This window comes from Moschus berezovskii, chromosome 4 (genome assembly GCF_049115385.1).
Source record: "Moschus berezovskii isolate FMDL1 chromosome 4, NW_MosBer_1.0, whole genome shotgun sequence".
In the NCBI taxonomy this organism is placed as follows: domain Eukaryota; kingdom Metazoa; phylum Chordata; class Mammalia; order Artiodactyla; family Moschidae; genus Moschus; species Moschus berezovskii.
Genome location: NC_142463.1, coordinates 27,767,577 through 27,911,755, shown reverse-complemented (window position 1 = coordinate 27,911,755; position 144,179 = coordinate 27,767,577). Strand labels below are relative to the sequence as shown.

General features: G+C 39.2%; 1 protein-coding gene and 1 pseudogene across 2 annotated transcripts; both read right to left on the bottom strand.

Annotated features, from left to right (window-relative positions):
- Positions 1-10,839: 10,839 nt before the first annotated feature.
- LOC148778019 (small ribosomal subunit protein uS10 pseudogene) lies at positions 10,840-11,617 on the bottom strand (annotated as a pseudogene).
- A 24,787-nt stretch (positions 11,618-36,404) lies between these two features.
- Positions 36,405-142,436, bottom strand: SCP2 (sterol carrier protein 2). Of its 2 annotated transcripts, XM_055401647.2 has the most exons (16): positions 142,255-142,427; positions 137,756-137,810; positions 134,099-134,170; positions 129,528-129,659; positions 128,221-128,285; positions 111,243-111,369; positions 97,597-97,660; positions 89,568-89,654; positions 86,036-86,186; positions 84,819-84,966; positions 81,254-81,361; positions 61,949-62,102; positions 54,760-54,853; positions 47,487-47,616; positions 40,279-40,358; positions 36,405-37,420 (listed from the first exon to the last, which is right to left on the bottom strand). In XM_055401647.2, exons 1-16 carry the CDS (start codon positions 142,321-142,323, stop codon positions 37,325-37,327), a joined length of 1,632 nt encoding a protein of 543 aa, XP_055257622.1. In that variant the 5' UTR covers positions 142,324-142,427; the 3' UTR covers positions 36,405-37,324. The 2 variants fall into 2 exon arrangements, with proteins under 2 accessions (XP_055257622.1, XP_055257623.2); XM_055401648.2 differs by lacking the exon at positions 47,487-47,616 and having other exon boundaries at positions 142,255-142,436.
- Between the last annotated feature and the right edge of the window lie 1,743 nt (positions 142,437-144,179).

Genomic DNA, 144,179 nt, shown 5'->3' with positions numbered 1-144,179 from the left:
AACTGTGGTGTTGGAGAAGACTCTTGAGAGTCCCTTGGACTGCAAGGAAATCCAACCAGTCCATCCTAAAGGAGATCAGTCCTGGATGTTCATTGGAAGGACTGATGCTGAAGCTGAAACTCCAATACTTTGGCCACCTCATGCGAAGAGTTGACTCATTGGAAAAGACCCTGATGCTGGGAGGGATTGGGGGCAGGAGGAAAAGGGGACGACAGAGGATCAGATGGCTGGATGGCATCACCGACTCAATGGACATGAGTTTGTGTGCACTCCGGGAGTTGGTGATGGACAGGGAGGCCTGGCGTGCTGCGATTCATGGGGTCACAAAGAGTCGGACACAACTGAGTGACTGAACTGAACTGAACTGGACTGATACTGTATATCAAAAAGCTAGACATACATATCTCAGTTAAGTTCAGTTCTGTCGCTCAGTCGTGTCCGACTCTCTGCACAACCCAACAATTCCCCCTCTAATTATTTGTGCTAAGCTGATCATGGCATTAAGTACTTAAAGATGAGTGCAAAAGGAAATTTATTATACCTTTATTTTTTGCAAGATTTAAACACAACCCGATGTTCATCAGAGGAGGCTAGTCAAACAGATTATGATACCTATATTCAAACGTGTACTATGGGGTCATTAAAACCAATGGTAAAGCTTTACATTTATGGGCAGGGAATATACTATCAAGAAATAAAAGCTGGTTATAAAAAAAACAGGTAGACCAGTGCAATTATATTATTGCAAGATTGGGGTGGAATAGGTCTGCAAGCTGCTGGGACAGTGCCTGCCTGCTAGGAACAATCAGCCCTGGCCCTCTCTACCTGAGGAAGACTGGTGATCATTGTGAAAATTCTAGAAATGCAGGGTACTTTGTCAAGACATGTCAGTCACATTGGCTATTCAGTATAATCACACCCACAGCACAATCACCTTAAGATATGAAGAAATCCCTTGTGCTACAATAAAGGAGTTTCGAGATATGCACAATGGTTGTCTTCACACTGCTCCCCTAACAAGTGAAATGCACACCTTAAATGTTTTGAATAATTTCCTTTACTTCAGCCCACTAGTTCCTTCATAGATGGGTCATTGGAATTACATGACTCTTGCTGTAACTGTGCCTTGTTGGTAGCAAAATTAAAATCAGTTATGAAATTCCAAGATGCCTTTAAGTTTGAAACAATGAAGTAGATGTCTAATTTTGCCTGAAGAGAACAACTCTCTTTTTGGAGAAAGAGTTACTGTTAGATTGCTCTAGTATGATTATTATCTGCTGCTGCTGCCGCTAAGTCGCTTCAGTCGTGTCCGACTCTGTGCGACCCCATAGACGGCAGCCCACCAGGCTCCCCCAAGAACTAATTACTGTACATAAACACAGGTCCACATATGTAATATAAACTTTAAAACTCAACATGTATTATATGATCCTAGTTATGTAAAATTATGTGTTCATATACACAGAGAGCTGTCTGAATATCAACCATTGTTAACACTTTAGTGAGCTCTTAGTAATGGCATTTTAGAAGATTTAAACTTTTTCTTCTTTGTATGTTTCTGTATGATTCTTTTAATCAGCTCATTTTTAAAACAAGAAAAACAGATTTTAAAACTTTGAGATTCAAGCACAAAAAATTTATTTTTAAAAGGACTTTTGATATTAGGTACCTTTGCATACACATGTGCTCAGTCCTGCCTGGCTCTTTGTGACCCTGTGAACTGTAGCCCACCAGGCTCCTCTGTTCATGGGATTACCCAGCTAAGAATACTGGAGTGGGTTGCCATTTCCTCCAGGGGATCTTCCCAACCCAGGGATCAAACTTGCATCTCCTGCTTGGCAGGTGGATTCTTTGCCATTGATAGGTGGATTCTTTACCACTGAGTCACATGGGAAGACCCAGTAGGCACTTTTAAGGCTCCTTTAAGTATTATTCTTTTGAATGGTTCTAGGTAAGATCTTTTTATTCAGAAAGAAAATTGCACCAAAATAAATTAGAATCACTTTACATAACTGAAACCTAGAGATTTATAAATTTCTGAAATAAACTGTTACCAGAATTACAAGGAAGCTGTAACAGACACTGAGAAACGTAAAATACACTCAATACTTGACAATATGATATAAAATTTCAACTTATACCACTTCATGGAAATACTCAAAATGTATATCTGTTTCCTCTAGCCCAGGGCCCTCCTGGTAGTATTTTACATAAATCATACTTATATCTTCAAGCTTCTTCTCAATCTCCATAAAGACAAGATCTACCTTAAATTAATCAACTGCAGAGCTGTTTGGCGCAGCCTCAATTTGATGAGCTCTAAAAGAACTGTGGAAAATAATTTATTTCAATCCATGGAGTCACATGTATTAGGTTTTTTAACATTTATACAGCAAATGTTGTATGCTGCTGCTAAGTCGCTTCAGTCGTGTCCAACTCTGTGCGACCCCATATATGGCAGCCCATCAGGCTCCCCCATCCCTGGGATTCTCCAGGCAAGAACACTGGGGTGGGTTGCCATTTCTTTCTCCAATGTGTGAAAGCGAAAAGTGAAAGTCGCTCAGTCATGTCCGACTCTTAGTGACCCCATGGACTGCAGCCTACCTGGCTCCTCCATCCATGGGATTTTCCAGGCAAGAGTACTGGAGTGGGGTACAGCAGAGACCCTAGCACATGGTAAAAAATGACAACCATGACTACCACAAGCTGCAGAGGATCAAGTGTTAGATGACTCAAAGATTTGTGAAAGATGAAGGTACCTTCAGTTCAGTTCAGTCACTCAGTCGTGTCCGACTCTTTGCGACCACATGAATCACAGCCCGCCAGGCCTCCCTGTCCATCACCAACCCCCGGAGTTCACCCAAACTCATGTCCATCGAGTTGGTGATGCCATCCAGCCATCTCATTCTCTGTCATCCCTGTCTCCTCCCACCCGCAATCCCTCCCAGCATCAGACTCTTCTCCAGTGAGTCAACTCATCACATGAGGTGGCCAAAGTATTGGAGTTTCAGCTTTAGCATCAGTCCTTCCAATCAACACCCAGGATTGATCTCCTTTAGAATGGACTGGTTGGACCTCCTTGCAGTCCAAGGGACTCTCAAGAGTCTTCTCCAGCACCACAGTTCAAAAGCATCAATTCTTCGGCGATCAGCTTTCTTCACAGTCCAACTCTCACATCCATACATGACCACGGCAAAAACCATAGCCTTGACTAGACGGACGTTGGTTGGCAAAGTAATGTCTCTGCTTTTTAATATGCTATCTAGGTTGGTCATAACTTTCCTTCCAAGGAGTAAGCGTCTTTTAATTTCCTGGCTGCAATCAGCATTCGCAGTGATTTTGGAGCCCAAAAAAATAAAGTCTGACACTGTTTCCACTGTTTCCCATCTATTTCCCATGAAGTGATGGGACCAGATGCCATGATCTTTGTTTTCCTGTGAAATAATACAAGCATGCTGGTAGTGGTGGGCCTAGGATTGGAACAACAAACACCAGATGGATATACTCGAAGGAGTCAAGAACCCAGCAGCTGCTCAGTAAGCAAAGCCTTTCTTTCCTTCTTTCCCTAACCCTTCTCCTTCCTTTTTCTCTCTCCTCACACATCCCATCCATTTCTCCCTTCCCTTCTATCATTTCATACATGTTTAATGACTGCTTGCCACATGCCAAGCCTTGTTCGAGGTACTGGGAATCCAATGGTGAACAAGTGAGAGCCAGTCCCAGTCCTGAGTTTATATTTTTCCCGGAGAAAAAGAAGTAAACACACAAAAATAATTGCAAGTATTAGAAAACAAACAAAAAGAGGAGCCTACTCTAGGTAAAGCAGTCAAGGAATGATGTCTCTGAGCAAGTGAATTTAAGCTAAGACCCAATTAACGGAAGAAAAAGAGCTAGCCATTCAAAGAGGAAACTGCAAAGATCATAAGGGAGAAAACAGTTTGTTATGTTAAAAGAAAGTAAAACAGGACCAGTTACTAGAGTACAGTTAATGGGGGGAGGTTGGCATGAAATGAAATTGGAGAACTGGGCAGGGACAAGACCATGCAGGCCAAAGTAGGGAATTCAGGAACCCGCTGCAATGATTCAACAGGAAACTGAAATAGTTTGATTTGTGATTCTTCTTATAACAGTGTGCAGTGGCCAGGCTGGGATGCAAGAACTTAGGTGGGGAGAGAGTTATGAGGCTGCTGAAGTGGTCCAGATAGGAAACTGTGGTGGTCTGGACTACAGTGGAGGCAGTCTGCCAGTGGAGATGGAGAGAAGGAAGTGGATTCAAAATATATTTTGGACACAGGATCCATATGCCTTGCTGCTGGGAATGAGGGAGATCTAAGCGGGAGGGGAAAGACCAAGGATGATGTAGGTGTTTGGCCTGAATAACTGAGGGGATGGTAGTGCCAAAAGGAAGAATGCAGTGGGATGAAGCAAAATCAAAGTTCCATCTCAGGTACAGTCAGCATGTGATGCTTGTGAGACAAGGCAGCAAATCTATTCTCAGCCTGTGTCTTGCATAAAATGAATATGATGTTATACAGAAGTGTTCTAAAGGAAAGAAAAGTTTAACTGTAAATTAAATGCACAATTAATTAAGACTGTACATTAAATTGGTCACAGCTCTTAAATATGACCTCTCCTATTCATTTTCATGGTCTCTGTTGCAGCATTAAACATCTCTTACCACACTACTACAACTGTTTCCTAAGGATTCCTGGCCTCTGTTCCCTCCATCACTCAACTCAAAGTACTACCAGAATGATCTACCTAAAGTGCAATATAATCACATAATCTTTTGCTAAAACTCATATTCTGCAGGATAAATTTCAAACTCCTGAGCACAGCATTGGAAGCATTTCAAAACTTTCATCCAATCTACTGTTACCTGTGTACTCTGTCCCGCTACCCAGACACAACAAAATAATCTACCCTCTACCCACACAGGACCACCACTCCCCAAATCTTGCATTTTCAAATCTCCACACCTGTGTACAGGCCTGGGATGCCCTTCCTCTACCCTTCTGCTGGACAGTCCTAGTCATCCCAGTTCAAAGTTAGGTTCTTCATACTAATTTCTTCCTCTGAGCTTCTGTAGCATTTTGAAAAAGGTATGTCTGCCTTTCCATATATACTCAGAGGATCATTCTTAGGGGCCTGGGCATGAAGCAGCTGCTCCATCAAAGTTAGCCAAACAAGAAACTAAGGAAATCAGATTATGTACAATGAGTACTTAAATCCTCACTTGAAAATTTTATTTGCACTATCAGAGTTAGAATTATTTTCCCAACTTTGGCCTTTGAAGTGGGTTATGTTCTATCACTAAAACTATCAAAACTATCTTCAGTACTTCAAGCCAATTTCTTTCAGTCATTAATATATCATTTGGATTTTTTCATCCTTCTGCCTTCTCAGAAATATCAACTGGAGTTTTGTGAACAATTCCATCTCCCAATTATTAAGTCTCCTGAAAATAAAAGAACTATGAGAATTCCATGTTTAATATAGAATTTATTGCCCTAAATGCATAATCTTCTATTCTGAGCAAATTAGATGGCTATATTAATGTGCTGACTCTGGTAGCTCTTTATAGTTTGGCTTTTACTGAGGGTTTTCAACTCCAAATATGAACAAGATGGAATTCCAGAAGATGATACAGAACAAATGAATCAGATTAAAGTGGAAACAAAATTCAACATCTTAACATCTTTTTATTTGATTCAACTCAGTAAACATTTACTCAGTATGAGGGAGATCTTCAAACACAAGGGGAGAATTAAAGTCTTAGATCTCAGAGATTTGCCAACTAAAAAATGCACAGTGTGAAAGCTGTGATGAAGTTTTATTTGCAGCAAAATGAGGACTATAGCCTGAGAGACAGCATTTCAGATAGCTTTGAGAAACTGCTCCTAAGCGGGGAAGGTCAGTAAATATATGATTTTGGTGAAGGGGAATTACACGCAATCAAACACTTACTTTTTGCAGAAAGTTTCTGCTACTCACGAAGGAGCAGTCATCACCACTAAGAATATTTCTGCTTTTCTAGATATGAGGAGATACAAGAATTGGGCTCATAAAATTGACTTCTAAAAATACCTAAATATCTGAAGATCTGTTCTGCCAATTTTTCCCAGAGCACAGAATGCTTCATCTCTGCTCTCCACCCTGAATTCCTTTCAGGGGGGTGTTGAAAATCAGCTGCTGCAGTAGCACATGATTTAATCCTTGGAGAGGTAGATGGCAAGTGCCCATGACAAATGCCAATTTGTAGGTTACAGGGCCCCCTCATGGTTATAAATTTGACCATGTTTTGGGAGGCATTTCATGACCATTTCATCCCATGGTGCTAGAAAGGCTCATTCCTAGGTCTGGTTAAGATTTTGCTAACAGTCCACTCAATGTGCTACTGTTGGGCTAGGTCTTATTTAACAATAGTCAAAGGTCTCCAGATCATCTATCTCAGTAGTCTATTATGATCCAGGGGGAAAAAAAAAACCTCTTACTGTATCTTCCCACATCTAGAGTTATACTATTACAATCATTGGTCACATATAGAACTATATATTTTGTCAGAGGCTCAGTCACACATCTGGTAATGCAAGAAACAATAATCTTGTAAAACAGGCAAATACAAATAACAAAGCATAACACAGAGAGCAGTACTATAGGGCTGGTGGTTCAGACAGTAAAGAATCCGCCTGCAATGCAGGAGACCCAGGTTCAATCCCTGGGTCAGGAAGATCCCCTGGAGAAGGGAATGGCAACCCACTCCAGGATTCTTGCCTAGAGAATTCCATGGACAGAGGAACCTGGCAGGCTACAGTCCATGGGGTCACAAAGAGTCAGACATGACTGAGTGACTAACAGACAACACGCAACAGCAGTATTATTAAAGCCATAGCCAAGAACTTTCATTAGGTGTAGTCCAGTATATCTCCAGGTCATCTGACTTATTCTGCTCTGTTCCAAGCCTTATCTTTCAGGGAAATGATATATTGGCATTGTCCATAAGGCTCCCAGCCCAAATTTATTAGGCTGGTTATCCTTAGTATAATTTAATTGTTCCCAAGAAAATGGGGACCTTAAAACTTATGAGCATAGCCTGGTGTTAACCTCATAAGTCCATTCCATAATTGTGGCACGTTTTATTCCTTGGCTGAAATTTTGCTTGTTACTCTGATTAAGCTTGAGTAACTTTAGAGGAAAAAACTTTTTTTATTTCTTTTTTGCCTGTGCTCGTCTGTGGGATCTTAGTTCCCCGACCAGGGATAGAACTCATGACCCCAGCATTGGAAGTGTGGAGTCTTAACCAATGGAATATCAGAGAAGTCCAGAAAATTCATTTTTATGGCCAGGGTCAGAGTAAGTATTACCAATTGGCTAGGTGAGGGGATCCCATCTAGTAATATCAAGAGTAGCCTGAATAGGACCGAATTTTCTTTCTTCTAAAACAATTTCCTAAGGGCTATTCAATCAGAGCCTTGGAGAGAAATCCACCACAGTAACACGAAAGTACTAACATAGCTAACTAGCAGCAAACTCAACAACTGGATTGATTTTTAAAATTAGCATATGATAATGCTCATGATAGGAAAACATTTCATTCATATACAAAGTACAAAGAAGTCAAGAAAACATTATAAATGATCATATGAATCAGGTCCAGGATCTTGGGCTAGCTGTGTACTTCTGATGTCTTCTTCCCATCCAAGTGTGAGTGTAGTTTCTCTTGATTTGATTATTGCTTTAAGGTGATATTGAGGTTGCATAGGAACCTGGAATGTTAGGTCCATGAATCAAGGCAAACTGGAAGTGGTCAAACAGGAGATGACAAGAGTGAACGTCGACATTCTTGGAATCAGTGAACTAAAATGGACTGGCATGGGTGAATTTAACTCAGATGACCATTATATCTACAACAGTGGGCAGGAATCCCTTAGAAGAAATGGAGTAGCCATCATGGTCAACAAAAGAGTCCGAAATGCAGTACTTGGATGCAATCTTAAAAACGACAGAATGATTTCTGTTCATTTCCAAGGCAAACCATTCAATATTACAGTAATCCAAGTCTATGCCCAAACCAGTAATGCTGAAGAAGCCGAAGCTGAACGGTTCTATGAAGACCTACAAGACCTATTAGAACTAATACCCAAAAAAGATGTCTTTTTCATTATAGGGGACTGGAATGCAAAAGTAGGAAGTCAAGAAACCCCTGGAGTAACAGGCAAATTTGGCCTTGGAGCACGAAATGAAGCAGGGCAAAGGCTAATAGAGTTTTGCCAAGAGAACGCACTGGTCATAGCAAACACCCTCTTCCAACAACACAAGGGAAGACTCTACACGTGGACATCACCAGATGGTCAACACCGAAATCAGATTGATTATATTCTTTGCAGCCAAAGATGGAGAAGCTCTATACAGTTAGCAAAAACAAGACAGGAGCTGACTGTGGCTCAGATCATGAACTCCTTATTGCCAAATTTAGACTTAAATTGAAGACAGTAGGGAAAACCAGTAGACCATTCAGATATGACCTAAATCAAATCCCTTATGATTATACAGTGGAAGTAAGAAATAGATTTAAGGGACTAGATCTGATAGATAGAATGCCTGATGAACTATGGACGGAAGTTCGTGACACTGTACAGGAGACAGCGACCAAAACCATCCCCATGGTAAAGAAATGCAAAAAAGCAAAATGGCTGTCTGAGGAAGCCTTACAAATAGCTGTGAAAAGAAGAGAAGCGAAAAGCAAAGGAGAAAAGGAAAGATATAAGCATCTGAATGCAGAGTTCCAAAGAATAGCAAGGAGAGATAAGAAAGACTTCCTCAGCGATCATTGCAAAGAAATAGAGGAAAACAACAGAATAGGAAAAACAAGAAATCTTTTCAAGAAAATTAGAGATATCACGGGAACATTTCATGCAAAGATGGACTCGATAAAGGACAGAAACGGTATGGAACTAACAGAAGCAAAAGATATTAAGAAGAGGTGGCAAGAATACACAGAAGAACTGGACAAAAAAGATCTTCATGACCCAGATAATCACCATGGCATGATCACTCACCTGGAACCAGACATCTTGGAATGTGAAGTCAAGTGGGCCTTAGAAAGCATCACTACGAACAAAGCTAGTGGAGGTGATGGAATTCCAATTGAGCTATTTCAAATCCTGAAAGATGATGCTGTGAAAGTGCTGCACTCAATATGCCAGCAAATTTGGAAAACTCAGCAGTGGCCACAGGACTGGAAAAGGTCAGTCTTCCTTCCAATCCCAAAGAAAGGGAATGCCAAAGAATGCTCAAACTACCACACAATTGCACTCATCTCACACGCTAGTAAAGTCATGCTCAAAATTCTCCAAGCCAGGCTTCAGCAGTACATGAACCGTGAACTTCCAGATGTTCAAGCAGGTTTTAGAAAAGGCGGAGGAACCAGAGATCAAATTGCCAACATCCAATGGATCATGGAGAAAGCAAGAGAGTTCCAGAAAAACATCTATTTCTGCTTCATTGACTATGCCAAAGTCTTTGACTATGTGGATCACAATAAACTGTGGAACATTCTGGAAGAGATGGGAATACCATTCCACCTGACCTGCCTCTTGAGAAACCTGTATGCAGGTCAGGAAGCAACAGTTAGAAGTGGACATGGAACAACAGACTGGTTCCAAATAGGAAAAGGAGTGCGTCAAGGCTGTATATTGTCACCTTGCTTATTTAACTTATATGCAGAGTACATCACGAGGAACACTGGGCTGGAAGAAGCACAAGCTGGAATCAAGATTGTCGGGAGAAATATCAATAACCTCAGATATGCAGATGACACCACCCTTATGGCAGAAAGTGAAGAGGAACTCAAAGGCCTCTTGATGAAAGTGAAAGAGGAGAGTGAAAAGGTTGGCTTGAAGCTCAATATTCAGAAAACAAAGATCATGGCATCTGGTCCCATCACTTCATGGCAAATAGATGGGGAAACAGTGGAAATAGTGTCAGACTTTATTTTTTTGGGCTCCCAAATCACTGCAGATGCTGATTGAGCCAGGAAATTAAAAGACGCTTACTCCTTGGAAGGAAAGTTATGACCAACCTAGATAGCATATTAAAAAGCAGAGACATTACTTTGCCAACCAAGGTCCTTCTAGTCAAGGCTATGGTTTTTCCTGTGGTCATGTATGGATGTGAGAGTTGGACTGTGAAGAAAGCTGATCGCCGAAGAATTGATGCTTTTGAACTGTGGTGCTGGAGAAGACTCTTGAGAGTCCCTTGGACTGCAAGGAGATCCAACCAGTCCATTCTAAAGGAGATCAATCCTGGGTGTTGATTGGAAGGACTGATGCTAAAGCTGAAATTCCAATACTTTGGCCACCTCATGCGACGAGTTGACTCTTTGGAAAAGAGTCTGATGCTAGGAGGGATTGGGGGTGGGAGGAGAAGGGGACGACAGAGAATGAGATGGCTGGATGGCATCACCGACTCGATGGACATGAGTTTGGGTGAACTCCGGGAGTTGGTGATGGACAGGGAGGCCTGGCGTGCTGTGATTCATGGGGTCGCAAAGAGTCGGACACGACTGAGCGACTGAACTGAACTGAACTGAACTGAGGTTGGCCATCTTCTCTATAGGCTAGTCCACTGTAAGGGTCTTTATAAGTAGGAATTAATCCAAAAGTTAATTCCCTTCAGTTTCACTGTGCATGAGCTAGTTAAGATGACCTGATAAATGTCCTTCCATCTAGGTTGGAGATAGTCCTTTAAATTCTCTTTTCCAGCATGTACAATCCCCTGGTCATAGGTCGTGGGGCATTTGACCTTCATTCAAAGATAGATTAATGAGATCAGCTCAGAAAAAATTTAGAGTATCCTTTTAATAATTCAATTAACCTTTATATTAATATAACATAATAACAAGGAACTATCCAAGAAGCGAGTCTTAGTAAATAAAGACCTCCATTAATAAAAGTGGGATTTGACATTCATTGAAACATAATCTTTTTCTCTCTAAAATTACCTTCATTTCTACCAAATATAACCAAATCAAGACTAATTTGTTTGCAAAATAAGTCTGGTCTCAATAAACTTGACCTGATTTATGATCTGTATAACTCTAATTGATCAAATGGACTATTTTTTGCTTTGCTGAAGCTTTTTTAAAAAAAAAACAACTGATTATCAACTTATTAAAAAGGTTGATTTAGGCATAGGCAATGATGACATCTACCTTGACTCCTGACTTAATACTGATGGAAGTGATCTGCTCGACAATCTCAAAAGGACTGTACAGGTCAATGACTCACTTATGGATCTTCATCTGGAATCAATCCCAAGCCTTAGAACCTTCACCACAAGGAGTTTTCCTTATAGTTATTCTCAAGTCTTGGCAGGCATCTGAACAGGTCCTTTAACTTTGAGATTCTTTTCCTTTGCACCGCTGATCATTACATAGCTTCTGCAGAGACCTTACATTGTGGCTGGTGAAGGTGATCCTAATCTGGTGAATGGCCACCTCTGGCTCCATGACAGTCTTGCTAGTGTCTTTAGGCCATGGCTGCAGCATGGCTTCCTGACTGACTTGTTCTTCAGGGAGAGTGAACAGCAGTGAGGCAGGAACAGGAGCAGGTAGCATGGGGCTCTGCTGCAGCAGCAACCAAGTTTTCCTCAAAGAGGTGCTTTGCCAAAATTTTTATAAGGAGTCCAAGACTGAATTTTTAAAAAAGTTTCTCAGGGCTAGGAAAGTCATGACAAGGGTTTGTCACAGATTTTGTCTGACCGATCTTGGTGAATTCCTTCCTTTCCATGGTTCCCAAAATACCTGGAGGTTTCTATACCTACTAGTGAGGTAGCCTTTCTAATTTTTCTGATGAGGCTGATGGGAGCCCAAGAGTTTCCAGTCTCTGGAGGGAGCAGATAGAGAGAAAAGATAAATGTTTAAATTAATTTACCAAATTGCTGTAAGTCATAATTATTTTGAGGGGAAGGTTTTCCTTTTACCTGGAAAATATAGATTCAAGCAATAATTTTTCAGATAGAAATTATAAAAATTATAACCATATTCACCAGTTCACTAAGTCCTATGTAACTAATCCTTTTTGCTAACAATTTTATGAAGTCATCAGGTTTTCCATTAGAATTCTTTCATTTCTTACCCAGTTCAGCATTATGGTCTGAAAATCAGAACACTCTAATTATCCAGAAGTCCATTCTATACATCTTCTTATAAAGGGAGTGTTTTTGCAAAGGTATTAGAATAAAACCATAATTGTCTATAACGATAAAAGACTTAAGAAGGCATGTTTAAAATCTGATTATGATGCAATTGACAAAGAAACTTGGTTACTGCTGTGACATATAACACTTTAAGATAACATTTAACATTTTACTAGGACATATTCAAGCTTTAGGAATTTCATAAAATTTATAGAATATCCACATTAGTAACATCCACCATACAAAATAACCTAAGAAGATTTATTACTCATTTGATAATACTTCCCATGTAATTGAATATATCAAATGAACCTAATTAGTTGAATATCTCTCTTTGGGATGTTTCAGCAAGCCTCTGAAGCATCCTAAAGTTGACTAGACCTCAAAAGGACTTCATTAGAATTTGATATATGAAGTTTTGTCAATAAAAATCAAGAGGGTTTAGAACACTCAGATAGATAGGATCACAGGTCACTGTTAAACAATAGCTATTCACTTAATCAAAGTGAAAGATTTCAAAGATTTCAGTAAAAGATTTCAAAGACAAATACAGAACAGATCACTTAAAAGGTAGGGAAACTTAAAATCTGTTATCAAAGGCAATGCAACATCTTGAGAGAACTTGTTTTGTTAGCAGACAGAAAATGCTGGATTCAAGTTTTTCACCAACTTACTTTTAAAATTCATTTACTCAATTAAATTTATTTTAAACTTAGTCAATCCTGATCATACACAAAACTTTTCTCAGGGTCTACTTCCCACACACCTTTTATCCCTTTCAGTGTCCATCAGTGTATCACGGTATCACTTTATCCATCCATCCAGAGATAGCCAGCTCTAAGTCAGACATACCTCCTTTTCCCTTTCGCTGCAGTGCACACGTGCTTGTATGTGCTTAGTCGCTCAGTTCTGTCCGACTCTTTGTGATCTTTTTGGATTGTACCCTGCCAGGCTACTCTGTCTATGGGATTTTTCAGGCAAGAATACTGGAGTGGGTTGCCGTTTCCTCCTCCAGGAGAATCTTCCCAACCAAGGGATCAAACCCCCATCTCCTGTGTCTCCTGCAATGCATGCAGATTCTTCACCCACTGAGCCACCCGGGTTGGTTACCTCCTTTTCCCTTAATAAAATGCAATTCCATTCCTCATACCTTCTTTACTGAAAACGTTCTATTTTCCTACTATATACTGAAATGTTCCCTTTATTATTTTTGTCAGCTTTAATTACATGTTTAAATTAGAGGTCCTAGCTCTTAAAACCTTGATTTCTTATGAAACTGAAGGTGTAAGCAACTATGAATTGTCCTTTACATTAGTATTATTTAGATTGGTGAACATAAATACCAATAATAATTTCTAAAAACATTTGCTTTCTTATAAAGAGCATAACACCAAGAATTTTCATTAACAATAGTCCTAAATGCCTTTAGTTTCTCTGTAAAAGGAAGCCAATGTTCAGTAATTAATGTTTCAGCACCTTATTTTATGTGGGAATGACCTAGCTATTCAATAAATCTCCATCACTTAATTTAGCACCTAGAATTTCAAGTTACCACAATCTGTACAGACTATTTTAGATAGACATTCCAAAACCGTAATTATTTTTAATAGAGTTTATCTAAAAGCTCTTATCTTATTTACATTTTCTTTCCTTAAAAGTTTCTTTACATCAAGTTACTTCCTTTGCTGACAAATTTGCTATGAATACAAGAAGATTCTATTTAACTTTTATCAAATCGAGGCATAATCAAAGTATTATGCTTAATGCTGATGATTCTAAAGTCATGTCTGTATTAATTATATCAACAAACTTAAACAATAATACCAGATATTAATTTATTAACAATATTATTTCCCAGTTCATGTGAACCTGAAATTAATTCTGGCCAATTATCTCCTATACTTTTCAGAATTTATCTAAGGACTTAATTTCCTTTAATCCAGTTAAGTAGAGCTCATTGACAATGAATTTGATAATATCATCCAAAGGTAAAAGCAAAAATAATGTACACATAAACATATAGACAGACACAACAAGACACCTCATAGCTAGCTTCATTTTCTAGACTTAGTTATGAATCAGATATCACAATATAAATATACCCAATATAAAACTCACTACCTACAAGTAGCAGATGAAATAAGCTAAATTTAAAAAAGAATTTTTTTTCTGTCCTTTTTTTCCCTTTCAATCAGATCCTGAGAGCTCTGGTCTAAAGACACAGGGAGAGAAAATCAAGTTCTCCTATTAGGACTTATTCCCTCAAGGCCAGAATTCTGAAGAAATTATTTTTTTCCTTCAAACTAGCTTTCTTTAGGGGGTGGGAATTAAAGAGATCGGTTAACCTTCAATTAGCATTGTGTATTTAATTGGCACAATTGAATACTCTTAATTTTCATAGAAGGGCTTCTATTTTCATAGATACCCCCTTTTATTTCTTTTTTAATGGTCTTGAAAATTTGATTAGCCAGTAACAAAGGTGTTTGTATGTAACTCGGACCAATCTAGATTATGTCTTTTGACAAGACTAGCTAAATCCTCATCAAAGCCTTCTAAAAAGGTGGAGTTAAGCAAAAGATCATTTTGTTGGTTAGGGAATTATTCAGGTGTCAAGCCAGAATACTGCTTAATTTTCTTTCGAACCTTTCATAATAGTCCAGAATTAATTCATCCAATCTTTGTTTGCACTGTTGAGTCTTTGTCCAATCAATGGGTTTGGGGGAAAGTTCTGGAATAGGTTTTGAGTAATTTCTGAGCTAATTCCTTGCATTCAGTGTGAGCCTTTGATTAAAAATCCATTAAGGGTGTATTCCCATTCTGCTTTCTTTATCCACTCCTTGCTTTGCCTTAGAAACTAACAGCTGTATTAATTGTTATAGATCTGAAAACCTGGGCTCATAGGTCTGGATATTTAACTCAAACTCCTTAGCAAATCCCAATGGATCCTGACTTGAATTGGGATATTCCTTAGCCAAGGCTCTATATTCTACTTGGGTCCAGGGTGTGTATGTAAGCACCAAGGACAATTCACCTCTCCGTGTAATAGGTTTCTCCCTAAAGGGAATCACAAACACTTCTGATCCATTTTTAATTTTCTTTACTGGGGAGGAGGGAGCAGCAGGGAGCAGAAGAGTTGGAAGAGAAAAAGAGATAGCATCTTGGCCAGGCAACTTTGATAGAAGAGGATACTGGCAGAGGGGGTGACAGAGTCAGAGACGGAGTGCTATCAGGTTTTGTGCTAGCTAAACCTCCCACTAACACCCCAGCCAGATTCATGTACAATATGTACAAAGCTCACGTTTGCAAGTACTTAATTAGGAAAACTATACTAAAGGAGATATCAATCTAAAATGGCCAAACTGGGGTTCTTCTGATATTTCAAAACTGCTATTTTTGTGTACACTGTTAGAAAAACCCGGTGGTAAGATCAAACAGACTGAAAGGAATGCTTACTTTGATTGGAATCTAGAAACTTATAAATTATAAAAGGCTGCTAGCACTCTGTCTCTGGACTTGGGCAGAACTTAGAGCCTTGGCTAAGGAATTTCCCAATTAGTGTTGAAAGTTATAACAAGGTTAAAGAGAGTGAAGATGAAAAATAAAAACAAGAACATATCATAATCAGACCATTGGTGGTCTTGCTGCTGCTGCTGCTGCTGTGTCGCTGCAGTCGTGTCCGACTCTGTGCAACCCCATAGACGGCAGCCCACCAGGCTCCGCCGTCCCTAGGATTCTCCAGGCAAGAACACTGGAGTGGGTTGCCATTTCCTTCTCCAATGCATGAAAGTGAAGTGTGAAAGTGAAGTGGTGTTCGACCCTCAGTGACCCCATGGACTGCAGCCCACCAGGCTCCTCCGTCCATGGGAGTTTCCAGGCAGGAGTACAGGAGTGGGCTGCCATTGGTGGTCTTACCTGATCTAAATGGTGAGATAAGAAACTAAAGACATTTCAGAGCAGAAACAAAAGTGGCTCCATATAAAAGGCTCACCATGGGGGGAAAAAAAGTAATTAGGGTAGGGAAAAAAACAGAGCTTTAGAATAGGGAAGATTTGAAGATCTGAACATGCTTGCTGACATAGGGAAAGGAGTCAATAGAAAGGCAACAAGGAAAAGAGTCAAAAGAAGGAGGGTGTACTTATTATTTGGAACCAAGTTACAGAAAATGATTGGAAACAAAAGGATGCAAAGAAAAGCTGTGCCTTGGAAAGGAAATGGGGCCTTTTCCTTCTGTAAAATGATGAGCACTTCTCTGAGAAAAGAGTAAGGAAGTTGAGGGATCCTGAAAAGGCTTGGAAAAGATAAGTGGAGATTTGAGGAGCACAGGCATTTGACAAGGGCAGGAAGTAAGTCAGCAAGAGATGAATAAAAAGGAGTCTAGCGGGAGTCTAGCAGCAGTGAGGGCTTAGCTGGATTCATAAACATAAATCTGCAGAGATATTTGAGGACTTTCTCCAAACAACCTCAGAAGCCTGGGACACGATGGGGAGAAAATAAGTTGTGGGAAAGGAAACCAAAAATGACTTGCCTAAATTACAATTACTCAGGTTGGCAAGGCTGAGACAAGTGTCTGGCCAGCTCTGGCTTCTGGTTCAACATTCTCTTTTGACTATGCTGCCTCCTTTTTGAATAAAATTTTCCTAAGGCTGGTTAAGTTTGTAAGTTAATTGCCATCTTTAAACTTTTAAAACTATGCTATTAAAGCAAGGTAATGAGATACTTGTTCTTTTGAGAACTAAGACAACAAAATTAGGACTTTATTTTTTTAACATGTACAAAGTCATTGGTTGTGAAAAATCAGAAGGGTTCATTGCCAGACAAAACCTAGAATGCCACTTACCTGGCAGCTTCAGGAAAGCCCATCTTGTACAGCGTGACAACGGCAGATCCTCCAATGCCTGTATTATGCTGCAGAGCACCTCTGCACTGGGAACCTGCCTTTTTCCGACTTCCCCTTTCAGCAGCCAGCAGAATTCAGCACACAGCAGAATTCAGCACACTGAGCCAGACCTAACAAATCGAACACAGAACAGTCAGATTCCCTTGGTTTAGAAACTGCCCCTACCAGCTTTCTCACGCAACACAAGGGCTAACATTCAGTTGTGACTTTTAACTAACCCAGTTTATTCGCTCAAGACTATGATTGCCTAATAACTTCTCTTAAAACCCTGGAAGATTTTTGCAGCTAGCTGATTTTTCTCCCTGAGTAATCTCTTTATTTAGACAATATTCAGGCTTAAGAAATTCCATGTGTTGTTGTTGATCTGTTGCTCAGTCGTGTCCAGCTCTTAGCGATCCCATGGACTGCAGCATGCCAGGCTTCCCTGTCCTTGCCCATTTCCCAGAGCTTGCTCAAACTCATGTCCACTGAGCCGGTGATGCCATCCAACCATCTCATCCTCTGTCAACCCCTTCTCTCCTGCCTTCAATCTTTCCCAGTATCAGGGTCTTTTCAGATGAGTCAGTTCTTCACATCAGGTGGTCAAAGTATTAGAGCTTCAGCTTCAGCATCAGTCCTTCCAGTGAACATTCAGGATTGATTTCCTTTATGATTGACTGGTTTGATCTCCTTGCAGTCCAAGGGACTCTCAAGAGTCTTCTCCAACACTACAGTTCAAAAGCATCAATTCTTTGGTGTTCAGCCTTCTTTATGGTCCAACTCTCACATCGACACATGACTAATGGAAAAGCCATAGCTTTGCTTATACAGATCTTTGTCAGCAAAGTAATGTCTGCTTTCTAATATGCTGTTTAGGTTGGTCATAGCTTTTCTTCCAAGGAGCAAGCGTCTTTTAATTTCATGGCTATAGTCACCATCTGCAGTGATTTTGGAGCCCCCCAAAATAAAGTCTGTCACTATTTCCATTGTTTCCCCATCTATTTGCCATGAAATGATGGGACTGGATGCCATGATCTTTGTTTTTTGCATGTTGAGTTTTAAGCCAGCATTTACACTCCCCTGTTTCACCGTCATCAAGAGGCTCTTTAGTTCCTCTTCGCTTTCTGCCATAAGGGTGATATCATCTGCATATCTGAGGTATTGATATTTCTCCCGGCAATCTTGATTCCAGCTTGTGCTTCATCTAGCCAGGCATTTTGCATGATGTACTCTGCATATAAGTTAAATAAGCAGGGTGACAATATACAGCCTTGACATACTCCTTTCCCGGTTTGGAACCAGTCCATTGTTCCACATCTGATTCTAACTGTTGCTTCTTGACCTGTATACACATTTCTCGGGTTGCAGGTAAGGTGATCTGGTATTCCCATCTCTTTAAGAATTTTCCACAATTTCTTGTGATTCACACAAAGGCTTCAGCATCTTCAATGAAGCAGATGTTTTTCTGGAATTCTCTTCTTTTTCTATGAGCCAATGGATGTTTGCAATTTGATCTCTGGTTCCTCTCTTTTCTAAATCCAGCTTGAACATCTGGAAGTTCTTGCTTCATGTACTGTTGAAGCCTAGCTTAGAGAATTTTGAGCATTATTTTGCTAGTATGTGAGATGAGTGCAACTGTGTGGTAGTTTGAACAATCTTTGGCATTGCCTTTCTTTGGGATTGGAGTAAAAATTGGCCTTTTCCTGTCCTGTGGCCACTGCTGAGTTTTTTAAATTTGGTTTCATATTGAGTGCAGCACTTTCACAGCATCATATTTTAGGATTTGAAATAGCTCAGCTGGAATTTCATCACCTCCACTAGCTTTGTTTGTAGTAATGCTTTCTAAGGCCCACTTGACTTCTCACTCCAAGATGTCTGGCTCTAGGTCAGGGATCATACCATCATGGTAGTCTAAGTCATTAAGATCTTTTTGTATAGTTCTTCTGTGTATTCTTGCCACCTCTTTTTAATATCTTCTGCTTCTGTTAGGTCCATACCTTTTCTGGGAATTCCCTGTACTCTTTAAATTTATCCAACCTGTTTTGGCAATATTGAAAGAGAAAACACTGTATATACAGTTCTCTGGCTGAGGCAAAATGACATGAAAATAATTTAATTTTACCATTTTTAACATATCAAAAGAATATAATCTAGGATTTGGGGTTGACTTTCCTAAAATATTCAGCTCCTATGGGGAATTTTCCTATTATTCTCCTCAAAAAGTTCCTAGAAAGAATGAATTGTTTTCCACACCTATTCGCAGCTATTTGCAACAATAGCACTAGATTCACAAAAATAGCATTTTTTCCTCTGGATAATAAAATCAGACATTTTTAGAGTTGGAGAGAACTTAATAATATTGAAACAAAACCCCATAAAACAGCGTTCCCTTACTGAGTTTATGATTAATCTATCTAAAACTTTATTCCTTGTCTCCTCTGACCTCAATCCCTTTCTTGTCCCCTCAATTCTATGCTATCTGAACACTAATTAAAGTCAGATGACTAAGATTGCTATTGTTGATAACATCTTTACTGCACTAAAATTGCTATTGTAGATACCATCATTAATGTACAGACTCAGGCTGTTTTTCCAGGCAAGATGAGCTCATAGACCCCCCAAGCATATGGACCACGAGCCCAGAGAATCATAAACCAGACACACTCTTATTCCCAAAACCATGATTAAGAAATGTCACAAGACAATAATTACTTCCAGTTTCTCTGTTCTTCCCCTTCAAGACATCCCTAACTCAAAGACCAAGACGGATCAGAGATTTGTCTCCCACTCCCTTTGTTGTTCAGTCTCTAAGTCATGTCCGACTCTGCGAACCCATGAACTGCAACATGCCAGGTCTCCTTATCCTTCACTATCTCCTGGAGTTTGCACAAACTCATGTCCAATGAGTCAGTGATGCTGTCCAACCATCTCATCCTCTGTCAGCCCCTTCTCCTACTGCCCTCAATCCTTCCCAGCATCAGGGTCTTTTCCAATGAGTCAGCTCGTTGCATCAGGTGGCCAAAATATCGGAGCTTCAGCTTCAGCATCACTCCTTCCAGTGAATATTCAGGGATGATTTCCTTTAGGTTTGACTGGTTTGATCTCCTTACTCTCTCCTCAAGAGTCTTCCCCAGCGCCACAATTTGAAAGCATCAATTCTTTGATGCTCAGCCTTCTTCATGGTCCAACTCTCACATCTGTACATGACTACTGGAAAAACCATAGCTCTGACTATACAGACCTTTTTGGCAAAGTAATGTCTCTGCTTTTTAATACACTGTCTAGGTTTGTCATAGCTTTTCTTCCAAGGAGCAAGTTACTTTTAATTTCCTGGCTGCAGGCACATTCCAGAGTGATTTTGGAGCCCAAGAAAATAAAATCTGTCACCATTTCCATTTTTCCCCACATCTTCCCCATGAAGTGATGGGACTGGACGCCATTATCTTAGTTTTTTGAATGTTGAGTTTTAAGCCAGCTTTTTCACTCTCTTCTTTCATTTTCATCAAGGGGCTCTTTAGTTCCTCTTTGCTTTCTGACATTAGAGTGGTGTCATCTGCATATTTGAGGCTGTTGATATTTCTCCCAACAATCTTGATTCCAGCTTGTGAGTCACCCAGCCCAGCATTTTGCATGATGTTGAATAATTAGGGTGACAATATATAGCCTATAACTGCATATAAGTTAAATAATCAGGGTAACAATATACAGCCTTGATGTACTCCTTTCCCTATCTGGAACCAGTTTGTTGTTCCATGCCCAGTTCAAACTGTTGCTTCTTGACCAGCATACAGGTTTCTTGCGAGGCAGATGATCTGGTATTCCCATCTCTTTAAGAACTTTCCACAGTTTGTTGTGATCCACACATTCAAATGTTTTCACATAGTCAATGAAGCAGTAAATTTTTTTTAACTCCCTTGTTTTTTCTATGATCCAACAGATGTTTGCAATTTGATCTCTGTTCCTCTGCCTTTTCTAAATTCAGCTTGTACATCTGGAATTCCTCAGTTCACGAACTGTTCTAGCTTGAAAGATTTTGGTGCCCTGCAAATAAACCTTTACTTTATTGCAAAGACGGTTCTCTGATGGCTCAGCTGGTAAAGAATCCACCTGCAATGTGAGGGGTGCAAGAGATGCAGGTTTGATCCCTGGGTAGGAAAGAGTCCCTGGAGGAGGAAATGGCAACCCACTCCAGTATTCTTACCTGAAAATCCCATGGACAGAGGAGCCTGGTGGGCTACAGTCCAAAGAGTCACAAGGAGTCAGACATGACTGAGTGACAGAGCAAGCACATTGGTGCAAACACTCACTATCAGAGTTTGGCTTTCTGTGCCAAGTCATGGGCACAGGAGCCCTTGTTTAGTTACAAAGCTAGCAATGAGTACCTACGATTAAGCAATTTGTGAATGGTCACAAAGTAGCCTAATTCCAGAGTTTAGATTAGAATTTAAGACTCTTGATTTACATTTGTTTTTATACCACACCAGCTATTCAAGGATAGCTGAGATAAGAATGTTCTATCAGGATAGACTGGTTTCATTGTCCCGGTGTTCTTCTACCCACACTCCAATCACAGTCTGATTCCTGAGTACCTTTGACAGTTTTCTGTATAACCCTAACATTCTCAAGAAATTTAACTGCTAGTTCTCACTTCTAAGCCATTATCTACATATTTTCACAGAATATATATTTTAAACACTATTTTAAAATATGCAATTCTACACCTTGTAATGATTTTTTTAATTGTGAACATTTTTAATATTAAAGTTAAAGTGAATAATTCAACTAATATATCCAAACTTTGGGGCAATCAGTTTTACTTGAAATCTGCCAAATAAAAAGCTTAAATATTTATGAATATGTAAGGACAAAAACAGTATTCAAATTGGTTTTATGTATACATAGGTGGGAAATAGGGCTAGTTCTCTTCCCAAAAGAATAAATATACATAGTTTACAAATATTTGAGAAAAATACTTAGCTTCGTCTTGATCAGATAGAAAGATACCATTTTAACCAATCTCATTAGTTGGGATGTTTAAAAATGGAACTAATCAATACTAGAGAAACGATGGCAAGACAGCCACATTCATATAGTAAGGGTAAAAGTTTAAACTGATACAACCTTTATGAAAGCAATACAAAAAATTATTAACAGCATTTAAAATGCTTTGAAAACAATTCTATGGAAATAATCAAGCACGGGGAAAGTCTTACACACAAAGCTGTCTGTTCATCGCATTCTTAGAACAGTGAAAAGCTAGATAATCTATAAGTGAAATAACTGGGGAATAGTTATATAAAGTGTGATCTATCCATACAATAAAGTACTATGTTCCTATTTAAAATGTCTACAAAAATTTCAATAATATAGGAAAATGCTTATGATATAATCAGTAAAAAAAAAAAAAGTAAGGAACCAATTAGATATTCATCTACCCATTCATCCAACAAACATTTACAGAATGCTCCCTATGTGCTGACAGTGCTCAAGGCTCAGAAGATCTAGTAAATAAGATAGGCATATAAAGGAACAGAGCCTGCTTAAGGAATAGAAAGTTAAGTGAACCAGGCTAGAGAGTGCTCTAGATAAGCAGTGAGAGTGAAAGAGAAGGTGGAGGAGAGGGAGAGCAGAGTGTGGGGGAGAGAAAGAGCACACGCACATGAACGTATGAAAGCCCAAGACTCTGCAATCACCTCAGTCACACCATGCCACTGATCCTGTAGAAGATGTGGCACACTGTGTTAACTCTCTACTTAAGATTTGTCTAACTCACAAATGTGGCAGAAAAAGAAGACAGGAGGAAATAAAGATTCATGTTAACTTATTTATTTGCTCTTGATGACTGACAGTGAGAAAACACACCGATTATATGAGCTTTCTGGCTATGTGCTTTCAGAGTAAACTGGTATTTCTTGTGTTTCTGTAATCTAAATCTGAAAAGGGTGGAAGTCAAAAGTTAGCCTTAGAAATCCACTTGCCAAGAGGGTACAGTTATGAAAGCATTTATGTGAGCAACATTTTTTTAAAAATTTTCTTTTCTTGAGGGAACCCTGTTGGTGGGAATGTGAACTAGTACAGCCACTATCAGGAACAGTGTGGTTGCTGCTGCTGCTACTAAATAGCTTCAGTTGTGTCCGACTCTGTGCGACCCCATAGATGGCAGCCCACCAAGCTCCCCCATCCCTGGGATTCTCCAGGCAAGAACACTGGAGTGGGTTGCCATTTCCTTCTCCAATGCATGAAAGTGAAAAGTGAAAGTGAAGTCGCTCAGTCGTGTCCGACTCTTAGAGACCCCATGGACTGCAGCCCACCAGGCTCCTACGCCCATGGGATTTTCCAGGCAAGAGTACTGGAGTGGGGTGCCATTGCCTTCTCCGAACAGTGTGGAGATTCCTTTAAAAACTGGAAATAGAACTGCCATGCGACCCAGCAATCCCACTGCTGGGCATATACACTGAGAAAACCAAAATTGAAAGAGACACGTGTACCCCAGTGTTCACTGGAGCACTGTTTATAATAGCCAGGACATGGAAGCAACCTAGATGTCCACTGGCAGGTGAATGGATAAGAAAGTTGTGGTACATATACACAGTGGGATGTTACTCGGCTATTAAAAAGAATGCATTTGAATCAGTTCTAATGAGGTAGATGAAACTGGAGCCTATTGTACAGAGTAAAGTAAGTCAGAAAGACAAACACCAATACAATATATCAATGCATATATATGGAATTTAGAAAGATGGTAACAATGACCCTATGTGCAAGACAGCAAAAGAGACACAGATATAAAGAACAGACTTTTAGACTCTGTGGGAGAAGCCAAGGGTGGGATGACTTGAGAGAATAGCACTGAAACATGTATATTACCATATGTGAAATAGATGACCAGTTCAAGTTTGATGCCTGAAACTGGGCACTCAAAGCCAGTGCACTGGGACAACCCAGAGGAATGGGATCGGGAAGGAGGTGGGATGGGAGTCTGGGACAGGGGGACACATGTACACCCGTGGCTGATTCATGTCAATGTATGGCAAAAACCACCGCAATATTCTAACGTAATTAGCCTCCAACTAAAATAAATTAATTAAAAAATTTTTCCTTTCTTGGATAACTTCTGGCATTGAATTGAAAACCATACTTCTCCTCTCCCTAGAAAAAAATAAGCTCTCAAACATGAGCATGATATATTTATAAACTGTGGATAGGCACAGGAATGGCAATCTTGTCTAGGCAGCATATTGAAATAGTAACATCCTTCTTAAAATCTCTTATGAAGGAAAAAAAAAATTTTAACCTTGTTACTTCATTTTACTACCATCTTACTGGAAAAATTTCCTAACAAGATGTTGGTCAATCTTTTTATATAAAATTAATTAGCCTAGAATTCAGCTTCACAGGTATAGAGTCTGGTTGCTATTAAAAATAAACTATCCACACATGTATCAAATACTCCTCTAAGTATTGAAGATATAAAGAATTCACAGTGGGATATGAAGTGCTAATAAAGATAAGTACTAAGTGCTATGGAAATCCACAGAATTAAAAAACTACAGGGAATAACATCTTGAGATATTATCTGAACTCTTTCCTTCCTCCTGCTTCCTTGAACCCGTAACTCTTTCTATACCATTAAGACAACAAAGTACAAAAAAGTGACAATTCAGCTTTAGTCCAATTAGACTTCTAAAGGCCTTAGCATAAACAACATAAAAGAGCATGCTTTTCTATTGCTGGAGAATAGTTTTTGAGAAAGCAAAGATTTGTTGAGCTTCAAAGGGCAAAAAGCTTTAATGAACTCAACATACACTGAAAAATGCATATTTACGTAAGAGCAGTTTTTCCTTCCAAAAGTTATAAAATTATCAACCTAGAATTCTATCAAATGTAAAATATATTTCAAGAACAAAAGTAACATAAGGATATTTTCAGATGAAATAAGATGAAAGAAGTCATCACTATACTACAACACCCACACTATAAATGTCAAATGAAATCCTTTAGGCAGTAAGAAAATGACAGCAGCTGGAAACATGAATGTACACAAAGGATTAAAGTGGTAACCACAGTAGCCTTAAATAGATAAGGTTTTCTGTTTAATCTCTTTAGAAGATAATTAGTTATTTAAAAAAAAACAATAATTTCTTGTGAGGTTTATAACATGTGTGAAAGAAAAATCCACAGCTATAATATTATAAGGCCGAGGCAGGAGAAATAGAAGTATGCTGTTGTAATATTCTTTTACTATTAGCAAACTGGTATAATAACACTTGAAGACAAGCTATGATAATAAAGATAAAGTGGAAAAATAAAAAATAACTCAAGAGTGGGCTGAAAAAAACGACAAATGGGAATATAGTACAGCTGGGACAAAACACAAACAGCCATACTAATAACCACATCAAATGTAAATAATCTAAAGACCCCAATCAAAGGCAGAGACTGTCAGTATGGAGGAAAAGACAAGACCAATTGGGTCTTGCTGTCCATGTACTTTAATATAAAATCACAAATAATTAAAGCTCAGAAGAGAGAAAAAGATAAATCATGTTAGCACAAGTTAAAATTTGAAAGCTGGAGTGGCCATATTAAATCAACCAAAGTAGATTTCAGAGCAAAGAAGGCCATTTTGTGAAGATGAAGGAAAAAATGTAAAATTGTCTCAATTAACAGATGATATGATTGTCAGTACAGAAAACATGATGAAGTTTTTAAACACCTACTAGAGTTAATAACTGAGTTTTAGCATGGCTATAAGATGAATATACAACAATTGATTGTATTTCTACATACAAGCAATAAAAACTTGAAACTGAAAAAATACCATCCACAATAGCATCAAAAATATGACATACTTAGGGATAAATCTGACAAAAGATGGGCAGGACCTGTACAATGAAAACTAAGAAAGCTGAGTGCCAAAGAATTGATGCTTTTGAACTGTGGTGTTGGAGAAGACTCTTGAGAGTCCCTTGGACTGCAAGGAGATCCAACCAGTCCATCCTAAAGGAGATCAGTCCTGGGTGTTCATTGGAAGGACTGATGTTGAAGTTGACACTCCAATACTTTGGCCACCTGATGCGAAGAGCTGACTCATTGGAAAAGACTCTGATGCTGGGAAAGATTGTGGGCAGGAGAAGGGGATGACAGAGAATGAGATGGCTGGATGGCATCACCGACTCAATGGACATGAGTTTGAGTGAACTCCGGGAGTTGGTGATGGACAGGGAGGCCTGGCGTGCTGTGATTCATGGGGTCGCAAAGAGTCGGACACGACTGAGCGACTGAACTGAACTGATAAAAATGTTAACCACACTCTATCATTTTAATATCATTAACAGATAAAATTATTTAAATTAATAATGAAAAGTAAAGTAAAAAAGAAGTATTTTATTTTGGAAAGAAAAATTCTATCTCCTTTAAATAATCCTGCCTCTTTTTATAACTTTGAGGCCTTCTTTGAGGTCAAGGACTGTAAAAAACTGATAGTGAGTTTGGTTTAAAAGAAAGCGTTTGTTTTGTTTTCATTTCTTCCTTTTAGTTTCATTCCACATGAATGAAGAACCTAATGCTGTTCATTTTAATGTTGTCATGTTTCTCTTATACTTGAGTGATCCAAGGTAGTAGCTAATTGCACTTCCACAGAGGGGCCTATCCAGCAAGGCTTGTAGACTCTAGGGCTTCACTTTTTGCATAAAATAAATACTGGGTCTTTGAACTTGATCTCAAGATGATTCAGGCTTCAGATTTTTCAATACTTGAAATAACAGTAGTCTACTGAGAGTTGGACTGTGAAGAAAGCTGATCGCCGAAGAATTGATGCTTTTGAATTGTGGTGCTGGAGAAGACTCTTGAGGGTCCCTTGGACTGCAAGGAGATCCAACCAGTCCATTCTAAAGGAGATCAATCCTGGGTGTTCATTGGAAGGACTGATGCTAAAGCTGAAACTGCAATACTTTGGCCACCTCATGCAACGAGTTGACTCACTGGAAAAGACTCTGATGCTGGGAAAGGTTGGGGGCGGGAGGAGACGGGGACGACAGAGAATGAGATGGCTGGATGGCATCACCGACTCGATGGACATGAGTTTGAGTGAACTCCGGGAGTTGGTGATGGACAGGGAGACCTGGCATTTTGTGATTCATGGAGTCGCAGAGAGTCGGACACGACTGAGCGACTGAACTGAACTGAACTAATGTAATTACTAGTATTTCAGTATTTAGAAGTAGCTTTTTATACCAAAAACACCAGTATATCAAAAACTAGTACTAGACTCACTAATGCAAATGCTGGGATATTTGGATGCACCCGGAAAAATAAATCTTTCACTTCCATCTAAGTTATTGGGTTATTGCTATTGTTGTTCAGTTGCCAAGTCATGTCCAATTCTTTGCGACCCCATGGACTGCAGCACACCAGGCTTCCTTGTCTGTCACCATCCCCAGGAGTTTGCCCAAGTTCATGGACTTTGAACTGGTGATGCCATCCAACCTCATCCTCTGTCACCCTCTTCTCTTTCTGCCTTCAACCTTTCCCAGCATCAGGGTCTTTTCCAATGAGCCAGCTGTTCATATCAGGTGGTCAAAGTATTGGAGCTTCAGCTTCAGCATTAGTCCTTCCAAACAGTATTCAGGGTTGATTTCTTTTAAGGTTGACTGGTATGATCTCCTTGCTGTCCAAGGGACTCTCAAGAGTCTTTCTCTAGCACCACAGTTCGAAATCAGTTCTTTGGTGCTCTGCCTTCTTTACTGTCCTGCTCTCACATCCATACATGAATACTGAAAATACAATAGCCTTGACTTTACAGACCTTTGTCGGCAAAGTGACGTTTTTGCTTTTTAACTCAATGTCTACGTTTGTCATAGCTTTCTTGCCAAGAAGCAAACGTCTTCTAATTTCATGATTACTGTTACCACCGCAGTGATTTTAGAGCCCAAGAGGAAATCTGTCACTGCTTCCACCTTTTCCCCTTCTATTTGTCATGAAATGATGGAACCAGTTTTCAATATAATCCCAAAGAAAGGCAATGCTAAAGAATGCTCAAACTACCGCACAGTTGCACTCAACTCACACACTAGCAAAGTAATGCTCAAAATTCTCCAAGCTTGGCTTCAACAGTATGTGAATGGAGAACTTTCAGATGTTCAAGCTGGATTTAGAAAAGGTAGGAACCAGAGGTCAAATTGCTACATCCGTTAGATCATAGGAAAAGCAAGAGAGTTCCAGAAAAACATCTACTTCTGCTTTACTGACTACACCAAAGCCTTTGACTGTGTAGATCAAACTGTGGAAAATTCTTCAACAGGTCAGAGTACCAGACCATCTTACCTGCCTCCTGAGAAATTTGTATGCAAGTCAAGAAGCAACAGTTAGAACTGGACATGGAACAACAGACTGGTTCCAAATTGGGAAAGCAGCATGTCAAGGCTGTATAATGTCACTTTTGTTTATTTAACTTATATGCAGAGTATACCATGCAAAATGCTGGGTTGGTTGAAACACAAGCTGAAACCAAGTTCACTGGAAGAAATATCAATAATCTCAGATACGAAGATGATATCACTCTCAAGGCGGAAAGAGAAGAAGAACTAAAGAGCCTCTTGATGAAAGTGAAAGAGGAGAGTGAAAAAGTTGGCTTAAAACTCAGCATTCAAAAAACGAAGATCATGGCAACCAGTCCCATCACTTCATGGCAAATAGATGGGGAAACAGTGGAAACAGTAACAGACTTTATTTTCTTGGGCTTCAAAATCATTGCAGATGATGACTGCAGCCATGAAATTAAAAGATGGTTGCTCCTTGGAAGAAGAGCTATGACCAACCTAGACAGCATAGAAAACCAGAGACATTACTTTGCTGACAAAGGTCCATCTAGTCAAAGCTACGGTTTTCCCAGTAGTCATGTGTGGATGTGAGAGTTGGACTATAAAGAAAGCTGAGCACCAAAGAATTGAAGCTTTTGAACTGTGGTGTTGGAGAAGACTCTTGAGAGTCCCTTGGATAGCAAGGATATCCAACCAGTCCATCCTAAAGGAAACCAGTCCTGAATATTCATTGGAAGGACTGATGCTGAAGCTGAAACTCCAATACTTTGGCCACCTGATGAGAAGAACTGACTCACTGGAAAAGACCCTGATGCTGGGAAAGATTGAAGGCAGGAGGAGAAGGGGACGACAGAGGCTGAGATGGTTGGGTGTTATCACCGACTCGATGGACATGAGTTTGAGTAAACTCCGGGAGTTGGTGATGGACAGGCAGGCCTGGCGTGCTGTGGTCCATGGGGTCACAAAGTCGGACACGACTGAATGACTGAATGGAACTGATCCTGCCCTACTTTGGTTTCCAGATAATCATGGAGGAACCTGACAGAGAAGAACAGAAGCTTCTGAGATCTCTGTACCAGTGGCTACTGTAGAGGCCAGGCTGGAGTGGGATGACAAGGCCTTGATTATATCCTATAGACTGTATATGCTCAATGGTGGCACCATAAACTGGGGCTGACCTATTTAGCTCCTTACTCCCAGGTGAGTCAAAAATATTAATCTCCTGGTTAATAAATAATGAAAATCCTCCTGAACAGGAGGTTTGGGGACTTATAGGACCTGATATGAACCAACTACACACCAGAGTTCTTACTGCAAAGCATAGTCTTTGTTTTCTACTGAGTAGCTTCATTTCAGACTGCTGCATGAGGCTGTGAGCTCTCAGAGGCATGTACACTGTGCACAAATAGAGGCTGGCGTGAGGAAACCAAGGAGCCACCAAGGCCCACATATTTGCATGGCCCAACCCCAGAGTCCAGAGGCAGTGAAAGACTTGGATTCTAGACTCATCATGGGATGAACAAGTTGCGTGAGTCCTTACTGGCCTCTGGTCCCCTGCAAACTGATACTCTGTATGTTGTTTCAGAACATCCCAACCCGGGATCGGCTGGAAGGAATGGCTGCTTTCAGGGAGAAGCGCCTCCCCAGATTTGTTGGCGAGTGACCCCATTTAACCTGAAGCAAGGGAGATGCACACATTACAGGGCAGGATCCAGAAGGAAGATGTGCAGCACCTCTGCCCTCATCATTTCACCTCTCTGCGTTCCAGTTTCCTCACAAGGACAAGGATGGATAGGAAATGACTGGCATGTGCCTGGTAGTAGGGTGCTGACTATTGCCAGCTACTGCTCCCTTCATTACTCCTCACCCAGGCGAGCTCATCACTGGCATCAGATTTGCTTTGGAGCACACCTGTCTCTCCCTAATAGAGCAATAAACCAAGGATAAAAAAGACCCCTCTGGGCCTTTACAGTGCTGGCACTCAAGTCTGATTGTTGCATCTCGGTTATTAGGTGCTCATCAGAGATGGCAAGAGGCTGTAAGAACCACCCCACAACGGCCCTGTTTCTCCCTCAGTACAACAGAGATAATAAGGAAACCCTGGTTGTGGTTGAATGGACTCAGCTCTCTGCCAGTTACTCACTGTTTGCCTCAGCCTCCTCAACTACAATGAACCTGTTGTGAGGATTAAATGATAATAATAAAATACCTGATGTTCCATAAACATGAGTTATTATTCAAGTACAGTGTTAAGAATCAGGTGAAATCACTGCTGTGAAAAACCTTTTGTAAATTGTAGGTTGGCAGGCAAATCTTTGATGGTTCATTAAATAGCTTTCAGAAGCCCTGAGAAGGGAACGATAAACTCAGATGGATAACATGGAGGGTTAAGAAATGGACAGGTAACACTGGAGTTGAAGGCTGAAGGATCAATAGGCACTGGAGGCAAAGAAGAGGAAGCCTGAAATGAACAATATGAGCAAAAGTGAGCAAGATGACAACTCTTAGAAATAAAGTGGAGCTGATATGCACATGAGCAGCCCCCCTTCTGTACCAAGGCAGGGCAAGACACAGCCATGCTGTCACTCTTTTTTTTGGCTGCATCGGGTCTTGGTTGGGGCACGCAGGATCTTCACTGTGTCATGCAGGATCTTTCATTGCTGCACACAGACTGTCCTGTTGTGGCACACAGGTTCTGGAGTGGGCAGGCTTAAGTAGTTTCGGTGTGAGGGCTTAGATGCTCTGCAGCATGTGGGATCTTGGTTCCCTGACCAGAAATCAAATCCACATCCCCTGCATTGCAAGGCAGATTCTTAACCACAGGACCATCATGGAAGTCCCCATGTGGTCACTCTAACTGATCTGAGCTTCCGAAGTCTATGCCCAGCCAGGCTCAGGAGTCACTAAGCCATGGGCATGGACACAGACCAGTAACATCGTTGACCCGCTGCTAAATACAAATGTGTCCCATAGTTGTGCTCATTTCCTGGGAGAGTAACACAGAAGAGCCCTAATCTTAGGAATCAGCACCAACCGCATAAGCAGTTATCTACCTACTCAGGACAGTAACCACTTTGCTGAACTTGTTTCCCTCATCTGTTAAATGAGGAGAATTTAAAAACCCAAACAAACGTTTTAGCCAACCCAAGATCCCCTAGAGAAGGGAATGGCTACCCACTCCAGGATTCTGGCCTGGATTATTCAGGAGGATGCTATACAGTCCATGGGGTCACAAAGAGTCGGACAGGATGGAGTGACTCCAAAAAAAAAAGATAGCATTCCAGAGTCTGGAACACAAAAGCTAACACAGAGCTAACACAAAAATCTAGTCAACTCACCATAGTGTAGAATCTGTAAGACCCTTCAACTTGTTTTCCTGCAACTAGATGGTCCCATCTCAGGGTGATAGGAGACAGTAACACCCTAAATGTTTTGCTTACATCCAATCTACTCTGTGGCTTCCCTGGTGGCTCAGACAGTAAAGAATCTGCCTGCAATGTGGGAGACCTGGGTTCTATCCCTGGGTCAAGAAGATCCCGTGAAGGAGGGCATGAACCCACTCCAGTATTCTTGCCTGGAGAATCCCATGGACAGAAGAGCCTGGCGGGCTATAGTTCATAGGGTTGCAGAGTCGGACACTACTGAAGCGACTTACCACACACACAATCTACCCCATAATATCATTTTGACTGCTGTCACTACAGTAAACCCTGCTTCACAAAGACAAGATGGAAATCCAAGCAAGCTTTTCAGTGCTTTTGTGGCTATCTCAGGATATTGTGCCTTGACTTTAAACCAGAAAGTATAGAGATTTGAAGTTATCTCAGACATACTTTATGGCCACCATTATTTTCGATCTCAACCAGTTGATCCTCTTTTAGCACAGATAAAGTCAATTAACCTGGCTTATTCACAAATGGGCCACAGATCCATTCCTTCCCAGTTTGAGGGTGTTTTGTGGTTGTGAAGTCATGTTCAAACTCTCTTGAAAGCTGGGATAGGTGGGAGAAAGACGGCCCTAGCTCAGTCTCTTCCAAAATCTCTCCTAATGTTTTAAACGTGTCAAAAACCCCAATGTTCACTCACTGCCCCTATAGTTTGGTTTTGAATGCAGCCACTTTATTTGCTGACTTGAACACAACTGTTATCCCCTGAAGTGACAGATACAGTTTGATGAGCAGGTTGAATATGTCACACAAGTAAGCAAGTTTTGCAACCCATTCTGTGTCACCAAAATGTGCCGTCAGTGGTGACGATTTTTCTGAAAGAAATCTCTGGAGTGGCTCTTTTTTTTTTCTTTATTTAATTGGAGGCTAATTACTTTACAATATCTGGCCATAGGAAAATGGTACAGATGAAGCTATTTGCAGGGCAGGAATAGAGACACAGATGTAGAGAACAGATATGTGGACAGAGGGGCAAAGGCGAGGGTGGGACCAGCACATATACACTGCCATGTGTAAAACAGACAGCTATTGGGAAGACGCCGGGTAGCACAGGAGCTCAGCTTGATGTTCAGTGATGACCTAGAGTGGTGGGGGTGCAGTGGGAGGGAGGCTCACAAGGGAGGGGATACATATATACTCACAGTTGATTCATGCTGTGGTACAGCAGAAACTAACACAACATTGTAAGGCAATTATAATCCAATTTTTAAAAGTACTCTGGTCAGTGATCTTCCTTTAGAAAGCCATCTCACTTTCGTGTATAAGAAAAGACATGTGTGCTCTGCGTCAATCTCCTTCAATGTGGTTGATAATTTTAATCACATCCTGCAAAATGTTAAGTTCAGGTGACATTTTTCGCCTAGCCAGCATTTCTCTATGGATGACCCAGTGCATAGCCTCACACTCAGAATCAACCTCTTTGACCTGAGTAGCGAAATCAGAAAGCTGTCCGGTCTCGGCAGACACTCCATCCATGCATATACTGACATAAAATGACCAAGTCAGTTTTCCTGACATATAAAGTCTATATATATATAGACTTGAGTAGCTCTGTGGCTGCGGTGTTGGTTGGCAACAAGAATGCACATAACATATCCCCATGCATATCCTCCTGAAAAAATTTGGCACAAAAACAAGAATCGTTGCCTTGTCAGCATTGGTGGACTTGTCAACCTGGATTGCATACCATGGTGACTCATTAATCCTAACAATTGTGCCTCAATCTCTTCTGTTATTTCATTGAGAAAGAGGAACACATGCCACCTTCTGAACTGCAGTCTCTCGTAAAAGTTCATGACAAATGTCCATAGCAGCAGGCAAGATCAACTCTTCACCAATAGTAAAGAGCTTCTTAGTTTTAGCAATGCAATTAGCCACTAAAAGTGATGCTCTCAGGGCAGACACATTTGATGAAGTGGTGGCCTTCAATAATTGCTTCAGTTCTTCATGTTCACATTTTTTTTTCTTTTGAAAAACTCCAGAGTCTTGTGTTTTAATGCAGGGTGCTTGGTCTTTATGTGGTGAAACAGTTTTAATGTTTCATGGCTTCACTGGATAGCCGGTCACCACATATTAAACAAAGTGGGCTTCGAGAATGTGAATCACCTCTGCAATGAATCCATCATTTAAGTAGGACTCTTGGTATTTTCTTTTAAATGCAGCTTCCTTTTTGTTGGCAATCTTAAGAGTCTTCTGCTGTCTCATCACTGGGTTTTTCCCTGTTTACAAAGAAGCTCTCCAGCAAGGTTTGTTATTCATTTTGACTAGGGTTAAGCATGTGGACTTAAAACTGCGACTGAGACAAGCAGGGCAGAAAAGAGGCACTGATGGAAGTGGTAAATAAAATAATGGGCAGAGCTACAAGTGGACTAAAATACGCATTGGATTCTGACTTAAAGCCTGCCACGAGATGCAGCTTGTCACTTGCCATTCACTGATAGGATTTTGATATAAGTCTGCAAGCAATTGATTTTGGTCTCTGTGCAGTCAAACTAACAATAATCTGTATTTGCAGCCACTTATGAGGGCTAGCCTCATCGCCACAATACCACCTCAGATCATTAGGCATTAGAGTCTCCTAAAGAGCATGCAACCAAGGTCCCTCGCATGCACAGTTCACAATAGGGTTTGCGTTCCTATGAGAATCTAATGCTGCTGCTGATTTGACAGGAGGAGTAGCTCAGGCAGTAATGTGAGTGATGGGGAGCAGCTGTAAATAAAGATGATGCTTTGCTCACCGGCTGCTCACCCCCTGTTGTGTGGCTCAGTTCCTGACAGGCCACAGATAGAAACCAGTCCATGGCCTGGGGGTTGGTGAACCCGATCTTACCGTAATAAACAAATGCCAATATAACTTGCTCCTGTTTATCTATTCAACTTCATCCTGGGCCTTTAGTTCCAGGTCATTATATTCCATTCACATTGGCCCTCTTGCAATTTCTAGAACAAGCCAGGCATCTTTCCTTTCCTGAATGATTCTTTGCATGGTTCATTCCTCAAACTGTAGGTCTCAGCTTAAATATTACCTTCTCAGAGATGTCTCCCTCAACCACTATATCAAAAGAGGCCCCTCACTATGACTCTCCATCACAGCCCCCTGACTATCCCCTATATGGCACATCAGTCTGTAATAATGATTCTTTGACTGACTGTCTCTCCCACTAGGCTGTAAGCACTATTAGGGGAGAAGCTCACTGCTATCTCCAGTGCCTAGACAGTAGGCACTCAAGATATATATGTTCAGTGAATCAAAAAATGAGAAAAGACTCAAAAAATGGAACATTAAAAAAGAAACAAACCCTACAGACATCATATCACACATCACAGAGACAAAAGGCGGGGAGAATAAGGGAACTCACACTTCAGTATGGGAACTAAGAATGACTAGGATGTACAACTAACACTAATTTAGGTATTTTACATATGTTCTCCTTCTAGATTCTCAATAATAATAGGAGGTCAATATTAATATCTCCACTTTCTAGATCAGGTAACTGAAGCTCAATCCGCTCAAGTAGCAAAACACGTAACAGCATCAGTTTTACCCCAGATTTGTTAACCTCTTTCCTCCAAACCATGATGCTTCCCTAGAAATTAAACTGCTGCTGTATTTTTATCATGAAGTACTTCTCTATTATACATATAAATTGTGTTTACACATGAATCTATCCCTACCCCAAGAACCTGCTGTTGTTGTTGTTGTTTTCCAGGTTCCTCCTAAAGGCTATAACAAATATCTCCTGCTACCTGGAATTAGTGAAGGCAGAATGCAACAACAAATCCAAACTACAAATAAGTCACACATTTTGTTGGAACAATTTTCGTGAAGTCTTTATTTCTTTAGAGAGTAAAAAACCACCATGATTAGGAAGTAAGTCTGTGTTCTGAATTCATTTTGGGGGACCTGAGGTCAACTTATACTGGCTTAATTTACCACCTTTCCCTAGCCCCAAACACTGTTCTGCTGGTCTCAGGACATGCAAAGTTAAATGGTCTAGGGGGAGCCACAGTCCTGATTTCATTATGAGAGACTCCAAGCATTTAAACAAACAAATTAAACCACCTGGCTTTTTACCTCCAACCACCTCTGGGTGAAGTAACCATCTTAACAGAAGAAAAGTGGGGTTTGGACATCTCCCAAAAGTTCTACTAAGAGACTCAAGAGATTATCAGAGCAGAAGGAGCCTTCAGTTCAGTCACTCAGTCGTGTCCGACTCTTTGCGACCCCATGAATCACAGCACGCCAGGCCTCCCTGTCCATCACCAACTCCTGAAGTTCATTCAGGGAGCCTTAGAGACCATCTTAAATTTTAACAGGTTGGAAAATAGGCTCAGATAGAGTTACTTATTTGCCTAAGAGAAACAAGACTCCTAACTTCTAGTCAAGTGCTCTTTCCACCACAACACAGCACCTCCCTAATCAAGAACTAGTGACTGATTATGCCAAAGTACCAGTAGACAGTAGTCTAGGTAACACAGACTGTAAATATCAGATTTTTCTCTTACTCTCCGTGATCTGGAACACTTTGAACAAAAATAATATACACAGTAAAAACAAAGGCAATGAGGAAGAACTATTTTAATTTTGATATTAAACATTCTTCCAAAAACATTATTTTATCCCACATTTTACTGAGTTATTAGAAATAACATTAGCATTACAAAAACTAGGAAGATAAATGTGGTTAAACTAACATATGAAAAGGGAAAATTATAATTAAGAATGTTACAAATTTAAATCAATACAAGATTATAATTTGAAAACTGTGCATCTCAAAGCAAACTCCATTGAATTACTTTCAAAAGAGCATTTTGTGACTCTTATACACTGATTTTTTCAAGAACAAACCTCATTTAAAAATATTTTTATTTTAAAAAATAGGCCTGGGTTCAGTGATAGATTTTTACTCCCAAGCTTTGATCACATTTCTTTGATTTGGGAAGAAAATGCCACTTTGATGGCATGAAATTCAAAATTTTAAAGTTTATTTTTGTAAAAACAAAAATCCCAGTAAGAATTTTAAAAATTATTACTGGGAAATATATTAAGGTCATTAAATGCACAACATTAATTACTGGTCAGCTAATAATGATATTCTGTTTCTTCCCTCATTCTCCCAAGGAAAACTTGAAATTTCAGCAGAATAATCTTCAAATACACATTATTAGCAAAATGGGAGCTTCTGTTTACATACTTTTTGTATTTTGCTATTTCTAACTTTATTCTGAAACTCAATTTTACCCCAAACCATAATTACCATATTAACTTTGTAATGCACAGTTGTTTGCAACTCAGCAAAGCAGTAGTAAACCATCAGATTCTATTCACCCAGCACTTAGAAAAAACAGAATTGATCATACCCATTTAAAAACAAATCTCATGCTATTTCCCAATGTATAGTTTCAATCTAAGTTCTGACAATGAAATATATGGATATATATCTATATATCTCATCTTGATTTTCAAAGGAGGCAAAGGGAGTTCACAGCTTAGCTTTGCCAGGCTGAAGCTGGAGATTCTGTAACTTCATAGCCAGACCCATGTTGCCATTAATTTTCAATTTGCCTTGAAAGAAGGCCTGTGAGGAAAAAAAAAAGAACATTTATTATTTGCTTTTTTTGTTTTGAGATCGCTGATATTTCTAGATTATCCATAGGGTTGCAAAGAATTGGACATGACTGAAATGCCTTAGCACACATGCACTAAACTATCCAACCCCAAGATGATTTATTTATCCAGGTCCCAAAGTTTCTTCAAAATATGAAACTTGGCTTTCCATAATAGATTTAGCACCTGATTTGTCACAAGGATGAATTTGTAAAAGTCATGCTTTACAGAGCAGTCAAAAGGAACATTTTTCCAAAATCTGTTCTCTTAGAAATTGAGTCTGCCATTACCTGTCTTCCTCAAAGGAAGTACATTTTCCACATATTAGGCAGAGTGGGTTCATACCAGACTGACTTTATTTAAAAACATTACACATTCAGTGGCTCTGCCAGCAGGGAGGAAAAGCACATGTGTAACACACGTAGAAGCTTGGGATTCGATTACAGATGCATCTAGGCAATGAAACGTCACCATTTTTCTCCCTTTTTTGTATTCCCTACAGAGGGAGGCAGAGCAGCTTGCTGAGACTGAGGCGTCTGTGTGAATCTTTGCCTCAATAAGGAGACTCAAACCAGTCCCAAGTGCAGAGACACAACTTGTTCCATTTAACAACTGCCTGGGAGGATTTTCCTGGTAGTCCAGTGGTAAAAAATCTGCCTTCCAATGCAGAGGACATGAGTTTGAACCCTGGTCCAGGTAGATTCCACATGCTGCTGGGCAAATTTAAGTCTGTGCACCACAACGACTAAAGCCTTGTGTACTCAAGAGAAGACACGAGACATTAACACAATGGTCTCCCACATTTATCTTTAATTCCTCTAGGTGCTAACAGGTGTTCAGGAAAAGCGAGCTGACACTTCACTCTCCAAATGGGTGGTAAACAGATAAACTGAGAAAGCGAGGGCAGCTGAGTGTGAAGCCTGACCACGTTGCCAAGGAAGTGTGTGGAGTGCACAGTGGCATGAGTGGTGGTGGTGGGAAGGGGGACGTGCCAGCTCCGAGACTGGTGGCCTCTGTTCTGTCCAGAGTTTGGAGAAGGCGCAGTAGGTGGAAATGTCAGTGTCAATGTGTGTATTCAGTTGAAACGTCATAGATGTAAGTCTCTCACTTGTCAATGCATCAGTTGAAATGTGCTTAGTTGCTTAGAATAAGCATTTTTAAAAGGAATGGAGTCAGATTTAGTTGTTCTATCTAATCTTTCAAATTACGAGGGTACCACAGGCACAAGACCTGAAACAAATCAGGCGAGTCAACAACAAAATAAGGTTATAATGGGAGCAGCATCCTAGTTTCCTTTGTATTATCTATGGATAACATATATCAAGTTTACTCAACACTGTGCAGCTGAAGAGTATAAGAAGACCCCAGAAAATCTGGGAGCCTGAAAAATCTACACAAAGCATAAATACATTTTAGAGAAATACAAATGGTAGTTCTAGTGGTGAAGAACCTGCCTGCCAAAGCAGGAGACATAGACGCAGGTTCGATTCCTGGATCGGGAAGACCCTGGAGGAGGGCATGGCAACCTACTTCAGTATTCTTGCCTGGAGAATCTCATGGACAGAGGAGCCCAGTGGGCTACAGTCCACAGAGTCACAAAGGGTCGGACACGACTGATGCAACTTAGCATGCATGCACACCAGGCACCATGTTAAGTTCTAAAGACACAAGGATGAACAAGATGTGGTTTGTAGCCTTAAGACAAACACAATCTAAATCTAATGGGGAAGAGACAGGCACATTATGACTAGCATAATGAAACAAGTGCTAGGCTAGTAGTCCAGCAAGTGGCCCATAAGAGGGACTGACTATAGCTCCCCAACAATGTGGTAGGAGGTCTTTAAACATAATATCTAAATTCATTTTGTTTTGTTATATTAATATTTATTTATTTGGCTGTGTCGGGTTTCACTTGCAGCATAAGGGACCCTTAGTTGCAGAATGTGAACTCTTAGTTGTAGCATGTGGCATCTAGTTCCCCGACCAGGGATCGAACACAAGCCCTATGAATTGGGAGTGCAGAGTCTTAACCACTGGACCACTAGGGAAGTCCCTAAGTTCATTTTGAAAGACAAGGAGTTTGTCAAGGAAGTCACAGCTCAGGCAAAAAAAAAAAAAGAGTACATGCAAAGATACAAAAGTAGAAGGTCTTACCTCTGTGACCACTGGCCCCTCCTTCTATCTGAATGACTCCTATTCTCCACCTGCACACTGCTGACTCCTGATTACCCCCAGGACAAAGCCAAGTGTTGTTTCCTCTGTGAAGCCGTCTCTGACAGCCCAGGAAGATATGGCTTCTCTTCTTCCACCTTCCCCAACCACAAGCTAGACAGGGCACCATGGCACTTACTCTTCTGCAGACCTGTCTTGTACCAAATTGTGGATGCCCTGAACAAGTGAACTATTTTTTATTCATCTGGACATTTCCAGCATACAAGGCAGTGGCTGGCACATGGTTAGAACCACAACTGTTTGTCATTAATTAACTGGACATTTGGGGAACACTGAGTTTTGTGGGTTGGACCTCTTTAGATTTTATGGGATGAGGCTGAGACAGGTGATGAAATCAAATGGGATAAAACCCACCTGTGTGTGTGTCTGTGCTTAGTCACTTCAGTCATGTCCAACTCTTTGCAACCCCATGAACTGTGGCCAGCCAGACTCCTCTGTCCATGGGGATTCTCCAGGCAAGAATACTGGAGTGCCCTCCTCCAGGGCATCTTCCCAGCCCAGAATCCCCTGTGTTGCAGGCGGATTCTTTACCAACTGAGCCATTAGGGAAAAACCAAAACACACCTAATACAAGGATATAAGCACCATTATACGTACCGTCTGAGGATTCATTTTCCCAGTCATCAAAGCCAGTAAGTCCGAGTCAGCCATTGTAATTGTGCAGTCAGCCTTCTTATCTAAAACAGACATGCAGAAAGGAGGAAAGGGGAGTGTTCAGTTTCATGTGTACATTTTAGTCAAAAGTCACTGACTGCAGCAGAGCCACACCCAGGGTTAGTGCGGGCACATGGGCACTCCCCTACACTCTACAGCAGCCTGGTAAACTGTGGCATAAATCACAAACAATTTCGATATCTGGCAAGAGGAAATACATTAAATATCATGGTATATTCATATAGTGGGGTACAATGCAGCCATTAGATGATGAGGATCTACATTTCACTGACCTGAAAAGATATTCATATTATACTGTTCATGATACTGTTGCACAAGCCAGTTACAAAACGAACTGTAAGCATGAATCCATGTTTTGCTTAAAAACAGATACTCAATTATATATATATAGGAAAAACATCTGTAAACTTGGAGACCAATATAATAATAATAGCTACTGTGGTACACAGACCCTAAGGTGAACCCTGTGATCATTGCCTTCTGGTTTTCATTCATGCCTTTGTATAATCCCCTACCCTAGAGTATGGTCAGGACCTGTGACTTGTTTCTAGCCTGGAGAATATGAGAAAAGTGATGGTCTGTCATTCTTGTGTTGTATTACATGATATAAGACTCTCTCTTGCTGGCCAACTTTGTCTCACTCTCCTGCTGGCCTTGAATAAGCTAGCTGCTATACTGTGAACTACATACTGCAAAGGGAGAGAGCTACATGGCAGGGCACTGGCCTTTAGGAGCTGAGGGTAGACGCTGGTCTATAACCAGTAAAAACAAACAAACAAACAAACCCTAAAGCTATCATTCTTACAGTTGCAAGGAAGTTACTTCTGCAGCAACATGATTCAGCGTGGATATAAACCCCTTCTCCAGCCAAGTCTCCAGATGACAACCCAGCCCTGGACAACACCCTGACTGCAGCCTGCAAGACCTTATGCAGAAGACCCAGCTAAGCTGTCCTCAGCCAACTCACCCATGGAAGCTGTGAGGTAATAAATGTGTGTGCTGTTTTAAACCACTAAATTTGTGGTCATTTGTCATGCGGTAATAGAAGATGCATACCTAGTGCTATCCAGGCTTAACAAAATTTTTCTGCAAAGGATCAGACAAAACATATGTTAGGCTTTGTGAGCCATTAGGTCTCTATTGCAGTGACTCAACCCTCACCTACAACACAAGAGCAGCCACATAATGCAGCAGCCGTACTCCAACAAAACTGTTTTCAAAACAGAGCAGACCAAGAGGGAGAAGATACTTGCAACTCAAATATCTAACAGAGAACTTGTAGCCAGAAAATACAAAAAACTCCTATCACTCAAATAGAAAAGGGTGCATAGTCCAATACAAAAATGGGCAAACAGGCACATACAAAAGATCTCCAAACGGCCAAAGATAGCACATGAAACAGTGTTCAGTTCCACCAGTCATCAGGAAAATGCAAATTAAAAGTATAGATGAGATACTACAACATACCTACTACAATGATAGCTTCAAAAACACCCAGTGCTGGTAAGGATGAACAGCTAAAAGGTCAATATAATGCTAGAGGGACTGTAAAATGTTACAGTCACTTTAGAAAACAGCCTGGAAGTTTCTTAGAAAGCTAAAAACACATATGCCATATAACCCAGTAATCCCACTCTTAAGTGTTTACTCAAGAGAAATGAAAACATAAATCCACACAAAAACCTGTATGTGAATGTTCACAGTGGCTTTATTCAAATTGCCAAAACCTGCAAAAAAGACAAATATACATCAGCCAGTGACTGGATAAACTACTCAGCAACAAAAAGGAACAAACTACTGACAGTACATGAAAGAAATGGGCTCAAAAAGCTGCAGGCTATTATGATTCCACTTGCAGTTTATGACATTCTGGAAACAGTGAAACCACGGGGACAGAAATCAGATCGGTGGTTTCCAGGGCCTGAGCATGAGAGAAGGGGACTGACTACAAAAGGAGACAAGGACATTTTGTGAAAATATTCTGTACCTTGATTTTTGGTAGTGGCTACACAACTGTAGGCATTTGTCTAAATTCATAGAATTGTAATCTAAAAAAGGTAGATTTTATTGTACATAAATTATACCTTAAAGGACTTAAAAAAAAAAACTAAATTACCAAAGTACTGTCAAAAATGTGGAGCAAATAAAACTCTCATATAATATTGAAGAGTAATACAGAAGAGAATTAGAACAGTATGTCCACAAGGAAACTTAGCTATATGGTAGCTCATGAGTTAATATTACTATTCCTGGTTATATGCCAAATGGAGATAACTACATATGTCCACACACATGAGAATGTCTGTAATGGCTTTATTCATTAACACCCCAAAATGGAAACATGTAAAGATATATCAACCATGAACTGAATAAATAAATTCTGATGCATTCACATAGTAAAAATGAACTAAAGCTACATGCAATAATATAATGAATCTTACAGTGATGAAAGAAGCCACACCTCAAGTAGTAAATACTGTATGGCCCCATCTATATGAATTTCCAAAATAAATAAAATTCAACTTATGGTGATAGAACTTGGAATAGTGGTGCCTTTGGGGAATGATTAGAGATGGGAGGTGATATGTGCGGGAGGTTTCTAGAGTGCCGGCAACATTCTACATCTTGAGCTGGCAGATGTATTTATTTGTTAACATTTATTTGTTTGTACACTCAGATTTATGCCCTTCTTTATGGGCTAGACCTCAAAAAAATTTTACACAAAACAAAAAATGAGGTGGCGGGATGAATTTGCCCCACAGGCCATCATTTGTCAACTCTTGATACAGATGGTAAGATTATAGGAGAGTAATTTCTTCATTTTATTTCTCTATCTTTTCCAAATTTTTTACACTTGATTATGTATTACTTATGGAAAAACAAAGTTTTTAAAATAATAATTTTAATACTATAATCAAAGTATCATGGCAAAAATGCCATCTCACAAAGACTCTAAATTCTTCTTGCAAAATCAGTCATGTCTAATTTGGACAAATGAGAGGTTTCAAGTGCAAAAGGAAAAATTCACTAAGAAATTAAAATTTTCAGCAGTCAGTGTTTTCAGTTCAGTTCAGTTCAGTCGCTCAGTCATGTTTGACTCTTTATCAGTATAACAACAGTACTCTAATAGCACTACAACTGATAACAGTAATAATATCAAATTATGGCCCAACAGTTAGCTAATCTTTGCCTTAATTTTTAAAAGAAAATAGCAGTTGCTATGATCTGAATGTCTGTATCCCCCCAAAACTCATATGTTGAAATCCTAATGCTTGATGCTATAGTATTAGAATGGAGGGCCTCCAGGGGTCATGACGGTAGAGCCCTTATGAAAGGGATTTATGCCTTATCAAGAGGCTTCAGAGAGACCCCAAGCCCTTCCATGATGTGAGCCCACAGTAAGAAAGCACTGGCTATGAACCAGGAAGAGGGGCCTCACTAAATGTGACCATAGCAATGTCCTGATCTTGGACTTCCAGTCACCAGAACTATAAATAAATTCCTATTGTTTATAAGCCACTCAGGCTGTGGTATGTTCAACAGAGCAACTCAAATGGACTAGGATGGGGACAAACTATTAAAGCATATGATGGCTGTATTATTAACTTAAAAAAATTAGAAATTAAAAAATTTTGTGTCTTAGAATGCAGGGGTAACCCTTAAAAGGACTGTGATTTAATGGCCATTCCATCTTTTCCTGTAACAAAATTTTCTCATTACATGAAAAAAGGTCTAAAGTCTTAAAAATTAAGGTATTTATGGGGGGGAGGGGTGGGATGGATTGAGAGATTGGGATTAACATATACACATTACTATGTATAAAATAGATAACTAATGAGAATCTGCTGTAGCACAGAGACCTCTACTCTGTGCCCTGTGGTGACCTAAATGGATGGAAATCTAAAAAAGAAGAGATGTATGTATACGTATAGGGCTTCCCTGGTGGCTCAGATGGTAAAGAATCTGCCTGCAATGTAGGACACCCGAGTTCAATTCCTGGGTTGGGAAGATCCCCTGGAGAAGGGAATGGCAACCCACTCCAGTATTCTTGCCTGGAGAATTCCATGGACAGAGGAGTCTGGTAGGCTATATAGTCCATGGGGTCACAGAGTCGGATACAACTGAGCAACAAACATTAACATGTTTACATAAGGCTGATTCACTTTGCTACACAGCAGAAACTGATATGGTAGTGTAAAATAAGTACACTCCAATAATAAAAAATAATAACAATAATCCTTGATACCAGGTAGAGTAATTCTTCCCACTTCATTTTTTGTAATGATTTTTAAGCTATCCTAGGGCTTATGATTTTCCATATAAATTTTTAAATAAGCTTGTCTATGACTAAAAAAAGTCTTGCTGGAATTTTGGTATAAATTGTATTTAGCACATAGATGAATTTGAGAAGTGACACCTTTATTCAACTGAGTCTTCCAATCTAAGAATATATTATTTCCCTCCATTCAGTTAGGTTTTCTTTGATTTCCTTTGTTAATGTTTTATAATTTTCAGCACATAGATTCTATACATGTTTTTTAAATGTAAATCTAAGTATTTAATTTTTTGTAGAAAACTAATAATATTAATACTATTGTGTTTTAAAAAACATTAAGGTATTTACAATTTAGAAAATCCAATTCTCTTGTAGATAGATAACATCGAAGAGCAGGGACAAAAAAAATTAGCAAATTGAGATAGCTGGACTTGATTTATAGCTGGATTAGATCCTAATATTCCAAAAAAGGACTCCTAGTGACTTTAGGAAATAAAGTGCTTCTGCTGCTGTTACTATATCAGCACTTACTGAGCTCTCTCTGCGCTGAGAGCTTCACATACCTGGACTTTATTTGATCTTAATAACCCTACGAGTATTGACAGAACTCCTCCTCCTTTACAGTCCAGGTACCATCAATTTCACCCCAAACACTCCCGGTGACCTGGTGATTCCACCTAACAAACACATTTCTCACTCCCAACACTCAAGCTATCCTTTTGACTTACTTAGATAGTGGTATCATCCATTCTCCTAATTGCACTCTCTGCCTCTGATTTCTTCCTTTCTAATTCATCAGGTCTCATGCAGCAGCTTCATCCTCTAAAACACAGCTCTGACTTTCATTTTTTTCAAAAAGGCTAGTGTCCCTCGATCACTTCTCTCAATTGCACCAGGTTCTCTCCAAAGAGAGAAACATAGCATACAATATAGCTACCATTTACTGAATGCTTACTAAGCATCACTCATGCATTCTGCTGTTCATTTTCATTATCTATTTTATTGAAGGCCTACCAGGTATCAGATATTATTCTAGGCACTGTGAATGCATCAATGAACCTAAGAGGCAAAAGCTCTGCCTTCACTCAGCTTACAACTCAAGTGGGGGATGGACAATAAGCAAATAAATAAGATACAGTATATCAGACGGAGGTAAGTGCTATAAAGAAAAGTAAGGCAGAAAAGGACAATAGCGAATGGTAATGAGGTGTGACAGTAACCCACTCCAGTATTCTTGCCTGGAGAATCCCATGGACGGAGAAGCCTGGTAGGCTATAGTCCACGGGGTCGCAAAGAGTCGTACACGACTGAGCGACGGAATGGAATGAGGTGTGATTTAGAAGTGTGGCTGGGGAAACGCTCACTGAGAAGGTGACATTTGGGCAAAAATCCAAAGCAAATGCAAGGGCCAGCCATGAGGATATCTGAGGGATGATGATCCCAGGCAGTAGGAAGTTCCTGAACTGGGAACACCTTACATCAAGCCACAGCAAGGAAGCTGCTGTGACTGGAGCACAGTGAGGAAGATGTAGTAAGAAAGAGAAGTCTAGGGCCAATCACATGGTATGTGCAGCAGAGACTGGAACAACACTCTAAGTCAATGACACTTCAATTCAAAAAAGAAGTGCCAAGCGTGACTTCAAGGATTTTAGACAGGAGGAACTGATTAAACAAAGGGGCAATTTATCAAATGGAATATCGCGGATACTTAGTAAGTATCCAAGCAAATCTGTTAGTTAAGCAGCTGGATATACACCTTGGAGTTCAATGTCTAAGTTCACACTAAGACATATGGGAGTCATCAGTGTAGAGATGGTTTGAAAAGCATGAGATTAGATGAGAGCCCCAGGCAGTGAATGTAGACAGAACTGAGCCTTAGAGCACACCAACATTTATACACTTAGAGATAAGGAAAAAACAGGGAGAGGCCAAGAAGGAACACTCAATAGGTAGGAAGAAAGCCTAGAAGAGTAATATTATAAGAACTGGGAATTAACCACTGAAGTTAACAATATGGTGGTTACTTGTGACCTTGACAAGAACAGTTTTAGAATAATGATGAGCTGACAAAGGCTGACTGGAGTAGGCTCAAGAAACACTGAGATGACAGAAGTGGAGATAGTGCATATAGACAGGTCTTTTGAGGACATGTAGCCATACACTGTGGAGAAGGCAATGGCAAGCCACTCCAGTGCTCTTGCCTAGTAAATCCCATGGATGGAGGAGCCTGGTAGGCTGCAGTCCGTGGGGTCGCTATGGGTCGGACACGACTGAGCGACTTCACTTTCACTTTTCACTTTCACACATTGGAGAAGGAGATGGCAACCCACTCCAGTGTTCTTGCCTGGAGAATCCCAGGGACAAGGGAGCCTGGTGGGTTTCCGTCTCTGGGGTCACACAGAGTCAGACACGACTGAAGTGACTTAGCAGCAGCAGCAGCAGCCATACACTGACCCATGTGTTTCACAGGTTAATTAGTAGACAATTCTCTTAATCCCCACACGAATCCTATGCAATAGGAACCATTTATTATTCCCATTTACAAATGAAAAAAAAAACAAAAAACCAAAGCTCGGAGAAGTGAAATAATTTAAGGCCAGAATCTGTGAGTGGCAGGACCAGGACTCTAAATCCAAGCTTGTCTAATTCCAAAGCCTAATGCTAGCAACAGTGATGGAGCCTCTCAACCTTTGGGAGGAAACAGCTAGGACCTATTCCTAGTCCCAAAGATTCCCCAGTCCTTGAAAAGGTTCTATAACTCTAAAGCCAGCCCTTTTGGGGACACCAAAGTAGGCCCCCATTTTCCTTTATGAACTTGTCAGTGCTTTATCAATGAAGTCATCACTGCACTGACCTGAGTTAGGGAGCACTGATCCTTTGCCATTCTTTACGTCCACCACCCAGGTGGCTTCTTTACCCCCAGGGCCATCCTTCACCTTAAAGGCAAAAATACCACCAATTTTCTTCACAAACTGCTCTCCTTCCTGGAAAGAAAAATAACACAGTTATATTAAGTTCATTCCTCTGGCTTTGACCCCAAATAAAATGTTTAAGCAGATATATGACATGAGCTGCTGGGCAGTAGGCAGTCCCCAGGCTCCCTTAGGATCTTTCACCCAGAAAATCCAAAAGGTAACCAGGCAGCAACTCCCTCATCTGTCAAATCTTCTGATGAAAATGCCTTTCTGGATACAACCAGTGAAAGGACAGGAGGAATTGGGGAGTGGGTGGCACAGCAGCACTTTCTATTGAAATAGGCTTCATTTGTCTCAATAATTTCTGGAAGATTCACTCTGGCCTCTCAAAACATAGGAACCCTATCCCCTCTATTTTTCTAGCAGGCAAACACCTTCACATATATGTTTGGCGTTCCACAATCAGAATTTAAAGATAAGCAGTTCAACTCATTCTCTGGATTAGTATAAAGAATTAATCCAAGTAATATCTCATCCACCACCTACTTTTGGATCTTGGGGAATGAGGCTAAAAAAATAACCTCAGATCCATATCTCTGTAGTGTGGTTTCCTTTCTCCTTCCCTCTTCCCTTCTTTTCTTACTGAAATACTGATTGACTGAAACCGTGACTGTCACCAAACTTTATTTCAGGCTCTATAGAGTTAGAAGGGTAAATGATAACACACTGATCTCTACGATGAAGGGAAGCACAGAGGATACCCTAAGCCGGCTGGCAGGGTGAATAACTCACACACCTTCTCGTGAAAAAGCACACAGACACAATAACTTCATTACAATTAAATATATCATACTGCAGAAAAATAGAAAATATTGATAAAGAAAAAGAAAACAGAAATCATTTATAATTTCATCACCACTCAAGAAAATACCATTTTGATATAAATCCCCTCTATCTTTTTTTCTCTGCATATATACTTTCTAAATGGGATCACAGTGTATACTATACTGTTTTGTAATCCACCTTTCAGTTTAATATATCTATCCTTACTACTGTCATTAAGAATTCTTCTACATAATTTTAAATGACTATACATAGACTTTAATTGTAGAAGTTCACTATAGTTTATTCTCTGTTGCTTGATGGGCTTCCCTGGTGGCTAGCTGGTTAAGAATCCACCTGCAATGCAGGAAACCCTGGTTCGATCCCTGGGTTAGAAAGGTCCCTGGAGGAGGGCATGGCAACCCACTCTAGTATTCTCGCCTGGAGAATACCCAGGGACGGAGGAGCCTGGCGGGCTACAGTCCATGGGGTCACAAAGAATGGGACACAACTGAGCAACTCAGCACAGTACAGCTGTTGCTTGATGTTTAGGTTAGTCCTAACTTCTGGATCTTAAAACAACGTTGTAAATAACATTCTTATATCTAAGTATTTTTATATAAACTCATTCATATAAAGTTAAACTTCAAGAATTCAACTTTGCTAATTAATAACAATGAATTTGAAACAGCGTAAGTTTGAATTCTTGCTCTGCCATGTACTTATATAACCCTGAGCAAGTTAATAAACCTCTTTCAATCTGTTTTCTTTTCTGTGAAATGGAGTTAATAATAGTAGCTATCCTCATAAAGTTGTACAGTACTTAAATACCCACAAAACACAGAGTAACCGCTCAATAAATGTTAATATTTTTTCCCATTATTTCACTCTATGATCTGTCTGCTATTTCTGTGCCAGTATTATAGCTTTTTAAATCTATTTTACTCTTTAATATAGCAAATTTAAATGTATGTGTATGTTAGTCACTCAGTCATGTCTGATTCTTTGCAACCCATAGGACTGCAGCCCACCAGTCTCCTCTGTCCCTGGGATTCTCCAGGCAAGAATACTAGAGTGGGTTGCCATTTCCTTCTCCAAGGGATCTTCCTGACCCAAGGATCAAACCCAGGTCTCCTGCGTTGCAGGAGGATTCTTTATCATCTGAGCTACAGGGAATCCCAAAATTTCCATAATCTTCCAAATATTCTTCACTATTCTTGGATTTGTTTAAAACTTTTTTTCTTCTAGATGTACATTATAATCATTTAGCTAGCTTTTCGCCCCAAAATGCTATTGGGTTTAAACAGGGTTACATAAAATACATGGATCTGTTTGATGGAGAATAACTACCTTAAAATATTAAGTCCTCCCATTCATGAATATGTTATATCTTCAAGCTTTCTTTGATGTCCCCTGGCAATATTCTGTCATTTCCCCCCACATAAGCTTTTGTACATTTCTTGCTAAGTTTATTCTTAGTTATTTTACATTGCTCTTGTTAGTAATACATTTTTCATTGTATTTTTACTGAATTATTACAAATATAAAAGTTTTTACTTCCCCCTTTTTTTTTTAGCCTTACATCCCTGCAATAATTTATATCCAAGATTCTTTCTTTTGGTTAGAAGAACATAGTATTTGTTCTTCTAACAAAGATTTCAGTGTTTACTACGCTCAGGCACTGTGCTAACTACCTGAAATACTCAAATAATTATTACTAGATACTCACCTCTGTTTCTATGTAGGCAAAGATACTGACCTAAGTTCTTTCTTTTTGTTGTGCCTTGTTTTTTATAACAAATTCACTGAGATATAATTTATATACCATAAAATTTATCCTATTAAAGTATATAGTTTAGTGGTAGTTTAGTATATTCGAAGTGTGCAACCAACACCAGTATCTAACTGTAAAACATTCTCATTGCCCCCAGAAGAAGCCAACACCCATTAGCAGTCACCCTCTACCTCACCATTCTCTGTTTCCACCAACCCCTGCCAACGACTTATCTACCTTCTGTCTTGGTGAATTTGCTTATTCTGGATGTTTCATACAAACAGAATTATACAATATATGATCTTTTGTGACTGGCTTCTTTCATTTATCATAATGCTTTTAAGGTTCATCCATGCTGGAGCATGTAATAGAAATTAATTCTTTTTCATGACCAAGTAACATGCCATTGTATGCAGGCAGCACATTCTGTTTAGCCATTCACCAAATGACAGCTGTTTCCCCTTTTTGACTATTATCAGTAATACTGCTATGGACATTTGTGTCCAAGTTTTTACACAGACATAGATAGGCTCTAATTCCTCTTAGGTTTATATTTAGAAGTTAAAATTTGTGTTATAAGGTGATGTGTAACTTTTTGAGGAACTATCAAACTGTGGCTGTATCATGTTACATCCTACTAGCAACAAATGAAGGTTCCAATTTCTTCATATCCTTATCAGCACTTTTGTCTTTTTTATTTTAGTCATCCTTGTGGGTGTGTCAATCTTTTTCCTGTACACAGATAATAAACCTGAACCTATCTGGAATCAACCATGGGTCTTAGGATTCCAAAGAAGCTATTCTAAAATTATTGAGTCTAGGCCTACTTATTTCAACCTCCATGGAGGCAAATCTCATATGTGAGTGTCCTGAGACCAACTATCAACATTTTCTAGTTAAATCAAGAAATCAAAATGACTGTCAGATTTTTTTAAAGTGAAGGAGAGAAATTCTCTTATTTTGGTTCCCTTAAAAGATCTCAAATTATTTTAAGCTAACTCTAGGAAAAATTATTAACAACAATAACAATCTTTGGGCGGCTAGAAAGTTTTCAAGTGCTTTTTTTTTTTAGTGCTTTTTATATACATTATTTAATTTTCATAAAACCCTGTAAGTAACTGGACAGGTATTAATATTAGCTCATTAGGCAGAAATAACAACTAGGGTTCTAAAAGGTTAAGAACCCTTTAGACTATTCTCTATCCTGCTGCCAACTAATCCACCTAATACAAACCCACCTAACACTAACATAAATATCACTTTCAGATTTGAATTTAGATGGCTCCCACGGCCTACAGGATAAAGCCTGTCTTTATATATCATTCTAGAGTCTTCGTAACCAGAAGGTAATGCTCTTACCTTCAGCCCCTTTTCATCCTCCTCAGGGCTTTTTCTGACTATTTCGAATGCCATGAACATATGTGCTTCCGTGCGCTTACTTACCCCCTGTCCAAGTTCACTCACCTCTTCCTATTCTCCATTCCTACCCAATTTCACCAATTCAAGAATCAGTTCACATGCTAACTCCTCTGGAAAGGCTTTTCTGTCTCTACTGGACACTTTGATAGCCTTTTGCACTTAACCCACATGCATGTTTCTTGTCAAAGTCATTATTTTTTTTTTTCCTAGGAAATTTTTTCCATGTCTGTCTTGCCACTAAACTCTAATGTTCCCTGAGGGGAGGTGACATATGACAAGTAAGTAATACAACCAGAACTCAAATTCAGGTCGGTTTAACTTCAAATTCAATGCTCTTTCCATTTGCTCATACCATACGGCAAAGTTAGTTACATCAATACTTCCAAACTTTAGCCTATAAAAGTAGTTTCTGTCACCATGCATAAATTAAAAGAAAGCGCAGTCTTTTCCGCATTCCTTAAAATCTTTTATCCTTCAAGGTTCTGTGGAGGTAACCTAGAAAAGTAGGTTAGTAATGCTGCTGTCTGGGCCACCCAAAGAGCCAGGCCTCCTCTGCAGCCAACAGCCCACGAACAAACAGCTGCATCGACGACATCTGCTTGCACAATGCCTCAGGGATAGTTATGGCAGATGCCAAGTTAGAGCAGGAAAACACAGCAAACGTTTAAATGTTTAGAAATACTTAGAAACTCCTCCCACTTCCTTAAGACAGATGTAGATTAACTTTGCATCTGCTGTTACTTTTGAGAACCAACTGATCCTCTTATAAAATCAAATCCTTTAGCCAGTAAGACATTTTCAATTGAAGAGGGAGTGAGAGAGGGTAAGGAAATGGACAAGGAGAGAGTTAAAAGGGTAAAGAAACTACACATCTTTTGCGAAACTGGAGATCACAAATAGTTCTAAGTGTCTCCTTATTTGAAGAAAAGTAATTCCTTTTGAGTGGCAAAAGGTCAAGGAATAGGTCCTGTGGTAAACTGAATAGGAACAAAAAATTAAGACAGAATTCAAAGAAGGGCAATAGGGTACTGCTAACAAAGACAAAAGTGGAAATAAAATCTCTTGCCAGATTTCTTTTTTCCTAATGCAGGAAACGCATGAATTGAGAAAAGATTCTAATACTTTCATTTTCTGGCATGGCAAACATTTAGAAAACTGACAATCGTGAGAAGGAGAGAAAAAATAAGGGGACAAGGTCCACACAAGAGAGGTTACAAAGGAAGAATTAAAATGGGAGCAAGAGGAAAACATGTGCAAAGTTAAAAGAATACAGTGAAATAAAAACACCACTGTTTTGTTAATCCCAATAATGAAGTATTCAATGGCTGACATACAGCCATATCAGATACTCTCTAAACTTTTTTATTGACAGAATAATGTTAAAAAATGGGACAACCTGGCAGAAGTTAACTATCCTATGGGCTACTCTGCAGGCAAATATTGATGTCATTAAAAAATTTTTTTTCAGGCCTTAGCAAGTCCAACTTCATTTTAGTGGATACTTGTAATGAAAGTAATTTCAAAAACAATAAGCAGATATACTTTTCTACTCTTGGGAAAGGTTTTTTAAAAAACCAGTCGACAAAGCACTGGAGATAGGGTGAAGAAAAAACAGTAAATCTCATGAACTATCATTGAGTCTGTAAATTAGTACCCTCTTTTTGGTGGATAGTCTGGCAATATGTATCATGGCATTAAGTACCTAAATATGAATGCAAAAGGAAATTTACTATACCTTTATTTTTTGCAAGATTTAAATACAACCTGACGATCATCAATAAGAGGCTAGTTAAATAGATTATGATATTTATAATCAAACATATACTGTGGGGTCATTAAAACTGATGGTAAGGGTTTATATTTATGGGTAGGTAACATACTATCACGGAGAAGGCAATGGCAAGCCACTCCAGTACTATTGCCTAGAAAATCCCGGGGACAGGGGAGCCTGGTGGGCTTCCGTCTAGGGGGTCACACAGAGTCGGACACGACTGAAGTGACTTAGCAGCAGCAGTAGCAGCAACATACTATCAAGAAATAAGAAGCTGGTTATAAAACAACAGGTAACCAATGCAGGTGTATCCTTGCAAGATGGTGGCAGAATAGATCTGCAAGCTGCTGGACCAATGCCTTCCTGCTGGAAACGGTCAACCCTGGCCCTCTCTACCTCAGGAAGACTGATGATCATTATCAAAATTCTAGAAATGCAGGGTACTTTGTCAAGACATGTCAGTCACATTAGCTATTCAGTGCAATCACACCCACAGCACAATCACCTTAAGATGTTAAGAAATCCTATGTGTTACAATAAGGGAGTTTCAAGATATACACAATGTTTGTTTTCACACTGTGCCTCTAACATGAGTGAACTGCACACCTTAAATATTTTGAATCTTTTTATTTCAGCCCACTGGTCAGTTTCATAGATGTGTAAAATTAAAATCAATTATGAAATTTCAAGATGTCGTTAATGAAACAATGAAGTAAATGTCTATTTTACCCAAGGGAACAACTCTCTTTTTGGAGAGTTACTATTAGGTTGCTTTAGTATGATTATTATCTATCAAGAACTAATTACTGCACATAAACATAGGTCCACATATAATAAATTTAAAAATTCAACATGTCCTGTACGATTCCAGTTGTGTAAAACTGTATATTCATATACACAGAGAGATGTCTGAAAGAATAACAACTACTGTTAATACTTTAGGGAGCTCTCAGTAATGGCATTTCCAGAGATTTTAAATTTTTCTTATTTGTATGTTTCTGTATAATTCTCTTGATGAGCTCATTTTTACAACAAGAAAAACAGATTTGAAAACTCTGAAAAACTCAAACGCAAAAAAATTCTTTTTAAAAAGACTTTTAATATTAGATGCTTTTAAGGCTCCTTTAAATATTATTCTTTTGAATGATTCTAAGTAAGATCTTTTTAATCCAGAAGGAAATTAGATCAAAACAGATTTTAAACCCTTTATAAAACTCAAATCTGGAGATTTACATATCTCTGAATGCACTTTTACCAGAATTACAAGGAAGCCATAACGGACACTGAGAAATCTAAGATACACTCAATACTTGACAATATGATATAAATTTTCAACTTATACCACTTTATGGAAACACCCGAAATCTGTATCCGCTCCCACTAGCCCAGGGTCCTCCTGGTAGTATTTTACAAAAATTGTACTTACGTCTTCAAGCCTCTTCTCAATCTCCTTAAAGACAAGGTTTGCCTTAAATCCATCAACTTCAGAGCTGGTTGGAGCAGCCTCAATTTGATGAGTTCTAAAAGAATTGAGGAAAATAATCAATTTCAATCCATGGAGTCACATGGGTACTAGGTACTAGGTTTTTCAACATTTATATAGTAAATGCTATATAAATGTAGTAATTTTCAAAAACTCTAACAGAGATGTTGGGACTTTCACCCAAAGGAAATTGTTTTTAGGCCAATAAAACAATTAACCTTTTCTTCTCATTTTTCAACAAATACGATTGCTCGCCAGGTGGTAGGCACTGTCCTGAAAAAAATGGTAAACCAACGAACCTATCCTCATGAAGCTTTTATGCCAGTTGGGGGGACAATGAACACGCCAAAAAATAAAGAATATAGTTACTATGAAGAAAATGAGGCAAGTTAAGAGGATATAATGAAAGTATATTTATGTGTGTCAGGTGGCTTCTTTTAGAAAGCCTAGTCAGATAGTCCTCTCTGCTGCTAAGTCACTTCAGTCGTGTCCGACTCTGTGTGACCCCACAGACGGAAGCCCACCAGGCTCCCCCATCCCTGGGACTCTCCAGGCAAGAACACTGGAGTGGGTTGCCATTTCCTTCTCCAATGTGTGAAAGTGAAGTCGCTCAGTCATGTCCGACCCCTAGCGACCCTATGGACTGCAGCCCACCAGGCTCCTCCATCCATGGGATTTTCCAGGCAAGAGTACTAGAGTGGGGTGCCATTGCCTTCTCCGGGGAGGCGATATTTAAATTAGGTCTTAAATTTTGTAAATGAGCCCGCCACGTAAAGATTTAGGCAGGAAAGTCAGTTCTACATTTTCAGTGTAAAGAATGGAATACATAAACTAGCTTGGCAGTTAAAGGAAGTATAAGAAGGCCAGCATGGCTGGAGCAGGGCAGAGGAGAAGGATCTAAGGTCACAGGAACACACAGGGCAAGATAACAAGGGGCTTTACATGTCACAGTTCAGAGTGCGGGTTTTATTTTAAGCACCATGAGAACTGCAGGGTATGACCTGGAGAGTAGCCCAATCCAATTTACATGTCTAAAAAAATAAATCTGACTGCACCTGGAAAATGGACTATAAGAAGGCAAGTGGGGAGGCAGGGAGACCAATTTAGAGGCTACAGGCCCCAAGGCAAGAGACGATGGTGATTAAACAGGGTATAAGAGGAGTAAGCAGAGGCTGGACTCAAAATTTATTTATTAGCTATAAGACATGAATTTAACAACATCTGCCTATTGGCTGTTTGTTACTTAGGGAAAAACTACAGATAAATGACCTGATATGGCAGAAGGAACATGGTCCCTACAGGTACAAAGGGCTGGATTGGTATCCCAAGGCTCCTCCATTCAGTAGCCATATGATGCTGAGCAAGCTACTTCAGCTCTGTGCAACCTCTTGTGGGGAGGCAGGCAAGAAGGTGGTCAGTGCCAATGACTTTGCAGAATTAAATGGAATCCTGTGCAGAAGGTACCGAGCAGAGACCCTGGCCCATGGTAAAAAATGACAGCCACAACTATTACAGGCAGCAGAGGCCCAAGTGTTAGATGCCGAAGTAAACTCAAAGACCTGTGGAAGATGAGGGCGCCTTAGGATTTTAACTCCTCTGAAATAACACAAGCATACCGGTTGTGGTTGGGCTGGGACAGTAAACACAAGAAATATATACTTGAAGGAGTCAAGAGTGTAGCAGCGTCTCAGCAAGCAAAAGCCTTTCTCTCATTTCTCTATCCTCTCTCCTTCCCTATCTCTTTCTCTCTCCCCACTCATCCCATCCAATTCTCCCTTCTCTTCCCTTCTATCATTTCATACACGTTTAATGACTGCTTGCCACATGCCAAGCCTTGTTCAAGGCACTGGGAATATCAAGGCAAACAAGCCAGACCCAGTCCTCACTGAGTTTATATTTTTCCAGGATAAAAAGAAATAAACACACAAAAATAACTGAAAATATTAGAAAGCAAACAAAAAGAGAAACCTACTTTAGGTAAAGCAGTCAAGGAATGATGTCTCTGACCAAATGAATTTAAGCTAAGACCCAAAAAGATAAAGAAAAAGAGCTAGCCATTCAATGAGGAAACTGCAAAGATCCTGAAAGAGAAAAAGAGTTTGCTATGTTAAAAGAAAGTAAAACAGGACCAGTCACTAGAGTACAGTACAAGTGGGGGAGAAGTGGGCAGGGACCAGACCATTCAGGCCAAAGCAGGGAATTTGGGAACTCACTGAAATGATTCAACAGGAAAGTGAAATAGTTCGATCTGTGATTATTCTTACAACAGTGTGCAGTGGCCAGGCTGGGATGCAAGAACTTAGGTGGGGAGAGAGTTAGGAGGCTGCTGAAGTGATCCAGATAGGAAGTGGCGGTGGTCTGGACTACAGTGAAAGCAGTCTGCCAGAGGAGATGAAGAGAAGGAAATGGATTCAAAATAGATTTTCAAAGGCCTTGCTGCTGGGAATGAGGGAGATCTAAGGGGGAGGGGAAAGACCAAGGATGATTTAAGGTTTGGCCTGAATAACTGAGGGGATGGTAGTGCCATTTATTGACAAAAGGAAGAATGTAGTGGGAATAAAGAGGATCAAAGTTCCATCTCAAGCACAGTCAGTATATGAGACAAGAAGGCAGTTGGGTATGAGAGTCTGGAGCCAGAAGAGATCTAGGCTGAGATAAAGTGGGTAATCATTAGCATAATGAAGGTATTTAAATCCATGTGAACAAACAAGCTCAGCTTAAGAGCACTACAGAGAAAGAAGAAAGAGTAGGACTTGATTATTTACAAGACTGGGAGCGAAGAGGAAGCAGCAGCCAGCGATGCAAGAGGAAAACCAGAAGAGCAGGGTATAACAGAGGTGAGAAAGAATTCCGGAGGGACGGAGGAGGGAAGCAGGAGGAAACTGTGTCAAAGGGCAAACTCCCACTGGATTGGCAACATGATTTTTCGGGTGACTTTGACAAAATCAATTTTAAGTGAGTGCTGGAAGGCAGAAGTCAGAAAATAGTATATTAAAGAGTGAATAGGAGAGGGAAATACAGACAGTGTGGCTATTTTGAGACATTACTTTTAGGGGAAGAGTGAAATGGAGTGGTCTCTGGAGGGGGAGGGTGGCATAAGAAAGATTTGCTTTTTAGATGAAAATATCACAGCATGTTTGCCTGATGATAGTGATGAACCAGCGGAAAAGAGGAGAGAAGTCTTGAGAAGGTGAAGAGGGTTGAGATCTGGTGGCCTGTGAAAAATGAGACTCACAGAAGAGATTAGATGGGTGTAATTCTAGATATGCAGGCCAAGAAGCAACAGTTAGACCAGACATGGAACACTAGACTGGTTGCAAATTAGGAAAGGAGTACATCAAGGCTGTATATTGTCACCCTGCTTATTTAACTTACATGCAAAGTACATCATGTGAAATGCCAGGCTGGATGAAGCACAAGCTGGAATCAAGATGTCAGAAAGTGGAGAAGAACTAAAGAGCCTCTTGATGAAAGTGAAAGAGGAGAGTGAAAAAGCTGGCTTAAAAGGCAACATTCAAAAAACAAAAACCATGGCATTCGGTCCCATCACTTCACGGCAAATAGATGGGGAAACAATGGAAACAGTGAGAGACTTTATTTTCTTGGGCTCCAAAATCACTGCAGATGGTGACTGTAGCCATGAAATTAAAAGACGCTTGCTCCTTGGGAGAAAAACTATGACCAATCTAGATAGCATATTGAAAAGCAGAGACATTACTTTGCTGACAAAGCTCCATCTAGTCAAAGCTATGGCTTTTCCAGTAGTCATGTATGGATGTGAGAGTTGGACTATAAAGAAAGCTGAGTGCTGAAGAATTGACACTTTTGAACTGTGGTGTTGGAGAAGACTCTTGAGAGTCTCTTGGACTGCAAAGAGATCCAACCAGTCAATTGCAAAGGAAATCAGTCCCGAATATTCATTGGAAGGACTGATGCTGAAGCTCCAATACTTTGACCACCTGACTCGAAGAACTGACTCATTTGAAGAGACCCTGATGCTGGGAAAGACTGAAGGCAGGAGGAGAAGGGGACAACAGAGGATACGATGGTTGAATGGCATCACCAACTCAATGGACAGGAGTCTGAGCAAGCTCCGGGAGTTGGTGATGGACAGGGAAGCCTGGCAAGCTACATCCAGTCCATGAGGTAGCAGAGAGTAGAACTCAACTGAGCAACTGAACTGAACTGAATTCTAGATAGGTCAGTAAGCCTTGGGATGGATGATGAGTTTGGTTCTAACAGCTTCTGTTTTTTCAACAAGGTACAAGGAAAAGTAACCAGCTAAGAAGGAAAGTCAAAGATGGTTTTGGAAAACCTGTGTGTGTGTGCTCAGTCATGTCCGACTCTTTGCAACCCCATGGACTGTAGCCCACCTAGCTCCTCTGTCCATCGGATTTTCCAGGCAAGAATACTGGAGTGGGTTGCCATTCCCTTCCTCAGGGGATCTTCCTGATCCAGTGATTGAACCCGAGACTCCTGTGTCTCCTGCATTGGTAGGTGGATTCTTTACCACTGCACCACCTGGGAAGCCCTTGGAAACTCTAAGAGGTTGAAAAGTGAACCTACCAGAGGAGTCATATTAACATCACAATGAGGAGTGGAGGTAGCTCTTGCCAAAGCTGAAATGCACACAGCTCTCAGACCCTGGCAGGCTACCTCATGCATGCCTGCATGCGTGAGAAGTCGCTTCCGTCATGTCCAACTTTGCGACCCTATGGACTGTAGCCTGCCAGTCTCCTCTGTCCATGGGATTCTCCAGGCATATATACTGGAGTGGGTTGCCGTGCCCTCCTCCAGGAGGACCTTCCAGACCCAGGGATAGAACCTTTGTCTCTTGTATCTCTTGCATTGGCAGGGGGGTTCTTTATCACTGGCACCACCTGGGAAGCCCTAGGCTACTTCATATTTCCATCCATTTGCCCTTGCCACTCCCTGTATCTGGAATACCCCTGTCTTAGCAAACTCCAATTTACCCTTCAAGATCCAGGCCAGGAAACTCTCTTTCTATGAAACCCTTCTAAAAGTCAGCTTCTCAAGAATCAGATACCACGGCTTTAAAAAAAAAATCTTATTTATATCTCCAATTCTTGGCACACAATAGGTATTCAGTAAATCATGACTGAATAGAACTGAATTACACTGAATTTTCCCTTAGCTAAATTCTAATTTTTTCCTGTTCCATTGAGAATAGAGTTATCTATGGTACACCATCTTCTCAGTCAAAAGTCTGAATGAGTGGTTTAAAATCCTCCACAAGCCAATTTCATTTCATTAACAGTCTAATTTTTCAGCCTTTATTCATAATCATCACTGTGCCCTTCTGCAAGCTTGCCAGTTCTTCCTAATTGTATGTGATAAAATAATAATGAACACTTTTCAGTGTATATACAAAGTATCTTGACACTTCATTGGGACAGAGTCCAGACTAGTTCCAACAAGTCACAGATAATTATCTTGTGTTGAAAGCTCATCAAGCTAATAATGATTAAGCAACTTTTCATCCAGATTAGGAAAAAAATTAATAATAAAGTTATAACAATGTTTTCTGAAAATTCTTCATATCTTACAATTTATTTGATATGTGCCCTGCTTTAGGGAAGCTGAACTTACACAAACTCAGAAAAGAGATTACTCATCTTACAAAAGCATGCTCCTCATGATGTCTTAATATTCAAAGTTTTTTTAGTAGAAACTGAAGTCTGACTATATTTTTTTACTCGGTTTATACATAAGTTTTCTGGAAGAAATCTAGTACATAAAATGTTAGAAGGGATTCTGAAGACTGTTTAGTATATGAATTCCTTCTATGCTTCCTGAAATTTTTATTCTAAGGCCTAGAACACAGGCATGTTTCAACAATGTCAAAGATCAGCACATAGTAGCCAACAAAACAGGAACTTTGAACCTAGATAGATAAGGATTAGAAAGTTGGAAGAGGATTTTGAGGGTTAACTATTTAGTGTATGGATTCCTTTTATGCTTCCTGAAATTTTCATTCTAAGGTCTGGAACACAGGCAGTGTTTCAACGTCAAAGATCAGTAGCTCAGAATAGCCAAAAACCAGGAACTCTGTACTCAGATAGATGAAGGTTAGAGTCTTGACTGCTACCACTAAAGACTCTTTAGATAAATTATTTTAACTCTGACCATCAATTTTTTCACCTATAAACAAGGTACAAAACTTACCATGTGCGCCTTTAATGAGGATTAAACAAAGACGTGCAGACAAAACACCTATTTTAGCCTCAGTGCTCCTATCAGGCCCTCAAAAGGTGGTTGTTAAAGAACTATTACAACTCAAACAAAAAGACAACCCAATTTTTAAACAGCCAAAAGATCTGAATAGGTATTTTCTCCTAAGATATACAAATGGCCAATGAGCACATGGCAAGATACTCAACAAAACAACGAGATATGACGTCATACCCACTAGGATAGCTAAAATAAAAAAACAAGCAATAACAAGTGTCAAAGAGAATGTGAAGAAAGCAGAACCCTTATAAAGGAATATTATTCAGCCATTAAAAGGAATGAAGTACTACCTTCCTTTTTATAACATGGATGAACCCTGAACCATTATGCTAAAGGAAAGCAGCAATCACAAAAGGCCACGTATTTTATGATTTCATTTCTATAAAATGTCCAGAATAGGCAAAACCTTAAGAGACAGAAACTAGACTAGTGGTTGCCAGAGCCTGCAAAAAGTGAGGATGGGGAATGACTACTGCTGGGTACGTGGTTCCCCTTCTCTGGGGTATTAAAAATGTCCTAAAGCTAATTGTGGAAAACCACTGAATGGACACCTAAGATGGTGAATTTGTGCCATGTGAACTACGTCCCAATAAAGCTGTTAAAAATGTTCCCAGCTAGCTCAGGCTTCTGGTTTAGCATTCACTCTCTTTTCACTATGCTGCCTCCTTTTTGAACAAAATTTTCCTAAGGCTGGTTAAGGTTGAAAGTTAATTACCAGCTTTGACATTTTAAAGCCAAGTTATTAAAGCAAGGTAATGAGATACTTGGTCTCTTTAAGTACTAACACAATACAATTGGGACTTTTTTTTACATGTACAATGTAACAGTTGCGAAAAGTCAGAAGGGTTCATTGTCAAACTAAATCCAGAATGCCACTTACCTGGCAGCTTCAGGAAAGCCCATCTTGTACACTGTAACAATGGCAGCTCCTCCGAGGCCTATATTATGCTGAAGAGCAACCTTTGCACCAGGAACTTGCCTTTTTCCGGCTTCCCCTCTCAGCTGCCAGCAGAGTTCAGCACACTGAGCCAGACCTAACAAATCGAACACAGAACAGTCAGATTCCCTTGGTTTAGAAAAGTGAAAGTGAAAGTCCCTTAGTCACTTCGGACTCTTTGTGATCTCATGGCTGTAGCCTGCCAAACTCCTCTGTCCATGGAATTCTCCAGGCCAGAATACTGGAGTGGGTAGCTGTTCCCTTCTCCAAGGGGATCTTCCCAACCCAGGGATCAAACCCAGGTCTCCCGCATTGCAGGCAGATTCTTTACCGTCTAAGCCACCAGGGAAGCCCCAAGCACCAATCAGCTTTCTCAAGCAAAGGAATGGCTAACATTTAAGTGCAACTTTTAACTAATCCAATTTATTCAGCCAAGACCATGATTACCTAAATAATAACTTCTCTTAAAAGCCTGGAGGGTTTTTGCAGCTAGTCATTTTTTCTCCCTGAATAATCTCTGTATTTAGAAGATATGCAAGCTTAAGACATTCGGAAAAAGCAGTGGCCACAGGACTGGAAAAGGTCAGTTTTCATTCCAATCCCAATGTAATGCAATGCCAAAGAATGTTCAAGCTACTACACAATTGCATTCATTTCACACGCTAGCAAAGTAATGCTCAAAATTCTCCAAGCTAGGCTTCAACAGTACGTGAACTGAGAACTTCCAGATGTTCAAGCTGGATTTAGAAAAAGCAGAGGAACGAACCAGAGATCAAATTGCCATCATCCACTGGATCACAGAAACAGCAAGAGAATTCCAGAAAAACATCAACTTCTATTTCATTGACTAGGCTAAAGCCTTTGACTGTGTACATCACAACAAACTGGAAAATTCTTTAAAAAGAGATGGGAATACCAGACTACCTTATCTGCCTCCTGAGAAACCCGTATGCAGGTCAGGAAGCAACAGTTAGAACCTGACATGGAACAACAGACTGGTTCCCAATTCAGAAAGGAGCAAGTCAAGGTTGTATACTGTCATCCTGCTTATTTAACTTCTATGCAGAGTACATCATGAGAAATGCCAGGCAGAAGGAAGCACAAGCTGGAATCAAGATTGCTGGGAGAAGTATCAATAACCTCAGATATGCAGATGACACCACCCTCATGGCAGAAAGCGAAGAGGAACTAAAGAGCCTCTTGATGAAGGTGAAAGAGGATAGCGAAAAAGCTGGCTTAAAACTCAGGGTTCAAAAAACTAAGATCATGGCATCCAGTCCCATCACTTCACAGCAAATGGACCGGGAAACAATAGAAACAGTGAGACTACTGGGCTCCAAACTCACTGCAGATGGTGACTGCAGCCACGAAACTGAAAGATGCTTGCTCCTTGGAAGGAAAGATATGACCAACTTAGACGGCATATTAAAAATCAGAGATATCACTTTGCCAACAAAGGTCCTATAGACATGAGTTTGAGCAGGGTCTAGGGGATAGAAAGACAGGGAAGCCTGGCGTGCCACAGTCCATGGGCTTGCAAAGACTTGGATATGACTGAGTGACTAAACAACAACAATAAAGAAATTCCCTGTGCTCTTTAAATTTACCCAACCTGTCATTTTTGGCAATGTTGAAAGAGAAAAAACTGAATATACAGTTCTCTGGCTGAGGCGAAAGAGCATAAAAATAATTTAATTTTATCATTCTTAATATATCAAAAGAATATAATCTAGGATTGGTAATTGGCTTCACCTAAAAAATTTAGCTAGTATAGGAAATTTTCCTATTACTCTTCTCAAAAAGTTCCTAGAAAGAACGAGTTGTTTTACAGACCTATTCACAAGAATAGCACTGGATTCATAAAAACTGCATTCTGTCCTCTGGATAATAAAATCAGATTTTTAGAGTTGGAAAAAACTTACGAGCCCCCCCTAAAACTTAGTTCCCTTTCTGAATTTATGATTAATCTGTTTATACAAAACTCGTCTCCTTTGCCCTCAATCCCTTTCTTGTCCCCTCAATCCTCTGCTAAAGGAACACTAATTAGAGTCAGATGACTAAGATGTTCATTGGAGGGACTGATGCTAAAGCTGAAGCTGCAATACTTTGGCCACCTCATGCGACGAGTTGACTCACTGGAAAAGACTCTGATGCTGGGAAAGGTTGGGGGCGGGAGGAGAAGGGGACGACGGAGAATGAGATGGCTGGATGGCATCACCGACTCTGTGGACATGAGTTTGAGTGTACTCCAGGAGTTGGTGATGGACAGGGAGGCCTGGCGTGCTGTGGTTCATGGGGTCGCGGAGAGTCGGACACGACTGAGCGACTGAACTGAACTGAACTGACTAAGATAACATAGTTACTTATTACATATCAACTTACATAGTTACATATCAATTTATTGTTGATAACATAGTTACTGTACTAAATTGCTGTTGTATATACCATTATTAACATACAAAATCAGGTTATTTTTCCTGGCCAGATGAACTCACAAACTCCCGAGCCATGGACCACCTGCCCTGAGAATCATAAACCAAACACATTCTGACTCCCAAAACCATGATTGAAAAATGTCACATAAATGTCACAAGATGATGACTGATTCCAGTCTTTATTCTTCTGCTTTAAAACATCCCTAATTCAAAGACTAAGATGGAGTGGATCTGAGATTTGTTTCTCACTCTCTTTCATGGCACCCTGTAAATAAACCCTTCAGTTCAGTTCAGTTCAGTCGCTCAGTCGTGTCCAACTCTCCACGACCCCATGAAATACCCACTGTTAGAGTTTGGCTTTATACACCAAGCCATGGGCATGTGGCCCTTGTTTAGTTAAAACATTAGCAATGAGAAACTGTAAGAAAACTGTAAGATTAAGTAATTTGTGAATGGAGACAAAGCAAGCTAATTCCAGAGTTGAGATTAGAATCCAGGTCTCCTGACTTACATTTGTTTTTCTCCCATACCATCTATTTAAGGATAGCTTAAGAATGTTCTATCAGGAAGGACTGGTTTCATGGTCCCGAAGGCACAGCAAACAGGTCTACCTGTAATATCTGCTCTTACACCCACCCCCAATCACAGCATCTGATTCCCAAGTACCTATGACAGTTTTCTTTTTTTTTAATTAAATTTATTTATTTTTAAATGAAAACAAAAATGAGCACTTTTAATGATAAAAGGTACAATTCACAAAGAAGATAAACATCATAAACCATTAGACACCTAACAACAAAAAAACAAAGATACATAAAGCAAAAGTCAGAAGAAATAGAAGGGAAAAGAAAAATATATATAATCATAGTGACACATATCAACATTTCTCTGAGAATATTTTATCAAGTGCAGAAAAAGTAATAAGAGCATCTTGAATGATGTCATTGATAGTTTAAATATAATAGATTTCTATTTATATTAATTTATATTAATCTTATATCCTACACAAATATATTTAAAATTTTGTGTCTAATATATTGTTAATAGATGTCCATAGTACATTTAGAAAAACTGGCAAAAAGATAAACATTACTAAATTTTAAAAAGTAGAATTCTTTTTTTGGGTGATTCAGTTATACACATACACATTAGTTTTATTTTCCATTATAGGTTATTACAAGATATTGACTATAGTTCCCTGTGCTATACAGTAAATCTTTGCTGCTTGTTGCATATCTATATTTTTTTAAATTAGAAATCTGGCATTCTATTCATACTAAGTCAAACAAGTGGAATCAAAATGTTAGGCAAAAATTCGTAAGTTTTCTAAAATATATATATTATACATATTATTTATATATATGTATACAAGAGTTTTTTTTTACTATGCTTGATAAAGTCTTGAGAAAGAACATCAAAAAAAGAAAAAAAGAAGAGATGGGGAAATTGGAAAACATAAGACAGTTTTCTATATAACTTCAACCTCCTCAGGAAATTTAACTGCCATTTCTCCTTTGTAGGCAATGTCTACATATTTTTACAGAATATATATTTTAAACATTGTTTTAAAATAGGTAATTCTATATCTTGGAATGATTTTTTTGCATTGTGAACATTTTTAATATTAAGGTCAAAGTGAATAATTCTAATATATCCAAACTTTGGAGCAATCAGTTTTACTTAAAATCTGCCAAATAAAAAGCTTAAACATTCATGAATACCTAAGATAAAAAACAGTATTCAAAGCAGTCTTATGAATACACGGGTGGGGAATAGGGCTAGTTCTTGTCCCAAAAGAATAAATATACATAGTTTACAAATATTTGAGAAAAATACTCAACTTCACCTTGATCAAATAGAAAGACAGCACTTTAACCAATCTCATTAGTCAGGATGTTTAAAAAGTGGAGCTTATCAATGCTGTGGAGACTACGGCAACACAGTCACCTTTATACACTATGGATAATAGTTCAAACTGGCACAATCTTTTTAGAAAGGAAAGTACAAAATTATTAAGAGCACTTTAAAGGCCTTGAAAACCATTCTATGAAAATAATCAGGCACAGGAAAAGTCTTACACAGAAAGCTATCTGTTCATCACATTCTTAGAACAGTGAAAAACTAGATATATACAAGTGAAATAACTGTGGCATAGTTATGTAAAGTATGATCTATTCATACGACAAAGTACTGTATTCCTATTTGAAATGAGTTTATAAAAATTTTAAAAATTTAGGAAAATGCTTATGATTTAATCTTAGTAAAAAAATGCAAGGAACCAATTAGATATTCATCTACCCATTCATCCAACAAATATTTACAGAATGCCTACTATTTGCTGATACTGCTCAAGGCTCAGAAGATCTAATAAATAAGATAGGCATATAAAGGAACACAGCCTACTTAAGAAATAGAAGGTTAAGTAATGAGGCTAGAGGGTATTCAAGATAGCCAATGAGAATGAAAGAGAAGAGGGTGGAGGGGGTGGGGAGGGACAGAGAGAAAGAGAACGTGAATGCACTGGAAGCACCAGATTTTGCAGTCATTTCAGTCACACCTACCACTGATATTTTAGAAGATGTGGTACACTGCATTAAATCTCTTCTCATGATTTTCTTAACTCATACGTGGCAAGAAAAGAAGGAGGGAAGGGAATAAAGACTGATGTTAACTTATTTATTTGCTTTTAACAAAAGATGACTGACACTGAGAAAACATACTAATTTTAAAACATACTAAGCTTTCTGGTTATCTGCTTCAGAGTAAGCTGGCACTTCTTATACTTCTAGAATCTATAATAGATCTGTAAAGGGTGGAAGTCAAAAGTTGGCCTCAGAAATCCATCTGCCAAGAAGGCGCAGCAGACAGTTACAAAAGCATTTACATAAGTAACATTTTTTTTTTAAATTTTCCTTCCTTGGATAATTTCTGGCACTGAATTGAAAACCATACTTTTCCTCTCCTTGGAAAAAAATAGACTATCAAATGTGAACATGATACATTTATAAACTGTGAATGGGCACAGGAACAGGCATCCTGTCAAAGACGTATATTCAAATGGTAACATGCTTCTTAAAATCTCTTGTGAAGGATAAAAAAACTTTTTAACCTTATTACCTCATTTTACTACCATCTTGCTTCAAAAATTTCCTTAGAAGATGTTGGACAATCTTTTTATATAAAAATAAATAGCTTAGGACTCAGCTACATAGGCATAAAGTCTGGTTGCTACTGAAAATAAACTATTCAAACATGTATCAACCACGCCACTAAGTACTGAAGATACAGAGGAGTCACAATATAATACGAAGTGCTATTAAGATGAGTACTAAATGCTATGGAAATCTACACAATGAAAAAAAAATACAGGAAATAATATCTTGAGATATTATCTGAACTCTTTTGTTCCTCCTGCCTCCTTGAACCCATAACTCTTCATATGCCATTAAGACAGCCAAGTACAAAAAAGTAATAATTTAGCTTTAGTTTCAAATTAGACATCTAAAAGTCTTGGCATAAATAACATAAAAAAGCATGTTTTTCTATCGTTGGAGCCTGGCTTTTTGAGAAAGCAAAGATTTGTTGAGCTTCAAAGGACAAAAAGCTTTAATGGACTCAGTATACACTGAAAAAGCACATTCTATGTGATGACAGCAGGTGGAAATATGAATTTACTCAAAGGAATAAAGTGGCAACTACATTAACCTTAAATAGATAAGGTTTTCTTATTCAACAAAAATAATAATTTCTTGTGGGCTTTATAAAATATGTAAAAGAAAAATTCACAACTACAGTATTGTAAAGCCTGGACAGGAGAAATGGAAATACACTGTTGTAATGTTCTTTCACTATTAGTGAAGTAATATAATAACACTTGAAGATAGGCTATAATAATAAAATGGAGAAACAAAAAGCAATCCAAAACTAGTCTGAAAAAAAGAGAGAAATAGGAATCAAGAACAGCTAGGGCAAAGAGAACATAAACAGCCACACTAATAATCATATCAAATGCAAAAGCCTAAATACCCCAATCAAAAGCAGACATTGCCAGTGCAGAGCAGAAAAACAAGAACCAACTAAATGCTGCCAATGCACTTTAAACATAAAATCACAAATAGGTTAAAGCTTAAAAGATAAAAAAAGGTATACCATGTTCAGTTCAGTTCAGTCGCTCAGTCGTGTCCGACTCTCCGCGACCCCATGAATCACAGCACGCCAGGCCTCCCTGTCCATCACCAACTCCCGGAGTTCACTCAAACTCATGTCCACAGAGTCGGTGATGCCATCCAGCCATCTCATTCTCCGTCATCCCCTTCTCCTCCAGCCCCCAACCTTTCATGTTAGCACTGGTTAAAAATTGAAAGCTAGAGTGCCCATATTAAATCAGCCAAAGTAGATCTCACTGCAAAGACTTGCCAGAGCAAAGAAGGCCATTTCATGAAGATACAGGGGAAAATGTAAAACTGTCTTTATCCAAATGGTATGATTATCTATGCAGAAAACCTGATGGCGTTTTCAAACAACTACTAAAATTAATAAGTGAGTTTTAAGCAAGGCTACAAGACGAATACACAGAAATTTGATTATATTTCTATATACTAGTAACAAAAATTTGAAACTGAAAAAATACCATTCACAACAGCACCAAAAATATGAAATACTTAGGGATAAATCTGACAAAGATGTGCAAGACCTATATGGTGAAAACTCTATTTCTGAAAAAAGTTAAAGGCCTAAATAAATGGGGATATATATTTTGTTTATGGGTCAGAAAATTTACTACTGTTTGATTCTCAATTAGCTCCCAAATAAATCTATACATTCAACTTAACCCTAATAAAAATTACAGGAAGGTTTTCTGTAGAAATCAACAAGCTGATTCTAAATTTCTATAGTAATGCAAAGAAGCTAGAACAGCCAAACAACTCTGAAAAAGAATAAAGTTGAGGGCTCAGTTCAGTTCAGTTCAGTCGCTCAGTCATGTCCAACTCTTTGCGACCCCATGAATCACAGCACGCCAGGCCTCCCTGTCCATCACCAACTCCCGGAGTTCACTCAAACTCATGTCCATTAAATCGGTGATGCCATCCAGCCATCTCATTCCCTGTTGTCCCCTTCTCCTCCCGCCCCCCAATCCTTCCCAGCATCAGAGTCTTTTCCAATGAGTCAACTTGTCGCATGAGGTAGCCAAAGTATTGGAGTTTCAGCTTTAGCATCAGTCCTTCCAATGAAATTGGAGTTTCAGCTTTAGCATCAGTCCTTCCAATGAACACCCAGGATTGATCTCCTTTAGGATGGACTGGTTGGATCTCCTTGCAGTCCAAGGGACTCTCAAGAGTCTTCTCCAGCACCACAGTTCAAAAGCATCAAGTCTTCGGCGATCAGCTTTCTTCACAGTCCAACTCTCACATCCATACATGACCACGGGAAAAACCATAGCCTTGACTAGACGGACCTTTCTTGGCAAAGTAATGTCTCTGCTTTTTAATATGCTATCTAGGTTGGTCATAACTTTCCTTCCAAGGAGTAAGCGTCTTTTAATTTCCTGAATGCAATCAGCATCTGCAGTGATTGCTAAAGCTACCTAATTTCAAGAACTGTTATAAAGGTACAGTAATCAAAACAGTACGGTACTCATGTAAAGACAGACAAATTGGCTAACTGGACAGAAAAGAGAAACCAGAAATAATGCCCACATATTTAGGAACTAATCAGTAGATCTTTGACAAAGGCAATATAATGGATAAAGTAGAGTTTCCAATAAATGGCACTCCAACAACTGGAAATCACTATGTAAAAAGTGGACTTGAATTAATACTTTGTATCATACATAAAAATTAACTCAAAATGGGTTACAAATCTAAATGTAAGGCTGAAAGCATAAAACATTTAGGGAAAAAAAAAATAGGAAAAGATCTTTTTGACCCAGGTTTAGAAAAAGATTTCTTAGACAGGACTTAGCCAAAAGTAAAACCTTTTGCTCTTTAAAGACACTAGTAAGAGAAGAAAAGGAAAGTCACAGACTGGGAGAAAAATCTTTGCAAAGCATATATTCTATAAAGAACTTTTACACAGGAATACGAAGAATTCTTAAGACTCAACAAAAAGAAAAACAATGGGCAAAATGGGCAAAAAGTTTGAATAGATACGCCATAGAAGAAGATACACAGATGGCAAATAAGCACATAAGAAGTTGTTTAACATCACTAGCCAGCGGGAAAATGCAAATTAAAGCCACAAAAAGATGCCACTACATACTGACTGTTGTTGTTCAGTCGCTCCATTGTGTCCAACTCTTTGCAACCCCGTGGACTGCAGCACGCCAGGATTCCCTGTCTTTCACTATTTCCCAGAGTTTGCTCAAACTCATGTCCATTGAGTCAGTGATGCCATCTAACCAACTTCTCTGCCGTCCCCTTCTCTCCTGCCTTCAATCATACCCAGCATCAGGGTCTCTTCCAATAAGTCATACTGATTAGAATGGCTAAAATGTTTAAGGCTGACCATTCCAAGTGTTGACAAGGCTATGGTGGAACTAGAATTCTCATACATTGCTGGTGGGAAGGTAAAATTGCATGACCACTTTTGAAATCAGTTTGAAAGTTTCTTAAATGTTAAACCCACAACTGGCATATAATCTGACTTTGGCTCAGATCATGAGCTCCTTATTGCAAAATTCAGACTTGAAGAAAGTAGGGAAAACCACTAGGTCATTAAGGTATGACCTAAATCAAATACTTTATGACTATACAGTAGAAGTGACAAATAGATTCAAGGGATTAGATCTCTTAGACAGAGTGTCTGAAGACTTTGGACAGAAGTTTGCAACATTGTACAGGAGACAGTGAACAAAACCATCCCCAAGAAAAAGAAATGCAGCAAGCAAAACGGTTGTCTGACAAGGCCTTACAAATAGCTGAGAAAGGAAGAGAAGTGAAAGGCAAAGGGGAAAAGGAAAGATACACCCATCTGAATGCAGTGTTCCAAAGAATAGCAAAGAGATAAAAGCCTTCTTAAGTGAACAAGGCAAATGGGAAAGACTAGAGATCTCTTCAAGAAAATCAGAAATACCAAGGGAACATTTCATGCAAAGATGGGCAAAATAAAGGACAGAAATGGAATGGACCTAACAGAAGCAGAAAGTATTAAAAAGAAGTGAAAAGAATACACAGAAGTGTGTCTTAATGACCCAGATAACCACAACGGGGTGATCACTCACCTATACCAGACATCCTGGAGTGTGAAGTCAAGTGGGCCTTAGGAAGCAATACTATGAACAAAGCTAGTGGAGATGACAGAATTACAGCTGAGCTATTTCAAATAGTAAAAGACGATGCTGTTAAAGTGCTGTACTCAAGATGCCAGCAAATTTGGAAAACTCAGCAGTGGTCATAGGACTGGAGAAGGCCAGTTTTCATTTCAATCCCAAACAGGGGCGATGCTAAAGAACGCTCAAACTATGCACAATTGCGCTCATTTCCCATGTTGTTGTCCAGCTGCTCAGTTGTGTTCACCTCTTTGAAACCCCGTAGACTGCAGCACGCCAGGCTACCCTGTCCTTCACTATCTCCCGGAGTTTGCTCAAACTTATGTCCATTGAATCAGTGATGTCATCCCACCATTTCATCTTCTGTCATCCCCTTCTCTCGCCTTCAATCTTTCCCATGCTAGCAAGGTAATGTTCAAAATCCTTCAAGCTAGGCTTCAACAGTAAGTGAACTGAGAAATTCCAGATGAACAAGCTGGATTTAGAAAAGGCAGAGGAACCAGAGATCAAATTGTCAATATCCATTAATTACAGGAAAAGTAAAGGAATTTCAGAAAAATATCTACTTCTGCTTCATTGACTATGCTAAAGCCTTTGACTGTGTGGATCACAACAAACTGCGGAAAATTCTGAAAACGATGGGAATACCAGATCACCTTACCTACCTCCTGAGAAACCTGTATGCAGGTCAAGAAGCAACAGTGAGAACTAGGCAGGGAGCAATGGACTGGTTCAAAATTGAGAAAGGAGTACATCAAGACTGTATACTGTCACTCTGCTTATTTAATTTATATGCAGACTACATCATGCAAAATGCCAGGCTGGATGAATCACAAGCTGGAATCAAGACTGCTCGGTGAAATATCAATGATCTCAGATACGCAGATCACACCACCCTAATGGCAGAAAGCAAAGAAGAACTAAGGAGCCTCTTGATGAAGATCAAAGAGGAGAGTGAAAAAACTGGCTTAAAACACAACATTCAAAAAACTAAGATACATCCGGTTCCATCACTTCATGGCAAATAGATGGGGAAACAATGGAAAGAGTGACAGACTTTATTTTCTTGGACTCCAAAATCACTGCAGTCAGTGACTGCAGCCATGAAATTAAAAGATGCTTGTTCCTTGGAAGAAAAGCTATGATGAATCTAGGCAGTGAATTAAAAAGAAGAGGCTGGTTGTGTGAATGCAGAGGGGGCTTGTGGAGAGACTGAGAAGAGAGATCAAGTCCCGAGACTTTGGAGTGGGAGCACTGACTCCAAGACCCTAGACTTCCAGGGGATCTTCCTGACCCAGAGATCGAACCAAGGTCTCCCGCATTGCAGGCAGACGCTTTAACCTCTGAGCCACCAGAGAAGCCCTGAACTAACCTTCAGTTCAGTTCAGTTCAGTCGCTCAGTCATATCCGACTCTCTGCGACCCCATGAATCACAGCACGCCAGGCCTCCCTGTCCATCACCAACTCCTGGAGTTCACTCAAATTCATGCCCACAGAGTCGGTGATGCCATCCAGCCATCTCATTCTCTGTCGTCCCGTCTCCTCCCGCCCCCAACCTTTCCCAGCATCAGAGGCTTTTTCCAGTGAATCAACTCGTTGCATGAGGTGGCCAAAGTATTGCAGTTTCAGCCTTAGCATCAGTCCTTCCAATGAACACCCAGGACTGATCTCCTTTAGAATGGACTGGTTGTATCTCCTTGCAGTCCAAGGGACACTCAAGAGTCTTCTCCAGCACCACAGTTCAAAAGCATCAATTCTTCAGCAAACTAACCTTACAAGGTATTAAACAGTGAGAACTCACACACAAAAAAAACACTATAATACAAGACCTGGAATCACCCAACCACCAATAGCACCCTGTGCTAGACACCTCATTTAAACTACAAACAAAACAATAATATGAACCCAATCATCAGCAGACAGGATTACTACCTCACTCAGTCTTGCCCATAAGAGGAAAAATAAACAAAACTCAGCACAAATCTCACCTTATAAGAAGCTTATGCAAACCACTAGACCAAACTTAGCAGAAGCCAAAAGGAAGAAAGAATTCAACCTTGAAGCCTGGGAAAAAGAGATCATCTCAAACACAGTTAGTTAAATAATAATAATAATGAAAAGGCAGAGAAATACTACACAAAAAAAGGAACAAACTAGAAACACAGTAGTCCAAATGAATAAAGATGAAATAGGCAAACTACCTGAAAAAGAATTCAGAATGATAATAAAAGTGATTAAAAACCTTGAAAGCAAAATTGAGAAAATGCAAGAATTAGTTAACAAAGACCTAGAACAATTAAAGAATAAACATGCAGAGACAAACAACACAATTACTGAAATTAAAAATACTCTAGAAGGAATTAATAGCAGAATATCCAAAGCAGAAGAACAAATCAGTGAACTGGAAGATAAAATGGTGGAAATAACTTCTGAAGAGCAGAATAAAGTAAAAAGAATGAAAAGAACTGAGGACAGTCTCAGAGACCTCTGGGACAATATCAACCACACCAACATTCGAATAATAGGGGTCCCAGAAGAAGAAAAGAAAAAGAAGGGCATGAGAAAATTTTTGAAGAGATTATAGTTGAAAATTTCCCCAACATGGAAAAGGAAACAGTCACTCAAGCCCAAGAGGCACAGAGAGTCCCATACAGGATAAACCCAAGGAGAAACATGCCAAGACACATACTAATCAAACTAACAAAGACTAAACAAAAGGAAAGAATACTAAAAGCAGCAAGGGAGAAGCAACAAGTAACATACAAGGGAAACCTCATATGCTTAACAGCTGATCTTTTAGCAGAAACTCTGCAAGTTCTGGCAGGAATGGCAGGATATATTTAAAGTACTGAAAGGGAAAAATCTACAGCCAAGATTCCTGTACCCAGCAAGGATCTCATTCAAAATTGATGGAGAAATCAAAAGCTTTTCAGACAAGCAAAGGTTAAGAGAATTCAGTACCACCAAACCAGCTTTACACCAAATGTTAAATGGACTTATATAGTCAAGAAATACAAGAGAAGAAAAAAGAATAAACCCCAAACAATTAAGAAAATGGCAACAGGAACATATATATCAATAATTACTTTAAACCCTTAAATGTAAATGGATTAAATACTCCAACCAAAAGACACAGACTGGCTGAATGGATACAAAAACAAGACCCATATATATGCTGTCTACAAGAAACCCACTTTAGACCTCAAGACATGTACAGACTGAAAGTGAGAGGATGGAAAAATGTATTTCATGCAAATGGGAAGCAAAAGAAAGCTGAAGTAGCAATCCTCATATCAGACAAAATAGACCTTAAAATAAAGAAGATCACAAGAGATAAGGGAGGAAACTACATAATGATCAAGGGATCAATCCAAGAGGAAGACATCACAATTGTAAATATCTATGCACCCAAAATAGAAGCACCTCAATACATAAGACAAACACTAACAGACAGAAAAGGAGAAATTGACAGTAACACAATAATATTAGGAGACTTTAACACTCCACTCACACCAATGGACAGATCATCAAAACAGAAAATTAATAAGGAAACACAAGTCTTAAATGATACATTAGATGAGATGGATCTCACTGATTTCTTCAGGACATTCCATCCAAATGCAGAAGAATACACCTTCTTCTCAAGTGTACGTGGAACACTGTCCAGGATAGACCACATTCTGGGTCACATATCAAACCTCAGTAAAGTTAACAAAATTGAAACCATATCAAGCATCTTCTCTGACCACAATGCTATGAGACTAGATATCAATTACAAGAAAAAAACTGTAAGAAACACAAACACGTGGAGATTAAACAACACGTTTCTAAACAATCAACAGCTTACTGAAGAAATTAAAAGGGAAATCAAAAAATTTCTAGAAACAAATGACAATGAAAACACAACTACTCAAAACCTATGGGATGCAGCAAAAGCAGTTCTAGGAGGGAAGTTTATAGCAATACAATCCTACCTCAAGAAACAAGAAAAGCATCAAATAGCATAACTTGACAACTAAAACAACTCTAAAAAGAAGAACAAAAAAATAAATAAGTAGAAGGAAAGGAATCATAAAGATCCAAGCAGAAATAAATGAAAAGAACAACAGTAAAGAGTAATAAAACTAAAACCAGGTTCTTGGAGAAGATGAACAAAACTGACAAACCTTTAGCCAGACTCATCAAGAAAAAGAGAGAAAAATCGAATCAACAAAATTACAAATGAAAAAGGAGAGGTTGCAACAGACAATGCAGAAATACAAAGGATTATAAGAGACTATTATGAACAACTATATGGCAATAAAATGGATAAACTGGAAGAAATGGACAGATTATTAGAAAAGTCCAATCTTCCAAGACTGAACCAGGAAAAAACAGAAATTAGGAACAACCCAATTACAAGCCGAGAAATTGAAGATGTGATCAAAAATCTCCCAAAAAACAAAAGCCCAGGACCAGATGGCTTCACAGGAGAAATCTATTAAACATTTAAAGAAGAGCTAATGACTATCCTTCTAAAACTTTCAAAAAATTGCAGAGGAAGGAACACTTTCAAACTCATTCTACAAGGCCACCATCACCTGATACCAAACCAAAGACAACACGAAATAAGAAAACTACAGGCCAATATCACTGATGAACATAGATGCAAAAAATCTTAACAAAATTTTAGCAAACAGAATTTAGCAACACATCAAAAAGCTCACACACCATGATCAAGTCGGGTTTATTCCAGGAATGCAAGGATTCTTCAATATACACAAATCAATCAGTGTGATACACCATATTAACAAATTGAAAGATAAAAACCATATGATCATCTCAGTTCAGTTCAGTTGCTCAGTCGTGTCCGACTCTCCACGACCCGATCATCTCAATAGATGCAGAAAAAGCCTTTGACAAAATTCAGCACCCATTTATGATTAAAACTCTTAAAAAAAATGGGCACAGAAGGAACCTACCTCAACATATTAAAGGCTATATATGATAAGCCTACAGCAAATATTATTCTCAATGGTGAAAAACTGAAAGCATTCCCCCTAAGATCAGGAACAAAACAAGGGTGTTCACTTTCACCACTATTATTCAACATAGTTCTGGAAGTCCTAGCTATAGCAATCAGAGAATAAAAACAGATAAAAGGAATCCAGAACGGAAAAGAAGAAGTAAAGCTCTCAGTTTGCAGATGACATGATACTGTACATAGAAAACCCTAAAGATAATATCAGAAAATTACTAGAGCTAATCAGTGAATTTAGCAAAGTTGCAGGATACACAGTCAATACACTGAAATCACTTGCATTTCTATATACTAACAATGAAAAATCAGAGAGAAATTAATGTATCAATCCCATTCACCATTGAAACAAAAAAATTACATATCTAGGAATAAACTTACCTAAGGAGACAAAAGAACTGTACACAGAAAATTAGAAGACACTGATGAAAGAAATCAAAGGCAACATAAACAGATGGAGAGATATTCCATGTTCCTGGGTAGGAAGAATAAATATTGTGAAAATAACTATACTACCAAACACAATCTACAGATTCAATGTGACACCTATCAAACTACCAATGCATTTTTCACAGAACTAGAACAAAAAATTTCACAATTCACATGGAAACACAAAAGATCCCACATAACCAAAGCAATCTTGAGCAAGAAGAATGGAGCTGGAGGAATCAACCTCCCTGACTTCAGATTATACTACAAAGCTACTGTCATCAAGACGGTATGGTACTGGCACAAAAACAGAAATATGGACCAATGGAACAAGATAGAAAGCCCAGAAGTAAACCCATGCACCTATGGGTAACTTACTTTTCACAAAGGAGGCAAGAATATACAATGCGGCAAAGACAGCCTCTTCAATAAATGGTGCTGGGAAAACTGGACAGCTACATGTAAAAGAATGAAATTAGAACACTTCTAACACAATACACAAAGATAAACTCAAAATGGATTAAAGACCTAAATGTAAGAACAGAAACTATAATACTCTTAGAGGAAAACATAGGCAGAACACTCTACATAAATCAAAGCAAGATCCTCTATGACCCACCTCCTAGAGTAATGGAAATAAAAGCAAAAGTAAACAAGTGGGACTTGCTTAAACTCAAAAGCTTTTGCACAGCAAAGGAAATTATAAGCAAGGTGAAAAGACAACCCTCAGAATGGGAGAAAATAATAGCAAATGAAACAGCGGACAAAGGATTAATTTTCAAAATATACAAGCAGCTCATACAACTCAATAACAGGAAAACAACCTAATAAAAAAGTGGGAAAAAGACCTAAATAGACATTTCTCCAAAGAAGGCATACAGATGGCTAACAAACACATGAAAAGATGTTCAACATCGCTCATTATTCAAGAAGTGCAAATCAAAACCACAATGAGATGTCACCTCACACCAGTCAGAATGGCCATCATCAAAAAGCCTACAAACAATACATGCTGGAGAGGGTGTGGAGAAAAGGGAACCCTCTTGCACTGTTGGTGGGAATGTAAATTGATATGGTCACTATGGAAGACTGTATGAAGATTCCTTAAAACACTAGGAATAAAACCCACCATATGACCCAGTAATTCCACTCCTAGGCATATACCCTGAGGAAACCAGGGTTGAAAAAGACACATGTATCCCATTGTTTATTGCAGCACTATTTACAATAGCTAGAACATGGAAGCAACCTAGATGTCCATCAACAGATCAATGGATAAAGAAGTTGTGGTAGACATACACAATGCAATATTACTCAGCCATAAAAAGGAATGCATTTGAGTCAGTTCTGATGAGGTGGATGAACCCAGAACCTATTATACAGAGTGAAGTGAGTCAGAAAGAGAAAGATAAATATTGTATTCTAACACATATACGGAACCTAGAAAAATGGTACTGAAGAATTTATTTACAGGGCAGCAATGGAGAAACAGACATAGAGAATAGACTTATGGACATGGGGAGAGGGGAGGAGAGGGTGAGATGTGTGAAAAGAGTAACATGGAAACTTACATTACCATATGTAAAAAAGATAGCCAATGGGAATTTGCTGTATGGCTCAGGAAATTCAAACAGGGACTCTATAGCAACCTAGAGGGTAAGATGGGGAGGGATATGGGAGGGAGGTTCAATAGGGAGGGGATATATGTATACCTATGGCTGATTCGTCTTGAGGTTTGACAGAAAAAATTAAAAAATAAATTTAAAAAAAATGTAGAGACATCATTTTGCCAACAAAGGTCTGCATAGTCAAAGCTATGGTTTTTCCAGTAATCATGTATGGATGTGAGAATGGGATGATAAAGAAGGCTGAGAGCCAAAGAATTTATGGTTTCAAACTATGGTGCTGGAGAAGAGTCTTGAGAGTCCCTTGGACTGCAAGGAGATCAAACCAATCAATCACAAAGGAAGTCAATCATGAATATTCATTGCAAGGACTGATGCTGAAGCTAAGGCTCCAATACTTTGGCCACCTGATGCCAAGTGCTGACTCACTGGAAAAGACCCTGATGCTGGGAAAGATTGAGGGCATGAAAAGAAGAGGGCAACAGAAGATGAGATGGTTGGATGGCATCATTGAGTCAATGGAAATGAGTCTGAGCAAACTCCAAGAGATAGTGAAGTACAGGGAAGCATGGTGTGCTGCAGTCCATGGAGTCACAAAAAGTTGGACACAACTGAACAACAACAAAATGGACAACTCATTCACCAGCTTTTCCTTTTAAGCTTTTTTTTTTGGGGGGTGGGGTGTTTAATTTGTTGTTTGCTCCATCCGTTTTTGACATCTTAAGCAACTACACTGTTAAACAGTCTCGCTGATTGTTTTTGACAAATCACTCTGAGGAAAATACTGTTTGCATTGGGCATGTTCTCTTTGGGTTACACAAAGACAAGCTTTTTGAGAATGGTTTACCAGAGAACTTCCAGACAGGTCAAATAATGACAAGCCTCTAAGTATGGGGCTTTGAAAGAACTTCAACTCAATTTTGACTTCTCCAGTGCTGGGTAATCTGCTAGTTTTCACCATAACTGCAGGCTCTTGTTTGCAAGGCTACCATGGAGCTGGAGAAAAGGACTGATATCAGAGCAAGTAAAAAGTGCCACAAAGCTTGTTGTTCTTACAGAGACAGAGCTGTTGACTTCTTTTTAATAAATGTTGCTATAGATTGGTGTAAACCTTTGGTTAATTAATCAACTGAAAAAGTTGATCTTGACAATTTTTGCAAGTGTTCTTGGTAATTTTGTAACAGAGAGTATTTTCAGATATTGTTATTCTGCCATTGTTAGTAACATCACTCTCATTCACCTCTTTTTTAGATTACTTTTAAAGATATTTTAAACATATTAAACTATTTAAAGCAATAATAATAGTAATAGTACAGTGTGGGGTTTATAATACATTTCAGAAGTAAACATATGACAATAATAGCTCAGAGTTCAGGGTATATGGAAATATGCTATTAGAAAAATTCCTATAAGTGAAATTGTATGACATTATTTGAAGGTAGAACACGGTAAATTAAAGATGCAGGTTGTAAATCCTAGAGCAAACACTAATAAAAAATGAGAAAAGGAAAATATTTCAATAGAAGAGAGAAAATAAAATACTAAAAAATATTCAGTTAATAACAAGATAGTATAAAAGAGAGAAAAGAAGCAAAGAACAGATAGAAAAGAAAACAAATAGTAAGTAGCACATTATACTACAATTGTATGTGCCTGTCTACCTATTGCTCTCTTACACTTTATCTATGTATACTCATTTTTGTTACTAGTTTATAAGATTACCTAATTTGAGTAATAAATAGAAATAAACCAAAATTAATTACTGAAATAAATACACTATAAATTCTAATTCTTCTCTACTTTGGAATTTCTGATAATTTATAAAATTTTACTTACTACATAAGACAACATAAAAAAATACAAAATTTTGTCTTCATAAAATAAATCTCAGAATTTCAGTGCTAAGCTATTTTGGAAACCACTTTGTACAATTTCTTCATTTCACAATTAAGGAAACTAACAGTCAGAGTGACTAACCGACTAATCATTAACAACTGAAAAGTAATCAAAAGAGTCACATGGCCAGTTAGCAGTAGAGCCACAGTAAAATTCTTATAACTTTTAGACCAGTTCTCTCAAGAGAAAAAAATTTCTATACAACACCAATCACATATGCAACTACACGTAAATAATGAGATTATTTCAGATGATCCTATCTAGCAGACCTAGCAGTATCCCTATTGGGAAACATCTTGTTAATTAAGTTGTACACCTATTTTAAAATAATCAGACTTTTTGATTATTTAAAATAATCAGATGCTTTTTGTTGAACTTAAGAGTTTCAAATTCTCACCAATTAAGATTTTTGAGCTATACTATACTTAACAAAAATTGAAAATATCATAGTTAAATAATCATTTAAAACACTGCATTCCAAACTCAGAGAATAAAATCATTCACTTAAATCAATGACCAAATCATTCACACTTATGCCAAAAATGATTTAAAAATTATGAAACCTATGTGTATCATTACCTGTAGCTCCAAGTGGGTGCCCCTTTGAAATTAATCCACCACTAGGATTTATGACCCACTTTCCTCCATAAGTGTTATCTCCTCTATCAACCAGCTTTCCACCTTGACCTACAGAAGAAAAAATAATATTCATAAATGTAAAAAATAACATTGGGATAAATGATATGTTTGGTTTTTTTTTAACTTATGGATAGCCAAGAATTTCTTAGACCAAACATTTCTTGATGGCTCAAACTAACATCAAATTGGCATCAGTTCAGTTCAGTTCAGTTCAGTCGCTCAGTCGTGTCCGACTCTCCGCGACCCCATGAATCACAGCACGCCAGGCCTCCCTGTCCATCACCAACTCCTGGAGTTCACTCAAACTCACGTCCATCGAGTCGGTGATGCCATATCCAGCCATATCATCCTCTGTCTTCCCCTTCTCCTCCCGCCCCCAATCCCTCCCAGCATCAGGGTCTTTTCAGTGAGTCAACCCTCCCCATGAGGTGGCCAAAGTATTGGAGTTTCAGCTTTAGCATCAGTCCTTCCAATGAACACCCAGGATTGATCTCCTTTAGAATGGACTGGTTGGAACTCCTTGCAGTCCAAGGGACTCTCAAGAGTCTTCTCCAACACCACAGTTCAAAAGCATCAATTCTTTGGTGCTAAGCTTTCTTCACAGTCCAACTCTCACATCCATACATGACCACTGGAAAAACCATAGTCTTGACTAGACAGACCTTGGTTGGCAAAGTAATGTCTCTGCTTTTTAATATCCTACCTAGGTTGGTCACAACTTTCCTTCTAAGGAGTAAGCGTCTTTTAACTTCATGGCTGTAATCAGCAACTGGAGTGATTTTGGAGCCTTAGAAAATAAAGTCTGACAGTTTCCACTGTTTCCCCATCCATTTGCCATGAAGTGATGGGACCAGATGCCATGATCTTCGTTTTCTGAATGTTGAGCTTCAAGCCAAACTTTTCACTCTCCTCCTTCACTTTCATCAAGAGGCTTTTTAGTTCCTCTTCACTTTCTGCCATAAGGGTGGTGTCATCTGCATATCTGAGGTTATTGATATTTCTCCCAGATATCTTGATTCCAGCTTGTGCTTCTTCCAGCCCAGCGTTCCTCATGATGTACTCTGCATATAAGCAGGGTGACAATATACACCTTGACGTACTCCTTTTCCTATTTGGAACCAGTCTGTTGTTCCATGTCCAGTTCTAACTGTTGCTTCCTGACCTGCATACAGGTTTCTCAAGAGGCAGGTCAGGTGGTCTGCTATTCCCATCTCTTTCAGAATTTTTCACAGTTTATTGTGATCCACACAGTCAAAGGCTTTGGCATAGTCAATGAAGCAGAAATAGATGTTTTTCTGGAACTCTCTTGCTTTCTCCATGATCCATTGGATGTTGGCAATTTGATCTCTGGTTCCTCTGCCTTTTCTAAAACCTGCTTGAACATCTGGGAGTTCACGGTTCATGTACTGCTGAAGCCTGGCTTGAGAATTTTGAGCATGACTTTAGCGTGTGAGATGATGAGTGCAATTGTGCGGTAGTTTGAACATTCTTTGGCATTCCCTTTCTTTGGGATTGGAATGAAGACTGATCTTTTCCAGTCCTGTGGCCACTGCTGAGTTTTCCAAATTTGCTGGCATATTGAGTGCAGCACTTTCACAGCATCATCTTTCATGATTTGAAATAGCTCAATTGGAATTTCATCACCTCCACTAGCTTTGTTCATAGTGATGCTCTCTAAGGCCCACTTGACTCTCAGCCATAAAAGGGAATGCATTTGAGTCAGTTCTAATTGGAGGATGAACCTAGTGCCTATTATACGAGTGAAGTAATTCAGAAAGAGAAAGATAAATATCATATACTAATGCATACATGTGAAATCTAGAAAGATGCTACCACTGAATTTATTTGCAAGGCAGCAGTGGAGAAACAGACATAGAGAACAGATTTATGAACACAGGGAGAGGAGAGGAGAGGGTGAGATGCATGGAGAGAGTAACATGGAAACTTACCTTACCATATGTAAAACAGATAGCCCATGAGAATTTGCTATATGTCTCAGGGAACTCAAACAGGGGCTCTGAATCAACCTAGAGGGGTGGGGAGAGGAGGGAGATGGGAGGGAGGTTCAAGAGGGAGGGGATCTATGTACACCTATGGCTGATTCATGTTGATGTTTGACATAAAACAATAAAATTCTATAAAGCAATTATCTTTCAATTAAAAAATAAATAAATCTTTAAAAATTGATTAAAATATATGTAACTGTAATCAAAACTTTTAAAATTTGTCCTGCGAGAGACATCATTAATAAAACAAAAAGGCAGCCAGTGCAGTAATACAGACCTAGAACGGTCAAAAATAAAAAAATAAAACAACGGACAAGCCACAGACTGGGAGAAAAGGTTCACAGCCTACATATATCAGACACATTACTTGTATCCAGAATATACATTTACATAAATTTTACAACACAATAAAGAAGAAAACTAACCCAATAATCAAAGGGCAAAAGATCTGAACAAACACTTCACAAAAGATACATGAAATATCAACAAACACAAGAAAAGATGCTCAACATCATTAGTAATCAGGGATAAGCAAATGAAAATGAAAATTAAAACATCAGGATATAGTCTCTTGAATGGTTCCAGTTTTAACAACTGACCACATCACGTGTTGATAAGAACATGAAGCAAGTAAAATCTCACATACTGCCAGTAGTAGTGGAAAATGGTACAACCCCTTTAGAAACAAAAAGAAAAAAAATCTCCAGATCCCACCAAAATCTTCTCCTTTTCCCTTCTGCAGGTCTTTGTGCAAGCACATCTGAAATACCTATAATTACATAACTGATTTTTCTTTTTTTTTTCACTTAAGTGTATTACAAGTACCCTTGATTTACATAAATTAAATCATTTATATATTCTGTCATCTCATTTGGTACTGTCCAAGACTACAATTCTAAAAGTCCAGCATTAAGAAAGCTTACATTCACAAAGCACAGTGTGGCAGAGCCAACATAGAAGGGAAAGCAATTAATAAATTATTTTGTACTAACGCATATATATGGAATTTAGAAAGATGAAAATGATAACCCTGTATACGAGACAGCAAAAGAGACACAGATGTATAGAACAGTCTTTGGGACTCTATGGGAGAGGGTGAGGGTGGGATGATTTGGGAGAATGGCATTGAAACACGTATGCTGTCATATGTGAAACAAGAATCACTAGATCAGGGTCAATGCATGTTATAGGATGCTCGGGGCTGGCATGCGGGGATGACCCAGAGGGAGGATAAAGGGAGGAGGGAGGTGGGAGGGGGGTTCAGGAGGGGGAACTTATGTAAACCCAGGGCGAATTCATATCAATGTATGGCAAAACCAACCAATATAATATTGTAAAATAATTTGCCTCCAATAAAAAACAAATTAATTACCAAAAAAAAAAAAACAAAGCTAAAAAAATAAATAAATAAATAAATAAATTATTTTGTTTCAATGATGAAAGTGAAATTTTCTCAGTGAAACGTAGCAAGTTAATCTGCATCTCATCAGAGATATTACCTTCTGGACACAGTCCCAGTGCTTCGTAAGTAATAAGTTCATTGCTAGAAAAGCAATCGTGAAGTTCTATTACGTCAATATCACTTGGTGTCAGGCCAGATTTCTCATAGCACCTTCTGGCAGCTTCTTTACTCATATCAAAACCAACCTAAAACCAAAATCATATATAAATAAATTAAAGGTATCAAAACTGGGGCTTTCATGTAAGGATTATAAAAGATTAATATATGTATAACCTTTACCATTGAGGATTGCCCATAAATGTTGAAATCTCAGTTAATTCTATATTATACAGAAAGTTCAAATAAAATATCCAGGAGAGACAATGGACATACACGTTAAATTCTGTTCTATAAAGAATAGAATTTTAAATCAGGTATATAAAAAGGATTTATACTTCCTCATGCCATATCCAGTGCTGTTACAAAACTCTGTCAAACCACAATATAGTTGCAGTAGATTGAAGAGATTTATCAAAAGACTATTATGATTCACTGAAAAATATGGGTGAATTTCTACATGAAAATAATCTTTTATCAACAGAAGATCATGTAGGATTCAAATCATTTTCCAATATTCATGCTCTTAACACCCTTTAACATGCAAACTCAACTCTTTTCCAAGCAATAAAATTGTGATATAATGGAAAATGTACTGCAATTGGAAAACCTAAGTTCTACCTCTACCACACCCTATCTTGGGGAACTTATAGAAACATTTTAAAACTCAAAGCATTATTATAAAGTCATTTTAAAACTCTAATGTGAACCATATGCTTACTTACATATGTGTGTACATAATGCATATTTTTATATGTATATATGTGTGTATCTTCAAATATTCAACCTAGAGTTCTAGGTCAGAATTCTCATTTTTTTTACTTCCTCCATTTTGTACTCAATCTGCAGTCAGAATTTTTAAAGTGCTAAAGGTCAAAAAGTTCCTCAAAATGTCCTTGCTTTTTTTTTTAATTCTATAAGACTGGAGTTCTGGGCCTATTTAATTACTCCAAAATTTTAAAAAATAGAACACTAGTTAGAAGTGCGTATGTTCTCATAAGTGATTTTCCCTTAGATTCTTAAATGATGGGTTACAATACTAAATTTTCAAGACCAATTTTTTTCAAGTAAATAAACTTTCAGAGCTGATGACATGATGTCACTTTAAATTTTTAAAAAGAAATCCCTCAACTGATTAAAACAGAACCTCAGACACACCGCTTTAATAACGCTTTTTTCTTCAAATGAGCTTGGCATATCAGTCACCATCTCTTGAGCCAAAATTTCCACAGCTTTGGATTTCAGGTCATGCTTCTGTACAAATGCTTCACTAGCCAAAATTGCTGCGGCAGCACCATCTGAAACGGGACTAAGAGGAGGTAAAAGTAGTTACTGATATCCGTTCACTTCAATCCTAGGATTTCAGACTAGGAGTTCTTACAATGTGGAAAGACAGGCAGGGAGAGTATGCTTGCTGGTCACTGGATTGTCCGAGTAATATCTGTAGTTAAAAATTATACATGCTTCCCATCTGAAGATTTCTCTAGCAAGAATTTAAAGGCTGCCGATCACTGCTTAGACTCTATGGGTCTCTCCCCAAAAGTTCTTATTGCAAAGAATTCCAGATTTGCTTTTGCAGACACACAGGGTATTTTCTGGTGACTTCTGAGGAGTCCACAAGGTTATTTCTAAGCTAATACAATAAAGATTTTACTCTAGGCCTAACTAGCTCCAACTTTGTTCTCTCTCAAATAATCGGTCCTGAAATCCTTTCGAAAAATGGGAAACAATGGAATAGGAGATACCAGAAAATCCATGGTTTGGTTAAGACTTTTGTGATCTGCTTAAGGAGAGATAAGAAAGCCTTCCTCAGTGATTGGTGCAAAGAAATAGAGGAAAATAACAGAATGGGAAAGACTAGAGATCTCTTCAAGAAAATTAGAGATACCAAGGGAACAGTTGATGCAAAGATGGGCACAATAAAGGACAGAAATGGTATGGACTGAAGAGAAGTAGACGATATTAAGAAGAGGTGGCAAGAATACACAGAAGAACTATACAAAAAAGATCTTTACGACCCAGATAATCACAATGGTATGATCACTCACCTAGAGCGAGACATCCTGAAATGTGAAGTCAAGTGGCCTTAGGAAGCGTCACCAGAGAACAAAGCTAGTGGAGACAATGGAATTCCAATTGAGCTATTTCAATCCTAAAAGATGATGCTGTGAAAGTGCTGCACTCAATATGCCAGCAAATTTGGAAGACTCATCAGTGGCCACAGGACTTGAAAAGGACAGTTTTCATTCCAATCCCAAAGAAAAGCAATACCAAAGAATACCCAAACTACCACACAATTGTACACATCTCACACACGAGCAACGTAATGCTCAAGATTCTCCAAGCCAGGCTTCAACAATACATTAACCATGAAATTCCATATGTTCAAGCTGGATTTAGAAAAGGCAGAGGAACCAGAGATCAAATTGCCAACCTCCGCTGGATCATCAATAAAGCAAGAGTTCCAGAAAAACATCTACTTCTGCTTTACTGACTACACCAAGCCACTTACTGTGTGGATCACAACAGACTGTGAAAAATTCAAGAGATAGGAATACCAGACCACCTGAGTATTGCTCAGGACCCGCCTCCTGAGCAATCTGTAAGCAGGTCAAGAAGAAACAGTTAGAACTGGACATGGAACAACAGACTGGCTCCAAATTGGGAAACAAGTACGTCAAGGCTGTATATTGTCACCCTGCTTATTTAAGTTATATGCAGAGTACATCATGAGAAATGTTGGGCTGGAGGAAGCACAAGCTGGAATCAAGATTGCCGGGAGAAATATCAATAACTTCAGATATGCAGATGACACCACCCTTATGTCAGAAAGCAAAGAGGAACTAAAGGGCCTTTTGATGAAAGTGAAAGAGGAGAGTGAAAAAGCTGGCTTGAAACTCAACATTCAAAAAACGAGGATCATGGCATCCAGTCCCATCACTTCATGGCAAACAGATGGGGAAACAATGGAAACAGTGACAGAGTTTATTTTCTAAGGCTCCAAAATCACTGGAGAAGGTGACTGCAGCCATGAAATTAAAAGGTACTCACTTCTTGGAAGAAAAGCTATGACCAACCTAGACAGCATATTAAAAAAAAAAAAAAGCACATTGCCAACAAAGATCCATCTAGTCAAAGCTATGGTTTTTCCAGTAGTCATGTGCGGATGTGAGACTTGGACTATAAAGGAAGCTGAATGCCTAAGAATTGATGCTTTTGAACTGTGGTGTTGGAGAAGACTCTTGAGAGTCCCTTGGACTGAAAGGAGATAAAACCAGTCAATCGTAAAGGAAATCAGTCCTGAAGGAATGATGCTGAAGCTGAAACTCCAATACTTTGGCCACCTGATGTGAAGAACTGACTCATTGGAAAAGACCCTGATGCTGGGAAAGATTGAAGGTGGGAGGAGACAGGGTCGACAGAGGATGAGATAGTTGGATGGCATCACCAATTCAATGGACATGAGTTTTAGTAAGCTCTGGAAGTTGGTGATGGACAGGGAAGCCTGGCGTGCTACAGTCCATGGGATTGCAAAGAGTAGGACATGACTGAGTGACTAAATTGAACTGATCTCAAAATTGGCCTTCTTACAGCAGGCTGTGAAGGAAGGTAGCAAATACAAGAAGCTTTCTCTGAGTTGAAAGTGAAAGTGAAAGTCACTCAATCATGTCCAACTCTTTGCGATCCCTTGAACTGTACAGTCCATGGATTTCTCCAGGCCAGAATATTGGAGTGGGTAGCCTTTCCCTTCTTCAGGGGATATTCCCAACCCAGGGATCAAACCCAGGTTTCCCACATTGCAGGCCAATTCTTAGCTGAGCCACAAGGGAAGCCCAAGAATACTGGAGTGGGTAGCCTATCCCTTCTCCAGTGGAACTTCCCGATCCAGGAATCGAACCAAGGTCTCCTGTATTGCACGTGGATTCTTTACCAACTGAGCTATCAGGGAAGCCCTCTCTGAGTTGAGCTGTACTTTAAAAATGGGCAGATCCTTATACTGCAACAGATCAAAACAAACACCTATTCATTCACTTGCATCCCAGCCAGGATCTCCGACACATCCAGGTGATTATTAAACACAGGTAGGAGCTGTGATGGACAGGGAGGCCTGGCGTGCTGTGATTCATGGGGTCACAAAGAGTCGGACACGACTGAGCGACTGAACTGAACTGAACTGAACTGAGGAGCTATGCAATACTAACTCAGTTTGCTAGGAGACAGATAATGTCAAGCAATTTTCAAGATGGGGCTGCTATCATTATTAGAGCTACGATTTTTTTTATTTTACCTTTATTCTTAGTTACTATAATTGAGTAAAATTTCCTACAGTAGAAATATACAACAGAGGAAATGAAATGATCAAGGGAAAAATCTTTGGTTTCCACGGGCATCCCAAGTCCCATTTAAATAAATAAACACTATTAGAAAGAGTAGGTGGAAGGCATCAAAGAAGGAAGTAAAATATATAATTTTCAAAAAGAAAAGACAGCCTGTCTCTAGACAAAAACAGAAAGTAAGGGTGCTCACTCCAGTGTAAGGACTATACTTGGGAGTTCCATACATAGAAGTTCTATAAAAGCACACACAGACACAGATACACCCAGATACAGAGCCTAAGGTTTACCCAAGGGGTAGGAGTGGGGGAGAAGGGATAGTACTTCTATTAAATATTAAAATGTGTTTTTCTTACCAACATTGTAGGATTGTCAAAAAGTCAAAAATTTTTCGAGACGTCATCACTTCATCTAATCCGTACTCCTTTTGGAACTGGGAATACCTAAATATATAAAATAAATAGTTACAGAATGCAGGGTAGCAATTTCAATTTTTGTTGAAAATGTTCTGGTTTAGAAGTTAAAGAGAGATTAATATGGAAATATTCTTTCCAAAAACGAAAGACAGGTTTTCATCAATCATTTCTAAATAAGTAATTTGAATTGATTTTTAAAATTCCTAACTCCAAAACACCAAGTTATATGATAAAAATTGTGTCTAATTTTTTGTCCTGGATTTCTGGCATGGAAATTCTGAAACCCTTGGAACTTCCTAAGTAACAGAAGTGTGTTTGTTATGCTAATTAGGTGACTTCCATAGGTCCCCTTGTTGGCTGGTGGATAAGGAAGGGATGAGGCAGGGGCCTGGTCACCAGAAGGACCACCCATGCCAACACAGGATTTGGACTTTTGAGCCAGTGTGACCCATAGGCAAAAAAGGGACAGTTAGAGATCAAGTTCGATCAAGTGGCCAATGATTTAATGGAGTATGCCTACATAATGAAACCCCAATAAAAACTCAACGGACATGAATTTGAGCAAACTCCAAGAGACAGGGAAGGACAGGGAAGCCTGGATTGTTGCAGTCCATAGAGTCACAAAGAATAAGACATGACAGTGACTGAACAACAAATGAAAACTCTGCACACTGAAGCTTGGTGAAGCCCTCTGGTTGTTAAGTACCTTCCCATACCAGGACAGTGATGTGCTCCGACACCACGGGAAGAGGACATGGAAGCTCTGCACGAGGAATCTTACCAGACCTCACCTTACGTGACTCTTCTTTTGGTTGTTCCTCAGTTGTAAAGTGAAGTGAAATCAAAGTCGTTCAGTCATGTTCAACTCTTTGCGACGCCATGGACTATACAGTCCATGGAATTCTCCAGGCCAGAATAGTGGAGTATGGGTAGCCTTTCCCTCCTCCAACCCAGGGATCAAACCCAGGTCTTCCTCATTGCAGGTGGATTCTTTACCAGCTGAGCCACCAGGGAAGCCCAAGAATACTGGAGTGGGTAGCCTATCCCTTCTCCAGGTGATCTTCCCGACCCAGGAAATCAAATCGGCATCTCCTGCATTGAAGGCAGATTCTTTACCCGCTGAGCCACCAGGGAAGCCCCTTTATGATAATACTCTAATTGTAAGTACATACAGTACTTTTCTTCCCTTGTGGCTTCCCTGGTGGCTCAGCGGGTAAAGAATCCGCCCGCAATGCGGGAGACCTGGGTTCAATCCCTGGGTTCCCTTGGGCTTCCCTTGTGGCTCAGTGGGTAAAGAATCCGCCTGCAAGGTGGGAGACCTGGGTTCAATTCCTGGGTTCCCCTGGGCTTCCCTTGTAGCTCAGCTGGTAAAGAATCCGCCCGCAATGCGGGAGACCTGGGTTCGATCCCTGGGCTGGGAAGATCCCCTGGAGAAGGGAAAGGCTACCCACTATACAGTCAATGGAGTCACAAAAAAGTCAAACATGACTGAGCGACTTTCACTTCACAGTACTTTTCTGGGTTCTGTGAGTCATTCTACTGAATCATCAAACATGATAGGATCATGGGAATCGCTGAATGAATAGTCACTTGCTCAAAAGGGCAGGTGGCCTGGGGGCCCTATTCAGACTGCCATCTAACAGGAAGGCAGTCTTGTGAAGTCTCAATTCATAATGTGCGTGTATTAACTCCAGGTGGTTAGTACCAGAATTAAACTGCAATACATCCAGCTGGTGTCCGACCGGTTGGAGAATTATGAAAATATTAGTTCCTTAAAAGTAAAACTAAATGACTTGCAATTCAGCCAACTTTTGTGGTAATGACATTACACAACTACATTTAATAAAGGCTAATGGAGTTCCTAAATAAATGTACAGAGTCTTTAATAAAATGTCTACATTTTTTAAAACACAATTCCTTTCTGATCACTGCAAAGAAGAAACTCATTTTTACCCCGTTTGGTGCATCGAACAATAAAATGGTTTCAGAAATTGCTCTGGCAAAAACAAATAGACACAGTAGGGGAGTTTCCAAAAGCAAAATCCAACTGTTGTGAAAGTTAACAAGCGATTCCAGTGTTGAGAAACAAAGCCCATGTAACTCAGATCTGCACGCTACTGTCTAAACCTTTGCTTCTAAAGTTAACTTTGTCCATCACCAACTTTCAAAAAAGGACTTTATTTAACCCAGATCCTGTACTAGACAATGGGGATATAGACACAGTCCCTATTCTCAAGGAGCTTAGTCTGAACCCACAGCAATAAAAACACCATTCTAGTATGATAAATGCCATGAAAGAAATGTTATACAAGGTACCATGGGAACAATAGGAGACGAATCAAACCCAAATAACAAAAGGGCTTCCTTTCCACGGTTGCAAATAAGAGGAAGTGGGAGAAAGAGAATTCCTGGCAAGAAGGTCAGCACATGGGGCAGGAGACATGAACAGGATCAGATCATGACAGTCCAGTATACAGCATTTACATTTGATACTGAAAACAATGAAGAACTTATAAAGGATATTAAGCTGGGGAGTGACATGACCAGATTTGTATTTCAGTAAGAAGGCTGTGGAATGGAAAAGAGACAGTTAAAAGACATTACCAAAAGCAGGGAAATCAACTAAGAGATTAGGGCAATAACTAAGGCAAGAAATGACAAGGGTTTAAAATAGGAAATTAGAAGTGAAAGATGAAGTGAACCAATGAATTCAAGAGATAGTAAAGAGACAGAATCACTAGGATTCCATTCATCCCTGCTCATCTGCATCTCATATGGGACAGTGAGGAAGGAGGGAGAGCCAAGGATGACTTCTAGTTTTCTACCTTAAATCACTGGACATATGTTGATGTGATTCACCAAGAGGAAGAATGCTGAAGGAAAAACACTGTGGAGGGGAAATGGGAACTTCTGTATGGACATGTTGACTCTGAGGCACCTATGGGACATCTAAGTGAAGACAACTAGAAGAGAATTATAGATACAAGTTTGAAGGCTCAAGTGCCAGAAGCTATCCCTAATCCTATTATTTACTGATTACAGATTCTCACTGCCTTTAGGTGTTCTTATAATTGGTGAGGAAGCACTCAACCTTCTTAGAAATACGTTACAAAAAAAAAAAAAAAGAAATACGTTACAAGGTATTTCTAATGACTGATTAGCAAACACAGAATTATCTTTCTTCACTAGCCAAGCAAAATCTATTGTAAGAAGTTAGCAACTGAAATAGAAGGCTATTCTTGGGCTGTTTCAATGAGTTCTAAATGATGAAGCTGAAATTCAGAGATAATATCTGCCTATTCAATAGCACTGAGGACTTATAATACATAGCAGAGGATCCATGAAGACATGGAACTTATCCTTCTTGCTCACTGCTCTATCACTAGCAGCTTAAGGAGTGTCTTACATATAGCAAGCTACTGAATACTCATTAGCTGAGTGAATGAAATTCATTTAGAAGAATGCTGTAATGAGTGGATAAATGAATGCCTGGTTAGGCAGGGAATTAAGTAAAAGAAAGACTTAGAAGCTTTGCTTCTCTGGGGAAAGTCCAGAGCTGAGCTTTGTAGCCTCAAAGCCAGGAACTACGGTACCACCAATTCCTCAGTATGTTGGTACAGTTCCTTACCTGTTTTGGGAAGTGACAAGGACTTTCAATGGTTCTCCAAATTCTGAGGACAAAAAAGTCAGTTCTAAATCATATTTATGAGCTTAAGATAGCTCATCCTAACTGCTATTCAGTAACAGCAGAGTTTGTTGAGCATATACTAAGTTCCAATACCCTAATGGGTACTAAAATACAAAAAAGATACAGAGAGATAATCTCTGCTCAAGAACCATCATCATCAGAGAAAAAAAGATTTATGAATAAGATACAGTGTGATATGTTATAATAGAGGTATACAGATGGTATAGTGAAGCTTATGAGAAAAAATAATTATGACCAGGAAGTTCTAAGAAAGTATTAGGAGAAGCAATGATACTTGGAATGGGACTTGATGAATAAGTAGATATTCATCAAACAAGAGAAAGACAGAAGGACATTCCAGGGAGAGCTAACACGTAACTAAAAACACAGAAACAAGCACTACATAGTACACTTAAGAAACACCAAGTAATCTGGTGAAGGGTGAGACTGAAAATAATCAGGGAAGAAGGAAATAAGACAAATAAAGTAGAAAGGGGCCAAATTATAACAGGCTTGTTATCTTAAATGAAAGAGTTTCCATTTTATTAGATAAGCAAGGGAATTAACCAAAGCTTTCACAATACTCTGTGTTTCACAAAATACCCTTAGATTTAGGGCATGGGATTGGATATTATTTGTTAGTTAGGTATGCCTTGAATTCAAACATCAATTTAAAATCAGAAGAATGAGAAGAACATGAATGAGAAGTAGCATGAAGTATTAGATATATGTGGTAATGATCCACTGTGATATAAAATGTTCCTTATCATAGTTTTAAGTTTATTAAACATGGTAAAATTTAATAGTTCAGAAACAATTTACTGAGCACCTATTATGTTCCAGACTCTGCACTAAACATTAAGAACATAAAGATAGGAGATGGCTCTTGTTCTCAAGAAGTTTATAGTATAAAAGGAAAAATATAAACATTCTTTTGCCTCTATTTAGGATGACTGAACAAGGTACCTAATTTCAGTAAGCCTCATTTTCATCATCTATAAAATAAAAATAACTACCTTATAGGGTCCCTGAGAGGATTAAATGAAAATACACATAAAAGTATGCAGCAGTGACACAGAGTTGGCATTTAATAAAATTAGCCACTGTTCCTTTATTGCCTAGTGGCATTGCTTTTGTAGAGATTCCAGTGGTATGGTACTAATTCAATTCCCAGTGAACCCATTTTATTCAGGAACCCTTAAGTACATTGCCATGAGCCACACATTGCACTAGGCATTAAGGATTCAAAGATTAATTATCAGTAATACATATAATGCAATTCTACTTCAGACTATTTTTTTACTATACAAATCACCATATTATCCTACCAGAGTAAGAGTTAATGACACTAACCTGATTAAAACACAAATAATGTAATATAAAGTCATTAAAACTACCAACACATGTTTTACAAACATTCTAATTGATCAAAACAAACTAGAAACGTTTTAAAGAATGTTCTAAAATGGGGCCTGGTTCAGTTCAGTTCAGTTAAGTCGCTCAGTCATGTCTGACTCTTTGCGACCCCATGAATCGCAGCACACCAGGCCTCCCTGTCCATCACCAACTCCTGGAGTTCACCCAAACTCATGTATCAAGTCGGTAATGCCATGCAGCCATCTCATCCTCTGTTGTCCCCTTCTCCTGCCCCCAATCCCTCCCAGCATCAGAGTCTTTTCCAATGAGTCAACTCTTCACATGAGGTGCCCTAGGTATTGGAGTTTCAGCTTCAACATCAGTCCTTCCAATGAACACCCAGACCTGATCTCCTTCAGGATGGACTGGTTGGATCTCCTTGCAGTCCAAGGGACTCTCAAGAGTCTTCTCCAACACCACAGTTTAAAAGCATCAATTCTTTGCTGCTCAGCTTTCTTCACAGTCCAACCCTCACATCTATACAAGACCACTGGAAAAACCATTGCTTGACTAGACGGACCTTTTTTAGCAAAGTAATGTCTCTGCTTTTTAATATTCTGTCTAGATTGGTCATAATTTTCCTTCCAAGGAGTAAGCGTCTTTTAATTTCATGGCTGCAATCAGCATCTGCAGTGATTCTGGAGCCCAAAAAAATAAAGTCTGACACTGTTTCCACTGTTTCCCCATCTATTTGCCATGAAGTGATGGGACCAGATGCCATGATCTTCGTTTTCTGAATGTTGAGCTCTAAGCCAACTTTTTCACTTTCCTCTTTCACTTTCATCAAGAGGCTTTTTAGTTCCCCTTCGCTTTCTGCCATAAGGGTGGTGTCATCTGCATATCTGAGGTTATTGATATTTCTCCCAGCAATCTTGATTTCTGCTTGTGCTTCTTCCAGCCCAGCGTTCCTCATGATGTACTCTGCATATAAGTTAAATAAGCAGGGTGACAATAAACAGCCTTGACATACTCCTTTTCCTATTTGGAACCAGTCTGTTGTTCCATATCCACTTCTAACTGTTGCTTCCTGACCTGCATATAGGTTTCTCAGGAGGCAGGTCAGGTGGTCTGGTATTCCCATCTCTTTCAGAATTTTCCACAGTTTATTGTGATCCACACAGTCAAAGGCTTTGGCATAGTCAATAAAGCAGAAATAGGTGTTTTTCTGGAACTCGCTTGCTTTTTCCATGATCCATTGGATGTTGGCAACTTGATCTCTGGTTCCGCTACCTCTTCTAAAACCACCTTGAACATCTGGAAGTTCACGTGAGGAGCAGTCCCACATCCAAGGAATGGTGGCTGCACGGGCGCAGGAGGGCCAAGAGTAGCTACTCCACATTCAAGTCAGAAGGGGCAGCCATGAGGAGATACCCCTCGTAAGGAGCAGCGGCTAAGCTTCGCTGGAGCAGCCATGAAGAGATACCCCACGACCAAGGTAAGAGAAACCCAAGTAAGATGGTAGGTGTTGTGAGAGGGCATCAGAGGGCAAACACACTGAAATCATAATCACAGAAAACTAGTCAATCTGATCACATGGACCACAGCCTTGTCTATCTCACTGAAACTAAGCCATGCCATGTGGGGCCACCCAAGATGGGCAGGTCATGGTGGAGAGGTCTGACAGAATGTGGTCCACTGGAGAAGGGAATGGCAAAAAACTTCAGTATTCTTGCCTTGAGAACCCCACGAACAGTATGAAAAGGCAAAATGACAGAATACTGAAAGAGGAACGCCCCAGGTCAGTAGGTGCCCAATATGCTACTGGAAATCAGTGGAGAAATAACTCCAGAAAGAATGAAGGGGTGAAGCCAAAGCAAAAACAATACCCAGTTGTGGATGTGACTGGTGACAGAAGCAAGGTCCAATGCTGTAAAGAGCAATATTGCATAGGAACCTGGAATGTCAGGTCCATCAGTTCAGTTCAGTTCAGTTCAGTCGCTCAGTCGTGTCTGACTCTTTTGCGACCCCATGAATCACAGCACGCCAGGCCTCCCTGTCCATCACCAACTCCCGGAGTTCACTCAAACTCATGTCCATCGAGTCGGTGATGCCATCCAGCCAGCTCACTCTCTGTCGTCCCCTTCTCCTCCCACTCCCAATCTTTCCCAGCATCAGACTCTTTTCCAGTGTGAATCAAGGCAAATTAGAAGAGGTCAAACAGGAGATGGCAAGAGTGAATGTCAACATTCTAGGAATCAGCGAACCAAAATGGACTGGAATGGGTGAATTTAATTCAGATGACCATTATATCTACTACTGTGGGCAAGAATACCTTAGAAGAAATGGAGTAGCCATCATGGTCAACAAAAAAGTCCAAAACGCAGTATTTGGATGCAATCTCAAAAACGACAGAATGATCTCTGTTTGTTTCCAAGGCAAACCATTCAATATCACAGTAATCTAATCCTAGGCCCCAACCAGTAACACTGAAGAAGCTGGAGTTGAACAGTTCTATGAAGACCTACAAGACCTTTTAGAACTAACACCCAAAAAAGATATCCTTTTCATTATAGGGGCCTGGTTATTTCCAATTAAAATTATTATAATAAATTCCATTTACTAGGGTTGGAACCAATGACAAATTACATCTTTTAACACAAGCCATTCACATTCTTTCTTAAAAGAGCCACTAAACTCAAATGGCATCCCAAATACTAAACAACAACAACAAAAATATAAACAGACCAAAATATAAATGGAAAAGTAGTCAAAAGTTTACTTGGGCACAAGCTTTTCCTAAGGAAAAAAATTTCAAGTTATTAATAACATCTTTGAGTTCTTGCATTTGCTTTTCAACTATAAAGTTGCATATTACATAAGCGAATAACCCAGATTTTCACTACTTCTTGTCTCTGAAATACTTACGGGTTATTAACTGAATGCTTATGATTTTTCCATCCAATTTTTGCAAACTGTTCAAGTGTTGTTCCTGTAAAGAAAGCAAACTTCTATTAGCAAGTTAATGACTTCCTGTTGCTTATTAACAAATGTTGCAATGGAACTCAGTATCCTGCTAAATATTTCCACATGTTCCCATGCACAGATATTGGTATTGAAAACTTCAACACTGATACTTCAGATAAACATTTCTTTATAATTAAATGGGTATATTTAATGAATTGAATCAACTAATAAGCATATGATATGAAAATAGTTCAAACTGGCCTATTCTACCTAATACAACTAGGGTCTAGTTTCAAAAACCAGAAAACACAGCTTAGGACTGAAGTGGTTATAAGGCAGGAAAGCACTGCCAGCAATTTTTCAAGAAGTTCAATCCCAATGCCAAAAGATTCCAATCCCCTGGACGAAGTGAATTTTACAATTTATAATCTCCAGGGCCTGATCTTCTTTTTCCTTATAATAAGGCAGGAGGGTCTATAGAAAAGTTACAGTCTAATGACAAAGTGTGTGCTTTTTAAATTAATAGAAAGTTTAGATATTACTATGAGAAAACAAAAACAAGCATGCTAATGAAGCATAATCTGCAAGAATCTTTTTTTACTATTTTTAAGGAGACGAAACAGAATAAAATAGATTTTGAATCCTCCATTGGAGCAGAAAGACCAAGGAAGGAAAAAGTCCACTGATTGGAGCTGATAATACTATGTTCATAGACAGCATGATAATGTGGAGAGCTCCCATTTCTATGTTCTCTCTATCAAAGAGGGTAATCTTCAGAGCAGAAATGACACATATAATTAAGCAAATACTCTCTCAATTCTAATAAAAATGGAAGAAGACAGAGACCACACTGGTTATTTCATACCAGTAACAGTAATGAGTGCTCCAGAAGCAGATGGTATGAGTTCAGTAAGAACAAGCCATATCAAATTATTAAAAATATCTTTTTCATAATTGGCTAGTAGATCAAATGAAACATAGCATCTAAATAAAAAAGACAAAATCTTTTTTTTTAATAACTGAAGTTTCTTTTTTAGTATTTACTTCATTTTTTGCTTATTTGGCTGTGCCGGGTCTTAGTTGCAGATTGAGCCCAGGACCCCCAGCATGGGGAACATAAAGTCTTAGCCAGGTGGACCACCAGGGAAGTCCCAACAATGGACAAATCTTTAAGATCATCTTTTGGGACAAGATAAGGAAATACTGTAATGTGAGATTTATTTCCTTTTGGTTTTCAGGGGTTTGGGGGCGTTATTAAAAATATGCAGGTTCTTCTGTCACATTTACATAACACTTGCTTAAACAAAGTTAAACAAATTCCTTTATGGCAAAACATTCAGAGCCTTTACCATTGCATGTGTATTATGACTGTCCAAAAGGGAGTTAAAGTATGAAGCGTTTTCCAACTTAACTGACCACGTCATAAGAGCATTTTAAGAGCCAACAGAACACAGAATCGCTGATTAACAAAAGGCACTGATCAATGTAGTAACTTAGAGAAAAGTCTCTACTACTAACCTTTAACTTCAGCCATGCTCTGGGTAATATTTCTAAAAATTGGATTAGAAAATTAAAGTTATGCTCATCAAATCTGAAACTGGGAGAGACTGCTACAATGCTGGATCCAAATAGACTTCAAAGAGATTTATCAATGAGATGGCTCAGAATATAATTAATTAAATGCCCAGTTCTATTCTTGAACACCCAAAACTGCCTAAGAAAAGGAGCAGCAACCATGAGAAAAGCTCTGAGGTTCTGTTCCACTATAAACTCAATGTGAATCACCAGTGTGATGTGATTACCAGAAAAGCTTACATGCGATCACAGTACAGGAATTAGCCGGGTGATGATGGGTAATGAAGCAATTATAATAGAGCCCAGACAAGTGCAGACATTAGCATGCAGTCATTAGGAGGCAAAGGTTACTGCAATATCGTTAGTGGACCCCTCCCATAAACAGACAACTGTCAGTGAGCCCACTGGAGTGGTGGTCATCAGGTATAGAGTGAATTAAAAGGCAAATCCCGGCCTTCTTCCAGGGGCCTTCTAGCTCACCTGGCCCTGGACCAGTGGATGAGCTGGAGGGCCCAGGGAACAGGATAGGGGCTATGTCCTGCAAGAATCTAAAACCCTCCCCAAGGTCACACACTGGCAGGGCCAGGCCTTGAAGCAGCAGTGAACCTCTCCCCCATTCCTGTCTCTGAGACCTAATAGCAATGGCAGTCAGTCTGGGTCACAGTCTGTGGGACCTGTCCCTACCCACATCCCCCTCCCCATTTGGGAGAACTGAGGAGCCTCAGGGCCAGTTGGGTTGGGTACCTGGCTCCCTCAGTGATGACAGCTGGGCAGGGTCTGGGGACCAATTGAGGTCTACCTCCTCCTCTTAGCCAGGACTAGGACCTCAGAGGTTGAAACTGGGCCTTGGGACCTTGCCCGTTCTTATTAGAAGAGAAAATAACATTTGCTGGTAGAGATTTACAGGAACTTCATCGCCTGACTATGACCTGACTTCTAGAACAAAGGATATGACCCCAAGAAGTTTGTGATAACTAACCACACCCCTCCTCACCTTTCCTATAGAAGAGATTTGATGAAAGCTTTTGGGGTTTTAAGGCATGAGCCATCCATCTTACATCTCCTCCATAAACCTTTCTCTGTTCCAAACTCTAAAATGTCAGAATTGTTTGGCCTCTCTGTGCATCAGGCACATGGACGTGCACTTTAGTAACATAATGGGAAACAGTTAAAGGAACAAGGTCTAGCTGGCTTCAGATATTTGACAGGCTATACGGTGAAAGGGGCTTATTCTATTAATATGAGTCTCAGAAGACAGAAACTATAGGGAGAGAGATTTGAGTTCAACATGAAAAAGGGCACTGTAACAATTGGAATCACCCAGAAAAATGGAATGAGTAGTGTCTGTCACAAGTTTCTTGTCACAGGAAGTACAAGTGCTTTCAGTTCAGTTCAGTTCAGTCACTCAGTCGTGTCCGACTCATCCATTAGAAGATTTTTAAGCAATTCATACACAGATCTGTATGAAGAAGGGCAGCTAAACTATATAAAAGCACCTGACATAGGGTCTGAAATAGGAGATATTCAGTGGGTATTATGTCTTTCCTTCTTGTTTCCTTACTATGGGATCGAATTAATCTATACAAGGTAGCAACCCTCTGAAAAATATTCTGCCAATCACTTACCATGCATTTATGAAGACAGGACACAGATAGAGGGCTTGCTGACTCCTGATTCTGAACTGACAATTTACATTTTTGGTTGTTTTAAGAATATGTATGGTATAAGAAGATCTCAATCTCCTGGAATCAAACTTCGAAGCCACAAAAATCTCCCGGATTCCATGGCAGAATGTAAGCTACTACAAACATTCTTACATAGTCATTTCCAGGACACATTCAAAAATGGCAATTTCAAGTGACAACTTTAAACTCTGAAATTCTACAATTCACTAGAAATCTACTAGATGAAGAATAACATTTCAACTAAAATGTTGTATATTTATACTTCAAATTTTAGACTAGAAAAAACTGTCCAACTACTCGAACTAATGTAAAACTTTAGAAAAGATTGAAAACACACCAAACATAGGATTTCCAGCTAGCTGAGGGCATTGGAAGTGGCCTAAATCTCCATATCCTCAAAAACAATACCAATAAACAAGAAGAACAAATAAAACTGCACAAAATCATACCCTCAGCACAACTAGACAAAAGAAAACACAAAACTTCAAATTACCTATAAGCGGAAAAAAAAGATGAAGGGGAAAAGTAACCAAATATCTGCCAGTAACCTCCACAGTAACAGCTCACACTTCCACAGGAAACCTCCTAGGGAAGAAGGGCAGTCTGAAAATACTGCAGAGGAAAGGAGTGGGGAGTAGTGGTAGGCTTACAATTGCTCTGAAACTACCACCCAGAAGAGAAAGATTCCCCTTAAGAGTGAAACACGTGTAGAAAAATGCTGAAATGTTGCTGCAAAAAGTGAAAAAAATGTTGCAATAGATCAAATCATGACTATAGGGAAGGGTGACAAAAGTACAGGAGATCCATGGTGGTAATCTTTTGAAAGAATTAAAGGACATTTTCTCAACACTATTCAAAGAAAAAAATGAAGGAAGGAAGAAACAAAGACAAACGAAGGAAAAAGCAAAGTGGGGAGAGAGAGAGAAAGAAAGGAAGGAAAGAATGAAAGAGAAAAAATATATATATAATATACATATATACGAGAGATATATATTAAATATATATATGAGATCCTGAAGCCAGAATTGTACTTAATAGTATAATAACATCTCCTACAATGGACTGTTGTGAGAACTGAATGAGATAATATGGGTATGGAAATTTATTCATTTATTCATTAAAAAAACAGTTACTGAACATTTAAATATCCTAGAGACTGTAGAAAAAAAGAGGGGAAAAACCCTTTCTTCTGGCCAGATTACATGCCAACCACTGTTGCTAGAATGGATGGATTGAAGGTAAACAAAACAAACATAATTTCTACTTTCAAACAAGTTTATAAGAGAAATAAAGAACACAAAATTAAACAAGTAAAACCACACACAATAAATATATGAATATAAATAGTGCTAAATGAAAGCTGATCGCTGAAGAATTGATGTTTTTGAACTGTGGTGCTGGAGAAGACTCTTGAGAGTCCCTTGGACTTCAAGGCGATCCAACCAGTCCATTTTAGAGGAGATCAATCCTGGGTGTTCATTGGAAGGACTGATGCTAAAGCTGAAACTCCAATACTTTGGCCATCTCATGCGACAAGTTGACTCACTGGAAAAGAGTCTGATGCTGGGAGGGATTGGGAGTGGGAGGAGACGGGGACGACAGAGAATGAGATGGCTGGATGGCATCACAGATTCAATGGACATGAGTTTGAGTGAACTCCGGGAGTTGGTGATGGATAGGGAGGCCTGGCGTGCTGTGATTCATGGGGTCGCAGAGAATCGGACACGACTGAGCGACTGAACTGAACTGAACTGAAGTGCTATGAAGGAAAGCAACAGGAAGCTATCTATGAAAAAGAATAACACGAGGGATCCACTTTAATTTGAATGATAAAGAATAGGGCCTCTAAGATTAATTAATTACAGAATACCTGTTCTATGCCAGGCACTCTTCTAAGTAACAGTCAAAGAGCAGGGAATAAAACAAACAAAAATCAGTGGAGCCCTTACAAAGAGTTGACAAATGAAGAGAATCTAAAGGCAAAGGAGAAGAGGAAAGATACACCCATCTGAATGCATAGTTCCAAAGAACAGCAAGGAGAGATAAGAAAGCATTTCTCAGCGATCAATAAAAAGAAATAGAGGAAAATAATGGAATGGGAAAGACTAGAGATCTCTTGAAGAAAATTAGAGATACCATGGGAACATTTCATGCGAAGATGGGCATAATAAAGGACAGAAACGGTAAGGACCTAACAGAAGCAGAAGGTATTAAGAAGTGGCAGGAATACACAGAAAACTATACAAAAAAGATCTTCATGATCCAGATAACCACAATAGTGTGATAACTCACCTAGAGCCAGACATCCTGGAATGTGAAGTCAAGTGGGCCTTAGGAAGCATCACTATGAACAAAGCTAGTGGAGGTGATGGAATTCCAGTTGAGCTATTTCAAATCTTAAAAGATGATGCTGTGAAAGTGCGGCACTCAATATGCCAGCAAATTTGGAAAACTCAGTAGTGGCCACAGGACTGAAAAATGTCAGTTTTCATTCCAATCCCAATAAGGCAATGCCAAAGAATGTTCATACTGCACAACTGCACTCATCTCACATGCTAGCAAAGTAATGCACAAAGTAATGCACAAGAGAGGCTTCAATAGTATGTGAACCGAGAACTTTCAGATGTTAAGCTGGATTTAGAAAAGGCAGAAGAACCACAGATCAAACTGCCAACATCCACTGCATCGTTGAAAAAGCAACAGTGTTCCAGAAAAACATTTACTTCTGCTTTATTGACTACACAAAAGCCTTTGACTGTGTGGATCACAACAGACTGGAAAATTCTTCAAGAAATGGGAATACCAGACCACCTGACCTGCCTCCTGAGAAATCTATAAGCAGGTCAAGAAGCAACAGTTAGAACTGGACATGGAACAACAGACTGGTTCCAAACTGGGAAAGAAGTACGTCAAGGTTGTATACTGTCACCTTGCTTATTTAACTTATATGCAGAGTACATCATGCAAAATGCTGGGCTGGATGAAGCACAAGCAGTAATCAAGACTGCCGGGAGAAATATCAATAACCTCAGATATGCAGATGACACCACCCTTATGGCAGAAAGCAAAGAGGAACGAAAGAGCCTCTGGATGAAAGTGAAAGAGGAGAGTGAAAAAGCTGGCTTAAAACCCAACATTCAAAAAATGAAGATCATGACATCCAGTCCCATCACTTCATGGCAAATAGATGGGAAAACAATGGAAACAGTGAGAGACTTTATTTTCTTGGGCTCCAAAATCACTGCAAATGGTGACTGCAACCATGAAATTAAAAGACACTTGCTTCTTGGAAGAAAAATTATGACAAATCTAAACAGCATATTAAAAAGCAGAGACATTACTTTGCCGACAGGGGTCTATCTAGTCAAATCTATAGTTTTTCCAATAGTCATGTATGAACGTGAGAGCTGGACCATAAAGAAAGCTGAGAACTGAGTAATTGATGTTTTTGAACTATGTTGTTGGAGAAGAGTCCCTTGGACTGCAAGGAGATCAAACCAGTCAATCATAAAGGAAAACAGTCCTGAATATTCATTGGATGGACTGATGTTGAAGCTGAAACTCCAGTACTTTGGCCAGCTGATATGAAGAGCTGGCTCACTGGAAAAGACCCTGATGCTGGGGAAGATTGAAGGCAGGAGGAGAAAGGGACGACAGAGGATGAGATGGTTAGGTGTCATCACCGACTTGATGGACTTGAGTTTGAGCAAGCTCCGGGTATTGGTGATGGACAGGGAAGCCTGGCGTGCTGCAGTCCGTGGGGCTGCAAAGAGTCAAACAAGACGGAGCGACTGAACTGACTGAACTGTGGACTTCAATTCTTGTTGGAAGAGACCTTCAGGAAATAAGAAAATATACATAGCCATATTTTTATAAGTGCTATATAAAATGATAAAGCAGAAGATAGAGAATAAGCAATTCTGGGAATGAGGGTGATAAAAGAAAGCAGATGACATTTGAGCAAAGACCTGACGAAAGTAAGAAAGTTAGCACTGATATCTTAGGGTAGAGTGTTTCAGAAGTTGAAACAGCAAGGCTAAGGCCCTGCCTGAAGTAGCAATGTGCTTACTGTGTTTGAGGCTGGGGCATAGAGATGAAAGAAAAAAAATGGTAGGAGATAAAGTCAAATAGATAATGAGGGTGGAAGGTCAGATCATATAGAAGTTTGTAGGCCATAATAAGACCTGAAGGTTTCAATCTGAGTGTGGTAAGAACACAATAGAGTTTTGAGCAGAGGAATGAAATGATCTAGTTTATATTTGAAAAGCACTGATCTGGACAAAAGAAAAAATTTACTGTACAGGTGCACGTGCAGAAGAAGAAAAACCATTTAGGAGACTCCTATACTCCAGGTGAGAAATTATGATAGTCCGCACTACAGAAGTGGGGGAAATGTAGAGAAATATTTCTATTTCTCATATTTATAGATATTCTGAGAAATGAGTAAAAAGGTTTGCTGATATATTGAATATTGAGTACAAGAAAAATGAAAAATGTCTCTAAGATTTTTGGTCATAAGTCCTAGAAAGACAGAGTTACCATTTCCTGGATAGGAAAAACTTCAGGAGGAAACAATGGGGAAGGTGGAAGTTCAAGGAGACAATTAGTATTTCAGTTTCAGACCTATTAAATTTGAAAGATCTATTAGATATCAAGCAGAAATACTTCTGTAAAGTGTTGTAGATATAAGATTTTTTTTTAAGACCTAAACCATGAAAAGAGTTGACCTTGAAAGAATAAAGAGCACTGTAGCCAAAGAAAATATAAGACTGTGGTACAAGGAATAAGTTTGGCTTATTGAACACACTGAAAGGCCAGTGAGCTTACATATGGGAAGACTAGACAGCAGGAATTAAAACAAGAAATGGTTTTTAAACAGTCTCATTGTAACACAGTAATTTATAATATTAATACATATTTTAGTACCTGAATGCTATAGACTTAATTGTGTCCCTTCAGAATTCATTTCTTGATGTCCTAACAACCAATGTGATGGTATCTGGAGATGGGTATTTGCAGAGGCATAATAATTATGGTATATGAGGTCATGGTGGTGAGACTCTCCAGACAGGATTAGTGCCCTTATAAGAATCCTTAAAAAAAGAGCACAAAAAATTTTATCTCTCCCTCTGTCTCTGCACCCACACAAAAGAACAGGTCATGTGAATATACAGTGAGATGGAGGTCACCTATGACCCAAGAAAAGAGGCTTCAGTATAATATAAACCCTATCATACATCTTGATTTTATCCTTCCCAGCCTCTAGAACTGTGAGAAGTAAATTTCCTTGTTTGAGCTACCCGGTCTGTGGTATTTTCTATATCAGCCCAAGCAGACTAATACAGTGGAAATGGAGTTATACTGAACAAAAATGTAAAACATGTGAATGGCTTTGGAACCATTCTAATTCCAAAGTTTGGAATATTGCTAGTGAAAAAGACTGAAGTGCCTTGAAGAAACCAAAGAAACTCTGAGGATGCTGCAGATGAGAGTTTACAAAAGAAAAAAATCTTCCTGAAAACTGAGGAAAAGGAGACCCCTGTTACAACAGAAGCAGAAATTATAATAATACTATTACCAAAAGTTATGTAGAAACTAGATAATAAACAAAATATTGAAACTGCCACAATTGATTCTTGCTGCTTACAGTAAAATTCTATAATGCTATATTGCAGAAAGTACTATTAAACAAAAACAATCCAGGACTTCATAGTTTTGAAAATTCTCAGCCTCTCAAAGTGGTAAAAGATGCTAAAATTAACAAATAGTCTTTGAGCGAAGATCAAAGCCAGTGCACTGACAGAAAAACACGGTCTAAAAACAAAACCTAGGTTGTGACAAATCTTTTAAGACTCAGAAAAATCAAAGCTATGCTTCAGAATACTTTTTGTACAGAAAAAAAGCTCTCTAAAGAGAAAAGAGCTGTGCCTCACAATTCCTCTCAAAGGACTGCTAAGAAGTTTAAGAAGGTTGCCCCTCAGCCATCTCAGAAAGGACCCGAAGAGATTTTGCAGGTGTAATTTGTAGATGGGAGGACCAAACAAGTTTTTACGATAAAAAGGAAAGCCACAAAATTTTTAAGATAAAAATTATCTACAGAGAGGATTCTTAGGTGTTAGCATTCTATTCTTGACCTGGGAGGTAAATTAGGTTACAGATATGGGCTTTGGAAGAATTCACTAAGCTGGATATTTATGTTGCGTGCATTTCTCTGACTTGAGTTATACTACACAACAACAAATTTCATATTTTTTAAAAATGCTGGGGTCAGTCACCACCGTGATTCCTTGATTTGAGTCTGCACGTGAACATGTGAAATTTGAGACATCTGTTACATACACAAGCAGAGATGTGAAGATGAAAATTGGATATACAGGTATAGACTCCATCACTGACTATCCTAAGTTCGCCCCCCTCCAACAAATGCATTACCTTGTTTTATTTTCTTCACAGCTACTAATCGTTATTTGAAATTATCTTTATTTTGTTCATATGCTACTGTCTCCCCCTACTAGAAATTTAAGCAAATACCACACATCTCACCTGTTTATTTGTTGCTTGTGAATGATTTCATTGATATCCCTAATTCTTTTTCCCTTTATGATCTGACTTTGCAGTTTCCTACCTTTAAAAAAGTAGAGTATATTTCCCTCTCCAAGTTTTTCATATGACTTGCTTTGGTCAAGTCTCAAAATGCCTTGCATGTTGCAGATTACTCTCTTCTGCTTCTGCTGTGACTATGAAAAGGATATGCCAGAGGTAGCCCTCCGGTCCCAAGAAGAGGATGAGACACCCAGTCAAACAGGAGTAAAACGGAGCCTCCAACCAACCTACACTCATGTGATCAACCCAGACAAAAAGAGCTGAGCATGACTTAGATCCACTGCTGCTCCTGCTGCTAAGTCACTTCAGTCGTGTCCGATTCTGTGAGATCCCATAGACGGCAGCCCCCTAGGCTCCCTGGTCCCTGGGATTCTCCAGGCAAGAACACTGGAGTGGGTTGCCATTTCCTTCTCCAATACATGAAAGTGAAAAGTGAAAGTGAAGTCGCTCAGCCATGTCCGACTTTTAGTGACCCCATGGACTGTAGCCCACCAGGCGCCTCTGTCCATGGGATTCTCCAGGCAAGAATACTAGAATGGGTTGCCATTTCCTTCTCCATAGATCCACTGATTCCCAGTCAATCTACAAACTTGTAAACTTTGATAATAATCTTTATTTAATAATAACTGAATTTGGAAGTAGTTTGTTACACAGCAATAGTTAACTGATACGCAAAGTTCCAAAGAATAGCAAGGAGAGACAGAAAGCCTTTTTAAGTGAACAATAAAAAGAAATACAGGAAAACAAGAGAATGGGAAAGACTAGAGATCTCCTCAAGAAAACTGGAGATACCAAGGGACTATTTCATGTAAAGATGGGCTCAATAAAGGACAGAAATGATAAGGACCTAATAGAAGCAGAAGAGATTAAGAAGAGGTGACAAGATTATATATAGGAACTGCATAAAAAAAAGGTGTTAATGACCTGGATAACCACAGTGGTGTGGTCACTAACCTAGAGCCAGATATCATAGAGTACGAAGTCAAGTAGGCCTTAGGAAGCCAAACTATGAACAAAGCTAGTGGAGGGGATGGAATTCCGGCTGAGCTATTTCAAATCCTAAAGATGATGCTGCAAAAGTGCTGCATTCATTGATAGCAAATTTGGAAAACTCAGCAATGGACACACAACTGGATAAGATCAATTTCATTCCAGTCCTAAAAAAGGGCAATGCCGAAGAACATTCAAACTAAACCAAAATTACACTCATTCCACACACTAGCAAGGTAATGCTCAAAATCCCTCAAGCTAGGCTTCACCTATACATGAACTAAAAATTTCCAGACAGAGAAGTTGGATTTAGAAAAGGCAGAGGAACCAGAGATCAAATTGCCAACATCCACTGGATCATGAGAAAAGCAAGAGAATTCCAGAAAAACATCTACTTATGCTTCACTGACTATGCTAAAGCCTTTGACTGTATGGATCACAAAAAACTGGAAAATTCTTAAAGAGGTGGGAATACCAGAACACCTTACCCGTCTTCTCAAAAATCTGTATGCAGGTCAAGAAGCAACAGTTAAGAACTGGACATGGAACAAGAGATTGGTTCAAAACTGGGAAAGGAGTACATCAAGGCTCTCTACTGTCACCCTGCCTATTTAACTTATTTGCAGAGTACATCATGCAAAATGAGGGGCTGGATGAAGCACAAGCTGGAATCAAGATTGCCAGGAGAAATATCAAAAACCTCAGATATGCAGACGACACCACCTTAATGACAGAAAGTGAAGAGGAATTCAAGAGCCTTTTGATGAAGGTAAAAGAGAGTGAAACAGTTGGCTTAAAATTCAATGTTCCAAAAACAAAAATCATGGCATCCAGTCCCATCACTTCACGGCAAATAGATGGGGAAAAAGTAGAAGCAGTGACAGGTTTTATTTTCTTGGACTCCAAAATCACTGTGGATGGTGACTGCAACCATGAAATTAAAAGACAACTGCTCCTTGGAAGAAAAGCTATGAAGAACCTAGACAGTGTATTAAAAAGCAGAGGCACTGCTTTGCCAAAAAGGCCCACATATTCAAAGCTATAGTTTTTCCAGTAGTCAGGTACAGATGTGAAAGTGGGACCATAAAGAAGGCTGAGCTTTGAAGAATTGATGCTTTTCAACTGTGGTGCTGGAGAAGACTCTTGAGAATCCTTTAGACAGCAAGATCAAACCAGTCAATCCTAAAGGCAATCAAGCCTGAATATTCATTGAGAGGACTGATGCTGAAGCTGAAGCTCCAATACTTTGGCCACCTGATGCAAAGTGCCAATTCACAAGAAAAGACCCTAATGCTAGGAAAAACTGAGGGCAAAAGGAGAAGGAGGGAACAGAGGACAAGATGGTGGGATGGCATCATCGACTCAATGGACATGAGTTTGTGCAAACTCCAAGAGATAGTGAAGGACAGGCAAGCCTGATGTGCTGCAGTCCACGAAGTTGCAAAGTATCAGACACAACTGAGCGATCAAACAACAGTACTTCTATATTTCAGTGCCTAGAACAATGCCTGCAATACAGTAAGAGCTAAATATTTTAAATAAATTATTTAATTCAAAAGGAAACGGACAAGGAATAGCCAAAGAGGTAAGGAAAATCAGAAGAATGAGGTGTCACAAATGCCAAGAGAAGAATATGTTTTAAGAAAGAAGTGATCAAAAGGGACTAATGGTGCTGAGGTCTATTAAAACAGTATCAAGAAGTATTTATTTAATATGACAATGTGGTTTAGTGAGAAAGAGGGGAAGCCAGACTGGCATGAACGGAGTTTAAATGGCAGCAAATAGCTTCAAGGAAGAAAATTCCCATGGCCCCAAACCACCAGTCTCCTCTATGCCATCCTACATTCTTCCTTGAAGATTTCCTTCCTCTCTGATTACTTGCTCTTGGTTATCAAACCTATGGTACTTTTCCTGCAAAGAATAGGAATGTTGTACTTTCAAGCACAACTGTTTTCTTTCTCATCTCACAGAACACAGGGTCATATAATAAAAATTTAAAAAAAAAACTCTTTCTGCACTACACCATGCTTTAACTAACTGGCTAATGCAGCTCAATCACTGATCATCAGTCAGAAAGCTAGGATGCTCACCTACAAAATAAAAATCAACTATGCAATTTAACTCTCCCAAAACACTATGTGACTTCCCTGGTAGTTCAGCGGTTTAAAACTCGCCTACCAATGCAGAGGACATGGGCTCAATCCCTGGTTTGGGAAGAGTCCATATGGCATGGGGCAGGTAAACCCATGTGCCATAACCACTGAAGACTCACATGCCCAGAACCTATGCTTCACAAAACAAGAGAAGCCGCCTCAGTAAGAACCCTGTGCACTGAACTAGAGAGTAGCTCCTGCTTACCAAAACAAGAAAAAGCCCAGGCAGCAAAGAAGACACAGTGTAGCCAAAAATAAATTAATTTAATTTAAAATAAAACACTGTGGACTGACAAATGATGATGGACTCCTGATGGATTCAAGTACTGAGAATACTGTACTCAGAACTGATAAGCCTCAATTTATAGTCCACGGTTGAATATTTATGTTATTTTTCCTATTTCAGTGTCTTGTTTTGGAACATCCAAGGTATTTCCAATATGATGTCATTTGTATAAATACTTTATCACTAAATTCAACAAAGACTATTTCAACTTAACTGAAAAGCCATTTCATATTTTATACAAACTGGCATCCTCCACAGTTCCTTAATAAATACGTGTATATAACTAAAAATAAGCCTTAAAGTTTTATAACATACCATATTTTTCCATATGCTCTTTTCCAGCATGCCCAAACATCTGAGCAGCAACTGGGTCGGAAGATAATCCACACTTATTGCTCATGATTTCAACATGTTTATCAACTGGATGAGGGCTATTTTTATTCTAAAAGAGGAGAAAATAAAATTTTAATAAGTACTCGACATGATATGTATCGCTTTCAACTATTACACTGTTTAAGATATTTGTTAATTAGAAGTGTGGGGTAAGCCAAAAATTGACAGTATGACTACAATCAGTCATTCAATTAAAAATAAATAATTTTTAAGTAAAAAAAATAGAAACATGTATAAAGAATCCCATTATGTGCAAATAACTGCTCAATATTCTGGGGATAAAACAATAAACAAAACAGATAAATTCCCTGCTCATCTAGCATTCATATTTGAAGGAAGACGGAACAGAAAGTAATGAGGATGAAAATGATTAAAATGTAAATAATAATGCTATAACAAACTCAAATAAAGGGATAAAGACTGAAGGTGGGAAGTGGTATGTTATAGAAAACAGTCTAAGAGATAACCATTGATAAAGTAACATTTCAGCAGGGATGTGAAGGAGTATGAGTAAGTCATTTGATTAAGTTGGGGAGAGGAGCATTCTAGGCAGAAAGAACAGCAAGAACAAAGTCCCTAAGACAGGAGCAGGTTTGGGTATTTGAGAAAAAGTGAATTACGATTAGGATAAAGTGATGCGCAGAGTGCAATCACATCTGTTTCCATGGCTCTAGAATAGAGAAACACAGTTCCCACTGCAAATATTTTACAAAGGGGAGGCTTTGTAAAAGCCTACTAGAGTTTACCTACTAGACTATGAACACCCAGAAGATATGAATTCTTCATATACTTCTGTATAGGTATCCAGTGCCTAGCATTTGCCCTGCTATATAGTTAACATTCTATAAATAACTGTTGAATGAAATTAATGAACTTTTTTTGAGGTCCACAAAGAGGTTCTAAAGCAAATGCTATGAAAATATTAAGGAGACATATGAAAAGACATCTTTTCATATGTCTACTTACTAATTATTAATAATTACTCATTATTAGTAATAATTAGTAATAACACCATTAATTATTAGAGAAATGCAGATCAAAACTACAATGAGGTACCACCTCACACTGGTCAGAATGGCCATCATTAAAAAATCTACAAATAACAAATTCTGAAGAGGCTGTAAAGAAAAGGGTACCCTCATACCTATCCCCTGTTGGTGAAGATGTTAGTTGGTACAGCCACTATGAAAAACATTATGGAGGCATCTCAGAAAACTAAAAACAGAACTACCATCAGTTCGGTTCAGTTCAGTCACTCAGTCGTGTCTGACTCTTTGCGACCCCATGAATCGCAGCACGCCAGGCCTCCCTATCCATCACCAACTCCCGAAGTCTACCCAAACTTATATCCATCAAGCCAGTGATGCCATCCAGCCATCTCATCCTCTGTCGTCCCCTTCTCCTCCTGCCCCCAATCCCTCCCAGCATCAGGGTCTTTTCCAATGAGTCAACTCTTCGCATCAGGTGGCCAAAGTATTGGAGTTTCAGCTTTAGCATCAGTCCTTCCAATGAACACTCAGGACTGATTTCCTTTAGGATGGACTGGTTGGATCTCCTTGCGGTACAAGGGACTCTCAAGAGTCTTCTCCAACACCACAGTTCAAAAGCATCAATTCTTTGGCAATCAGCTTTCTTCACAGTCCAACTCTCACATCCATACATGACCACTGGAAAAACCATAGCCTTGACTAGATGGACCTTGGTTGGCAAAGTAATATCCCTGCTTTTTAATATGCTATCTAGGTTGGTCATAACTTTCCTTCCAAGGAGTAAGCGTCTTTTAATTTCATGGCTGCAATCAGCATCTGCAGTGATTTTGGAGCCCCCAAAAATAAAGTCTGACACTGTTTCCACTGTTTTTCCATCTATTTCCTGTGAAGTGATGGGACCAGATGCCATGATCTTTGTTTTCTGAATGTTGAGCTTCAAGCCAACCTTTTCACTCTCCTCTTTCACTTTCATCAAGAGGCTTTTTAGTTCCTCTTCACTTTCTGCCATAAAGGTGGTGTTATCTGCATATCTGAGGTTATTGATATTTCTCCCGGCAATCTTGATTCCAGCTTGTGCTTCTTCCAGCCCAGCGTTCCTGATGATGTACTCTGCATGTAAGTTAAATAAGCAGGGTGACAATATACAGCCTTGATGTACTCCTTTTCCTATTTGGAACCAGTCTGTTGTTCCATGTCCACTTCTAACTGTTGCTTCCTGACCTGCATATAGGTTTCTCAAGAGGCAGGTCAGGTGGTCTGGTATTCCCATCTCTTTCAGAATTTTCCACAGTTTACTGTGATTCACATAGTCAAAGGCTTTGGCATAGTCAATAAAGCAGAAATAGATGTTTTTTCTGGAACCCTCTTGCTTTTTCGATGATATAATTCAGCAATTCCACTACTGGGAATATACCCAGACAAAACTATAATTCAAACAGATACATGCACTACTATATTCATAGCAGCATTGTTCAAAATAGAGAAAACATAGAAACAACCTTATGTCCATCAAAAGATGAGTGAATAAAGAAGATGTGGTACATATGTACCATGGAACACTACTCAGACACAAAATTTGTGAAATAATGCTATTTGCAGCAGCAACATGGATGTAACTACAGGTTATCACACCAACTGAGGTAAATCAGAAAGAAAAGTAAAATACTATGATTGCACTTATATGTGGAATCAAAAATATGGTGCAATGAACCTATCTACAAAACAGAAACAGATTCAAAGAACTAGAGAAGAGACTTGTGGTTCCCAAAGGGGAGGTGGGAGGGAGAGGGATGGACTGGGAGTTTGGGGTTGGCAGACGTTACATTTATAACAAGATCCTAATGTTTGGCAGAGAGAACTATATTCAATATCTTGTGATCAATCGTAATGGAAGAGAACATAAAATAGAGTGTATATATGTGCATAATTGAGTCACTTTGCTGTACAGCAGCGACTGGCAAAACTTTATAATCAACTATGTGTGTGTGTTAGTTGCTCAGTCATGTCCAACTCTTTGTGACCCCATGGACTATAGCCAACCAGGCTCCTCTGTCCATGGAATTCTCCAGGCAAGAATACTGGACTGGGTTGCCATGCCCGTCTCCAGGGGATCTTCCCAATTCTCCAATTTAAAAAAACTCAAAAAAAGATTAAGAGGGATTTCTCTGGTGGTCTAGTGGCTAAGACTCCACACTCCCAATGCAGGGGGGCCAACTTTCATCCTGTCAACTACAAACTGGCACTTGCCAAAAGCATTTGCCAGCAACTGAACGACAATAACAAAGGCATTTGCCATCTGTCTCTGTGGAGATTGAACCTGTGCTGCTGCAGCTGTTGACCTTTAACACTTCCCCTAGAGGGAGTTCAGGGTAGAGTGAGGCACTCTGTGCTCCAGAGAACCAGGTAGAACAGATGTTTAGATAGCTAGATCTTTTCAGATGATCCCAATCTTTATATCTTTTCATATCTAGAAAAGCACTAAATCCCTTCAGGGTGACATCAGGTCCTTCTGACCAGCAGAAAACCTTTTGTAAAGTAAGCGCTTGACTGCACTGAATTCCCACTTTACCGAAATCATATATTGACCATGTCCGACTGCCTCTTTGGAGCAGTCTCTCAGAGCTATCTGAGGTACCCACTCCTGGGCTGCAGTCCTGATTTTGCCCCAAATAAAACTTAACTCAAAACTCTCATACTGTGCATCTTTTTAGCCAACAACCCCTAGTCAGGGAACTAAACCACACATGTCTTAATGAAAAGAGCCCACACACCATAATGAAGATCAAAGATCCTGTGCGCAGGGTCTAAGACCCGGTGCAGCCAAACAAATGAATAAATATAAAAAATAAGATTAAGAAAGAATAGGCTTACACAAGGAAAATTAGTTAGTTAGATATGATAAGCAACTTGCCAATCCAAAGGATAAAGATAAAATGAGTTGATAAATGGGTCCCATGGAATCTGTGAACACAGAAATCTTTAAAATAAGTATATAAAATTATGTTTGGATTTCCATCAGTGGAAAGTTTTTCTGTCAAAAGAAATCTAAAAAAATTTTTTTAATACAGAAAATGTTCATATCTATGTTGAAAGGAATGTTAATGAAAACAATTATATATACTTCTGCTTCTAGCCATGATGGACTACAGAAACCAGGTTTATCCTTCTATCTTAAACATTTAAAAACCTGAGCAAAATACACAAAGTGACTGTTTTCAACAATGGACAACATAAAGCTTAGTACAGGGATCTCTGAAAGAACTCACAGAGTAGAGTAACGGAGGGAAGAGGGGGAGACTTCTCTGAAAATCTGAAGAGAGCTCCCCTGGAGTCTTTAGTGAGTCTAACCAACACGTGAATCTGAGGAAACTAGTAAGACCAGGGAAAGAGCCACTGAAAAGGAGCAGGCACAACAATTCCCAATGTTCCCATAGGGCCAGGAATAGCTTTCTTCTCAAAACCACAATGGAAAGATCTCCTAACACAAAGAGCATCACTGGAATCCTGAAGTTACTGCTTGAACAGCAGCATCAGTTCAGCCTTGGAATAAAAAGGACTGTTCTGGATTCTGCCTAACAAAACATAAAAGCAAATCTCAAAGGGATCAAACCACTTCTAAAAAACAACTATCCCAGAACAAATTCCTAAATAGTTAATGGAATATAAAAACTCTGTTAACACCCAACAAAGTGAAATTCATAATGTCTAACATTCAATCACAAGTTATGAGGCATGCAATGAAATGCAGAGTACACCTTGTAAAGAGGGGATTAATCAACCAACAGAAATGATACAGATGACAGAATCCTTTTAATGTTAAACAATTACTATAAATAAACTCCACTAAATCAATTACGGCAGAAAGTGAAGAGGAACTCAAAAGCCTCTTGATGAAAGTGAAAGAGGAGAGTGAAAAGGTTGGCTTGAAGCTCAACATTCAGAAAACAAAGACCATGGCATCTGGTCCCATCACTTCATGGGAAATAGATGGAAAAACAGTGGAAACAGTGTCAGACTTTATTTTTTGGGGCTCCAAAATCACTGCAGATGCTGATTGCAGCCAGGAAATTAAAAGACGCTTACTTCCCTGGAAGGAAAGTTATGACCAACCTTGATAATATATTAAAAAGCAGAGACATTACTTTGCCAACAAAGGTCTGTCTAGTCAAGGCTATGGTTTTTCCCATGGTCATGTATGGATGTGAGAGTTGGACTGTGAAGAAAGCTGATCGCCGAAGAATTGATGCTTTTGAACTGTGGTCCTGGAGAAGACTCTTGAGAGTCCCTTGTACCGCAAGGAGATCCAACCAGTCCATTCTAAAGGAGATTGATCCTGGGTGTTCACTGGAAGGACTGATGCTAAAGCTGAAACTGCAATACTTTGGCCACCTCATGCGACGAGTTGACTCACTGGAAAAGACTCTGATGCTGGGAAAGGTTGGGGGTGGGAGGAGAAGGGGATGACCGAGAATGAGATGGCTGGATGGCATCACCGACTCTGTGGACATGAGTTTGAGTGAACTCCGGGAGTTGGTGATGGACAGGGAGGCCTGGCGTGCTGTGATTCATGGGGTCGCGGAGAGTCAGACACGACTGAGCGACTGAACTGAACTGAACTGAACTGAAAACAATTACTGTCAGGGAAAGCACACTGACTGAAACCACCCACTCTGGCCAGGCACCACAGTAATCATTTGTGTGAGTTATTTTATGACAGGAGGTCCTAGTAAGGAACACAGGACTAATAAGCCACCACTAACCGGGAGACTTCGGGAAAAGTCAAAAGGTGTCTGACCACCTCCCAGAATCCTTTTCACTGGCATTCATCTTGGCTGAGCAATGTGTGTGCCACCAGGAAAGACTGAGTCTTTGGCCAATCAAAAGACTGGCCAAAGACAACCCGGAAACTAATCCCATCACCATAAAACTTGAGACTGCGAGTCACATGGCACAGCAATTCTCCTGGGTTCTTTTACCCTACTGCTCTCTACCTGGGCACCCCTTCCCAATAAAGTCATATTGCTTCGTCAACAGGTGTGTCTCCTCAGATAATTCATTTCCAAGTGTTAAACAAGAGCCCACTCTTGGGTCCTGGAAGAGGTCCCTCTTCCTGCAATATTACTATAAACATACTCCATTTGTTCATGAAGGTAGAAGAAAGCATGAACATGACAAAGAAAAATATGGAAGATACAAAAAAGAGTAGAAATTTTTTTAGAGGTAAAATATACATTGTCTGAAAAGTAAACTCAGTGAAATTAACAGATTAAACAATGCAGCACAGATTAGCAAACCTGAGCAAGTAACAAATTAAAACATGAGCAGGAAAAAAAACTTGAAAAAAATGAACAAGATCAGTGAATGGTGGAACAACAATCAAGAAGTTTAGAGATACTATAATTGGAGTCAGGAAAAGAGAAGATGGAGAGAGACAAAAGTAAAAAAAACATTTTAAGACATAATGGATGAAAAATTTTCAAATCTGATGAAAACTATAACTCATATAGCCAAGAGCCTCAACAAACCCCAATAACACAAAACACGATAAAACTACACCAAGGCACATCATAATAAAAACTGTTCGAAACCAGTGAGAAAGAAAAATACCAAAAGCAACCAAAGTAAAATATACATTAAGTACAGGGGAACAAAAAATAAGAATGATAACAAACTTTAAATTGAAAACAATGAAAGGCAAAAAGACAGTGAACCCAGAAAAAGTAAAGCTGACCGAGAATTCTGTACTCAGCAAATATATCTTTCAAAAAAAAAAGGTAAATAAAGACAGAGTAGAACATACAGACATTGAGAGAATATATCACCAGCAAATCAGTACTATATGAAATGGTAAAGCAGATTCTTCAGGCAGAAGGATAATAATCCTAAAGGAAATTCTAGATCAATAATAAAGGAATAAGGAGCACTGAAAATGATAAACGTGGAAAAAACATAAGCATTCTTTTTTTACTTTAAGAATTCTTTCAAAAAACAATTGATGAGGGACTTTCCTGATGGTCCAATGGTTGAGAATTTGCCTGCCCATGCAGGGAACAGGGGTTCGATCCCTGGGCTGGGAGAATTCCACGTGCCGTGGGGTAACTGGGCCCATGCACCGCAACTACTGAACCTAGGCTCTAGAGTCCATGCTCTGCAACAAGAGAAGTCACTGCAATGAGAAGCCCACATACTAGAAAGTAGCCCCCACTCTCTGCAATTACAGAAAGCCCACGTGCAGCAGCGAAGACCCAGTACAGCTATAAATAAAATATTTTTAATTAAAATTAAAAACAATTGACTATTTAAGACAAAATCAATAACTGATGTGGGGCTTATAACATGTATAGTAAAATGTGCTTCTAGGAAGAGGCAACCAAAAAAATACCTTGTAAGGTTCATGTAACATACTACAGTGAAGAGTCGTAACATTACCTAAAGGGGGTTTGTGAATAAGTTAAAGATGAATGTAAACCCTAAAGAAACCACTAAAAGCAAAGCTCCAGAGGTATAGTTAATATGATCATAAAACAGACAAAATAAAATTATAAAGAATTCTCAACGAACAGAAAAGAAGACAAAGAGGAAAAAAGGAATAAAGAAGATACTGAACAAGAGAAAACAAGTAGAAAGATGGTAGATTTAAATCAGTGGTTTCCTAATAAATATTTAATAGGCTCATGTTGGATGAAGGAGGTCTTACTGATAGCATTTGTCAACTTGGGGACTGTAAATAATCCCACAGTGACCAATTTGAATATGCTAGCATGATGTCACTGAAAGCAAAGATAGAAAAAAAAAAGGCATGCATAATCAGATCTTGCAAGCTGGTACAAGCCAGTAGGCATCAGTTTCAGCTAAGCACATCTAGACCAAAGCTAAGCACATCTACACCTGGTCTCCGTTGTATCACTAATGCTAACTTGGTCCTATGGCACTGGGTCTTTACTTCACTCTGGGCTTCGTGGTTTCACTTTACCAGTACAACATCTTCTGGGCCACCTCTAACTAAAACACGGTCTAAATTATTTCTGTCCTACAGAAATACTAGCTTGAGACAGAATTGTTTGAGAAAGTAAAGATATTATGTACAAGAATGTTCACTGGAGCTCTGTAATAGCAAAATAAAAAACAAAACACATATAAAATTAAAAGTAAACCATCTAACCAGAAAAGAAGGGATCAACTGAAAACCTTATAGCCATGAAAAGGGACACTAGGCAGCTGTTAAAAATAAGGAAGTTTATCATTCATTTGATGTCTGATAGAAAACAACAAAATTCTGTGAAGCAATTATTCTTCAATTAAAAAATATAATAATTTCTTTAAAAAAAAGGTAGTTTATCAATATGTTCGAACCAGGAAAGCTGTCCATTTGTAACACGAAAAAGCAATATGTATAAAATTTTTCATCTTCTTCACGTACATGTCAAATTTCTTTAACATTGTTAATACGTATGTGTGTGTAGTATAGTATATGAATATATTTAGATATATATGTATAAATGTGGAAAAAAGAAAGGACATATAAATACACTGAAGAACAGGATTAAACAAGCAGAAAACGACTTTTAACATATATACTTTTTAAAATTACTGGACTGTGGATGAATTTTACTATTTTCTAGTTTTAATAAAAGTTATCAAGGTACCTACCATTAACTATGAAAGAAAAATATCTATTTATCATGTGACATAAATATTAAGTACCTCTGTTAGCCAATCATCTAACCATCTTATTTTGCATCTTTTCCTGTTGCTACCCTGCAATCCAGTTTTTCAAACTGTCCCCTGAACATACTATATTCATTCCAACATTCATGACTTGGCTTATGATGTTTTATCCGATAACCAGAAACAATTTGTCTTCTTTGATCTTTAATTGTGTGTGTATGTGCCTCGTCGTGTCCGATATTTTGCAACCCCATGGACTTTAGCCTGCAGGCTCCTCTGTCCATGGAATTCTGCAGGTAAAAACACTTCAGTGGGTTGCCATTTCCTCCTCCAGGGGGATCATTAATTACCTTTATTATTATTATTATTTATTATATAGCAATTTTAGGGAATTCCCTCTCAGTCCAGTGATTAGGACTCCATGTTTTCACTGCCAAGGGCCTGGGTTCAATCCCTAGTTGGGGAACTAACATCCCAAAACCTACACCACACCACCAAAAACAAAAAAAAATTTGTTACTATACCTTAATTATATTTAAGACCCACTAAATCATTTTCTTAAAATGCTCTCTAAGGGAAAATGGGAAATAGCTTCTGTTGATTAGAAGGCCTGTGATGTTCCAGCCACTCTTTTGATTCTAAGAGATAATATTACATGGATTTAAATTAATATGGGGTAGAGGTCCTTTGGAGGAGGTGATGGCACCCCACTCCAGTATTCTTGCCTGGAAAATCCCATGGACGGAGGAGCCTGGTGGGCTGCAGTCCATGGGGTCGCGAAGAGTCGGCAACAACTGAGCGACTTCACTTTCCCTTTTCACTTTCATGCACTGGAGAAAGAAATGGCAACCCACTCCACTGTTCTTGCCTGGAGAATCCCAGGGACGGCGGAGCCTCGTGGGCTGCCGTCTATGGGGTCGCACAGAGTCGGACACGACTGAAGCAACTTAGCAGCAGCAGCAGCAGCAGAGGTCCTTTATTGTTCAAACACAGAAAATTGAATGAGATTGATCTCATGCATTAGGTAACAATATAATCCCAAGTGAAAGGCTAAAAGTCTTCAACTCATTTTCTAACAATGATTCTATTTTTATATTGTAGCACCTTCTACAGGAAAATCTGAATTTACCAGAGAGATCAATTCCTAGATACTCATATTTTAAAGAATCATCAGGTATATAATTAAAGAAACAACTCCCCTCTTGGGGAAAACATATATATACATATAAGAAATTATACACTTAACACTGGAGAAACAAAACTAAAAAGTAGAAACCGTTACCAAATGATTATTACTAAAATTAAGATTACTTTTAAGATGAAGAGACTATGGTTTAACTAAAATGGTGGTGGGTGGGTCTCGTGAAGTCATATCCGACCCTTTGTGACCTCAAGGATTGTAGACCACCAGGCTCTGTCTGTGTAATTCCCAGGGAAGAATACTGAAGTGGATTGCCATTTCCTTCTCCAGGGGATCTTCCTGTACCAGGGACTGAACTCGCATCTCCTACATTAGCAGGCGGGTTCTTTACCACTGAGCCACCAAGGAAACTCTTAACTAAAATATAACTCTTTAAAATGATGTCAATAACCAAACTCATAGACCCTTAGTCTTAAATTGTCAAAAAATTCATTTACAAGTTGCTTCAAATTGCTTAAAACACTCATTTAATAATTTTCTAATTACTTTTTCACAAATAGAAGGTAAATGAAACTATAGCCTATTATACAGAGAGAGGTAAGCCAGAAAGAAAAACACCAATACAGTATACTAACGCATATATATGGAATTTAGAAAGATGCAAATGATAACCCTGTATACGAGACAGCAAAAGAGAGACAGATGTATAGAACAGTCTTTGGGATTCTGTGGGAGAGGGTGAGGGTGGGATGATTTGGGAGAATGGCACTGAAACATGTATGCTGTCATATGTGAAACGGATTGCCAGTTCAGGGTCGATGCATGTTACAGGATGCTCGGGGCTGGTGTGCGGGGATGACCCAGACGGAGGATAAAGGTAGGAGGGAGGTGGGAGGGGAGTTCAGGAAGGGGAACTCATGTACACCAGGGGCAGATTCATGTCAATGTATGGCAAAACCAACCAATATAATATTATAAAATAATTAGCCTCCAATAAAAAAAATAAATAAAGAAGGTAAAATTATTTTAAAGTTAATGAGTCCAAACTCAATATCCATAGATACACAAAATGAATGTCTATAACCTGTGTTGTACTAATAGTCTCCACACAAAGAAGATACTAAAAGAGAATTCCCTGGCAGTCCAGTGGTTAGGAATCTGTCTTTTACTGCTGATGACCCAAGTTCAATCTTTGGTTGGAGAACTAAGATACTACAAGCCATGCAGTGTGGCCCAAAAACAAAGATATTAAACCCCACTATTCTCTTTGCTTTCGTATTGCTTATTTTTCCTTTTGTTCTGCAGTTCACTGTGACATGTTTATGTATGAGTTTCTTTTTATTTATTCTACTTTGGAGTCACTGGCATTTCAATCTATAGATTAATGTTCTTTGCCAGTCCAAGTTATATGCTAACCATTATCTCTTCAAATAATACATATACTCTACAAAATAACCAGAAAACTATTAACAAAATGGCAGTAAGTCTATACTTAACAATAATACCTTAAATGTAAACGGACTAAATTCTCCAATCAAAAGACACACAGTTAATAACAGATTTTTAAAAAACACCTAACTATATGCAGCCTGTAAGAGAATCACTTCAGATGTAAGGATACACACTGACTAAAAGTGAAGAGATGGAAAATGATATTCCATGCAACTGCAAACCAAAACCAAGCTACGGTAGATATAAACTGATGAATTCTGAACAACATGAGTGTTGGGGCACTGACCCTCCATGCAGTTGAAAAGCTGCATATAATTTATAGTCTGCATATAATATATAATTTATATGTGCAATTCCTCCATATCCATGGCTCTTCCATATCTTCGGTCCCTCATCAATAAGTTCAACTGTAGCACTGTAGTATTTCCTAATTATTATTAGGAAATATTATTATTATTATTTTTCTGGAAAATAATCCACATAAAAGTGGACCCATGCAGTTTAAACTTGTATTGTTCAAGGCTTGACTGTACTTACACCAGACAAAATAGATTTTATGAAAAGACATTACTAAGAGACAAAGAAGGTCTTTATACAGTGATAAATGAGTCAGCCCAACAAGAGGGTATAACATTTGTAAATATTTGTGCACCCAACATAAATACATAAAGCAAATATTAACAGATCTAAAGAGGGAAATAGATAGCAACACAATAATAGTTGGAGATTTTAGTACTCCACTTTCATCAATGAACCGATCATTTAGACAGAAAATCAATAAGGAAACACCAGCCTTAAACAAGATACTACACCAGATAGACTTAACAGAGACTTGCAGAACATTCTGCTCAAAATCAACAGAATACACATTCTTCTCAAGCACACACAAAATGTTCTCCAGGATAGATCATACGTTAGGCCACAAACAAGTCTTAATAAATTTAAGGCTGAAATCATAGAAAGCATCTTTTCCAACCACTGTGGTTTAAAAGTAGAAAACAATTACAAGAAGAAAACTATAAAATTCAAATATGTGGATATTAAACAACATGCTACTGTACAACCAATAAGTCAAAGAAGAAATCATAAAGTACCTTGAGACAAACAAAAATGGAAATACAACACATCAAAATTTGTGGGATGCAGTAAAAGAAGTTCTAAGAGGGATATTCATAACAATGCTTACATTAAGAATAAGAAAGATCTCAAATAAACAACTTAACTTTTCACTCAAGGAACTAGAAAAAAAGAAAACCGAAGCCTAAAATCATTAGAAGGAAGAAAATAACAAAGATTAGAGAGGAAATAAATGAAATAGAGCCTAAAAAGAAAATTTAAAAGATTAATGAAACTAACAGTTAATTTTCTGAAAAGACAGACAAAATGCCTATGCCCTATTTTCTCTCTCAACACTTCTCCCCATTAATTCCTATTACCCATTTATAACTTATCACACTCTTCTCCATATATCATAACTTCCTGCTTATTTTCAATCTTTTTTCTTTCTATAGTGTACTCTAAATAATTACTTATAGTCCCATTTCACTAGAAATTCTTTTTCAATCATATATAATTGGCTATCAAACCTATCTTTTGAATTTTCAATTTTAAATATTTCATTTTATTCCATAAATCCTATATGGTATTTTTCCAAAGCCTACAATATCCTTTTTTGCAGTTTCTTATACCCCTGAGGTATTTTCAAGCTTGTCTTTTTTTTAAACATAGTTCAGTTCAGTTCAGTCGCTCAGTCGTGTCTGACTCTTTGCGACCCCATGAATCACAGCACGCCAGGCCTCCCTGTCCATCACCAACTCCTGGAGTTCACTCAAACTCATGTCCATCGAGTCAGTGATGCCATCCAGCCTTAAGTATGCCTAAATCTGTATCCAATGTATCTAGCTTTAGAGGTCTGCAGAGATCACTTTTTACTGTTCCTTTTTTCTCCTGGTCCTAAAATATGGTACTTTGTCTCTTTAACACTTGGTTATCTTTAATTGCAGGTCCGTGAAACCTTACTTGAAGAGTTCTCAAAGCCTAAAAGGAAGATGCTTTCCTCCAAAAGAAAATTTGCAGTTGCTTCTGTTAAGTGCAACTTAATAGTAGAAAGTAATTGGTACCAATCTGAAACCAATTTAGACTCAATTCATGTGGTATGCTGTACTTAGTTGCTCAGCTGTGTCCAACTCCATGTGACCACATGACTGCAACCCCACCAAGCTCCTCTGTCCATGGGGATTCTCAAGGCAAGAATACTAGAGTGGATTGTCATGCCCTCCTCCAGGGGATCTTCCCAACACAGGGATTGAACCCAGGTCTCCCACATTGCAGGCTGATTCTTTACAGACTGAGCCTAAGTCCAGACTCAATTCATAGCCTGATGTTTCTTTCACCTCCCAGGTAAATGAGCATTTTGGCAGCAGTCCCACATGAAAATAGCCTTTGGTTTCTTAATTCTCAGTGAAAGGTTTTCTGGTTATTTTGTCCTTTTCTTCTCCCTTGCTCTGCTCAGTGCTAAGGCAATTCTCCCTGTAATCTCCTGAAGGAGGGGAAAAGAGGATGTATGTGTGGGGGGCAATTTTACTTTGTGTTCACCCTTACCGAAAAGGTTTATCCCTACAGAGTCCACCCAGTTAAATGTGGAGAGTTTCAATTTCTGATCTTCGGAGCACCTGAGCTTCAATTACTTTCCCCTTCATCCTAGGGAGCCATCAAAATGGAAGCTCAAGGCTTCCTGATCAAAGGCCTCTGAGGCAAAAACAACTTCTAATGCTGATCTTAATGTTCTGGCAGTCACCTGCAGTTCCTCTCCTGTTAGTTTTTCAGTGTCTTCAGGGTATCTTATTTCTATTCCATTCAAAGATTTCAGTTGTGATCATTAGGAGAAATGATTTAAAAACTTGACTTGCCATTATGGAAAACAGAAGTCTCAAACTTTATTGACACTCTTCAGTTTCTTGAAAGGAATTAATTTTTCAATGAATGAATAAAATGTGAATGTTTCAAATTAAATAAACAGGTCAATCTCAGATTCAATCATCTAACCTATCTGAACATAAGTTTCACAAAATAAAGGTGCTGAGCAAAATATCTCTAAGATTCTTTACTGTCTAAATTACCAGGATCTAGCCAGCAAAAACAAGACCAGGAGCTGACTGTGGCACAGATCATGACCTCCTTATTGCCAAATTCAGACTGAAATTGAAGAAAGTATGAAAAAACACTAGATCATTCAGGTATGACCTAAATCAAATCCCTTATGATTATGCAGTGGAAGTGAGGAACAGATTTAAGGGACTAGATCTGATAGACAGAGTGCCTGATGAACTATGGACGGAGGTTCGTGACATTGTACAGGAGACAGGGATCAAGAACATCCCCATGGAAAAGAGATGCAAAAAAAAAAATGGCTGTCGGGGGAGGCCTTACATATAGCTGTGAAAAGAAGAGAAGCGAAAAGCAAAGGAGAAAAGGAAAGATATAAGCATCTGAATGCAGAGTTCCAAAGAATAGCAAGGAGACATAAGAAAGCCTTCCTCAGGGATCAATGCAAAGAAATAGAGGAAAACAATAGAATGGGAAAGACTAGAGATCTCTTCAAGAAAATTAGACATACCAAGGAAACATTTCATGCAAAGATGGGCTTAATAAAGGACGGAAGTGGTATGGACCTGACAGAAGCAGAAGATATTAAGAAAAGGTGGCAAGAATACACAGAAGAACTGTACAAAAAAGATCTTCATGACCCAGATAATCACGATGGTGTGATCACTCACCTAGAGCCAGACATCCTGGAATGTGAAGTCAAGTGGGCCTTAGGAAGCATCACTATGAACAAAGCTAGTGGAGGTAATGGAATTCCAGTTGAGCTATTTCAAATCCTGAAAGATGATGCTGTGAAAGTGCTGCACTCAATAAGCCAGCAAATTTGGAAAACTCAGCAGTGGCCACAGGACTGGAAAAGGTCAGTTTTCATTCCAATCACAAAGAAAGGGAATGCCAAAGAATGCTCAAACTACCGCACAATTGCACTCATCTCACATGCTAGTAAAGTAATGCTCAAAATTCTCCAAGCCAGGCTTCAGCAGTACATGAACCATGAACTTCCAGATGTTCAAGCTGGTTTCAGAAAAGGCAGAGGAACCAGAGATCAAATTGCCAACATCTGCTGGATCATTGAAAAAGCAAGAGAGTTACAGAAAACCATCTATTTCTCCTTTATTGACTATACCAAAGCCTTTGACTGTGTGGATCACAATAAACCGTGGAAAATTCTAAAAGAGATGGGAATAGCAGACCACCTGATCTGCCTCTTGAGAAACCTATATGCAGGTCAGGAAGCAACAGTTAGAACTGGACATGGAACAATAGACTGGTTCCAAATAGGGAATGGAGTACGTCAAGGCTGTATATTGTCACCATGCTTATTTAACTTATATGCAGAGTACATCATGAAGAACGCTGGGCTGGAAGAAGCACAAGGTGGAATCAAGATTGCCGGGAGAAATATCAATAACCGCAGATAACACCACCCTTATGGCAGAAAGCGAAGGGGAACTAAAGAGCTTCTTGATGAAAGTGAAAGAGGAGAGTGAAAAATGGCTTACAGCTCAACATTCAGAAAACTAAGATCATGGCATCTGGTCCCATCACTTCAAGGCAAATAGATGGGGAAACAGTGGAAACAGTGGCTGACTTTATTTTGGGGGGCTCCAAAATCACTGCAGATGGTGATTGCAGCCATGAAATTAAAAGACAATTACTCTTTGGAAGGAGAGTTATGACCAACCTAGATAGGATATTAAAAAGCAGAGACATTACTTTGTCAACAAAGGTCCATCAAGGCTATGGTTTTCCAGTGGTCATGTACGGACGTGAGAGTTGGACTGTGAAGAAAGCTGAGCGCCAAAGAATTGATGCTTTTGAACGGTGGTGTTGGAGAAGACTCTTGGGAGTCCCTTGGACTGCAAGGAGATCCAACCAGTCCATCCTAAAGAAGACCAGTCCTGGGTGTTCATTGGAAGGACTGATGCTGAAGCTGAAACTCCAATACTTTGGCCACCTGATGCGAAGAGTTGACTCATTGGAAAAGACCCTGATGCTGGGAGGGATTGGGGGCAGGAGGAGAAGGGGACGACAGAGGATGAGATGGCTGCATGGCATCACTGACTCGATGGACATGAGTTTGGGTGAACTCTGGAAGTTGTTGATGGACAGGGAGGCCTGGTGTGCTGTGATTCATGGGGTCGCAAAGAGTCGGACACGACTGAGTGAATGAACTGAACTGAACTGAACTGATGCATACATATGGTCTTCTTATGTGGTGCAGTAGTTAAGAATCCGCCTGCCAATGCAGAAGACCCAGGAGATGAGGGTTCGATCTTTGGGTCAGGAAGATTCCCTGGAGGAGAAAGTGGCAAGCCACTCTAATATTCTTGCCTGGAAAATTTCATGGACAGAGGACCTGACAGGCAGGTTACAATTCATGGGGTCACAAAGAGTTGGACTCAACTGAGTGACTCAGTACACATGCATTCATACATATACATTCTCATTTTTCAACTTTTGCGAGCTCTATTCATGTCAGTCAGACAGGCAAAATTTTCTCATGGTGTTATAACAATTCAAAATAAAAATAAATGAGACTCACACTTAGTGAAATGGGTCCCTTTTCCATCTTCTCAAACCCAAGAGCCAAGACACAATCTGCCACACCTTGAAAGAAAATGTAATTATCTTGAAATATTAAATTTCTAGACTCAAACAAAATACCCTTAAATACTTCTATTTAAACATGTCGATGTACACAAAATGTAAAAACATAGTGTAGTCCTATAAAATTTGTAATAAGTGACAAATTACAGAGAAAATTCTTATATACCTCTAGATACAAGGAAAAATCAATAAAGTATATACTTCTTCCTTTGATTTTGAGTGTTAAAAAAACTTTTTATTAATGTGGAAATATGTTCCAGTGAAGAACAAATACCAATAGCTAATTGTGAATTTTTAAACATTAAATAAAATTTTAAAAAATTTTAAAGAATCTTGATCAAAATCTCAACAGAACTATCTTTGGAAAGAGAGGGCATCTAAAAATGATGTTACAGTTCAAATGAACTGCAAAACAAACAGGACTGCCAAAATTTTTCTTTAAAAAAAGAAAAAATAATAATAAGGTAGGGGGCACAGGGCTACTAGTATTATCCAACAGTGAGACATTATAAAGCTCCAACAATTAAAACACCAAGTAGCAGAGCAATAATCAACAATCAGAAGAAAGAATAAAAGGCCTAATGAAGGAGCCTAGAACATCTGGAAATACAGATTATGATATATACCCAAGAGAACTGAAAACATATGGCCACAAAGAAGTTGTACACAAATGTTTATAGCAGGGTCATTCATAATAGCCAAAAAGTAGAAACAGCACAGTTTACATCAACTGATAAATGGGTAAACAAAATGTGGTATATTCATACAATGGATTACTATTTGGCCACAAAAAAGAATGCAGTACTGATACATGCTAAAACATGAGTGAACTGTGAAAATACTCTGGTAAATGAAAAAAGCCATAAAAGGTCATATAATATATGATTCCATTTATATAATGTTCAGAATATGTAAATCCATAGAGACAGAAAGTAAATTAGTGGTTGCCAAGGGTTGTGGGGAAGGAGAAACAGGAAGTGACCACTAATGGGTACAGCTTTCTTCTGTGGGTGATACAAATGTTCTAAGATTAAACAGTGCTGACAGTTGCATAAGCCTGGGAACATACTAAAAACACTGAATTCTACACTTTTGTGCTATATAAAGTATATATCAATAAAATTTTTATTTTAAAAAATACATTAAAAAGCAATCCCTCTGAGGATCATATGGAGACATCATTTAAGAAGAGCAATAGCCCTACATCTTTTTAAGTACACTAGACAAAGAGGCACTGCTCACCACCCTGAATCAGTTGCCGGGCCACAAACAAAGCAGTTGAGCCAGTAGAACAGTTATTGTTGACGTTGATTATAGGAATTCCAGTCAGTCCCAAACTGTGATAGACAGCCCTCTGCCCACTGGCAGAGTCACCTACATAGAAAAAAGAAAATTATCTATGCAACATGAGAATTATGGAGCTGCAAAGCAATATAACACTGCATTATATTTTTCTAGCATTATGCCTTTGTCTAACATAAAACATGGACATCTTACTCAGAAAAAGTTTCAGCATGAAGCATCACTTATTCTGCAAATACAAAAATTCTCAAAACACAGTATATATATGCACTTTATTTACATAACACAGAGGTAGGAAAGTAGAGAAATGACCATGTAATAGCAAACAGCTCAATCTGGGTAGGATTACAGGATAAAGGAAGCAATATTCCATGTATATCATCAAATATAAATCTCTGGAGTATCAGGCAAATTTGGCCTTGGAGTACAGAATGAAGCAGGGCAAAGGCTAATAGAGTTCTGCCAAGAGAATGCACTGGTCATAACAAACACTGTCTTCCAAAAACACAAGAGAAGACTCTACACATGGATATCACCATATGGTCATTACCAAAATCAGACTGATTATATTATTTGCCGCCAAAGATGGAGAAGCTATATACAGTCAGCAAAAACAAGACCAGGAGCTGACTACGGCTCTGATCATTAACTCCTTATTGCCAAATTCAGACTTAAATTGAAGAAAATAGGAAAAACCACAGGACCATTCAGGTATGACCTAAGTCAAATCCTTTGTGATTATACAGTGGAAGTGAGGAATAGATTCAAAGGATTAGACCTGACAGAGTGCCTGAAAAACTATGGAAAGAAGTTCGTGACATTGTACAAGAGGCAGTGATCAAGAGCATTCCCAAGAAAGAAATGCAAAAAGGAAAAATGGTTGCCTAAGGAGGCGTTACAAACAGCTGTGAAAAAAAGAGAAGCAAAAGGCAAAGGAGAAAAGGAAAGATTAGACCCATTTGAATGCAGAGTTCCAAACAATAGCAAGAAGAGATAAGAAAGCCTTCCTCAGGGATCAATGCAAATAAATAGAGGAAAACAACAGAATGGGAAAAACAAGAGATCTCTTCAAGAAAATTAGAGATACCAAGGGAATATTTCATGCAAAAACGGGCACAATAAAGGACAGAAATGGTATGGACCTAACAGAAGCAGAAGATATTAAGAATAGGTGTCAAAAATACACAGAAGAACTATACAAAAAAGATCTTCATGACCCAGATGTTCACAATGGTACAATCACTCACCTAGAGCCAGACATCCTGGAATGTGAAGTCAAGTGAGCCTTAGGAAGCATCACTACAAACAAAGCTAGTGGAGGTGATGAAATTCCACTTGAGCTATTTCAAATCCTTAAAGATGATGCTGTGAAAGTACTGCACTCAATATGCCAGCAAACTTGGAAAACTCACAGAGGCCACAGGACTGGAAAAGGTCAGTTTTCATTACAGTCCCAAAGAAAGGCAATGCCAAAGAATGCTCAAACTAACGCACAATTGCACTCATCTCACATGCTAGCAAAGTAATGCTCAAAATTCTTCAAGCCAGGCTTCAACAGTATGTGAACCGTGAACTTCCAAATGTTCAATCTGGATTTAGAAAAGGCAGAGGAACCAGAGATCAAATTGCCGACATCCGCTGGATCATCGAAAAAGCAAGGGAGTTCCAGAAAAACATCTATTTCTGCTTTACTGATTATGCCAAAGTTTTTGACTGTGTGGATCACAATAAACTGTGGAAAATTCTTCAAAAGATGGGAATACCAGACCACCTTACATGCCTCCTGAGAAATCTGTATGCAGGTCAAGAAGCAACAGTTAGAACTGGACATGGAACAACAGACTGATTCCAAATCGGGAAAGGAGTACATCAAGGCTGTATATTGTCATCCTGCTTATTTAACTTACATGCAGAATACATCATGAGAAACACTGTGCTGATGAAGCACAAGCTGGAATCAAGACTATCGGGAGAAATATCAATAACCTCAGATATGCAGATGACACCACCCTTATGGCAGAAAGTGAAGAGGAACTAAAAAGACTCTTGATGAAAGTGAAAGAGGAGAGTGAAAAAGCTGGCTTAAAATGCACCATTCAGAAAACTAAGATCATGGTATCTGGTCCCATCACTTCATGGCAAACAGATGGGAAGCAATGGAAACAGTGACAGACTTTATTTTCTTGGGCTCCAAAATCACTGCAGATGGTGACTGCAGCCATGAAATTAAAAGACGCTTGCTCCTTGGAAGAAATGTTATGACCAACCTAGATAGCATATTAAAAAGCAGAGACACTACCTTGGCAGCAAAGGTCTATCTAGTCAAAGCTATGGTTTTTCCGGTAGTCATGCATGGATGTGAGAGTTGGACCATAAAGAAAGCTGAGTGCTGAAGAACTGATGCTTTTGAACTGTGGTGTTGGAGAAGACTCTTGAGACTGCAAGGAGATCCAACCAGTCCATCCTAAAGGAGATCAGTCCTGAATATTCATTGGAAGGACTGATGCTGAAGCTGAAACTCTAATACTTTGGACACCTAATCCGAAGAACTGACTCACTGGAAAAGACCCTGATGCTGGGAAAGATCGAAGGCGGGAGGAGAAGGGGACGACAGAGGATGAAATGGTTGGATGGCATCATCGATTCAATGGACATGAGTTTGAGTAAACTCTGGGATTTGATGTTGGACAGTTAGGTCTGGTGTGCTGCAGTCCATGCGGTCGCAAAGAGTCGGACACGACTGAGCGAGTAAACTGAACTGAACTAAATAAATCTGTTAAAACTAACTGATCAAAAGGCCATTTTTCTCTTCATATCAAAATTTCAAAAAGTTAAAAGATTCTGCATGCCAGGGTATTCCAGAAAAATAATAATCCAAGTGGAATACACATTTGATTCTCTTTCCACCAAGGCAGACATGGTGGAGCAGCATGATGCAAACACCTGAAGATACAGATGCTCTAGGAGTCTTCAAGGAAAACAGCAAGATTCAGGATCTCCTGTTCATAAATACACTGTGCATCTCTTTGAACTAGTAAATTTCGCTTTACTAGAATTCTCTTGATATCTTGAAATCTCAAAAAAATAATCACAGATACACATAAAGATCATCTACAGGAATGCTTACTATATTCTTTTATAACTAAATAATTTAAAATGTCAACAAACACGATATCATTTCTACTGCTAAATAAACTGTAATAAATCCTCAAGACTAGCATATCATGAAATAATTTAAAATGTGTAAAAAGCCTAAGAATATTCTAAATGGCTATTAAAAGAGGGTCGATTAAACAAATCATGATATATCTATTCAATGGAACACTATGCTATCATTAAGAGACCAAGGAAACTATGAAATAACTAGAATAGTCAAGAAGAACTACTAAGTTAAAAAAAAAAGTAAAATATAAAATAGTATGTATTTACACTACCATGTGTCCAACAAAAGAAAGGGAGGGGTATTTTTACACGCACATATATTTACTTTTATATGCATAAATTACCTATGAAAAGGTAGACTAAAAATTAATGTACATGGAACTACTATACACAAAATAGGTAAGTAACAAGTATTTACTGTGTAACACAGGGAACAATATTCAACATCTATAATAACCTATAAAGTAAAATAATCTGAAAATATGTATATATGTAACTGAATCACTTTCCTGTACATGTCAAACTAACACAATATTTTAAATCAAATACACTTCAATTAAAAAAAAAAGAAATGAGTGAAATAGTCAGCAAAGGGAACCATAGACAAGGAGACAGGATTCAGAGTGAAACTTTCCACTATATAACAATCCACTTTTTTCTTATATTTTTATATCATGTGAATATTTAACCTATTCCAGAAAAAAAACTGAAAAATATGAATGATAATGTGAAAGAAACTAAACCACATGGGAAATACTGGATACAAAAAAATGAGAAAAATAGGTCACCAAAATGTATGTAACTAGGACCTAAATTTAAAAGGCAATTATGTGTGTATACATAATTCATTCATAATGCATTCACATACATTCATACCTACTGAAGGATTTACAGAAAAAAATTAATGGTAATAACATATGGATAATGAGATTACAGGTAACTTATTTTTTCTTGTGCTTTTACATGCAACATTTTTCTAATCAGAAAAAAAAATGTGGAAAACATTTTATTAGACACAAAAATCAATAAAACCAAATTTCAAGACAACAAAAAACAAACATTTCTCATCTGAAAAATAATTACTTTTTAATGGTAGTAATTTTTACATGAGTAATTTTTTCTTTTTTAAAGATAAGTGTTTTAAATGTATCCCTTTTATTGGCAACACAATAATAGCAAAATATGTATGTGTACTAAACTAGGCTGACACACAAGGAAATTCTAAAACTAATGAAAATAAGACCCTGAATTCTGAGTTTTGAGGGTTAAAACTCACAAATTCCTCTGCATTGTTTATGTAGTTGACAGACTTAGGTGAACAACTTTTAGAATATATAGTCTCCACGTACCATAAACATAGCCAATACAGGCCTGCTCCACTGCAGAATAAGGGATCTGTGCATCTGCTAAAGCCTTCTGGCCTATAAAAACAAAAACGTTTTATCACATAGAGCTTTAAGTGAGTAAAAATAAGTTTAGAGTTTTACCAGAGTAAATCTAACTCTACTGTGTTGTTGCTGTTTAGTCGCTCTCTAACTCTAGTTTGTCTAGCTGCTGTTTATGTCCAACTCTCTGTGACCCCAAGTACTATAGCCTGCCAGGATCCTCCCAACACCTGTCTATGGGATTTTCTGTCTATGGCAATAATCTGGAGTGGTTGCCATTTCTTCCTCCAGGGGATCTTCCCAACCCAGCAATCAATTCAAATGAAAATCCTTCATCAAATCATCTCAGCCTTTCAGAAGTTATCTTACCTTTCAAAAGTTATCATTTGGAGGGAGCTTCAAGAAGGAGGGGATATATGTATCAGTTCAGTTCAGTCGCTCAGTTGTGTCCGACTCTCCGCGACCCCACGAATCACAGCACGCCAGGCCTCCCTGTCCATCACCAACTCCCGGAGTACACTCAAACTCATGTCCATCGAGTCGGTGATGCCATCCAGCCATCTCATTCTCGGTCGTCCCCTTCTCCTCCCGCCCCCAACCTTTCCCAGCATCAGTCTTTTCCAGTGAGTCAACTCGTCACATGAGGTGGCCAAAGTACTGGAGTTTCAGCTTTAGCATCAGTCCTTCCAATGAACACCCAGGATCGATCTCCCGTAGAATGGACTGGTTGGATCTCCTTGCGGTACAAGGGACTCTCAAGAGTCTTCTCCAACACCACAGTTCAAAAGCATCAATTCTTCGGCGATCAGCTTTCTTCACAGTCCAACTCTCACATCCATACATGACCATGGGAAAAACCATAGGCTTGACTAGACGGACCTTTGTTGGCAAAGTAATGTCTCTGCTTTTTAATATATTATCAAGGTTGATCATAACTTTCCTTCCAAGGAGTAAGCGTCTTTTAATTTCATGGCTGCAATCAGCATCTGCAGTGATTTTGGAGCCCAAACAAATAAAGCCTGACACTGTTTCCACTGTTTTTCCATCTATTTCCCATGAAGTGATGGGAGCAGATGCCATGATCTTTGTTTTCTGAATGTTGAGCTTCAAGCCAACCTTTTCACTCTCCTCTTTCACTTTCATCAAGAGGCTTTTGAGTTCCTCTTCACTTTCTGCCATAAGGGTAGTGTCATCTGCATATCTGAGATTATTAATATTTCTCCCAGCAATCTTGATTCCTGCTTGTGCTTCTTCCAGCCCAGCGTTCCTCATGATGTACTCTGCATATAAGTTAAATAAGCAAGGTGACAATATACAGCCTTGACGCACTCCTTTTCCTATTTGGAACCAGTCTGTTGTTCCATGTACAGTTTTGACTGTTGCTTCCTGACCTGCAAACAGGTTTCTCAAGAGGCAGGTCAGGTGGTCTGGGATTCCCATCTCTTTCAGAATGTTCCACAGTTTATTGTGATCCACACAGTCAAAGGCTTTGGCATAGTCAATGAAGCAGAAATAGATGCTCTTCTGGAACTCTCTTGCTTTCTCCATGATCCAGCGGATGTTGGCAATTTGATCTCTGGTGCCTCTGCCTTTTCTAAAACCTGCTTGAACATCTGGGAGTTCACGGTTCACATATTGCTGAAGCCTGGCTTGGAGAATTTTGAGCATGACTTTACTAGCGTGTGAGATGAGTGCAATTGTGCAGCAGTTTGAGCATTCTTTGGCATTGCCTTTCTTTGGGATTGGAATGAAGACTGACCTTTTCCAGTCCTGTGGCCACTGCTGAGTTTTCCAAATTTGCTGGCATATTGAGTGCAGCACTTTCACAGCATCATCTTTCAGGATTTGAAATAGCTCAACTGGAATTCCATCACCACCACTAGCTTTGTTCGTAGTGATGCTTTCTAAGGCCCACTTGACTTCACATTCCAAGATATCTGGCTCTAGGTCAGTGATCACGTTATCATGACTATCTTGGTCGTGAAGATCTTTTTTGTACGATATATGTATACCTATGGCTGATTCATGTTGAGATTTGACAGAAAACAGCAAAATTATGTAAAGCAATTATCCTTCAACAAAAAATAATTTTTTAAAAAATTATCATTTCTTCCTCTAAGCTATTGTAATACTTTTTCATGCCACCTTTTTCATATTTAACATTTCCTATTCTAACTGTACACCTAACTATGAATATATTAAACCCCAAGAGTCTTAAAGCTCCTTAATGGCAAGGTGTCTTATTCATTTCTGTCACTCTATCACTCATCTAGAGGGCAAAATAAGAAAGAATGTCAGTGCTGAGGAGGGGAACTGTGGGAGCATTCATATGGTCATCTTACAAAGCCAGGATCAAGAAATGACCCTGTCTATGGAACAAGAAAAGAAGCTTCAAGGAAGCTTCAGCATCAGTCCTTCCAATGAATATTCAGGACTGATTTCCTTTAGGATGGACTGGCTGGATCTCCTTGCTGTCCCAAGGGACTCTCAAGAGTCTTCTCCAACACCACAATTTGAAAGCAACGATTCTTCCGCGCTGAGCCTTCTTTATGGTCTCACACTCACATCTGTACATGACTACTGGAAAAACCATAGCTTTGTCTATACAAACCTTTGTCAGCAAAGCAATGTCTCTGCTTTTTAATATGCTGTCTACATTTATCATAGCTTTCCTTCCAAGAAGCAAGCATCTTTTAATATCATGGCTGCAATGACCATCCGCAGTGATTTTTGGAGCCCAAGAAAATAAAATCTGTCACTGTTTCTACTTTTTCCCCCTTCTATTTGCCATGAAGTGATGGGATCGGATTCCTTGATCTTAGTTTTTGAATGCTGAGTTTTAAGCCAGCTTTTTCACTCACCTCTTTCACCCTCATCAAGAGGCTCTTTAGTTCCTCTTCATTTTCTGCCATCAGAGTGATATCATCTGCATATATGAGATTGTTGATATTTTTCCTGGCAGTGCTGATTTCAGCTTATGATTCATTCAGCCTGGCATTTCCCATGATATACTCTGCTGCTGCTGCTGCTACTGCTGCTAAGTCGCTTCAGTCATGTCCGACTTTGTGCGACCCCACAGACGGCAGCCCACAAGGCTCCCCCATCCCTGGGGTTCTCCAGGCAAGAATACTGGAGTGGGTTGCCATTTCCTTCTCCATTTCCCATGATATACTCTGCATATAAGTTAAATAAACAGGGTGACAATAAATAGCCTTGTCATGCTCCTTTCCCAATTTGAACCAGTCCGTTGTTCCATGTAAGGTGCTAACTGTTGCTTCTTCACCTGCATACAGGTTTCTCAGGAGATAGGTACGGTGGTCTGGTATTCCCAAATCTTGAAGAATTTTCCGCAGTTTGTTGTGATTCACACACTCAAAGGCTTTCAGGTAGTCAATGATGCAGAAGTGGATGTTTTCCTGGAATTCCTTTGCTTTCTCTATGAGCCACTGAATGTTGGCAATTTGATCTCTGGAAGCCAGAATTTCCCTTAAACAACTGATACCTAAGCTTAGACTGCTTGGCCCTGAAAAAGCTTCCTGTGAAGGTTGCAAGGCTGCTCCACAATCAAGACAGTCCACACAATAAACTACAATGTTCAAAGATCTAAATGTTCTATTTTACCTGCTTCCTTTGCCAAGTCAGGGTACTCTCTCGTCTTGTCTCCAGGCTTTGTGAACTAGAAATATAGAAGATAATAAAAGGAAACACTATGGTGATTGTTTCTCACAAGACAGAACCACAGAAATACATTCATCTAGTCATTTAAACAAAAACAAACTGAGTACCTATCAGTGTTGCTGGACTCTGATAATAAATAATACACAGTCTGTACCCACAGGGAACTTATTTAATGGAAGACAGGCAATTATGCAACAGGGTCCTAAGAACAGAATGATTTGGGAGAGACAACTATCCAGCCTCAGTGGACTAGAATGGCTTCCCAGAGGAACTGATATTTATTTAAATAAGGTATTTAAGGATGAGTAGGAGCTACGTAAATGAAAGAAAAGGACAGTCCACAGCTAAGAAATGCAAAAAATAAATAAAATCCTACCCTAAAGCCTGTAATAAAAATAGCAATCTGTGGCCCTCCACTCACTAGTCTTACTTGCTCCCCAAACATCCATTTTCAATCCTTTCAGATATTTCTTTTATAAAATGTCACATTTCTAAATATTCTGATACTATTATTTCTTGGCTTATCAATTTAAGAAATTATATCATAGTCTCCAATAAGAGACAATGAGAATTAGGTCTCTTAGACCACCTCACTTATATATTTACAGTTCTCCATCCTCCTTATACAGTGGAAACACACGTTTTAAATTAAATCACTATGTTGTGCTTACCTTATTAAGGCAATGCTGCTTATTATTGGGCCAGGTTATATATTATGATTACATGTGCTTGATTAAGCAATTTGTTTTGCTTTGTTTTTCCTGGAGTTAACTGCCTCATTTTTTTAAAGTTTAAGCAAACATTCTTGTAATCATTGACAAAGATTATCTCCTTCACCAAATTCTATTCAAGTTTCTCTGATTCTTCTCTGCTCACGTGTATATAAAGTTACTGCACATTGGACTTTACAATAGCATACTATTGATTAAAATCTGCCCTGACACTTTACCTAGTGTCTACCTTTATCTTTGACAACCACACAAACTAAAGAACAGAACTTTCCCTGCCACTCACACACTCTTCTAAACATGCTGTCCCTTACCTCAACCCCACCTCACCCCCAAAGTAACTATTATCCTGATCCTTATAATTGCTTCCTTGTAGTATTTCATAGTTTCATCACCCAAGTGTCTTGGACAATATATTTCAGCCTTGCCTTTTTTAATTTACAGGTTCCTTCCACTACATGTTTTTCCTCTCTACACATCTGTTAAAGAACCCAGACTGCTAGAACTGTAGTTTCCCACACTCTGGACTTTGCAGATCACATACTCATGCAATTCAACCTGTTCCTCTGTTCTCTGTCCCACAAATTGGCAGCCAGATCCAGAATCTTGCAGACTCACTCTATCTCTTAGGCAAAACTATAGTAGTGGTCTACTTTTCCATCTGGAAGCATATGGTTTTCTCTCTTTGTGTTGTTAGCAGCTCTTAGTACTCAATGATTAGAACCAGTAATTCTCAAAACTTTTCAGTCTCAAGATGGCTTTACATTCCTAAAAATCACTGAAGATGCCAGAACTTTGATCATGAGGGTTACAGTTACCAATATTTACCCTATTAGCACGTATAACAGGCCATTTAAAATAACAATTCACTCAAAAAAAAAAATCATTACATGCTAACATAAATAAGTTTATTAAAAATTATTATATTCCCCCCAAGAAAAACTGATGAGGGGCATTGTTTTGCACTTTAGCAATTCTCTTTAATTTCTGCTTTCATTAGAGGCAGGAGAATTCTTACATCTGACACAGCTGATTCTTCATTCAACCTTTGACATTGTTTTTTAGGTTGAAGTCTATGAAGCAAATCTGACCTCACACAGATATGTGGTTAGAAAATAATAAAGTCCTTAATTAAGATAATTGTGGATATTCTTTTTTAATACTAGACTAAAACATGACAAGTGGGAGTTTCTGACAGGCTAAAAGCAATGTTGAATTTAAAAGAATATCAACGAACTTTTCATACTCTTGCTATACTCAAGTCCATTAAAATCTCGCCCTTTGAGTAGAGTGATGATCTGACTTTTCTCTGGAGTCTTTTCACATAATTTCCAGAATTTGCCCTGAAGCTAGCATGTATCTGATCACCAGTGCTCTGGGAACAGGGCTGGTAAAGTCGCTCAGTCGTGTCCGACTCTTTGCTACCCCATGGACTATAGCCCACCAGGCTCCTCCATCCATGGGATTCTCCAGGCAAGAATACTGGAGTGGGTTGCCATTTCCTTCTCCAGGGGATCTTCCCGACCCAGGGATCGAACCCAGGTCTCCCACATTGCAGGCAGACGCTTTAACCTCTGAACCACCAGGGAAGCTCACCAGTGCTCTGGGAAGAAGGCTGGTAATTACTATGATTTAATACTAAACAGAATCCCATTTAATTCCCTTTTTTCAACTTGGGCCTCACTCCCGTCTTCCACTAAACCTAAAGGTCAGATGATTCTAGAGACACATCAGTTCAGTTTCTCCAGGGAACAAGTCTCCAATACCTTGACAAGGAACTAATAGTGACCTAGTGGTAAAAAGGATCTTGGAATCCAATTATACCACGGAAATGTTTTTTTTTCCTCCTCTCATCCCCACCTTACTTGACATCTAGTATAGGTCCTAAGCCTTCTCAAGTTCTGCAGAAGACTCAGCCAGTATAACCCTTCTTCAGGAACTTGGGCTCTTGAGTTTCTCTGTTTTGAATCAATAACCACACTTCCATCAGCTTTTAATCATACAGTGTTTTTCTGACATCGTTCTACTGTTTTCTCTCCTAGTCACTTCACCCTGATGGGTTAATGATTTAATTTCTTTACCGTCATTTTTGTGAGATTTGGAAAGCACCAATAGAGATAAATTCATATTTCCAGTCTATTACACTTAACCAAATGTCCTAATACATCAAATTTAAATGGTTTACCCTTTCCTTCTCCATATTATACATTCCTTAAGAACTTGGGTCTTTGGTAATCATGCAGATGGAGCCCTCAAGAGGGGACTACTATATAAATTTTAAAAAAAAATTTTTTTTAAGGTATTCCCTGGTGGTCTATTGGCTTAGAATCTGAGATTCCAATGCAGGGGGCCCTGGGTTGATCCCTGGTCAGGAAGCTAGATCCAACATGCCACAACTAAAGATCCTGCGTGCTGTAACTAAGACCTGACACAGCCAAAAAAATAAATATTTTTTAAAAGGAATGGGATTACTGCCCTTATAAAAAGATCCCCTAGATTTCCCTTGCCCTTCTGCCATACATAGCTGTCTATGAAACACAGAGCAGGACCTTAAAAGTTTAAGGTTGTTTTCATGGAAAGAGAACTTCCCATAGGAACCCTCTGTCACAAAGCATATGCATTTAATAGTGTTCAACTAACACTTACTGAGTTCTTCAAGCATAAGGTATTTTCAAAGTGCTAGAGGTATAACAATTAATTAACCTGGGAGATGGCTATATGTAAAAGAAAAATATAGACATATAAACAGAATTTCAGGATAAGATATACGTCTCTATGGGACAGTCAGGAGAATCAGAACTTCTCCTAGAAGATCTGAATTGATCTTTTAAAAATGCAAACAAGTTAACCAAGTGAAGACAAATGGTCTGAAGCACAGAAAACAACAGAAAGCAAAGCAAGAGAGGCATAAAAAAGTTTGGGACGAAACTATCAGTAGTTTGGCATCACTGGAGCACAGAGGTAGTGATCATGTCAAGAAATGAGACTGTAGCTGCCTCTGGCCTCCTGAGCCCCAAGCAGAGTACCACGTGAGAAACGCAAAGGTCGGAGGATGCAGAAAACCTGCCACCTGTGCCAAGACCCTGAGCATCACTAAGATTTCTACTCCTACACTTGCAACTGAGAAGGGATCCAACATGCAGGGCTGGTGACATTCACGGCCTGCTTTCCTTCTGGCTACGGGACAAACCTTGCCTCAGTTACAAGTTCACACAACTTAGGTTTCCACCCATATTCAAAGGAGGTGCGGAGTCTGGGTCATCTTGAGACCTTCTTCACAACCTGCGCCCCAGGAAGAAAAGGGAAAGGGAAAGTGAAGTCGCTCAGTCGTGTCCAACTCTTAGCGACCCCATGGACTGCAGCCTATCAGGCTCCTCCGTCCATGGGATTTTCTAGGCAAGAGTACTGGAGTGGGTTGCCAGTGATGAAAATATAACCGCAGAACAACACTGCGACATTATGGTTCCGCAGAGACATCAACATCACAACCCATCCGAGTCGCCACTCTGATGCCGCACAGACAAGGAGCCGAGCTGGGCGGTGGGAAGCCAGTGGCGCCCTCTGATAGAAAGGGCGGACAGACGGACGGCGTCAAGTCCTGACACCCCACGCCCCACCCCAACCCCCGTTTCCCGGTCACTCAGGGCTCCCGCGGCCTCACCCAGGCTGAGCGGAGCAGGGAGCCCACCTCCGGGGACCCACAGCTCTGTTTACCTTGGTCATCCCGACCCCCACCACAAACACCCGGTTCCGGAGCAGAGGCTGTGAAGCGGCCAAAGACATTGTTCGAACTACTGTGGGCACAGGCGGGCGCAGCGGACGCAGAGCTCGCGGGCCTGAGGCTGGAGCAGACTGAAGCGGAGCTCCGCGCGAGCTCTTCGGGTCTAGGAGGCGGCCAGGGGGCGTGGCGGGAGGACGGCGGACGTGCGCGTGCGCGGAGGCACCGGCCACGCGCTCCCGTGCAGGGAGGGAAGTGCTGGGGACTTAAGTGGGCAAAGTTCAAGGCGAGAATTCACCTGTTGGTTGCAAAGTCCGTCCCTTTCAGCCCTTCACAAAGGCTCTATAGCCTAGCACCAGTCCTTCACGTTTAGGTTCTCTGTGCTGAGGGCGATTGTGGCCTGCAGCAAGGCCTGAGATTGAGGGAAAGACCGGATTCACGGAAGGGCAGCCTGAGGAAAATTTTTGAAATGTTGGGAGTTGCTCTGTATCCTATCGGTCGTAGTAGTTAGAAGAGATACACTCCGGGGGAGGGGGGGGACGGATTTTATTATATGAATGTCTGAAATAAAACCGAAGTCCTGTATTGACTGATTTGGAGTCACTAGCTATGTGACTTTTTTTTTTTTTTTAGTGTTTATAATACGGTTTGTTCATTATTTATGTATTTTTGGCTTTGCTGAATGTTCCTTGCTTTGCGCACTTTCTCTAGTTGTAAGGAGCAACGGCTAGTCTTCCTTGTGGTGCACTGGCTTCTCACTGCGGGGGCTTCTCTTGTTGGGGAGCACGGGCTCTAGATGCCCCGGCTTCAGTAGCTGCAGCACCTGGGCTTAGTTGCCCAAGGGTATGTGGGATCTTCCCAGACCAGGGATTTGAGCGAACCCGTGTCCCCTGCATTGGCAGACGGATTCTTATCCTCTGTGCCACCAGGAAAGCCCTCTGTGTGACCTTTTGTCTTGTAAGGATTAAGGGAGGTGATAGAAGCAAAGCCTTTAGCACTTGATACAGGGAATATATATATGTAGGTATGTTGTGGATATATTATATATTTAGGGGATCATTTTTATTGACTGATTCTGAATTTGCAGGTTTTCCTTCTGATAAGAACGTATCTGTAACCCCAAAAATCAATCCTCCAAAAGCTCTGGAGGTTGGGGGGGAAATGTGAGTTGCCCCATGTGTCTGATCTCAGTTGAGGTTACACAAGACCCTGTCCAGTTCATGCTGTAAACAAATGTGTTTCTCATGATTTTGTGCCATGTTTTTCACATTTTTGTGTTTTGTTGTTGATTTCAAAATTTAAAAATCTCCCACAACCATGGTGCCTGAAGTACTACCTGGTATACCTGGATACAAGAAGGCTGTGTGGTTCACTGTGAAGAAAATACTGAACTTGGCTCATACATGAGTTATACTGTTATTGGCTCTGAGTACAAATAGAAATAACAAGATGTCTTTAAACAGAAACACATAAAACCAGCTTATTTATTGATCAACTGACAAAATGTTGTGGGCAGAGACTTGCAGGTGCCTAACCCTGTATTGCTAAAGCTGAAATTCCAATACTTTGGCCACCTCATGCGACGAGTTGACTCACTGGAAAAGACTCTGATGCTGGGAGGGATTGGGGGCAGGAGGAGAAGGGGACGACAGAGACTGAGATGGCTGGATGGCATCACCAACTCAATAGACATGAGTTTGAGTGAACTCCGGGAGTTGGTGATGGACAGGGAGGCCTGGCATGCTGTGATTCATGGGGTCGCAAAGAGTCAGACACGACTGAGCAACTGAACTGAATTTTCCTGTATTTTCCTTAGGAACAGTAGTTCAGTATTCACTAATTTGTGTTCACAGCAACTTTTAGAACATAACTAACACCAAAATCTGAGAACTGACTCTGTGTGTGTGTGTTTGTAAAATTT

Coding starts and splice junctions, on each gene's coding strand:
- SCP2 (XM_055401647.2), bottom strand. CDS start 142,323: ATGTCTTTGGCCGCTTCACAGCCTCTGCTCCGGAACCGGGTGTTTGTG. Junction 84,967..86,035: donor AAAAAAGCGTTATTAAAGCG/GTGTGTCTGAGG, acceptor TTTTGGTTTTAG/GTTGGTTTTGATATGAGTAA. Junction 37,421..40,278: donor GGAAAATGAATCCTCAGACG/GTACGTATAATG, acceptor TTTTCCTCACAG/GCCTTCTTTCAAGGCAAATT.